The sequence below is a fragment of the Cibotium barometz genome, chromosome 30 (genome assembly GCF_041138505.1).
Source record: "Cibotium barometz isolate CiBa-2024 chromosome 30, ASM4113850v1, whole genome shotgun sequence".
Lineage (NCBI taxonomy): Eukaryota > Viridiplantae > Streptophyta > Polypodiopsida > Cyatheales > Cibotiaceae > Cibotium > Cibotium barometz.
In genome coordinates this window covers 14,037,815-14,181,993 of record NC_141075.1, presented here as the reverse complement: position 1 = coordinate 14,181,993, position 144,179 = coordinate 14,037,815, and positions in this window count along the sequence as shown.

Here is a 144,179-nt window from a genome sequence, read left to right as displayed (position 1 = left end):
TTAAGTGGTTGGTATAGAATTTTTGTACCTAAGTATGCTCTTATAGCTTCCCCCTTGACTAATCTTCTCAAGAAGAATACCCTGTTTCAATGGTCTGCTGCCAGGTGTCAGAGCGCTTTTGATAAGCTAAAGACCGCCTTGGTAACCAATCCCATTCTGAAGTTGCCAAATTTCTCTCTACTCTTTGAGGTAGTAGCTAAAGCCAGTGGTTTTGTCCTGGGAGGTGCGCTCATGCAAGAAGGTTATGCAGTGTCCTATGAATCCCGAAAACTCAGAACGTATGAGAGAAATTATGCTGTCCATGTCTTGGAGCTACTTTTAGTAGTTTATGCTGCTTGAAGTTGTGTAGACATTACCTACTGGGTCAAAGATTCACTTTGATGATAGATCATCAGAGCTTAAAGTGGATATTCACTTAGATGGATCTCAACATGTGCCAAAGAAGGTGGATGCAGACCCTACAGGAATTTGATTTTGAAATCAAGTACCGCCTAGGCAAAGAAAATGTGGTAGCAGATGCCCTCAAGAGAAAAGCCTCCTTACTTGCAATCAGAGTGGTGTCAAATCCATTGATTATTGAAGCAAGAGAGAAGATCATACAGGATAGATTCTTTGGCCCTATTGCTACCCTACTTATGCAGGAAAGCAAAACTCCTCAGGAGTTGAACCGAGTTCAAGGGTACAGCCTGGATGAAGGGATTATGTATTATAATAGTAGGCTATGCATTCCCAAATGATGAGCAAACTAAGGGTCAAATTTTGAATGAAGCCCATGAAAGCCTTATAGCAGGACATCCAGGTTTCATCAAGACCTACATGTCTATAAAGAAAAGCTTCTTTTGGCCTGGACTAAAAAAGGATGTACTTAATCATGTACGTCAATGCATGATATGTCAGAAAGTCAAAGCCAAGAGAGTAAAAATACCTGGGAAGTTACATCCATTAGACATCCCTCGGATGAAGTGGGAATGTATCAGTATGGATTTTACTACTAGACTACCTTCAGTGCAATCAGGTTACAACTCCATCTTTGTGGTAGTTGATAGACTAACCAAAGTTGCCCATCGGATTCTAGTAAAAGAAACCAACATTGCAGTGGATGTGGCCAGAGTGTTCCTCAAGGAAATCTTCAGAATGCATGGCCTACCCACCCAGAGAATAGTAAGTGATCCAGATCCCAAATTCACGTCAAGATTCTGGACTGCATTCTTCGAAGCAATAGGAACTTTCTTGGATTTCAGCACAGCTTACCACCCCAAGACCGATGGTCAAACAGAAAGGGTGAACTAAGTAATCGAAGATATACTTCGGTCATGCTGTGGGACAGGGAACCCAAGAAGTGGCTAAGTTATCTGCACCTAGTCGAATTCGCCTCACCGAAGTATTAGGATGAGCCCTTTCAAAGCTCTATATGGACAAGGCTGCCTAACACCATTAACTTGGTCTGACCCATTGATTAGGGTCGAGATGTCCACACACATGCTTGACGACATGGAGCAGCAGATGCAGTCAATCTGCAAGGATATAAAAGCTGAGTTCTATAATTCTAAATTGGGTTAATTAAGTCAAGTGAAGAAAGATAAAAATGAGAAATGGTCAGCCATACAAAGGAGGTTATGGGAAAATTTTCTAGAATTTTGTGAAAAAGAAAGTTTGTTTTTATGTTATTCCAAAAGAGTAATTCCCACCATTTTTTGCATCTAAAAGAAATATTCTAATTACTCCATGTACATATTCACCTATGAATATGCATGGATATCATTGATTCCTATTAAATTTGGATTTTATACATAGAAAGATGCATAAAGGAAAAAAATTTATTATAAAAGTGTATTCTTATTAAATTTGATTTCTATGCATAGAATAAAGAAAATTTTTTTATTATAAAAGTGTTATTCTTATTAAAATTGATTTTTATGCATAGAAAAATGCATAAAGGAATTTTTTTATTACAAAAGTGTTATTCTTATTAAATTTGATTTCTATGCATAAAAAGATGGATAAAGGAGTTTTTTTTATTATAAAAGTGTTATTCTTTTTAAGTTTGATTTTTATGCATAGAAAGATGCATAAAGAAAATTTTGATTATTATAAAACTTTTATTCTTATTAAATTTGATTTATATGCATAGAAAGATGCATAAAGGAATTTTTTTATTATTTCTAATTAAATTTGATTTCAAAGCATATAAAAATGCGCGGAGAATTTTTTTTTATTACAAAAGTTTTATTCTTATTGAAATTACTTTTTATGCATAGAAAGATGCATAAAATAATTTTTTTAAATTATAAAAGCGTTATTTTATAAAAATTGATTTTTATGCATACATAGATGCATAAAGAAATTCTTTTTATTTTAAAAGTGTTATTCCTATTAAATAAAAGTGTTATGCATGAATAGATGCATAAAAGTTTTTTAAATATAAAAGTGTTATTCCCATTGAAGTTAATTTTTATGCATAAATAGATGCATAAAGAATTTTTATATTAAAATTAGAATTCTCTTAAATTCTATGTTTAAATTCTGAGTATTTGATAAATGAATAATTAAATACTCTAAGAGAGAAATTTCTATGGTTTTATATTCACACGGATTGTATAAAGAAAATTCAGAAAATCTATCGAGATCAAAATATTCAGATAAGTGATTAATTTATTCCTCATTAAAATTCGTAACTAATTTAGAAATCAGTTAAGTGAATATTCAAAGAAAAAAATTTAGTAAAATAATAATTGAATTATCAAACCTTTTCGAGAAAGATAATTCAGGAAAAATCTTATCCGACTCGAACCTTGAATCAGACTATGACCAAGACCAAACTCTTTCGTCAGTTTCGAGGAAAGAAGGTGTGACCAGTTTAGAAAAATACACTCAAAACTCCCGCCAAATCTGAAACTAAGTTTGAGACCCTTCGAATTGATCTGTGGATTAAGGTTATAGAATTCGAGAAATTCTAGTATGAAATTCAGAATTCTGATCAAGAAGTTTTGGGGATACTGATTCAAGAAATACTCCTTGTATTCAAAAGAAAGTCAAACTGAAAACTTGCTTAGAAACCCTATTTTCTTAAAGGGTTGTCTTACGCTAGAATGCTGGAGGGAGCATTTGGTATATGTTTTTCTAAGGGAAGCTCGGTTGCAACAGCTGGCAACAAGGAGTGTTCAAAGGACGGCTCACGCGGCAAAGCCTTGACCAGCCTCAGTATGGTTGAAAAATGGTGCGCTTCAGGTACGATGGGCAAGGGCAGGGGTGAGGGCCGACGAAGCGGTCCCTAAGTGAAGTGGCCAGGACACCTAAGAAGGATCGTGGAGGGTTCTGACCAGGAGATGCATGGGCTCGCGGTGCCTATGATACCCATACGTATGTCATGGAAGATGTATGATGGACGAAATGATTATTGTAATCTATTATTGGATCTCGTCGTTGCTGACCAGTTAGTCCCAACGGAGAGTCCAGAGTGATACTATTTTTTGAGAAACAAGGGACTGGATGGAAATTTTGATTTGTGACATCTATAACCAATAACTGCCAATGAATTATTTTATATGTTAAAGTTTTAAAGAGGAGTATGTGCATATCTGTATTCGAAAGCAAAAGTTAAGAAAGACATTCAATTATTGGTGGGTGAGTAATTGTCTCGTTCTAGTGATTCCAGTGGTTGGATGGTGGCTAACCCATGGGCCGGATAGGCTAGAATCGGTGGAGTTTTAATAATTAAATTGAAATAATAGGAATACTCTTAGAATTTGAGTAGTTAAATAAAAACCTGAAGAATTTCTCAAATGAGTAGATCAATGGCTGTGCCTGACTTTGGTTAGGAAAAAGGCGTTGATTTCCTCAAATGATTAGATCAATAGCTGTGCCTAATTTTGATTAGGAAAAAAGCGTTGATTTCTTGAAATTAAGTTAGTGATAGTTTTCCTTCTATCCGGTTTAATCAGGTGAAGGATAGTTTAGTCTCTTGACCCCGTTAGAAAATTCATTAAGAAAATCAAAAGGGTGGAATCGTCCCCGTTTTTCAAGCAAGGGAAATTTTCTCGGTTTTGGTTTCGGAATGACCACAAAATTAGTCTCATGTCCGGACATTCGTCGAGGGCGAGGCCTCGAGTTGGAAACCCTGCCCCACGCAAGAGGAAGCTACTTCCGTTGTGCTAGGAATCGGGAAACCGATGCACGGAGGGGGCAGAGGGGTCTCACAATTAGGAGCTATTACTTCAGCTATTATCAACTACTAGTAAAATTAGGACTTACCACAACTACTAATATCACATTCCTTCACATCCTATATCATTCATTTACGTCGTGATTCACATGTCATCACATTTATTCACATCCTTTATCATTCATTTACATCCTGATTCACATGTCATCACATTCATTCACATCCTATATCATTCATTTACATCCTAATTCACATCCTATATCATTCATTTACATCCTGATTCACATGTCATCACATTCATTCACATCCTATTTACCTCTCAGTCTCTTTACGCATCTATTTATGCATAATTTCAATTTTAAGGAGAATAACACTTTCGAAATAAAAATAAAAGTTTTATGCATCTTTCTATGCATATTATTCAATTCTAATGAGAATAACTCTTTCGAAATAAAAATAAATTTCTTTATGCATCTTTCTATGCATAAAATCAAAATTGATGAGAATAACTCTTTTGAAATAAAAATAAATTTCTTTATGCATCTTTATATGCATAAAATCAAAATTTGATAAGAATAACAATAAAAATAAATTTCCTTATTCATCTTTCTATGCATAAAATCAAAATTTGATGAGAAGAACACTTTTAAAATAAAAATAAATTACTTTATGCATTTTTCTATGCATAAAATCAAAATTGATGAGAATAACTCTTTTGAAAAAAAAAACTTCTTTATGCATCTTTCAATGCATAAAATCAAAATTTGATGAGAATAAAACTTTTGAAATGAAAATAAATTTCTTTATTCATCTTTCTATGCATAAAATCAAAATTTGATAAAAAATAACACTTTTGAAATAAAAATAAATTTCTTTATGCATCTTTCTATGCATAAAATCAAAATCGATGAGAATAACTCTTTTGAAATAAAAATAAATTTCTTTATGCATCTTTCTATGCATATAATCAAAATTGATGAGAATAACACTTTTGAATTAAAAATAAATTTCTTTATGCATCTTTCTATGCATATAATCAAAATTGATGAGAATAACACTTTTGAATTAAAAATAAATTTCTTTATGCATCTTTCTTTGCATAAAATCAAAATTGATGAGAATAACTCTTTTGAAAATTAAAAAAATCTCTTTATGCATATTTCTATTATGCATAAAAACAAAATTGATGAGAATAGCTCTTTTGAAATAAAAATAAATTTCTTTATGAATCTGTCTATGCATAAAATCAAAATTTGATGAGAATAACATTTTTGAAATAAAAATGAATTTCTTTATGCATCTTTCTATGCATAAATTTAAATTTAATAAAAATCACACTTTTATAATAAAAATAAATTATCCAATATGCATTTTTTAATGGAAATAACACTTTTATAATAAAAATACTTCTACTATGCATTTTTCTATGCCTAGAATAAAAATAACACTTTTAGAATACACAAATGGTGGGGATTACTCTTTTTTAATAATAAAAGATAAAAATTATTTCACAAAATTTAAGAAAATTTTGCCATAACCTCCTTTGTATGGTTGATTATTTTTCAAATTTTCCTATCCTTAAGTTACTTAAAAATTATCCCCAAATGGTTTAAAGCATTCTAAATTAATCAAATTCCACTTTTAAAAGAGAAATAATATGAAAAGTTTAATTCCAACAATTGGATTACTTATCTAGGATAAAGAAAGGCTCAATTTACGAAAGAAGAGAGTGGGAAAGCCTTTCCAACAAGGCATAGCATCATTTTACATTTTAAACAAAACAAAAATTAGAAAACCATTAAAGGGAATAAGAAAAAGTAGGATTTCTAGCTTACATGATCTTTTGGGAGGTTTCCTTTGGCTTGATGTTTTGAGGGATCTACTCTTGTTTGCAACAAGAGTGGCCACCAACTCTTTAGAAGAGGGAATGGTCAAAAACTAATGAATTATTAATAAACTCATAGTTTTTGGCTTTGGGAGGTGCAGAGTAATAGTGCATAAAACACTATTAAGCTTCAACAAAGGGGGATGCCTCTATTTATAGGAAAAAGTGAGCTTCTAACCAAGAAAAGTGATTCTATAATTTTCCAGATCAGTTTGGTCAATTTTTGACCATTTTTGGGTCAGTTTAGCGTACTTTTTGGAACTAGACTTGAATTAGGAGAGAGGAGACATGAAATATCTCAATATTTGAGATTTCTAAAACTCCACCACACATGTGAAATAGGCACCTCCTTCATGAGGGGGAATCCCCACTCTGAGAGGTGTCAAAAACTCATTTTTTCAGTATTTCCTTTGGTCCTTAGTCCACTCTTCATCTTATGTGAGTATTTACTCATTTTTTGGGAGAATTTTCTTTATTTCTTCTATTTATCTCCTCCATACATTTGGATGAATATGATTGGCCCCTCAGAACCTTAATTTAAATTTTTTTGAAAATCTGGACCCTTAGGAGGATAAGGCCTTTTGAACAGATTATAATTGATTTCTAATGCACCTTCTAGACCCTTAGGAGGATAAGGCCTTTTGAACAGATTATAATTGATTTCTAATGCACCTTCTTCTTTTTGAACTTCTGTTTTGGGAAAATTTATTTTAATAAGAAGAGATATTTTTCCATCCAAAAATATCTAAAAATTAAATAGCCTCTCTCTAGAACATTTTCTCTCTCTAGGCCAAAACAGGGTAAAACAAGATCTTTCTTTTATTTCAGAGAGGGAAATACTTATAAGATCAAAAGGGGAGGTTCTTACACCTGCACACCTCAAAAGCAAGAGGGAGAAATATTACATCCTACCCCAGTTAAAAAACGTGAAATGTCCTCATCTCGCAAAATTAGAGAACTCTTTTCCTTAAGATCCAACTGATTTTGGGGTTCCTTATAATCTAGTGAACCCAACAGAATCCTAGGATAAAGATCCCTTATATAAAACTCATCATCAAATAATAAGATCCAACTGATTCTGGGGTTTTTTATAATCTAGTGAACCCAACAGAATCCTAGGATAAAGATCCCTTATATAAAACTCATCATCAAATAATAATTCACTCAGATCGTAACATTCAAATCCTTATCACAATAATGGTCCATTAGATCGAAATTTCTATCTGAACAGTCCTTCATGAAAATTTTCAATTTTACAAATTTTTAATTTGACACCCCTTAACTTGATCCACTGGGTCAAGTATTAACAGAAACAATTTGCCAGCACAATCTACTAATCTCATAGTGATTTGCTGAAGTCATTAACGTCATTCCAGCTACGAACATCATCAAAGGGACTCGTCCCATTCATCCTCATTGTAGTTTTGCTTAGTTTATCACATTTCAACCAAAATTCAGGAATCTTAATTTTTCAATCAGAATCCAAATCAACTCATCAGTTCTCTCAATCAGAATTTAAAATCATATCAATCACATTCAAATTCATCATCTCGATAGTATTAATGCTTATAATTTCAAGTCTTAGATTTACTCATATATATTGCCAGTAAAGAGCTGTAGTTATACCCTCGGTATATACGAGGAGTCACGGTCCTTGTAGCTATAAGGTAAATACCATCATGTCTAGGCCTCAAGCAAGTCAGGGATTCCATACAATTGCGGTACTTCCATCTGAAGACCCAATTACCAATTTGTGAATTTGAGTTTGAATATCAATTTGTATGAATTTTTATCACACAATTACAACCCTTTACTGCTTCTTCAATTTTTTATATTTTTGGCTTCTCGATTGATCCTCATTAGCCAATTGGCTCTGAACGAGCTGTAAGATCCCTGTCCCCACCATATAACAAACTCAGGGGTGCTAGCAGCAGAAGTAGTACTTCTTGCGCAGGGCAGGGTCCCACACTCGGGGCCTCGCCCATGGATATCCGGACAAGAGACTAATCCATCGGTTCTTCCAGATCCGAACTCCGAAAAACTTCCCTTGCTTGGAAAGCACGGACGATTCCTCCAGGATAACTTTTCTCTAACGTAGTCAAAAGCCTTAACTAACTAAACTAATTTGACCAAACCTGTAAGTCCTATAGTCACATCAGGGAAAAGATTGTACTTGGATCATAGAGACCAACGCTTTTTTCCTTATTGAGAGGTAAAACCATTGATTCTTTTCCATAGAACAATTTTTGTTCGGGGTTTACTTCATCTACCGAACCAGAATAGAATTGAGTCTCAATTTAGGGATCCATCACTCCAGCCTAACCCCATCCAGTCCCATGGGTTAGCCAACCGCCCAACCACTGTAGTAACGGGATCCAATTAAGAATTTGGTTAGGTTTTGTCCCGGGTACCGGGGATAAGAGTTCCTAGGCCCCCTAGCCGGATATTCATGCAACATAAAACTAGTAACACCACTTCCACACCCAATATATACTTGCCTTTTTCACAGATTCAACAATCTTTAACGCTAGTTCTGTAATTGGACACTAAGGTGTCCTGAGGACACTAAAGTGTCCTGAAAAGTTAGCATTTTTCTTGAATTTTTGTGGGCAATCTATTAAGAATTTTGAAATGCTTAACATCCATAGATGTTCCTCAAGACCCAAAAAATCCTTGAGATTTTTTAAATTGCACTTTTCTTAGCTTTTGCAAGGCAATATTTTAATTTTCTTAGACACATGCTGATAAAACGCATGATTTTTGCTGTTTTCAAAATAGTAGTAATTTGGACATAACTTTTAGAAGGGACATAGTTTGATCATGAAACTTGGCTTGATGGAAAGCCCATGATGTAAACTAAATCCTGGAATCATCAAACGATAATTATTGGATAAATTTTTGACTCGCTAATATTGAAATGACGTTTTTTATTCAGGTGGAGCATGAATTTTTCTCCTTCTATATGCAAGCTAATAATGTAAAACTTGAGGTGCACCCATGTTATATAGGGTAAATACTACTTTGTTTTGAATTTTCCAAAACTTTAGAGCCACTTTTTAGGCCTCTTCTCATACATGGCCTTTTGCGTAACCTGTTTTTAATACATAAAATGTCTAATTATGAGCCTAATTTTGATTTTCAACAAAAGGAAAAGCTGTGTAAGTGCATTATTTGTTGTAACTATAGGTGTAGACTACTTGTGCAAGCATAGTTATGATTAGTTTTTGATAAAATATGATCAAATTTTGCATTTTTATTTTTTTACAGTTTTTTTAGAACTAGGCGATAAGAACCTACTTAAGTGGAGGCTAAGTTAGTGTCATACACATCAAATTATGGCTTATTTATCTCATCTCAAGCATGAAAACCAATAATCAACATTCTCATTGATAGGGCTACATTATTTTTTAGTGGTGTGATTGAGTTTTGATAATACGCGTTACTTTTGCTGATTTTATGTAACTTTTTTGGAAAAAATTCTAGGAAAGGAAAATGATTTCTTTGGTGAACTTCTACCTCCTTGGAATGATGTATGCTATTAAAATATCTTGGGAAAAATGCTATTGATATCATTGGATTTTTTTTTGAGAGAATGATGCTTGCATATTTGGAAAAATCCTGAAAAATGTTCATTTTCAAGACATATGCTACTTTGTTGCTTATGTACTTCCAAATAAAAAGGCATTTTATATGTTTAGCATTTTTTACATAAGCATAGGGTTATGTTCTACATGCCCAATGAAGCATTTTGTTTTTTAAAGCCTACATTAGAAGTTTGATTTTTTTTTTCAACCCCCAAAAAAGGACACTCAAGTGTCCTGTTTTGGTACCAAACTAGTGTTAAAACAATCATTTAATGAAACCATAGTGTTACTGATCATAGTCCTCTAATTATCCAGTTGAATCCTCTAATTATCCAATTGAATCCTAATTTCCAATTCATTTCTTCATCGGTATACCTATGGCATCATTGGCAACTAGAACGATCACCACTTGTTTACTCAGGGGCCTTTTCAATAGTTCCTAGCTCATATTACCGGTACAATATAATCATAAAAAATATCCAGATGGAATCTCCATTGAAGATCAGTAAGATCAACCAATGGTCCATTAGATTCTTTACGCATCTATTTATGCATAATTTCAATTTTAAGGAGAATAACACTTTCGAAATAAAAATAAACCTTTTATGCATCTTTCTATGCATAACTTCAATTTTAATGAGAATAACTCTTTTGAAATAAAAACAAATTTATTTATGCATCTTTCTATGCAGAAAATCAAAATTTGATGAGAATAACACTTTTGAAATAAAAATAAATTTCTTTATGCACCTTTCTATGCATAAAATCAAAATTGATGAGAATAACTCTTTTTTTTTTTTTTAAAGTAGGCGTTTAGGAAGCGGGCTTAGTACCCATGGGACCCCCCTTATCCCACAAAGCAGGGGCAAGCTTCAAGGGTGAGGCATCAATCGGGGTAGCCAGCAGGGTTCGAACCCATGACCTGGGTTTTGACAACGAATCACCTTAACAACTGAGCTACTGCCCGATGATAGAATAACTCTTGAAAAAAAAAAAATTATTTATGTATCTTTCTATGCATAAAATCAAAATAAAAGAGAATAACTCTTTTGAAAAAATAATAATTCTTTATGCATCTTTCTATGCATAAAATCAAAATTTGATGAGAATAACACTTTTGAATTTTTTAAAAAAAAAAATTCTTTATGCATCTTTCCATGCATAAAATCAAAATTTGATGAGAATAACTCTTTTGAAAAAAAATAATTCTTTATGTATCTTTCTATGCATAAAATCAAAAAATTATTTATGTATCTTTCTATGCATAAAATCAAAATAAAAGAGAATAACTCTTTTGAAAAAAAATAATTCTTTATGCATCTTTCTATGCATAAAATCAAAATTTGATGAGAATAACACTTTTGAATTTAAAAAAAATTCTTTATGCATCTTTCCATGCATAAAATCAAAATTTGATGAGAATAACTCTTTTGAAATAAAAATAAATTTTTGTATGCATCTTTCTATGCTGAATCACGTTTCTCCATGATCCATTCCTAAATTACAAATGAATTTCTAATGAATTTCTAATTATTTCTAGATGGTTTCGGTCTTAGGGAAGACTTCTCTAAGTCAGCCGATTATCCATTCTTTGTACATAAGAAATGGAGATGGTCACAAGGCTTGGCTTAGTTTCTGATTTAAGAGATGGGCACGCATCTTATTGATCAACCTTTTTCATGTGGTCATGGTCTAACCCTGAGCTACTTGGATTTAATCCTAGATTTATTTCCTACTTGGATTTAATCCTAGATTTATTTTCTACTTGGATTTAATCCTAGATTTATTTCCTAAAGATTTTTTTTCACCTATCCGATAAATTAACTGTGATTTCTAATCATAATGGTAAAAATCCAAGATTATGAAAATTCATTCGTTATTGGGCATAATAGAACTTTAAATAATTCTAGTCATAAATACTAGAATTTAACAAGGATATTTCTTTTTCCAATGATCCTTTTTGTGAATATGCATACCTCATTTTTTTAGAATATTCACATAGAAAAATATTTCTTTTTTTTAATTTGGACCTAAGCATTCACATGCCCTAAATTATCTACGCAGAATATGGTGAAAGGGGCCATGGGTGCATCCAAGAATGGTCCTAGGGCCATTCTTTTTTACGCACAACATGAGGAAGAATGGCCCTAGGGCCATTTTTACATGACCCCAAGGCCTCAAGGTCATTTTTTATGGCCATGGGGAGTCCGAGAATGGCCCTAGGACCATTATTTTCATGCACAATAGGTGGAATAATGACCCTAAAGGCCATTCTTGTATGATCCCAAGGCTTGAAGGTCATTTTGGAATGGCCATGGAGCAACCAAGGATGGCATCTTTTTATGCACAAGAGGTGGAAGAATGGCCCTACGGCCATGCTTGCATGACCCCAAGGCCTGAAGGTAATTTTAGGATGGATATGGGGGCATCCAAGAATGTCCATAGGGCCATTCTTTTCATCCACAATAGGTGGAAGAATGGCCCTAGGGCCATTCTTGCATGACCCCAAGGCCTCAAGGTCATGGAAGAATGGCCAAGGGCCTTTCTTTTCATGCACAATAGGTGTAAGAGAATTTCTTGCATGAACCCAAGGCCTCAAATATCCACTCTGTTACTTTGAATTGCATTCGAGAGGGTGAACTAGTGGCCATGGGCACATCTAAGAATGGCCAAATGGCCATTATTTTCATGCACAGCAGGTGGAAGAATGGCCCTAGGGCCAGTCTTGCATGACCCCAAGGCCTCAAGATCACGGTTAGTCATGGGAGCATCCAAGAATGGCCCTAGGGCCATTCTTTTTCATGCACAACATGAGGAAGAATGGCCGTGGGGCCATTTGTGCATGACCCCAAGGCCTCAAGGTCATTTTTGGGATGGCCCCATGGGGCATGCAAGAATGTCCCTAGGGCCATTTTTTTCATGTATAACAGGTGTAAGGACCATTCTTACATGACCCCAGGCCTAAAATATCCATCGTTTAGTTAAAAATGCATCATAGTGCATGAAATAGTGTCCATGGGGGCATCCAAGAATGTCCCTAGGGCCATTCTGTTCATGCACAACATGAGGAAGAATGGCCCTAGGGCCATTCTTGCATGACTCGAAGGCCTCAAGGTCATTTTTGGGATGGCCATGTGGCATCCAAGAATGGTCATGGGGCAGTTCTTTTCATATACAATAGGTGGAAGAATGACCCCAAAGGCCATTCTTGCATGACCCCAAGGTCTCATATATGGCATTCAGGGCAAAGCTTATTCACACACCACACATCCCATATGTACACAGACCCAAAACACCTTTCAGATTTTTACCTGACACTCACCATTTTAATCAAACCGAAGCTGGTCAAGACCTCGGCCGACCTTGCTACGCGAGACATCCTCCATTGACTCTCCGTCAATAGTTGTTGCAACTTTATCAGTTAGGTCTCCATGACCTTAATCACAAGACGGTCAATATGCTTCCCCAGAATTCTTGACATAAAACAGTCATTTACAAACAGGTCACAAATACAGTTTCTATAATGAACTCTCGTCTTTCCACATTATCCCTCATCAGTCCACATTACTTATTCCACATTCCCTTCATATGTGTACTCATTCTCATCCAATCACATCAGATTCATTCACATCACATATCATTTATTCACATCCCAATTCACATGTCATCACATCTGATCCATTCACTCATATCGACGTTACATCATTTCACATACACATTCGCATTCATTATTCCACATACACATCCACATTCGTACATCCACATCCATACATCCACTTTCACATTCGTATTCATACATACACATCCATATCCACGTCCATACATCCACATTTATGCATAAAATCAAAATTGATGAAAATAACTCTTTTGAATTAAAAATAAAATTATTTATGCATCTATTTATGTAAAAATCTAATTGATAAAAATAACTCTTTTGAATTAAAAATAAAATTCTTTATGCATCTATTTATGCATAAAATCAAAATTGATGAGAATAACAATTTTGGATTAAAATAACTTCTTTATGCATCTTTCCATGCATAAATCCAATTTAGTAAGAATTACACTTTTAGAATAAAAGAATTTCTCATATGTATCTAATTTATGCATAAAATCCATTTATGATGAAAACCACACTTTTAATTTAAAAAAATCTTTTATGCATATGTTTATGCATACAAATCATTTATGATGAAAATCACTCTTTTAATATAAAAGAATTTCTTTTATACATCCATTTATGCATAAAAATCATTTATGATGAAAATCACACTTTTAATATAAAAAATGTCTTTTATGCATATGTTTATGGATACAAATCATTTATGATGAAAATCACTCTTTTAATATAAAATAATTTCTTTTATGCATCCATTTATGCATAAAAATCATTTATGATGAAAATCACACTTTTAATATAAAAAATATATTTTATGCATACAAATAATTTATGATGAAAATCACTCTTTTAATATAAAAGAACTTCTTTTATGCATCCATTTATGCCTAAAAATCATTTATGATGAAAATAACACTTTTATAAATCAAAATAACAATTTCAATATGCTTCCTTCTATGCATAGAATTTAATCCTAAAGAAAGTAACACTTTTTTATTAATAATTATTTTTAGTATGCATTTTTCTATACCTAGGATGAAAAAAAACACTTTAAGAATACATATACGATGGGAATTACGAATAAAAAGAAGTAAAACTTATTTTTCACAATTTTAGAAAATTTTGTCATAACCTCCTTTGTATGGCTGACCATTTTTTCAAATTTTTAACTCTCTAAAATTAATTAGAATTTCACCATGAGTATTTAAATCATTCTAATGTAAATATTTTCTACTTACTTAGGAGAAACATTATGAAAAACTTGATTTTATCCATTAATCATTCATCTTGGATAAAGAATGGTTGGATTTACTAAAAAAGAGAGGGGAATGCCTTTTTTCAATGAGGCATAACATCATATTAATTTTAGAGAAGACAAAAATCATAAAAACCATAAAATGAAATAGAAAAGAGAAGAATCTCCAACTTACAAGGAATTTGAGAGCTTTCCTTTGGCTTGATGGTTTGAGGGATCTACTCTTGTTTGAAACAAGAGTGGCCACCAACCTTTAGAAGAGGGAAGGTCAAAAACTAATGAATTATGAGTAAATTCACAGTTCTTGGCTCTTGGAAGAAGCAGGGTAACAGTGCAAAAACACTATTAAGCTTCAACAAAGGGGAAGGCTTCTATTTATAGGAAAAAGTGAGCCTCTAACCAAGCAAACTGATTCTAGAGTTTTCGAAATCAGTTTGGTCAATTTTTGACCTTTTTTAGGTCAGTTTAGCTCACTTTTTGGATCTAGTTAAAACAGGAGAGAGGAGAGATAAAAATATCTCATTATTTGGGAGTTTAAAACTCTCCCACACATGTGAATTAGGTGCCTCCTTCATGAGGGGAATTCCCCTATACTGAGGTGTCAAAAATGCATCATTTCTTCTAAATATCTCTCTTTTTTAAGTATTAACATTGTCCTTAGTCAACTCTTCATCTTATGTGAGTATTTACTCATTTTTGGGAGATTTTCCTTTTATTCTTCCATTTATCTCCTCCCTACATTTGGATGAATATTATTGGTCCATAGGAACCTTAATTTAAAATTTTAAAAAAATCTTGACCCCTAGGATAAGGCCTCTTGAATAAATTATACTTAATTTCTAATGCACCTTTTGAAAATCTTTTTGAACTTATATTTTGGGAGAGCTTATTTTAATAAGAAGATATATTTTTTCATCCAAAAATATTTAAAAATTGAATTACCACTCTCTAGAAGATTTTCTCTCTCTAGGTCAAAACTGGTTTGAAACAAGATCTTTTATATTTCTGAAGAGGGATTTGACTACAGGGAGAGATATTGGACATCGTGAGAGGCTGGGGAGGAATCTTACACCATTCTTGAATGACCCCAAGGCCTCAAGGTCATTATGGAATGGCCATTGGGGCATCAAAGAATGGCCCAAGGGCTATTCTTTTCATGCACAACAGTTGTAAGGGCCATTCTTGCATGACCCCAAGGACTCAAATATCCCCTGCTTTACTTTGAAATGCTTCCTAGAGCATGAAAAAATGGCCATGGAAACATCCAAGCATGGCCAAATGGCCATTATTTTCATGCTCAACAGGTGGAAGAATGGCCCTAGGCCCATTCTTGCATGACCTCAAGGCCTGAAGGTCATTTTGGGATGGCCATGGGGGCATCCAAGAATGGCCCTAGGGCCATTCTTTTTCATGCACAACATGAGCAAGAATGGCCGTGGGGCCATTCGTGCATGACCCCAAGGCCTCAAGGTCATTTTTGGAATGGCCATGTGACATTTTGGATGGCCATGGGACATCCAAGAATGGCTTTGTGGCAATTCGTTTCATTCACAAGAATGGCTTTGTGGCAATTCGTTTCATTCACAACAGGTGTAAGCACCATTCTTACATGACTCCAAGGCCTAAAATATCCATCGTTTTACTTTAAAATGCATCACAGTGCATGAAATAGTGGCCATGGGGCATCCAAGAATGGTCCTAGGGCCATTCTTTTTCATGCACAACATGAGGAAGAATGGCCCTAGGACCATTCTTGCATGATGCCAAGGCCTCAAGGTCATTTTTGGGATGGCCATGGGACCTCCAAGATTGGCCTTTGGGACATTTGTTTCATGCACAATAGGTGGAAGAATGACCCCAAAGGACATTCTTGCATGACCCGAAGGCCTTAAGGTCATTTTGGAATGGCCATGGAGCATCCAAGGATAGCCTCTTTTCATGCACAAGAGGTGGAAGAATGGCCCTAGGGCCATTCTTGCATGACCCCAAAGCCTCAAGGTTGTTTTGAGATGGATATGGGGCCATCCAAGAATGGTCATAGAGCCATTCGTTTCATGCACAACGTGTGTAAAAATGGCCCTAGTCCATTCTTGATGACCCCAAGGCCTTAAGGTCATTTCGGGATGGCCATGGTGTCATCCAAGAATGGCCATAGGGTGATTATTTTCATTCAAAATAGGTGGAAGAATGGCCCTAGGGCCATTCTTGCATGACCCCAAGGCCTTGAAGTCATTTTGGAATGGACATTAGGGCATCCAAGAATGGCCCAAGCACCATTATTTTCATGCACAACAGGTGTAAGGGCCATTCCTACATGACCCCAAGGCCTCAAATATCCACTCTTTTATTTTGAAATGCATCACAAAGAATGAAATAGTAGCCATGGAGACATCCAAGAATGGCAAAATGGCCATTATTTGCATGTACAATAGGTGGAAGAATGGCCGTAGGAACATTCTTGCATGACCCCAAGGCCTCAAGGTCATTTTGGGATGGCCATTGGGAATCCAAGAATGGCCCTAGGGCCATTCTTTTCATCCATAACTGGTGTAAGGACAATTCCTACATGACTCCAAGGCCTCAAATATCCACCATTTCATGCACAATAGGTGGAAGAATGGACCAAGGGGCATTCTCGCATCACTCTAAGGCCTTAAGGTCATTTTTGGATGGTCATGACACATCCAAGAATGACCCTAGGGCCATTCTTTTCATGCACAATAGGTGTAAGTACTATTCCTGCATGACCCCAAGGCCTCAAGGTCATTTTGTAAGAGCCATGGGGCATTTAAGAATGGCCGTAGGACTAGTCTTGCCATGCACAACATGTGTAAGGACCACTCTTGTATGACCCTTGGGTCTCAAGGTCGTTTTGGGAATGGCTGTGGGGCTTCAAAGAATGGCCCTTGGGCCATTATTTTCATGTACACAATAGGTGGTAGAATGACCGAAGGACCATTCTTGCATGAATCCAAGGCCTTAAGGTCATTTTGGGATGGACATTGCGCATCCAAAAATGGCCCTAGGGCCATTCTTTTCATGCACAACAGGTGAAAAAATGTCCCAAGGGCCATTCTTGCATGACCCCAAGGTCCCAAGGGCCATTTTGGGATGGACATTGTGCATCCAAAAATGTCCCTAGGGCCATTCTTTTCATGCACAACAACATTCTTGCATGACCCCAAGGCCTCAAGGTCATTTTGGGATGTCCATGGGGCATCGAAGAATGGCCCTAGGGCTATTGTTTTCATGCACAATAGATGTAAGGATCATTCATGCAGGACCCCAAGGCCTCAAGGTCATTTTGGAATGGCCATGGGGCATCCAGGAATGGCCCTAGGACCATTCTTGCTATGCAAATGTGTAAGGACCATTCTTGCATGACCCAAGGGCCACTCTTGCATGATCCCAAGGCCTCAAGGTCATTTTGGAATGGCCATGGGGCATCCAAGAATGGCCCTAGGGCCATTCTTTTCATGCACAATAGGTGGAAGAATGGCCCAAGGGTCATTCTTCCATGACTCCAAGGCCTCAAGGTCATTTTGGGATAGCCATGGGGCATCCAAGAATGGCCCTAGCGCCATTCTTCTCATGCATAACAGGTGTAAGGACCATTCCTACATGACCCTAAGGCCTCAAGGTCATTTTTGAATGGCCTCCTTCCTGCCTTCTTTTGTTTGTTTTCTCTCACCATTCTCGTGCACCATGGACAAGGATTTGGGGTGTTAGCACCTTGTGGAAACCCAAGAAGGCACTTTATTATTTTCAAGTCACCTCCTAAATGCTAGTCTATTGTATAAGTTTCCTTACCCTCCACTTCTAATTTTTCTCCCCGAATGTGTTTTAATGACATTGGTAATCCATGGTATCCTATCAAACATCCAAGCTAGCACTTCATGTGTCTTCTTTGATACTTCAAACGTCCCAAGCCACCATATCTCTCTCTCATATTGGACACTAAAAGAGGGAAAACTTAACTTGCAAACCCAATCCCTATTTCTTGTCTGATTGTTCGGGTTATTCATTAGAACCTTCTAAAGGTAACTCAGTCTCCTCAATCATATTGAGATCTCACTCTTTGCATATGCCATTGCCTCATTCATAAGTGTGAGTGATACTGATTCATTCTAACCTCTTGACTTTCACAAAATTTTGACACTTATCTACTTTCAACACAAAACTTACCTTGTCACCTTTCATGATGACAAACAAAAGTAGATAAGTTTTAGTACTTAAAAGATTTTTTTATTAGCTCGAAAAGAATGTAAAAATTTACTTACATTGTTTAGGTAGTCCATAGAATAAGATCATAGCACTCTAAAGACATTGTAGATCAACAAATATATTGTTGAACTCATTGTAGGGATACATAATCTTACCATTTGTGCCTCGCTTTTTTCCCCAAGCTCCAATGGTTAATGTATCATTGATACAATAGTATTCTCCAATTTTGTGTTGCACATCATCATTGCATGTCCTCTTTGATAATCTTATCTTTCTGGGGACAGGAAAAATATTCCTTGTAATGCCTTGTTTGCGGAGTGTATCTTTTAGCAATTTATGGAGGGATTGATATCCTTTTGTGCTAATGCTCACCTTATCGCATGTATTCTGAACCCTATCAATGCTTAGAAGATTGGTAATGTCATCCATGATCTGATTTACGAGTACTTAACGTATCTTCTTGTGGCGTGGGTCTCGAATGATGGAAAGAATGTCACGCCTCCTCACACAACTACGGAATATTTCTCCAAAATCTTATGGGGGCCATTGGGTGGTTGCAAGATCAGGGTGCCTAGTTTTGTCCACTCAGGCACCCTATAAACAATAAAAAAACAGGCATTTGTTTACCTTTAGTGGCTAATCTCTCCTAGTAAATGAAGGAATTTTGTTTCAAGTTCTTTTGTTGGAACATCATACTCAAAGTTGGAAATATAGTTGCATAATTTGATTAAGCATTAGATAGTCAAAAGTCCTCGTTTTCTTAGGTACAAAGTCAATGTATACACCTTGTCCCAAATTTGAACTGATTCCATAAAATGCTAATATATTTTACATATAAACTCATATGAGATTCTCACTTTGTACCTTAGATCTTCACATAATATGGAGCTTAACTTGATTTGTCAAGAAAATTTTAAGATATTTGTATATTTTTTTTAAATATTTCAAGGTCTTTAAAGTGTTATAATATACGCCACTTTTTGTACCCACAATAGCTACCACTTAAAATCCTCAATCTTGTAGATCAAAAGAGTGGGTAGATACTGAGACATTAGTAGAATGTGGTGGTTAGTAAAAATTACAAATCTAATGGCTGGATTTTTAATGATCTCTTTTTCAAAATTCTTCTAGACTATCAAAAGGCTTGCAAATATTAATAATCTAATTAGTAAAATTACATTTTTGATGTGAATCATCTAAAACCTACAGGGACTAGTGTACTTGTAATGGTGCATCTATGAAAAAATAAATTGGATCACTCTAAGTATGGAAAGATCATTTGTTTATCATTTTATCATATTTTTTTATTATTTTTTGATTAATTAGACTAATTTATATTTATTTAAGTTATATTGGGTTTATTTAAGGGCACGTGTATTTTCTATTATTTGCTTGATCTCATTTTAAGTACCTTACCCCCCAAAATTTGCTCTCCAAGCATTGTCCCAGTCCAGCATAAACTAGATAAAACTGGACACCCTGATCTTGCAACAACCCTGTTATCACCACATGCTTATTTCAAAAAGCCTATCACAAACCAATAAAGATTACTAAAAACACCTTAATCTATTGCTTATAACAACCACAACAACCAAAAATACCTTAATCAAAATTATTTACAACAACAATAATAGCCAAAGAACAAAAAATAAACCTTGCTGCATGGACTCTTCACTTGTGATGAGCACCACCACCAACTACAAGTTTTTGAAGGTTATTGATTGTCCTCTTTCGCTCTCTTACTCCCATGGGGGTGCTCTTCATGCGAGAGATTGTATCTTGTAGCTTCATAACGCGAGCCTCTTTCTTTTTGTCTCTTTTATCTAGCTCTACAATATTATTTTGTGCATCTTGTAGTGTATATTGCGCACTACTCAAAGTGCTTTGTAAGCTTTGTGTTTGTGAGTGGAGGAATTGGACTTTCCATGCATCACTCATGCTTAACCTTCTACAATATCCAAGAAACCCATTCTTACCCTCTCCAACAAACTGAATAAATGAAGGAAGATTAGTGAAGGGTGGAGGACAATGCGAAGAAGGATCATTAGGATATAAATATCCATCAACCCAAAGATCCACATTAGTCTGACCCTGTTGTCTTCTTGCTTCTCATGTGCATTCAGACCTTCTTTCTTAATTGGTGCATATTCATTAAATATGTGAAAATGCAAGCCTACATTATGCACTCTTTTTTAATCTAAAATTTTTGCCATTCAAAAAATGGAAGAGCCTATTCTGAAGTGATTCAAGGCTATCATATTGTATTCACAATAGGGCTATCCTATTGTGAAGAGGGATAGAGATAAAGAGAAAGAGAGAGGGAGATAGACTCAGGGTTGTCCTATTGTATTCGTAATAAGAGAAGGGAGCTTGGGAAAAAGGGGGAGAGAGAGAGAGAAAGAGAGAGAGAGAGAGAGAGAGAGAGAGAGAGAGAGAGAGAGAGAGAGAGAGAATCTTATTGCAGAGGTTGGTAGGAAACATGATGAATAATAGTAATGATGATTGAAAGAAACGGAATGTAGGGGGATTTCAAATATGACTATTAAAGTGGAGTAAATAAGAATGAAAGCGTAGATATCAGTGATCTTAGTAGGTGGTTTTAATAGCTAGAAAGAGAATCCTAGTTCAAAAATTAGAAAGATCCACTACTTTTAGGCCCAAACGTAGGCATCATTATGAGCTTTGTATCCTTAAGCCTCAACAAAATAAGTCTTAATTTCTTAATGTAAGGTTCCTCCCCAGCCCCTCAAGATGTTTAGTATCTTCCCTTGTAATCAATTCCCTCTTCAGAAGAATAATAAAAGATCTTGTTTCTACCTATTTTGGCTTAGAGAGAAAAAATGTTCTAGAGAGAGGTTATTTAGATTTTAGATATTTTTGGATACAAAAATATCTCTTCTTAAAAAAATAAATTCCCCCGAAACAAAAGTTCAAAAAGATTCTCAGAAGGTGCATTAGAAATAAATTATATCTGTTTAAAAGGCCTTATCGTAGGGGTCCTGATTTTTTAAAAAATTTAAATTAAGGTTCTAAGGGGCCAATAAGATTCATCCAAATGTAGGAAGGAGATAAATAGAAGAAATAAAGAGAATCCCCCCAAAAATGAGTAAATACTCACATAAGAGTGGACTAAGGACCAAAGGAAATACTAAAAAAGTGAATTTTTGACACAGAGTGGGGATTCCCCCTCATGAAGGAGGTGCCTATTTCACATGTGTGGTGGAGTTTTAAATTCTCAAATATTGAGATATTTCATCTCTCCTCTCTCCTAATTCCAGTCAAAAATGGTCAAAAATTGACCAAACTGATCTGGAAAATTCTTGAATCAGTTTGCTTGGTTGGAAGCTCACTTTTTTCTATAAATAGAATCCTCCCCCTTTGTAGAAACTTTATAGTGTTTTATGCACTGTTACTCTACTCCTCCCTAGAGCTAAAAACTGTGAATTTCTTAATAATTCATTAGTTTTTGACCATTCCCTCTTCTAAAGAATTGGTGGCCACTCTTGTTGCAAACAAGAGTAGATCCCTCAAACCATCAAGCCAAAGGAAAGCTCTCAGAAATTCATGTAAGCTAGAAATCCTACTTTTTCTTTATTCTTTTTTAATGTTTTTCTAATTTTTATTTTCTGTGAAATGTAAAATGATGCTATGCCTTGTTGGAAAGGCTTTCCCCCTCTCTCATTCTTAAATTAAGCCTTTCTTTATCCTACATAAGTAATCTAATTGTTGGAATTAAACTTTTCATATTATTTCTCTTTTAAAAGTGGAATTTGATTAGTTTAGAATGCTTTAAACCATTTGGGGATAATTTTTAAGTGACTTAAGCATACAAAAATTTGAAAAATGGTCAGCCATACAAAGGAGGTTATGGCAAAAGTTTCTTAAATTTTGTGAAATAAGTTTTATCTTTTATTATTCAAAAAGAGTAATCCCCACCGTTTGTATATTCTAAAAGTTTTATTTTCATTCTAGGCATAGAAAAATGCATAGTAGAAATATTTTATTATAAAAGTGTGTTATTTCCATTAAAATTAAATTCTATGCATATAAAGATGCATATTGGTTATTTTTTTTAATTATGAAAGAGTGATTTTGTTAGATTTAAACTCTATGCATAGAAAGATGCATATTGGTTATTTTTTTATTATAAAATAGTGATTTTCATTAGATTTAAATTCTATGCATAGAAAGATGCATATTGGATATTTTATTATTATTATAAAAGTGTAACTCTCACCAATATTGATTTTAAGTATAAATAGATGCATAAAAGAAATTTTTTATCATAAAAGTGTTACTTTCACCAATATTGATTTTTATGCATAAATAGATGAATAAAAGATTTTCTTTAATTATAAAAGTGTTACTTTCATCAATATTGATTTTTATGCATAAATAGATGCATAGAAGAAATTTTTTACTATAAAAGTGTTACTTTCATCAATATTGATTTTTATGCATAAATAGATGCATAAAAGAATTTTTTTAATGATAAAAGTGTTACTTTCATCAATATTGTTTTTTATGCATAAATAGATGCATAAAAGATTTTTTTTTATTATAAAAGTGTTACTTTCATCAATATTGATTTTATGCATGAAAGATTTTTTTTATTATAAAAGTGTTACTTTCTCCAATAATGATTGTTATGCATAAATAGATGCATAAAAGAGTTTTTTTATTATAAAAGTGTTACTTTCATCAATATTGATTTTTATGCATAAAATATTCTTTTTAATAAAAAAGTGTTACTTTCATCAATATTGATTTTTAGATGCATAAAATATTTTTTTAATATAAAAATGTTACTTTCATCAATATTGATTTTTATGCATAAATAGATGCATAAAAGTTTTTTTTTATTATAAAAGTGTTACTTTCATCAAAATGGATTTTTATGCATAAATAGATGCATAAAAGGTTTTTTTTATTATAAAAGTGTTAGTTTCATCAAAATTGATTTTTATGCATAAATAGATGCATAAAAGGATTTTCTTTTATATAAAACTGTTATTTCCATAGAAGTTGGATTTTATGCATAAATAGATGCATACAAAAAAAAATTTTATATCAAAATGAGAGTTCTCTTTAATCATTGTTTAAATCCCATGAATATTGGTAAATGAATAAGTAAATACTCTGTGAAGGAAAATTCTACTGTTTCATATTCTCTAGGATAATAATGAGAAAATTAAGAAGATCTATGGAAGAAAAAATTTTAGATAAATGATTAATTTATTTCTCATCACTCATAGGAATACGTGTTTAGTTTTGAATTCAGTTAAGCAAAATACTCAATGAATGAAATTCAGTATAAAGAAGTAATTGAAATATTACCCTTCGAGAAAGATAGTTCAGGGAGAACTTTTCCAGACTTGAACCCTAAATCAGACTATGATCACGACTTAATCTCCTTCGTCAATTTCAAGAAAAGACGATGTGACCAGTTCATGAAAATTCAATCAAATCACCCACGGAATCTAAAATTAAATTGAGACCTTTGATTTTGATCTGAGGATCAAGATTACAAAATTCGAGAAATTCTGCTTGGGAATCCAGACCTGTGATCTAGAAGTCTTGGGATACGGAATTAAGATATACTCATTGTATTCAAAAGAAAATCAAAACTGAAAACTTGCATAGAAACCCTATTTTCTTAAAGGACTGTCTTACGCCAGAATACTGGAGGGAGCATTTGGTATATATGTTTTTCTAAGGGAAGTTCGGTTGCAACAGCTGGCGGCCCAGGGAGTGTTCAAAGGACGGCTCACACGGCAAAAATCTGCCCAGGTCTTGACTAGCCTGGGTATGGTGAAAAATGATGTGCTTCCAGTACGATGGGCGAGGGCCAACGAAGCGGTCCTTGAGTAAAGTGCTAGGATACCTAAGGAGGATCGTGGAGGGTTCTGACCAGGCAATGCATGGGCTCGCGATGCTTAGGACACCCATGCGTATGTGGTGGAAGATATATATATGTATGATGATGAGAAAATTATTGTAATTTATTACTGGATCTCGTTGCTGGCCTGCTGGTCTCAATGGAGAGTCCAGAGTGATACTGTTTTGTGAGAAACAAGGATTTAATGGAAATTTTGAGTTATGACATCTGTAACCAATAATTGTTTGTCAATGGATTGTTTTAAAAGTTAAAGTTTAAAGAGGAGTATGTGCATATCTGTATTCTAAAGCAAAAGTTAAGAAAGGCATTCAATTATGGGTGGGTGAATACTTGTCTAGCTCTACCAATTCTAGTGGTTGGGCAGTGGCTAACCCATGGGCCGGATGGGGTTAGGTTGGAATCAGTAGAGTTTTAATAATAAAATCGATCAATAGGAATACGCTTAGAACTCGAGTAGTTAATTAAAAGCTTGAAGACTTCTCTAATGAATAGATCAACGGCTGTGCATGATTCAATTAGGAAAAAAATGTTGATTCCTTCAAGTTAAGTCTGTAATAGTTTCCCTTATATTTAATCAGATGAAGGTTAGTTTAGTATCTTGACCTCATTAGAGAAATTCATTTAAAAAAATGGTGGAATCGTCCCCGTTTTTCGGGCAGGGAAAATTTTCCCGGTTTCAGTTTTTGGAATGATCACCAGCTTAGTCTTATTCCCCGGACATTCGAGGGCGAGGCTGCGAATGAGAAACCCTACCCCGCACAAGAGGAAGCTACTTCCGCTGCTACCATCCAGGAATCCAGTGCATAGAGGGGACAGTGGGATCTCACACTTAAACTTAGGGATCCTTACAGGGCCCTTTTTATGCTCAAATGCCCCCTAATGCATCATGCTCACCCTTACCATGCCCAGTACCATAGTTCCATAGCATTCGACTATTAGTTAGTGAATAATACTTGTAATAACAAAAACAACAAATATTGATTTTTAACATAGAGAGACTATGCTAAAATAGTGCTAACACATACTAGCACAGAGTACTACCACACAGACTAACATCGTACTAGCGCAGACTAACATAGTACTAGCACACACTACTACCACATAGACTAACACAGAGATTACTAACATAGTACTAGCACAGACTAACATAGTACTTACACATAGTACTAACATAGTACATAGAGTACTAACACAAACTAACACAGACTAGCACAGAGTACTACCACAAACTAGCACAGAGTACTAACATAGTAGTAACACAGACCAACACACACCTTGCAATGAAGTAAAATGGTCGTGTTGCCTTAAATTGAGATGCTTCTCCAATCCGACCAAACCCAGTGCCTTGTATACTTCAGTTCTTGAGACAGAAGACGTTGATAATAAAGCTTAAAACAATGTTGAAAGAATAATGTGTCATGCTATTTATCATCTGAAATATAAAAGATGGATTGCTTCTTTAAATTTCCATCCTCCTTCTAATAGTAAATTTCTACCAATATTGTAGACTCGTCACTATACCAATGCATGGATTGGATTTCGTTCTGCACCTTGAAGGTATAATTCTCAGCAAAGTCAACAACATACATCCCCACATCATCTGGAAAACCTCTAGCTTTTGAGGTGTACAGGTGTAAGAACCTCCCCTTCTGATCTTATAATTATCCCTTCTCTGAAATCAAAGAAAGATCCTATTTTACCCTATTTTGGCCTGGAGAGAGAAAATGTCTAGAGGGAGGTAATCCAAAATTGAGATATTTTTGGATATAAAAATCTTCCTAGTGTGTCTAAAATGGTTTCCCTTGACACTGAAATTCAAAAAGAACTTTCCAATGTGCAATTGGAATTAATTGAAAAAAGTATAAAGAAACTTAGCTTAAGGGTCTAGATTTTCAGAGATTTTTGAATTATGGTCCAATTAAGATTCCCACGGGCCAATAGGATCAATCCAAGTGTGGGGAGGAGATAAATCCAATTTATAAAAGAAAAATACCCAAAAATGAGTAAATGCTCACATAAGATTAGGTGTAAGATTCCTCCCCAGCCTCTCAAGATATCCAGCATCTTCCCCTGTAATCAAATCCCTCTTCAGAAATATAAAAGATCTTGTTTCTACCAGACCTAGAGAGAGAAAATACTCTGGAGAGATAATATTTAGATTTTAAATATTTTTGGATGGAAAAAATTCTCATCTTATTAAAATAAGATCCCTTGAAACAGAAGTTCAAAAAGATTTTTAGAAGGTGCATTAGAAATTAAGTATAATCTGTTCAAGAGGCATTATCCTGGGGGTGAAGATTTTTTTGAAATTTTAAATTAAGGTTCCTATAGACCAATAAGATTCATCCAAATGTAGGGAGGAGATAAATGAAGAAATAAAAGAAAAATCCCCCAAAAATGAGTAAATACTCACATAAGATGAAGAGTTGACTAAGGACAAGGTTAATAGTTAAAGAAGAGAGATATTTAGGTGAAATGATGCATTTTTGACACCTCTGCATGGGGGAATTTCCCTCATGAAGGAGGCGCCTATTTCACATGCTTAAATCAGTTTTAAAGTCCCAAATATTGAGATATTTTTATCTCTCCTCTCTCCTGTTTCAACTAGATCCAAAAAGTGAGAAAAATTGACCTAAAAATGGTCAAAAATTGACCAAACTGATCTGGAAATTTCTAGAATCAGTTGGCTTGGTTAGAAGCTCACTTTTTCCTATAAATAGAAGCCTTCCCCTTTGTTGAAACTCAATAGTGTTTTGCACTGTTACCCTGCCTCTCCCAAGTGCCAAAAACAGTGAATTTTACTCATAACTCATTAGTTTTTGACCTTCCCTCTTCCAAAAGATTGGTGGCCACTCTTGTCTCAAACAAGAGTTGAACCCTCAAACCATCAAGCCAAAGGAAACTCTCAAATTCATTAGTAAGTTGGAGATTCTTCTCTTTTCCATGTATTTTATGGTTTTATGGTTTTTTATGGTATTTTATGGTTTTATGGTTTTTTATGCTTTCTGTCTTCTCTAAAATTGCAAATGATGTTATGCCTCATTACAAAAAGACATTCCCCTCTCTTCTCTAGTAAATCCAACCATTCTTTATCCTAGGTGAATGATTAATTAATAAAATCAAGTTTTTCATAATGTTTCTCTTAAATAAGTAGAAAAATGTTACTTTAGAATGATTTAAATACTCTTGATGCATTTCTAATTAATTTTAGAGACTTAAAATTGAAAAATGGTCAGCCATACAAAGGAGGTTATGGCAAAACTTTTCAAAAATTTGGAAATAAGTATTATCTTTCATTATTCTAAAAGAGTAATCCTTATGATTTCTATATTCTAAAGTGTCATTTTCATGCATAGAAGATACATTTTGATTATTTGTATAAAAGAAAATTAGTATTATTATAAAAGTATTACTTTCATTATTATTTATTTTTATGCATAAAAGTATGCATAAAAGATTATTTTTTTTATTATAAAAGTGTTACTTTTATCATATTTGATTTTCATGCATAGAAGTATGCATAAAAGATTATTTTTTATTATAAAAGTATTACTTATATCATATTTGATTTTTATGCATAAAAGTATGCATAAAATATTATTTTTTTATTATAAAAGTGTTACTTTTATCATATTTGATTTTTATGCATAAAAGTGTGCATAAAAGATTTTTTTTATTATTATAAAAGTGTTACTTTTATCATATTTGATTTTAATCTGTGAGAAGAAATGCTATCGTTTCAAATTCGCTAAGATGGTAATGAGAAAATTCAATTAAACTATCGAAATCGGAGATTGAGATAAATGATTATTTTATTCCTCATAAGAAATTCATGTTTTAGAAATCTGTAAGCAAATATTCGTCGAACAAAATTTAGAAAAAAGAGAAATTGAAATAGTACCTTTCTTCGAGAAAGATAGTTTAGGAAGAACCTTTCCAGACCCAAACTCTGATTCTGACTATTGACCAAGACCTGATTCCGTCGTCAATGACAATGTGCTCACTTCAGGAAAAATGCACTCAAAACACCCATCGATTCTGAAACCAAGTTAAGACTTTTGATTTTGATCTGAAGATCAAGTTAACAGAATTCAAGGAATTCTGTTTGGAATTCAGACCTGGATCTAGAAGTATTGAGATACGGATTTAAGATTATTCATGGTTTTCAAACAAAAATCAAAACTGAAAACTTGCATAGAAACCCTCTTTTTTTAAAGGACTGTTTTACGCCAGAATGCTGGAAGGAGCATTTGGCATATATGTTTATCTAAGGAAAGCTCGATTGCAATAGCTAGCAGAGGGAGTGTTCGAGGGACAGCTCACGCGGCAAAGCCTACCGAGGTCTTGACCAGCCTCGGTATGGTTAAAATGGTGCGCTTCCAGTACGATGGGCGAGAGCCGACGAAGCGGTCCCTGAGTAAAGTGCCAGGACACCTAAGGAGGATCCTGGAGGGTTCTGATTAGGCGATGCACGGGCTCACGGTGCCGAGGATATCCATGCGTATGTCGAGGAAGATATTGTATGACAGCAGACGAATGTTATTGTAATCTATTACTGGATCTCGTTGTTGACTCGTTGGTCTCAACGGAGAGTCCAGAGTGATACTGTTTTGTGAGAAACAAAGACTCAATAGAAATTTTGAAGTATGACATGTGTAACCAGTAAATTGTTTGTCAATGGATTGTTTTTTTTTATATTAAAGTTTTAAAGAGGAGTGTGTGCGTATCTGTTTTCTAAAGCTAAAGTTAAGAAAGGCATTTCAATTATGGGTGGGTGAGTACTTGTTTGGATCTACCGATTCCATTGGCAGGGTGGTGGCTAACCCATGGGCCGGATGGGGTTAGGCTGGAATCAGTGGAGTTTTAATAATCAAACTGAAAAATCTTATGATTATGCTAGGATTCGAGTAGCTAGTTAATTCCTCGATAAATTTCTCAATCGAGTGGATCAACGGCTGTGCGCCTGATCTTGATTAGGAAAAAAGCGTTGAAATTTACTCAGATGATCAAATTATATCAGTGATAGTTTCCTTCTATCTGGTGTATTCAGGTGAAGGATAGTTTAGAATTGATCTCGTTAGTAGAAAAAAAAATCGTTAAGAAAAATCAAAAAGGTGGAATCGTCCCTGCTTTCCGTGCATGGGAAATTTTTTCGGTTTCGGTTTTCAGAGTGACCACCAGCCTAGTCTCGTGCCCAGACATTCGTGGGCGAGGCCCGAGTGAGAAACCCTCCCGTGCGCATGAGGGGGCTGCTTCTGCTGTCAGCTACCGAGAGTCAGGTGCACCGAGGGGGAAGAGGGATCTCAGAGTTGGTATCAGAGCAAAAATTGCCTAAATTTTTTTAAATAGAAAACTGGGAAAGAAATGTTTTTCACTTTGTTAATACTATGTGAATGAACTTCATAAATTGAAAACTTATAAATTGAATTGGAAATTTATAGATGGACACCCCAAACCTCTTAGGATCTCGTGGATGATATCAAAATAAAAATTTAATAATATATAAATTTTTAGCAGAATCATGAGGTGAGGAAACCGTGGCCGTTAGCCAGACCCTCTCTCTGAAGACGAGAAGCTTGACCCTAATGTTCGCAAGGCTCTTCATAGGACTCAGCCACGACCCTTCAAAGGAGAAGGGGAGAACCTGGGCGAGGCTGTGGAGAAATGGGTGGAAGCCATGGAAGAATATTTTGACGTCAGAGGCTACAATGAATGGAGCAAAATGGCTCTTGCCCGGTTGAAAATAGTGGAAACAGCCAGGTTAGCATTGAAAAAGAAAGATGGAATGCTTAGACTCTGTGTGGACTACAGAGGTCTAAATCAGCTGATAGTTAAGAATAAGTATCCTACCTATCCCAAGAATTGATGAGCTTCTGGACAGGCTAAATGAAGCGTAGATCTTCACAAAGATAGATCTCAAATCCGGGTATTACTAGATCATGATCAATGATCAAGATATACCAAAAGCAACCGTCAATACTCGCTATGGGCATTATGAATTTACTGTCATGCCGTTCGGATTAACTAATGCCCCAGCTACATTCAATCTCCTAATGCATGACATCCTTAGAGAATAGTTGGATGATTTGGTTCTAGTTTTCTTTGATGACATTCTGATTTACTCGAGGAATGCAACTGACCATGAGACTCATGTCAGAAAAGTTCTTGAGATTCTAAGGAAGCACCAACTCTTTGCCAAAATAAATAAATACACTTTCTCTGCCGACCACGTTGAATACTTGGGCTTTCTGGTATCCAAAGATGGAATTTCTCCAGATTTCGCAAAAGTCCAAGCAGTCATAGATTGGCCTGAACCAAAGACAGCGAAAGAAGTGAGAGGATTCTTGGGATTGACTGGTTGGTATAGGATTTTTATACCAAAGTATGTTCTCATAGCTTCCCTCGTGACTAATCTTCTCAAGAAAAATATCCCGTTTCAGTGGTTTGCCAAGTGTTAGAGTGCTTTTGATAAGCTGAAGACCGCCTTGGTAACCAGTCCCGTTCTGAAGCTGCCAGATTTCTCTCTACCCTTTGAGGTAGTATAACTGATGCAAGTGGTTTTGCCCTGGGAGGTGCACTCATACAGGAAGGTCATGCAATGGCCTATGAATCCCGAAAGCTCAGAATGCATGAGAGGAATTATGCTATCCACGACCTGGAATTACTTTCAGTAGTCTATGCCTTAAAGTTGTGGAGACATTACCTACTGGGAAAAAGATTCACTTTGATGACAGACCATCAAAGCTTAAAGTGGATCTTCACTCAGAAGGACCTCAACATGCGCTAAAGAAGGTGGATGCAGACCTTGCAGGAATTTGATTTTGAAATCAAGTACTGCCCAGGCAAAGAAAATGTGGTAGCAGATGCCCTCAGCAGAAAAGCCTCCTTGCTTGCAATTACTGTAATATCAAATCCTTTGATTATTGAAGCAAGAGAGAAGATCATGCAGGATAGATTCTTTGGCCCTATTGCTACCCTACTTATGCAGGAAAGCAAAACTCCACAGGAGTTGAACAGAGTTCAAGGGTATAGCCTGGATGATGGCATTATGTATTATAATCGCAGGCTATGCATTATGTATTATAATCGCAGGCTATGCATTCCCAATGATGAGGGAACCAAGGATCAAATTCTGAGTAAAGCCCATGAGAGCCTTATAGCAGGACATCCAGGTTTCATCAAAACCTACATGTCTGTAAAGAAAAGCTTCTTTTGGTCTGGTCTGAAAAGGATGTACTGAATCATGTACGTCAATGTCTGACATGCCAGAAAGTCAAAGCTGAAAGAGTAAAAATGCCTGGGAAGTTACATCCATTAGACATCCCCCAGATAAAGTGAGAATGTATCAGTATGGACTTTATTACTGGATTACCTTCAGTGCAATCAGGTGTTACAACTCCATTTTTGTGGTAGTTGACAGACTAACCAAAATTGCCCATCTGATTCCAGTAAAAGAAACCTACACGGCAGTGGATGTGGCCAGACTGTTCCTCAAAGAAATCTTCAGATTACATGGCCTACCCATGGGAATCGTAAGTGATTGAGATCCCAAATTTACTTCAAGGTTCTGGACTGCATTTTTCGAAGCAGTGGGAACTTTCTTGGATCTCAGCACAACTTATCACCCTGAGACCGATGGTCAAACTGAAAGGGTAAACCAAGTAATCAAAGATATACTTTGGTCATGCTGTGGGAGGGAACCCAAGAAATGGCTAAGCTATCTGCACCTAGTCGAGTTCGCCTACAATGCTTCTTATCACTAAAGTATCGGGATGAGCCCTTTTAAAGCTCTATATGGACAAGATTGCTTAACTCCATTAACTTGGTCGGACCCATTGAGTAGGGTTGAGATGTCCAAACAGATGCTTGACGACATGGAAAAGCAGATGCACGCAATTCGTAAGGATATAAAAGCTACCCAGGATAGACAGAAGCAATATGCAGATAAGAAGAGGACAGACAAAGAATTCAAAGAAGCAAATATGGTCTTCCTTCGAGTACGGCCCAAAAGAAGTTCTTTATCTCTTGGGAAGTACAAGAAGTTATCCCCCAGATATTGTGGGCCATATCTGATTACAAAAAAAGTAGGTGACTTAGCCTACGAGCTTCTTCTACCTCCTCATCTCAAAGTTCATAATGTATTTTATGTAAGCTTTCTAAAGAAATATGTGCCAAACCCAAATCATGTGCTTGATGATAAAATCCTAACCTCTTCAACTACCCAAGGGCAGATGGAACTCCAACCTAAAGAAATTCTCGATGTTCAAGAAAAGATTCTCAGGAATAAAATTCTCAGAGAATTATTGGTAAAATGGAAGTTCTATCCTTTTGAAGATGCCACCTGGGAGAATGAAGCCGATCTGTTTGCGGGACTACCCCCAGTTTGTGAGATGAGGGCATCTCGCGCTTTTCAAGTGGGAGAGAATGTAAGATTCCTCCCCAGCCTCTCAAGATGTCCAGCATCTTCCCCTGTAATCAAATCCCTCTTCAGAAATATAAAAGATCTTATTTCTACCAGTTTTGACCTAGAGAGAGAAAATACTCTCTGGAGAGAGAATATTTAGATTTTAAATATTTTCGGATGGTAAAAATTCTCATCTTATTAAAATAAGATCCCCTAAAACAGAAGTTCAAAAAGGTTTTCAGAAGGTGCATTAGAAATTAAGTATAATCTGTTCAAGAGGCATTATCTTGGAGGTGAAGATTTTTTCAAAATTTTAAATTAAGGTTCCTATGGACCAATAAGATTCATCCAAATGTAGGAAGGAGATAAATGAAGAAATAAAAGAAAAATCCCCCAAAAATGAGTAAATACTCACATAAGATGAAGAGTTGACTAAGGATAAGGTTAATAGTTAAAAAAGAGAGATATTTAGGTGAAATGATGCATTTTTGACACCTCTGCATGGGGGAATTCCCCTCATGAAGGAGGCTCATATTTCACATGCTTGAATGAGTTTTAAACTCCCAAATATTGAGATATTTTTATCTCTCCTCTCTCCTGTTTCAACTAGATCCAAAAAGTGAGCAAAACTGACCTAAAAATGGTCAAAAATTGACCAAACTGATCTGGAAATTTCTAGAATCAGTTGGCTTGATTAGAACTCACTTTTTCCTATAAATAGAAGCCTTTCCCTTTGTTGAAACTCAATAGTGTTTTGCACTGTTACCCTGCCTCTCCCAAGTGCCAAAAACAGTGAATTTTACTCATAATTCATTAGTTTTTGACCTTCCCTCTTCCAAAAGATTGGTGGCCACTCTTGTCTCAAACAAGAGTTGAGAACCCTCAAACCATCAAGCCAAAGGAAAGCTCTCAAATTCATTAGTTCTCTTTTCCATTTATTTTATGGTTTTTATGGTTTTTTATGCTTTTTGTCTTCTCTAAAATTGCAAATGATGTTATGCCTCATTACAAAAAGACATTCCCCTCTCTTCTCTAGTAAATCCAACCATTCTTTATCCTAGGTGAATGATTAATTAATAAAATTAAGTTTTTCATAATGTTTCTCTTAAATAAGTAGAAAAATGTTACTTTGGAATGATTTAAATACTCTTGATGCATTTCTAATTAATTTTAGAGACTCAAAATTAAAAAAATGGTCAGCCATACAAAGGAGGTTATGGCAAAAATTTTGAAAAAATTAGAAATAAGTATTATCTTTCATTATTCCAAAAGAGTAATCCTTATGATTTCTATATTCTAAAGTGTCATTTTCATGCATAGAAGATGCATTTTGATTATTTGTATAAAAGAAAATTAGTATTATTATAAAAGTATTACTTTCATTATTATTGATTTTTATGCATAAAAGTATGCATAAAAGATTATTTTTTTATTATGAGAGTGTTACTTTTATCATATTTGATTTTCATGCATAGAAGTATGCATAAAAGATTATTTTTTATTATAAAAGTGTTACTTTTATCATATTTGATTTTTATGCATAAAAGTATGCATAAAAGATTATTATTTTTAATTATAAAAGTGTTACTTTTATCATATTTGATTTTCATGCATAGAAGTATGCATAAAAGATTATTTTTTATTATAAAAGTGTTACTTTTAACATATTTGATTTTCATGCATAGAAGTATACATAAAAGATTATTTTTTTATTATAAAAGTGTTACTTTTATTATATTTGATTTTTATGCATAAAAGTATACATAAAAGATTTTTTTTTATTATAAAAGTGTTACTTTTATCATATTTGATTTTGATGCATAGAAGTATGCATAAAAGATTAATTTTTTTATTGCAAAAGTGTTACTTTTATCATATTTGATTTTCATGCATAGAAGTATGCATAAAAGATTATTTTTTTATTATAAAAGTATTACTTTTATTATATTTGATTTTCATGAATAGAAGTATGCATAAAAGATTATTTTTTTATTATAAATGTGTTACTTTTATCATATTTGATTTTCATGCATAGAAGTATGCATAAAAGATTTTTTTTATTATAAAAGTATTACTTTTATCATATTTGATTTTCATGCATAGAAGTATGCATAAAAGAATATTTTTTTATTATAAAAGTGTTACTTTTATTATATTTAATTTTTATGCATAAAAGTATGAATAAAAGATTATTTTATTATTATAAAAGTGTTACTTTTATCATATTTGAGTTTCATGCATAGAAGCATGCATAAAAGATTTTTTTTCATAAGAGTGTTACTTTTATCATATTTGATTTTCATGCATAGAAGTATGCATAAAAGATTTTTTTTTTTAAAGTGTTACTTTTATTATATTTGATTTTCATGCATAGAAGTATGCATAAAAGATTTTTTTAAATTATAAAAGTGTTACTTTTATCATATTTGATTTTCATGCATAGAAGTATGCATAAAAGATTATTTTTTAATTATAAAAGTGTTACTTTTATCATATTTGATTTTGATGCATAGAAGTATGCATAAAAGGTTATTTTTTTATTTATAAATGTGTTACTTTTATCAATTTAATTTTCATGCATAGAAGTATGCATAAAAGATTGTTTTTTTATTATAAGAGTGTTACTTTTATCATATTTAATTTTCATGCATAGAAGTATGCATAAAAGATATTTTTTTATATTAAAAGTGTGATTTTCATCATAAATGGTCTTTATGCATAAATGGGTGCATAAAAGATATTTTTTTAATTAAAAGAGTGATTTTCATCATAAATGATTTTTTTATGATGATAAAAGTGTGACTTTCATCAGAATCAGATTTTATGCATAATTAGATGCATATAGAATCTTTATAATTAAATAAGGGTTCTTCTTAATCCTCTATTTGATTTTCGTAAAAACTAAAAAAATGAATAAGTAGATAATCTGTGAGAAGAAATGCTACTGTTTCATATTCGCTAAGATGGTAATGAGAAAATTCAATTAAACTATCGAAATCGGAGATTGAGATAAATGATTATTTTATTCCTCATAAAAAATTCATGTTTTAGAAATCTGTAGGCAAATAATTGTCGAACGAAATTTAGAAAAAAGAGAAATTAAAATAGTACCTTTCGAGAAAGATAGTTTAGGAAGAACCTTACAGACCCAAACTTTGATTCTGACTATTGACCAAGACCTAATTCCGTCGTTAATGACGATGTGCTCAGTTCAGGAAAAATGCACTCAAAACACCCACCGATTCTGAAACTAAGTTAAGACTTTTGATTTTGATCTGAAGATCAAGTTGACAGAATTCGAGGAATTCTGTTTGGAATTCAGACCTGGATCTAGAAGTATTGAGATACGGATTTAAGATTATTCATGGCTTTCAAACAAAAATCAAAACTGAAAACTTGCATAGAAACCCTGTTTTCTTAAAGGATTGTCTTACGCGAGAATGCTGGAGGGAGCATTTGGCATATATGTTTATCTAAGGGAAGTTCGATTGCAACAGCTGGCGGGGAGTGTTCAAGGGACAACTCACGCGACAAAGCCTGCTGAGGTCTTGACCAGCCTCGGTATGGTTAAAATGGTGCGCTTCCGGTACGATGGGCGAGGGCCGACGAAGCGGTCCTTGAGTGAAGTACCAGGACACCTAAGGAGGATCCTGGAGGGTTCTGACCAGGCGATGCACAGGCTCACGGTGCCAAGGACACCCATGCGTATGTCGAGGAAGATATTGTATGATAGACCAATGTTATTGTAATCTATCACTGGATCTCGTTGTTGACTCGGTGGTCTCAACGGAGAGTCCAGAGTGATACTGTTTTGTGAGAAACAAAGACTCAATGGAAATTTCGAAGTATGACATGTGTAACCAGTAAATTGTTTGTCAATGGATTGTTTTTTTTATATTAAAGTTTTTAAAGAGGAGCGTGTGCATATCTGTTTTCTAAAGCTAAAGTTAAGAAAGGCATTTCAATTATGGGTGGGTGAGTACTTGATTGGATCTACCGATTCTAGTGGCAGGGTGGTGGCTAACCCATGGGCCGGATGGGGGTAGGCTGGAATCAGTGGAGTTTTAATAATCAAACTGAAAAATCTTAGGATTATGCTAGGATTTGAGTAACTAGTAATTCCCTTATAAATTTCTCAATCGAGGGGATCAACGGCTGTGCCTGATCTTGATTAGGAAAAACGTGTTGAAATTTACTCAGATGATCAAATTATATCAGTGATAGTTTCCTTCTATCTAGTGTATTCACGTGAAGGATAGTTTAGAATTGATCTCGTTAGAAAAAAAAATCGTCAAGAAAATTATAAAAGGTAGAATCGTCCCCGCTTTCCGGGCATGGGAAATTTTCCCGGTTTTGGTTTTTGGAATGACCACCAGCATAGTCTCGTGCTCGGACATTCGTGGGCGAGGCCTCGAGTGAGAAACCCTGCCCCGCGCATGAGGGGGGCTGCTTCTGCTGTCAGCTATACCGGGAGTCCGTCGAGGGGGCAGAGGGATCTCACATGAAGAGTTGACTGAGTACAATGCTTATTAGTAAAAAACTATGAATATTACTAAAAAATGAGATATTTTGGGTAGAATGATACATTTTTGACACCTTGGTAAGGAGAAGGGGGCTCTTCAAAGAGGTGCCTATTTCACATGTGTGGAGGAGTTTTTAACTCAAAAATAATAAGATATTTTTATCTCTCCTCTCTCCTTGATCAAACCAAATAAAAAAGGGATCCAAACTGATCAAAATCTTACAAATTCAACCAAACTGAACCTGGAAAATTCTAGAAACTAGTTGGACTCACCTATAAATAGACCCTTGGCCCTTTGTAAAAAAATATGTGAACTATACAATGCCAGTATTATACTGAAAAAATGATATTTTCTATTATCCTCTAAAAATCCTCTACAATTTAGAGAGAATGGAGTTTATCACTCTCTTCAAGCTTCTTTGGAGTCTTCATAAACATACTAAACCAATTGATTGGTTGGGGGCCTCTCCTTAGACTCAAGAATCAAGCAAAATAAGAGGTAAAGTGTGATTTATGGTCTTTTTCTTAATCTCTAAATGTTTCTCACTTCTCAACCCCTCGAAGTATTCAATTGAATGGCTCTTTAATGCAATTGAAACTCTCTAATGGATTTTAGTGATTAAACACAAAGTTTCCATTTATGCTTAAATTAAAATATTTTTTTTAAGCATATCTCTCTCTCCCCCAAAGAATGGTCATTTCTATGACCTATTCTATATTCAATTAATGCTTCTCATGGAGAAATTCTCTATTCACAAATCAAACTCTAGGCTTGTGAAGCTAGAGGTTTAAGAAAATGGTTTTTATACTTGTATGCTTGAAAAATGTGGTGATATTATGGGATAAATCCATAAATTGGATTTAATGCTAAAAGATAGCTATACTATCATAATTATTTTACTATGTCTTATTCTTTTTATATAAATTAAAAATTACCAATAATAGCAGCGTTGCTATGATAAAAATTTTAAGAAATTGATGCATAACTCATTCTTATGCATAACGTGAAAAGAGGACTTCCTATCATATTCTGGGATTGAATCTCCTAGGTTAAAAGAATGGTTTTTGTCACATTTAATAGAAAACTAATTTTTAAGTTTATGTGTAATTAAATAATAAAGAAATGAGAAAATTATGGTAATTATATTTAATGGCAAAAGAGGAATTCCTATGACAATTGGAATTCAATCATTTAGATGGGAAAAGAGAAATTCCTAGCATATTGGAATTATTGGATATTATATTTAAATTCAAAGATGAATTTTAGATAAATTTATTTTATCTATGAGAAATATTTAAATTGTAAAAGAGGAATTCCTATGACATTTGAAATTCAATCATTTAGATGGGAAAAGAGAAATTCCTAGCATATTGGAACTATTGGATATTTTATTTAAAATCAAAGATAAATTTTAGATAAATTTATTTTATCTGTGAGAAATATTTAAATGGTAAAAGAGGAATTCCTATAACATTTGGAATTCAATCATTTAGATGGGAAAAGAGAAATTCCTAGCATATTGGAATTATTGGATATTTTATTTAAACTCAAAGATGAATTAAATGGTAAAAGAGGAATTCTTATGGACATTTGGAATTCAATCATTTAGATAGAAAACGGGAAATTCCTAGCATATTGAATTAATGGGTATTTTATTTTAGATGAATTTATTTTATGAGCAATATTTGATGATAAAAGAGGAGTTCCCATGACATTGGAATGCAAATAATTAAATGCAAAAAGAGAAATTCCCATGGTATTTGAGATCCATGAAATCAAATGGGAGGAAGAGGAATTTTTAGTATAATCCACTTTTGATTATTCATCAAAAGTGGAAATATGGGTAGAATTGATTTTTGTAAATCCCATGAATTCTTTTATTCAAAAGAGGAATATTGAATGTAATTGAATTGAGGAATTGAGAAGGAATATGGAAATAATTGTCGAGAAAAAGAACCTTTATCTAGGCCAAGCAATTGGCCGAAATTTAGAAAAAGTCCCATTATCGGTATCACGGTAGTAAAAACTACTTAATGGGAAGAGAATGTGGAACGGATGTGATAAGATGTAATTGGGATGTAATAAGATGTAAATGCGATGTGATAAGATGTAAATGGGATGTGCATGGATGTGATAAGATGTAAATGGGATGCAATAGGATGTGAATGGATGTGATAAGATGTAAATGGGATGCGATAGGATGTGATAAGATGTAAATGGGATGTGATAAGATGTGATGTAATGAAAATGGATGAGGATGTGAATGATGAGATGAGAGAATATGTGAAAGGGTGAGATGGGAAGTACATGGATGTGAATGTGAATGTGTATGTGAAAGAATGGATGTGCATGTGTATGTGAAAGAATGGATGTGGATGTATACGTGATGGGATGTAAATGAACGTGGATGTGTATGTGAAGAATGGATGTGGATGTATATAGATGTGGATGTGGATGAGATGTGATGTGATGTAAGGGGATGTGGATGTGATTTTGATGTAGATATGGATAAGATGTGGTGTGATGCAAAGAGATGTGATGTGATGTGAAATATATTATGTGGATGTGAAGTGATAGATGTGAATGTATAGATAGATGTGGGTAGTCGTACATGTGAATGATTGATGGATGATGAATGAGATGAGTGTGCGCTTTTGCCGCACAGGTCGTAGCTGGGGACTTGCCGAACACCGTATGCGAGCCACGAATGGCTACAAGCATACAACCAGGGAAGGAAGCTCAAACAGAATGCCAAAGGGTGTGTCACTCACCGCTCAACCGCCGCCTTGAAGGATTCCCGCGTCGTAGCTGTGAAGGAGGAGCCGCTGTCGCCGCTCTACCGCCTCGCCGCCGCCGCCGCCGTGCCGCTACACAGTGCGCTCAATCGCTCTCTCACTCTCTCTCTCTCTCTCTCTCTCTCACGCAGGAGAAGGAAACCAAGGAGATAAGGCAAGAGCACTCTTGTATTCACAACACATGAGAATGAGGATTTTAGGGTTACATTTGACTCTTATAGGTGACTTGGCCGTTCACACTTGGGCGCCCATACATGGCCGGCCGACCCTAACCCTTATCCTACTGATATCCAAGGTGCGCCTCTCATCGGCGATCACCCAATCCCTTCATCCTTAACATATGGTGCCGACAAGCCCGGCCCATGACTCAGAATATTTAAATTAATGACGTAAAATATAGTACGTCGCAATGTCTGCCATGGGTTAACATGCCCCCCTTCCTGATGTAGATTCCGTCCTCGGAAGCTATGGTATGGTAAGCTCGAGAGGGTTGTTGTGGTAGACCGTCTGCAAAACAGGGAAGTAGAGTGAAGGTATGCTGGAATTCAAAAGATATAAAGTGTATAATTTCAAGCATATTAGACCACAATGGATGTTGCTATGAGAACTTAGTTTAAGGGTCACATGAATGAGCTAGTGTAGCAAATTAACAGGAGTTTAAAATTATTGAAAGTAAATCAAGAGTAAGCAAGGTGTCAAAGGTTAATCAAGGTTTATAAGTGGCCTAAGTCAAGGAAAATAACCAAGCTTAATAAATAAACACATGACCACACTGTGTCTACTCTAAGAACAAGTTAATACCACAAGCCTAGGGAAACAAGAAACATCAGAGTTACAGGAGCCTTTTGCCTCTCTTTTTTTTTTTTAAGTGTACGTGACAATTTTTACACACAATGGCGACCTTCCTAAGGCAAAACTAACATCGATCCTGGTACCATGTTTAACACAAGGCATTATCCAGGAATCTATTAGCTCACTTTAGGCAAGGCTACCCCCTACCAACCAAGGCATCGGTCTGGAGTAGAATACTCCTCGCCTACCAAGTATCAATAAGGCGATAGGCCAACATTAAAGCACATTAAGACTTGTATTGCCATTTATTGTAGGCTTTTTTTTTTATAAATCTATTTCTTTTGATATCTGCTCCTGAACTATTATTTGTCTTGCATCCTTTCGACAAAGGGGTAATAGCTATGTCCTAGAGGTCAACACACACATGGCCAGGTGTCAAACATTAAGATGGTTTGACCCTAGACCTAAGACAATCGTATTCCCAGGTTAACTAAAGACATCATGCTGCCTAGGAATATTTCCAATAAAGTTAAGCTCATTAATGATTTACACTAGCATGCAAGCAACTTCAAAAACTAAGTAGTACATTGACAATTTCCATGTGGTCATGCCTTATAGTTTATGAAATTAATTGAACAGTAAAAACGAAAGAGAGTGGGTATGGAAGAATTACACCGGTAATTGGAGATCTCCTTGATTTGACGAGACAGCTTGCAATTTGATGTAGATATATTTTGATGAACGTTGCGGCAGTCTCAAGACTTGAAAGCAAACCCACGTCAAACTTTTCAACCTGTTCAATCAACTAACAAGCACTATACCTCGAGAGGCACATCAGTGTGAAAATTTCAAGAGTTGTTTAAGGAATCTAAACTAGAAAAAACCTGAAAACGCTAACCTACCTACCAGTCACCACACTACTACTAAGGATACGGTAAGAGGATGTTGTAGAGTCCTGGCTCTAGCCCTAAGGCTAAGCCTCTATCCGCATCATCCAAACAAATAAAGTCAACCTCAGTAGTGCCATGAGTTTCATCCGTCCATTCATCATTGTCAGATATTTCCTTTTCATTTTCCCATCCACATAAACTCATCAAAAATGTAACCATGCAAGGATAGTCATCTTGTGGAAAAGGAAAGTATTGGGCTATCGGGGATATGTCCTCTACGGAGTAGGGGTCAGTCATGGTCAATAGGCGAATTAGCCATTCTAATTCTTCAACATTTTCTTCTCTGGGTAGTACATCTATATGATCCCATTCAGTTTCAATAACAGGATAGCACATGTGAAATATCTGAGAAAGGTATAGATGATACCTCTCACCAAAGGTAGGAGTGGATGAAGTGTATGATGATCGGGCATCTGCCATATCTGCAAACACAGATATAGCATCAGTAGGTTTATGAATGACAGGTCAATCTAGTTCTTGATTGTATACGGATATTTCTCTTGTTTTTGTGCTCTTGCTCTTTTTACTATTTTTTGTTTTTCTTTTCTTTGTTTTTTTTTAAAAAAAATGTATGAAGCTATATATATACATCCCCTTGAATTTGGCAATTACATGGTCAGGGGAGAAGGTTATAAGGAGGAAGCATTAGAATGTCGAGCGTGAGTACATGCTCCCCCTTTCCTTGGGTAGATCATATTATTTGCAATGATGTTGCAGCCTCTTGGAACCAATTTGTCCAGCGGGTCATAGGTTGTGATGTAGGCAGATAGCTTTTTATGACCCTTGTGGCTACATCCAATTGCAGAGATGGTAGTGTACGCTCCCATTGACGAATGGAGGAAATGGTTTCCGACGATACTATTACAAGGGAAGACGTAGACTCATCGGTTTTTTGTTGGGTGTTGACAAGAGTAGGTGTAGAGCATGTAGAAACTTCTATATGAGTGTGTGCCTGGCATGAGGAGCTAGAAGCTTCATGTGGCTCCCCCCTTCCTGAGCTAGGTGGTAATGATCGATATCGTTTGGGAATCCAAACTAACTCTGGAAGAAGTGGTGCAGAGCACTCTATTACCTTTCCCTTACCACGGTCTTGAATTGTCATTGGGGTGGCAACAATTTTTTTGCAAGGTTTTATAGGTGATGTAGAGGGATTCAACTTATGTTTAGGGACCCAAATCTGGTCATTCCCCTCATAGTACCCTTGGGCTACTAATAATTTTTTAGGGATCCATCGCGATGTTACATTGCCCTTTCTCGGGTGGGTAGCTGCTTTCCTTTTACGAGGCTTCTTGGTGGCTGAACGAGATTGAGCAGGGGAAGTAGCTGTTAACGAAGCTTTGGGGACCCATTTGTATGTACTCTTTGGCATAGTAAGCAAAGCTTTAGGGACCACCTTGCCTGTTTCCACTCTTGGCGTTGAATCGTTAGAGGGGTGGCCAACAATCAAAGATGGTTCTGCCACTGGACTTTGTGATTTTTCATTATCTAATATTTGAGTGGATGACTTAGGTGCGGGATTTTGAGCGGTCAGACGTAGTGTTGGTTCTTGCGTTGTGACTTGTCTGGTTGCCCAATCGATATTGCACTTGGTGGCCATCATCCATTTGCGCCCTAAGATTACAGTCCCTTCCATGGTACCAGCAGGCATAACCAAAAAGCTTTGAATTATGGTTCCCTTGTCATAAGCAACCGGAGTGTGCAGAATTCCTGAGACAGGGGTTTTCTTCTTGTTGATTCCTTGAACTTGGATAGAACTCTTGGTTAAAGGTGGTTTTCCCAGTTGACACCACACACCATATGATAGCAAATTGTGTTGAGCTCCTGTATCCAATAATGCATTATATAGCACCTCCCCGTAAGGACTCTGTAACTCAATTGGGTATCTTAGAGGTGGGTCAGATTCCAGTGAATCCTCGTCTGCCTCCTCGAAAAATACTTGCGTAATTCCCAAGTTGGCTTCTCGTTGTCTCCTAGCACACTGTTGACGTTCTTTGGCTTCGACTCTCGCTTGTATCTTTTTAAGCTTAGCTTGTTCTTTAGCTGCCTTCTTTTGATGGATTGCATGTAACTCCTCCTGGCTCAGGGGGTCATAGTATCTTTTGAATTTACTCCCATTAAGGAATCCAATGGTTTCAACTCCGTCGAGAGTCTCCACTCTAATGGTACCTTGTGGGGTAATTTCACATACTCTATATGGTCCCTTACCAGCATATTTGAGCTTCTTCTTTTCGTTTCGCACTCCATACATCAGGACTTTATCCCCAACCTTGATGTCCTTGTCCTTTAGATGGCGATCAAACCATTTTTTCCTTCTATCCTTCTCCACAAGGGCATTGTATACAGCCAATTGTCTTTCTTCGTTTAGTCGCTCAAGGATATACAGACGCTCTGCTAAGGGATTACCATCCCAACCCTCTTGAGTAGCAACACGAAGACTAGGAATGACAAATTCCCACGGCATGACTGCTTCTTGGCCATATACCATTTTGAATGGTGTGCAATTAATAGCCACTTTGTACGCAGTACGATAGGCCCATAAAGTTGTCCTAAGCTTTAGATCCCAATCCGTGCGATGAGCTTCAACTGTCTTTGTCAAAATAGAGATTAAAGTCTTGTTGGTACTCTCGGCTTGGCCATTCGCTTGCGGATAATAAGGAGTAGATTTATGATGGGATATCATGAAATTTGTTGTGAGCTCCTTAATCACTTCATTTATAAAATGCGTACCATTGTCGCTCACAAGTTCAAAAGGACAACCGAAGCGTGTGATTATATTTTCAAAGAGGAACTTGGCTGTTGTCCTCGCATCTGCCTTACGTGTCGCTTTCGCTTCAGCCCATTTGGTCATATAGTCAGTGGCCACAATAATATAGCGAGATTGTGTGTTTCGGGCCGCTGGGCTAATTGGACCTACAAAGTCTAAACCCCACTTTTCAAATGGTTGGTTTACTTTGATTGGATGTAGGGGCATCTGATCTTTCCTCTGGGGTTTCTTATATCGTTGGCATTCATCGCAACCCTTCACAAAGAGTGATGCGTCTTGGAACATAGTGGGCCACCAATACCTTGATTGTAAGATCTTTCGCGCAGTTAAGTCTCCTGAGAAGTGACCACCGGCTACGCCCATATGTGCCTCTTGTAAAATGTATAGATACTCATCCTCTCGGGCACAACGCCTAAGAACGTCATCCTTTCCTCTTTTATAAAGAGTCCCGGCTATCAGGCAATAGGGTTCGCATTCTTTGATTAGCTTTCGAGCTAGATCTTTACGAAGCTCCTTGGGTGGAAAGCCATTAACCAAAAAGTTAACAATCTTCTCACTCCATTCAGGCATTGTCTCCACCATGAACAGGGAAGTGTCCGGTAAGTCATCATCAACCCCCGTAGGAGCCTCACCATTAGGTATGCGAGACAAATGATCAGCCATAATATGTTTTTTGCCAGGTCTCACGACAACAGTGAAATCAAACTCAAGAAGAATCAATAGCCATCGTGTGATTCTTCCTGTGGAGCATGGTTTGTTTACCAGATACAACAATGCTTGATGATCCACATAGAAAACAAACTTGGTGGCAAGGAGGTAATAACGAAATTTCCTTACTGCATATATCATTGCCAACCCTTCTCGCTCCGTAGTGGTGTAGTTCATCTCAGCATCGTTCAACTGGCGACTGGCAAAGCTAATGGGGTAGTCTAGCTTGTGTTCTCCAGGTTGAGTTAACACACACCCAATAGCAAAGTTTGATGCATCAATATGCACATGGAAGAGTAAATCCCAGTTAGGCATTCTCAAGATTGGAGCACTCGCCAAGGCCTTCTTTAATAGCTCATAGGCACGGTCACATTCTTCGGTCCAAATAAACTCGATGAGAAGCTTATACAATGGTCGAGCTATCTCGGCGAAGAAGAGAATAAACCTTCGATAATAACCAACGTGGCCCATAAAGCGTTGGACTCCCTTGTAGTTGGTGGGTGGGGGTAATTCCAGAATGACCTTGATTTTACTCTCGTCAGTGGAAATCCCATTTTTGGACACTATATGTCCTAAGATAACTCCATGTTTAACCCAAAATTGACATTTGAAAGGATTCAAGGAGATGCGATATAATCTACACCTTTCAAATATCTTTCGTAAACACATCAAGTGCTCGTCCCAAGAGGAATGAACACAAAGATCATCTAAGAAAGCTTCACAGAAGTCCCTTAGATATTCCTTAAAGGCCGTGTTTATCAATCGTTGGAATGTTGCAGGTGCATTGGTCAAGCCAAAAGCCATGACGTGAAAGGCAAACACTCCAAACTCCGTGATAAATGCTGTTTTAGCTTGGTCCTCGACTGCAATTGTGATCTGATTGTAACCCGAGTACCCATCTAAAAAGCTATATGCCTCCTTGCCTGCCACTCTTTCAAGCACATGTTCAGAATATGGCAAGGGGTAATGATCCCTTCTGGTGGCTGCATTAACCTTTTTGAGATCAACGCACACTCTGAGTTTCCCATTCTTCTTTGGCACGATGACTATCGGAGAAACCCATTCTGAGTGCTCAATAGGATATATGAATCCACATTTTACCAGCTTTTCAATTTCCTCTTGTACAATCTTTGCGTACTTAGGATTCATTGGGTAGGGACGTTGCTGGACTGGTTTAGCAGTGCTAATCATTGGAATCGTGTGTTGCACTACCGAGGGTGGAACACCCTTCATATCATGATATGTCCAAGCAAATATGTCCTTGAATTCTTTAAGAAGCTTCGTAAGTGCAGCTTCTTCCGCCTTGGTGAGGTCTTGAGCAATAAAAACTGGTTTAGACTCCTCACCCAGATCTGCTAAGTCTATCTCCTTGACTACCGCAGGGCCATCGTAGACACCGCTACTCCCATTGGTAGGCATTCGTTGGGCTTTTGTGTAGACCACCTTACGTTCCCCTGTGGTGAATGATTTGAAATGCTCGGGTGCGGGGTGTAAGTCTACTGGTTCTTGTTGTGCCAGGCTTTTTTCTTTCAATTCCGCTTCCTTTTGTTGCTGAGCCAACTCTTGGTTTTGCCGCCTTCTTGCAGTACGACTTAGTTTCGGCTTCTCTTTGATTTCTAATTGGGCGACGTCATGAGGTTGCGGAATACACCACATGATACTTTGGAGATATTGTCCCCAATTATTAGCTATCTTTCGATGAGCATCAATGGCTCCTACATAACTGAGCCATTCTGCAGTGGATCTTTCCTTGTTTATTGCAGTGCGTACATTAGCTCGATAGCGTTGGCGCTTATGTCTCGTTTTCTTCTTACCAAGTTTTTGATTTTTGTTTCTATCAGATTCGAACTCACTTGGTCGATCTTCACTTTCGGATGAACTGCAGGAGGTCATTGTCCTAGGCCTTGAGCACCTTGCTTCCACATTTGGGTGAATATTTGATTCATTTTCCCCATCAGGCTCAGGGTCAGTTTCTTCTTGAGATTCATACTCAGAATTGCATTGGTCAGAGTCTTCGCTACTTTCAGTGTCGGTGGAGTTTGCCACTTTCTCGCCATCAGGAGTCAAGTGCATAACACCTATCATGTTTATTGGCACTAACGGTGGCATATCTTGCCCCTCAGGTGTTACCCAGCTTGTGCCTCTATTCCCCCATGTGTCTATGGTTGCCGCTAGGTGTACCCAATCCACGTTATCCGACTCAGTCATACCCGGTAGAACATCCATATAAGGAGAATCTTTCCCATCATCAGTCTCTTTTTTGCATGTATAGCAATACCTTAATGGGGCAGAGTGAATAGTGGTATCCGATCGATTATCAATGATAACCTTGCTTCCTAAAGGATGTGCACGACCATTCTCAAGATCAACTCGAATGACAGAGTCCTGGAATTGTAGGTAGACATGGTTTTTCGACCAGTCATGTACCATTTGTGCTTCCCTCATGAAAGGACGTCCTAAGATCATTTGATATGACATAGGATGCTTGGAGAAATCCATTACAATGAAGGTATGTTTTACCTTGTATCCCAGGACCTTGATCTTGAGGTCCCTTAACATTCCAATAGGTTTAGCTATGGTTCCGTTTGCCATCTTAACCACTATGTTTGTGACTTCGAGGTGAGGTCTTCCCATAGATTCCCAACAGTTTTTAGTCACAATGCTCACGCCAGCACCACCATCAAGGATTCCCTTTAGAGTTAATCCCTTGGTAGTAATGGGGAGGGTGGCATTAGATTCGTCACCTTCAAAGTACTGTCCCAACTTGTTCACAGGTATTTCCACGACCGAATCTTCATCTAAGTTGGGTTGTAGATCCCAATGCTCCCCTTCATCTTGAAGCGTGTCAGGTCTATCCATATTTGCAAATTGTGGTAGCCCCACCTTTAGTTCTCCATTGAGAAATGCCCGAAGAGCTAAGAATAGCTCAGGATCTCCGTATAATTTGGATATGATCGTGGTTCTGATTTCAGAGGACATGAAATCCATTAGCTTGGACACGTTCAATGGTACTTTTCGAGATATCGCTCCTTGACTAGGAACTGGTGAAGATGGAATCACTTCCTCTTCGATGGGGTCAGGCATTCCCTCACTAAACATTCTTTCCAGCAAGAAGGGTGTTTGCCCACTTCCGAATGTCCTATCCTCACTTTCTTCCCAAATGATACTCGGTATAGCTAACGGTTTATGGTTCCGGTGAGGCTGAACTTGCGTAGAAAACACTGTGTCTGAAATTTTGATTTTTCTCGGGTTTGGCTCTAGTTCTCTTTGTGTTTCTTCCACCAAACCCCTTAAGTGTTGTACTTGTTCAATCTCCTCAACTGGGTTTGGGTAAGTTCCAATCTTTTTCTTGAGGGTTTTTGGCCCACGTGGCTTGTCTTGGGGAGTCTCAGTCAGTTTGGGTGGTCGAGAGGGCATTAACTGACTTGGTTGTGGGGCCGAGGAAGTTTCCTTCTGTTTTTCCTTATTTTTGTACTCGCTTGATTCTCCTTCATTGAGCTCCCGAGTGGGTTCCTCCCTTAAGGTAGTGGCTTTGGTCCCCATGGTCTCTATTGAATCAGAATCGTCTTCAGGATCATTCATATACACGGGGTCGTCTCCTGTCCCTATGTTAGTCTTTGAACTGGGCTTGGAGCTCGTGGCATTAAGCAATCTCTTTCGCCGTATTTTCTTTTTCTTTGCCTGAGCGATTGATGCAGTATCCCTTTCTTCAAGAATGTAGTTTTGATTTTGAAGCATTGACCGTGTAACTACATTCGCGGGTACAACGGGTGTGGTTCTTCGTGCTTGGTTGGTGACCTCAACCAAATTCAATGGCGTAATCTTGGGTGCATTAGGATTATGTGGACATTGAGCGATCAAATGATCTATGCCACAACGATTACATGTAAGTACCGGCATTCCCGATGTGCTCCCTTGATTTGGTTGCATCTGAGTAGCGATCTTCTGTAGCCTATTAGGGCACTCCGCTACACGATGCGGTCCACCACAATCGTAGCATTGAAGAGGTGGTCTCCTCGCCAAGGTATTAAGGTTTTGCCCTCTTGTGTGGCGAGAGCAGCCGCTTGATATACAGGCTTGACTTGCCCGAAATGATCCTCCATGTAGTACTGGGGAATCATTTCAAACGTATCAATCCCGTATGGAACAGTGGGGTCTATCTCCTCTTCATAATCTGCACATGCACTATGTGACTCACAACCCATCTGGTTTACAGGGGTAATCCTTGGATGTGGAGGTTGTGGTCCTAGCACTGGCGGTGTTAACGGCACAGACTGGATTACATTCGGATTCCTTGGAACTATGTGCTGTGATGGTTGCTCGATAGGTTGTGCAGGCATTAGCGCGGGTACTTGAGGTGTGTTTGACCAAGCTAGTGGTGCCTGGTTTGCCAACATTCGCTTAAGTGTTAGGCAATCTTTAGATTGATGGCCATACTTACCACATGCATTGCAATTCCCATTGAATTTGACTCTAAATGTGGGACATTCACTCGTGCTATGTGGTCCTAAGCACACCGAACACCATTGTTGCTCTCTCCTTGGGTACATATGGCTATTCTGAGGAGCTCGATTACCCCTAAAGTATTCTTGGAGAGCCTTAGTAAGGTCGGTCACAGACATTTCAGATATCTTGGGCTCCTTGGCAATAGGTTTTACCGTCATTGGCTCGTGCCCAGATACTTGCGAACTAACGGATTTTGTTTCTGAAGACACCTTTTTACGTCACATCATTTCACATACACATTCGCATTCATTATTCCATATACACATCCACATTCGTACATCCACATCCATACATCCACATCCATACATCCACATTCATACATACATATCCATATCCACATCCACATCCACATCCACATCCATACATCCATTTCCTCATCCACATCCACATCCATACATCCATTTGCACATCCACATTCATACATCCATATGCACATCCACATCCCCATTCACATTCATACATCCACATCCACATTCATACATCTAACATCCACATCCATACATCCATTTTCACATCCACATTCATACATCCATATCCACATCCACATTCATACATCCACATCCCCATTCACATTCATACATCCACATCCACATTCATACATCCATTTCCTCATCCACATTCATACATCCACATCCACATTCACATTCATACATCCACATCCACTTCTACATTCTTACATCCACTTATCCATTTCCATTTCCACATTCATACATCCACTTTCACATCATCCATTCATCCATCTACATAAACCCACATCATTCACACCTCAAACCACATCATCCATACATTAATCTACATTAATCTACATCATTCACACATCAAACCACATCATCCATTCATCCATCTACATCAATCCACATCATTCACACACCATCCATACATCCATCCACATTAATCTACATCATTCACACATCACACCACATCATCCATTCACATCTAATTCACATGCTGTCATTCATTCACATCCCTTATCATTCATTCATATCACGATTCACCAACCATCACATTCCTTCACATCCTATACCATTCATTCACATCTTAATTCACAGGACATCACATCCATTCATCCATTTTCATTTATGTGATTCATATCACTTCCATCCATCCATTTACATCTATCTAATTCCTATGATATCTCACATCTATTTATAGAATGTAAGAGAATTCTAATTTTTTTGATATAAAGATTCTTTACGCATCTAATTAGGCACAAAGGCAACTTTAGTAGGAATATAACTTTTATAAAAATCCTTTTATGCATCTATTTAGACATAAATTCAATTTTAAGAGAAATAACACTTTCGAATTAAAAATAAACCTTTTATGCATTTTACTATGCATAAATTCCATTTTAATGAGAATAACACTTTCAAAATAAAATAAAATCTTTTATGTATCTATCTATGCATAAATTCAATTTTAATGAGAATAACACTTTCAAAATAAAAATAAATCTTTTATGCATCTATCTATGCATAAATTCAATTTCAATGAAAATAATACTTTCAAAATAAAAATAAATCTTCTATGCATCTTTCTATGCATAAAAACAAAATTGATGAAAATAACTCTTTTGAATTAAAAATAAAATTCTTTATGCATATATTTATGCATAAAATCAAAATTGATAAAAAGAACTCTTTTGAAATAAAAATAGATTTCTTTATGCATCTTTCTATGCATAAAATCAAAATTGATGAAAATAACCCTTTTGAATTAAAAATAAAATTCTTTATGCATCTATTTATGCATAAAGTCAAAATTGATGAAAATAACTCTTTTGAATTAAAAATAAAATTCTTTATGCATCTATTTATGCATAAAATCAAAATTGATGAAAATAACTCTTTTGAAATAAAAATAGATTTCTTTATGCATCTTTCTATGCATAAAATCAAAATTGATGAAAATAACTCTTTTGAAATAAAAATAGATTTCTTTATACATCTTTCTATGCATAAAATCAAAATTGTTGATAATAACACTTTTTGGATTAAATTAAATTCTTTATGCATCTTTCCATGCATAATTCCAATTTAGTAGGAATTACACTTTTAGAATAAAAGAATTTCTCTTATGAATCTAATTTATGCATAAAATCCATTTATGATGAAAATCACACTTTTAATATAAAAAAATCTTTTATGCATACAAATCATTTATGATGAAAATCACTCTTTTAATATTAAAGAATTTCTTTTATGCATCCATTTCTACATAAAAATCATTTATAATAAAAATCACACTTTTAATATAAAAAATATCTTTTATGCATATGTTTATGCATACAAATCATTTATGTGATGAAAATCACTCTTTTAATATAAAAGAATTTCTTTTATGCATCAATTTATGCAAAAAAATCATTTATGATAAGAATCACACTCTTAATATAAAAAATATCTTTTATGCATATGTTTATGCATACAACTCATTTATGATGAAAATCACTCTTTAAATATAAAAGAATTTCTTTTATGCATCCATTTATGCATAAAAATCATTTATCATGAAAATAACACTTTTATAATCAAAATAACAATTTCAATATGCTTCCTTCTTTGCATAGAATTTAATTCTAAAGAAGTAACACTTTTTTAATAAAATATTTTTAGTATGCATTTTTCTATACCTAGGATGAAAAATAACACTTTAAGAAAATCAATTTGGTCAATTTTTGACCATTTTTAGGTCAGTTTAGCTCACTTTTTGGATCTAGTTGAAACAGGAGAGAGGAGAGATAAAAATATCTCATTATTTGGGAGTTTAAAACTCTCCCACACATGTGAAATAGGCGCCTCCTTCATGAGGGAAATTTCCCCATACTGAGGTGTCAAAAATGCATCATTTCACTAAATATCTTTTCTTTTTTAACTAATATCCTTGTCCTTAGTCAACTCTTCATCTTATGTGAGTATTTACTCATTTTTGGGAGGATTTTCTTTATTTCTTCCATTTATCTTGTCCACACATTTGGATGAATCTGATTGGCCCCTCAAAACCTTAATTTAATTTTTTTAGAAAATCTGGACCCCCAGGATAAGGCCTTTTGAACAGATTATACTTCATTTCTAATGCACCTTCTGAAAATCTTTTTGAGCTTTTGTTTCAGGGAAAATTATTTTAATAAGATGAGATATTTTTTCATCCAAAAATATTTAATAACTGAATCACCTCGCGCTAGAAGATTTTCTCTCTCTAGGCCAAAACAAGTATAAACAAGATCTTTTATATTTCTGAAGAGGGATTTGATTACAGGGAGATAATTTGGACATCATGAGGGACTGGGGGAGGAATCTTACATTCTACCCCACTTAAAAAACGCGAGATGTCCTCATCTCGCAGGTGGAGTATGATCTCTTTCATCTTCTTCTTCTTCTTCAATCACTTCCAGTGTTACTGCCTTGGAAGTGGACGGCCGATCTAGGAACAACTCTCTTTGACTTCCCCTATTTTGAGGTGGAGGTCTTGCATTACTCTGGATTGAAATTTTAGGTTGGATAGAGGGTCTACCTCTGAGATTTCCTTGATTTTGGCGGATAGAACCCATTAGTCTGGAAGGAAGGGCTGGAGTCTGGAATCTTGATCCCTGATATCTGTTCCCTGAAAACCTTGATCCAAAAGGAGTTGGGCAATAGATACTACAATGTCCAAATCCTTGACAGTTATAATATAGCATTTCACTCTCTTGTTCAAGGGTGGAACTTCTGAAGTTGAAATCCAAGGGATTGAGCTTCGGGAAAAGGAAATTTCTTTCCATTCTAGAACTTCCCATATCCTGGGTTTGACCCTGATATCTCTTAGGCGGAGGAAGGTTGGAATGATCTTCTAGGAATCAAAACCTTTTGTTGAAAGGTGATGGTGCTGGCTTTGGGGGGACTTTGACATCAAAGGGTTTGGCAAAATCCTTCGCCATCCGAACTGCTTCGGCCATGGAAATTGGCTTGGCATTCTTCACCAGGATATTCAAAGGTTCGTTCAGTCCCCAAATGAACCTGGCCAACCATCAGCTGTTCTTCATCCAGTGGAGGCGAGTATTTAAGAAGGAGAGCAAATGCTTGGTGATATGCTTCAATAGTTCACTCCCTTGGGTTAACTCTAAGAATTCGTTCATCTTTGTTTTTAAAAAACCCAGGAGACGGAACCTCGTCCTTAGGTAAATTTTGAGATTAGCCCAGGTTTGGGTATTTCGGTTGAGACAGTTTGTCTCGCAGTGGTTTCTCCATGCCACTCTAGCTGAGTCTCCACTATCTTCAGCCTTCCAAGAGCCATTTTTTTCTTCTCATTGTACTCGGTGACATCGAAGTATTCTTCTATTGATTTGATCCACTTCTCCACGGCCTCACCCAAGTTTTCCCCTTCACCCTTGAAAGGTCTAGGCTGCGAACTATGAAGAGTTTTACGAACATCCAGGTTGAGCTCTTCTTCATCGAGTTGGGGGTTAACATTTCTACCACAACGACCTCGATCCATGTTCCTATCAATACGAAAATTCTTGTTAAGTCTCTTTTTTTATGATTCAATCCAATTTTTTATTCAACTGATTCCGGGGTTCTCTAAATAGGTCGGCTCCCCACAGAATCAAGGGATAAAGATACTCATATAGAGCGTATTATCAGTTAACAGTACATTCACAATATCTCATTCATATCTTTAACACAATAATGGTCCATCAGACTAATTTTTTTCCATCTGAATAGTCCTCCATGGGGATTTTAATTTTTTAGGTTTTTAATTTATCATCCCTTAACTTGATCCACTGGATAAAAGTTAACAGTAGAAATTTGCGAGCACAATCCACTAATCTCATAGTGATTGGCTGAAGTCATTAACGTCATTCTAGTTAAGAACGTCATCACAGGGACTCGTCCCATTCATCCTCATTGCGGTTTCACTCAGCTTATTACATTTCAACCAAATTTTAGGAATCATCATTTTTCAATCAGAATCCAAATCAACTCATCAGTTCTCAACCAGAATTTAAAAATCATATCAACCACATTCGAATTCATCATCTGGATAGCATTAATGCTTATAATTTCAAGTCTTAGATTTACTCGTATATACTGCCAGTAAAAGAGCTGTAGTTATACTCTCGGTATATACGGGTAGTCATGTTTCTTGGAACTATAAGGTAAATACCATCATGTCTAGGCCTCAAGAAAGTTAGGGATTCCATACAATTGCGGTACTTCCATCTGAAGACCCAATTACTAATTTATAAATTTTAGTTTGAATATCAAATTGTATGAATTTTATTACACTCTTCATAAATGTTTGACATTCTTAGCTACTCGATTGATCCTCATTAGCCAATTCTCTCTGATACCAACTGTAAGATTCATGTCTCCTCCGCTCAATGAAAACAAGGGTTCTAGCAACGGAAGTAGCACTTCTTGCGCGGGGCAGGATCCCACACTCGGGGCCTCGTCGCCGACGGATATCTGGACAAGAGACTAATCCATCGGTTCTTCTAAAAACCGAACCTAGGAAAATTTTCCTTATCCGAAAAGCATGGGTGATTCCTCCAGGATAACTTTTCTCTAACATAGTCAAAAGCCTTAACTAATTGAATTGATCTGACGACAGAACCCGTAAGTTCCTTAGTCAGATCAAGAAAATTGAGGTGTGCAGATGTAAGAACCTCCCCTTCTGATCTTATAATTATTCCCCTCTCTGAAATAAAAGAAAGATTTTGATTTACCCTGTTTTGATCTAGAGAGAGAAAATGTCTAGAGAGAGGTAGTCCAAAATTGAGATATTTTTGGATATAAAAATCCTCCTAGTGTCTAAAATGAATTCCCCTGAAAGAGAAATTCAAAAAGAACTTTCCAATGTGCAATTGAAATTAATTGAAAATGGGTATAAAGGACCTTAGCCTAAGGGTCTAGATTTTCAAAAAAAATTAGATTATGGTCCAATTAAGGTTCCTGTGGACTAATAGGATCAATCCATGTGTGGGAGGAGATAAATCCAATTTGTAAAAGAAGATACCCAAAAATGAGTGAATGCCCACATAAGATGAAGAGTTGACTATGTACAAGGTTTATTAGTAAAAGACTATGAGTATTACTAAAAATATAAGATATTTTGGGTATAATGATTCCATTTTGACACATGTGTAAGGAAGGGGAGTCCCTTCAAGGAGGCACCTACTTCACATGCTTGAATGAGATTTAAACTCAAAAATAATGTGATATTTTTATCTCTCCTCTCTCTTGGATCAAACCAAATCAAAAGGGAACCAAACTAGGTCCAAATCTTGTCTACATTCAACCAAACTGAACCTGGAAAATTCTAAAAATTGGTTGGACTTGGTTAGAGGCCTCCCTCTCCTATAAATAGATCCTTAGCCCTTTGTAAAAAATATGAGAATTATACTATGCCAGTATTATACTCAAATAATGATAATTTTTACTATTCTCTAAAATTCTCTCCAAATTGAAGAAATTGGAGCTTCCCTCTTTTTCAATCTCCATTGGTGGCTCCATCAACATACCAAACCAATTGAATGGTTGGGGGCCTCTACCGTGAGTAAAGAATCAAGCAATTTGTAAGGTAAATGGTGAATTTTTATCTTTTCTATAATTTCTCAATGTTTCTCTCTTCTCAACCCCTCTCAAGCTTGAGAAGCTTAATTGGAATGGTTTTTGAATGCTATTGAAGTTAATTGATGAATGGTAGTAAAGAATTACATAAATTTTTATTTGTGCTTAATTTTAATGGTCTTTATGTAATTTCTCTCTCTCAATCAAAGAATGGTCATTCTCATGACCTATTCTCAATCCAAATGAAGCTTCTCATAAAGCTTTTCCTTAATCCAAGATTAATCTATGCTTGAGGCCAAATTAATGGCTTTTTTCTATGCTTTTAGTTTATGTATTTCATAAAAATTGATGATTCAATCCATTATGGATTAATGATCCAATTAGGGATCATTCTAATCATTCCCTTAATGTTAAGCTTTATTCTTTAAAATAATTGAGATTTATCAGTCATAGCAGTAGAGCTATGGCAAAATTTTTGTAAAAATTATACATAAAACAATTTCATTCAAAGCATGAAAAGAGGAATTCCTACCATATTCTAGGAATTATCATCCTAGATTAACTGAAAGAATTTCATTGTAATCATGGAGAAATTGATTTTTATGCTATGCATAATTCATGAATTAAGAAAAATAGGATTTCTAGTAATTAAATTTTATGTTTAAAAGAGTAATCCCCATTGTATGAGTATTCTTAAAGGGTTATTTTCATTCTAGGTATAGAAAAATGTATACTAGAAATATTTTATTATAAAAGTGTGATTTTCATCATAATTGATTTTATGCATAAATTAGATGCATAAGAGAAATTCTTTTATTCTAAAAGTGTAATTCCTACTAAATCGGGTTTATGCATAGAAAGATGCATAATGAATTTTATTTTTAATTCAAAAGAGATATTCTTATCAATTTTGATTTTATGCATAAATAGATGCATGAAGAATTCTATTTTTATTCCAAAAGAGTTATTCTTATCAATTTTGATTTTATGCATAGATAGATGCATAAAGAATTTTATTTTTATCTCAAAAGTGTTAATTTCATTAAGATGGAAATTTATGCATAAAAAGATGTATAAAAGATTTATTTTATTTCGAAAGTATTTTTCTCATTCAAATGGAATTTATGGATAGTAAATGCATAAAAAGATTATTATAAAAGTGTTATTCCTACTAAAGTTGTCTTTATGCCTAATAAGATGCATATGGGAAGTGATAGGATGTGTATGAGATGTGATATGAGGTGATAAGAGGTGTATGAGATGTGATAGGATGTGATAAGATGCATATGAGATGTGATAAGATGTGTATGAGATGTGATAGGAGGTGATAAGAGGTGTATGAGATGTGATAAGATGCATATGGGATGATAAGAGGTGTATGAGATGTGATAAGATGCATATGAGATGTGATAAGATGTGTATGAGATGTGATAGGAGGTGATAAGAGGTGTATGAGATGTGATAGGATGTGATAAGATGTGTATGAGATATGATAGGAGGTGTAAAAGATGTGATAGGATGTGATAAGATGTGTATGAGATGTGATAGGAGGTGATAAGAGGTGTATGAGATGTGATAGGATGTGATAAGATACATATGAGATGTGATAGGATGTGATAAGATGTGTATGAGATGTGATAGGAGGTGATAAGAGGTGTATGAGATGTGATAGGATGTGATAAGATGTGTATGAGATGTGATAGGAGGTGATAAGAGGTGTATGAGATGTGATAGGATGTGATAAGATGCATATGGGATAAGTTAGGATGTGATAAGATGAGTTAGGATGTGATAAGATGTGTATGGGATGAGGTAAGAAGTGTATCTGACGGGATAAGATGTATATGGGTTGTAATAGAGCGAGAATGGATGTGATGTAAAAGAATAGATGTGACGGCATATATGGATATATGAATGGGAATGTAGATATGAATATGGATGTGTATGTATGGAAGTGGATGTATGAATGCAGATGTGGATGTGTATGTATGGACGAGGATATGGATGTGGATGCATGAATGCAGATGTGGATGTGGATGTATGAATGTGGATGTGGATGTATGGATATGGATGTGGATGTGGATGTATGAATGTAGATGTGGAAATCAATGTATGGATGTAGATGTGAATGTGGAAATGAATGTATGGATGTGGATGTATGAATGTAGATGTGAAAATAGATGTGTGGATGTAGATCTGTGAATATGAATGTGGAATTGGATGTGCGAATGTGAATGTGGATGTGGATGTGAATGTATGGATATGGATGTGGATGTGGATGTACGAATGCAGATGTGGATGTGTATGTATGGACGAGGATATGGATGTGGATACATGAATGCAGATGTGGATGTGGATGTATGAATGTGGATGTAGATGTATGGATACGGATGTGGATGTGGATGTATGAATGTAGATGTGGAAATAGATGTATGAATGTACATGTGAATGTGGAAATGAATGTATCGATATGGCTGTGGATGTATGAATGTAGATATGGAAATAGATGTGTGAATATGAATGTGGAATTGGATGTGCGAATGTGAATGTGGATGTGCATGTGGATGTGGATGTATGGATGTGGATGTATGGATATGGATGTGGATGTGGATGTATGAATGTAGATGTGGAAATAGATGTATGGATGTAGATGTGAATGTGGAAATGAATGTATGGATATGGATGTGGATGTATGAATGTAGATGTGGAAATAGATGTATGGATGTAGATGTGAATGTGGTAATGAATGTATGGATGTAGATGTGGATGTGGATGTGGATGTATGGATGTGGATGTGGAAATAGATGTGTGGATGTAGATGTGTGAATATGAATGTGGAATTGGATGTGTGAATGTGAATGTGGATGTGGATGTGGATGTGGATGTATGGATATGGATGTGGATATGGATGTATGAATGTAGATGTGGAAATAGATGTATGGATGTAGATGTGAATCTGGAAATGAATGTATGGATATGGATGTGGATGTATGAATGTAGATGTGAAAATAGATGTGTGGATGTAGATGTGTGAATATGAATGTGGACTTGGATGTGCGAATGTGAATGTGGATGTGGATGTATGGATGTGGATGAATGGATATGGATGTGGATGTGGATGTATGAATGTAGATGTGGAAATAGATGTATGGATGTAGATGTGAATGTGGAAATGAATGTATGGATATGGATGTGGATGTATGAATGTAGATGTGGAAATAGATATATGGATGTCAATTTCAATGAAAATAATACTTTCAAAATAAATCTTTTATGCATCTTTCTATGCATAAAATCAAAATTGATGAAAATAACTCTTTTGAATTAAAAAAATTTTCTTTATGCATCTATTTATGCATAAAATCAAAATTGATGAAAATAACTCTTTTGAAATAAAAATAGATTTCTTTATGCATCTTTCTATGCATAAAATCAAAATTTATGAAAATAACTCTTTTGAATTAAAAATAAAATTCTTTATGCATCTATTTATGCATAAAGTCAAAATTGATGAAAATAACTCTTTTGAATTAAAAATAAATTTCTTTATGCATCTATTTATGCATAAAATCAAAATTGATGAAAATAACTCTTTTGAAATAAAAATAGATTTCTTTATGTATCTTTCTATGCATAAAATCAAAATTGATGAAAATAACTCTTTTGAAATAAAAATAGATTTCTTTATGCATCTTTCTATGCATAAAATCAAAATTGATGAGAAAAACACTTTTTGGATTAAATTAAATTCTTTATGCATCTGTCCATGCATAAATCCAATTTAGTAGGAATTACACTTTTAGAATAAAAGAATTTCTCTTATGCATCTAGTTTATGCATAAAATCCATTTTTGATGAAAATCACACTTTTAATATAAAAAAATCTTTTATGCATATGTTTATGCATACAAATCATTTATGATGAAAATCACTCTTTTAATATAAAAGAATTTCTTTTATGCATCCATTTATGCATAAAAATCATTTATGATGAAAATCACACTTCTAATATAAAAAATATCCTTTATGCATATTTTTATGCATACAAATCATTTATGTGATGAAAATCACTCTTTTAATATAAAAAATTTTCTTTTATGCATCCATTTATGCATAAAATCATTTATGATTAAAATCACACTTTTAATATAAAAAATATCTTTTATGCATACAAATCATTTATGATGAAAATCACTCTTTTAATATAAAAGAATTTCTTTTATGCATCCATTTATGCATAAAAATCATTTATGATAAAAATAACACTTTTATTATCAAAATAACAATTTCAGTATGCTTCCTTCTATGCATAGAATTTAATTCTAAAGAAGTAACACTTTTTAAAAAAAAATTAGTATGCATTTCTCTATACCTAGGATGAAAAATAACACTTTAAGAATACATATACGATGGGAATTACTCTTTTTGAATAAATAAAAGTAAAACCTATTTTACACAATTTTAGAAAATTATGCCATAATCTTCTTTGTATGGCTCACCATTTTTCAATTTTTAACTCTCTAAAATTAATTAGAATTTCACCAAGAGTATTTAAATCATTCTAATGTAAACATTTTCTACTTATTTAAGAGAAACATATAGGATAAAGAATGGTTGGATTTACTAAACAAGAGAGGGGAATGCCTTTTTTTTCAATGGGGCATAACATCATATTCATTTTAGAGAAGACAAAAAATCATAAAACCATAAAATGAAATAGAAAAGAGAAGAATCTCCAACTTACAAAGGAATTTGAGAGCTTTCCTTTGGCTTGATGGTTTGAGGGAGCTACTCTTGTTTGAAACAAGAGTGGCCCACCAATCTTTAGAAGAGGGAAGGTCAAAAACTAATGAATTATGAGTAAATTCACAGTTTTTGGCTCTTGGGAGAAGCAGGGTAACAGTGCAAAAAACACTATTAAGCTTCAACAAAGGGGGAGGCTTCTATTTATAGGAAAAAGTGAGCCTCTAACCAAGCAAACTGATTTGTAGAATTTTCCAGATCGGTTTGGTTAATTTTTGGCCATTTTTAGGTTAGTTTAGCTCACTTTTTGGATCTAGTTGAAATAGGAGAGAGGAGAGGTAAAAATATCTCATTATTTGGGAGTTTAAAACTCTCCCACACATGTGAAATAGGCGCCTCCTTCATGAGGGGAATTCCCCCATACTGAGGTGTCAAAAATGCACCATTTCACTAAATATCTCTTCTTTTTTAACTAATATCTTTGTCCTTAGTCAACTCTTCATCTTATGTGAGTATTTACTGATTTTTGGGGGGGTTTTCTTTATTTCTTCCATTTATCTCCTCCACACATTTGGATGAATCTGATTGGCCCCTCAAAACCTTAATTTAAAATTTTTAAAAAATCTGGGATAAGGCCTTTCGAACAGATTATACTTGATTTCTAATGCACCTTCTGAAAATCTTTTTGAACTTCTATTTCAAGGGAAATTATTTTAATAAGATGAGATATTTTTCCATCCAAAAATATCTAAAAACTGAATCACCTCTCTCTAGAAGATTTTCTCTCTAGGCCAAAACAGGTATAAACAAGATCTTTTATATTTCTGAAGAGGGATTCGATTACAGGGGGAGAATTTGGACATCATGAGGGGCTAGGGGAGGAATCTTACAATGTGAGTTCATAATCCAATTAGTCTTCTTTAACATTCATCACCCATCATTCAAGATGGCTAGATTTTCCTTCTAATTTCTAACTCGAACCATAAGGACTTTGAGATTTAATGGGATGCATCTTGCCATTATGGAGTTAATGATATCATAACACAAGTCCTTATCATTTTAAGAAATAAATCTCCTATAGCAAGAGGTGAAGAGGAGGTTGAAGATTCCTGACCTCTTCCCAAGTGGCCAACCTCGACGGGTTCACTTAAAAAAATGTAACTCTACTATGTGCAATCATTTAGGAGGGTTTTCTTAAAACCAAGATTTTAAGGAAAATTTATAGAAATATACTTACATAAGGGGGTTTTAAATGTCATTTTGAAAAAAAAAACCCATAAAATTTTAAAGAAAAAGGAGTTATTTTATTAACTCAAAATTCACATAAAAGGGTATTTTTAACACCCTTTTAACACACGACGTTATATGTAGGTTTTCCTAAAAGTACACCCCTGAGAGTCCAACACACATTATATCTAATGAAATACAAAAATCTTGCTTGAAAGTAGGTAAATGAAAAGTTTTTTAGCAATATTTAAAATCAAAGACATGTTTCATGGTAAATCACAGGGAGTACAACCATGTGAGAAGCTATGGAAATATCAAAGGATCTAAAAAAGTCAAAAAAAAAATCTCATGGCTATCTGTGTGGCTACCAGCATGCGACTAGAGCCGCACAAATAAATGCGGGAATAACCGTGCCTATTAGGTGGGCTACAACAGCACCTATAACTGCGTACATAGCGAGACGATCAATAGAACGTGTAGCCATGCATATAGCCACGTGGTGGTGGCTATAGCCGCTCTGAGAGGTGCCCAAAGCTCAAAAAATGGAGGGTGCCAATACAAAATAAATAAATGAGGTGTGTATTGAATCCTAGGTGGCAGGGACATCGTGGCAGTGGGGAGTTTTACGAGGGGTTTTACATGTCCCAGAACTTCAATGTAATCTTCTTTCAGTTGCAAGACTTATTGATCTTGGTTTGTTTATTGGATTCGACCACACCAAATGCCGCATTGAGAAAGATGGACAGATTATTGCAACTACTTCTCGTAATGTTAATTTGTTTGAGCTCTCTCTTAATGATGCTATAGCAAATGTTATCATTGCTCCACGTGATCATGATTGCAAGATATGGCATCATCGCTTTGTTCATGCTGATTTCATCGTCTTCTATAGAGCAACTTTCCTCTTCACAACCATTGATTCCGAATGCTGTCATTGATGATGTTGACATTTTTATTGATCTGCCTATTGCTTTTGAGAATGGTTTTTGTCATGTTTATGATGAAGATTTTGATGCTAATGTTTTCTCTACTTTTGAAGATCCTGCCACGTACAGTGATGCTATATGTTCTCCACAAAAGTATCAATGGCAAGAGGCTATGGAAGCAGAGTACGATTCTCTTATCTCTAAAGGTACATGGATACTCAAAGCTGCCTCCTGGCCGTACTACCAGTAAGTGTAAGTGGGTATATAAGACAAAATTTAAAGCAAATGGATCCTTTGACAAATTCAAGGCACGTTTAGTTACCAAAGGTTATTCTCAAGTTGCTGGCATTGATTATCATGAAACCTTTTCACCAGTTGTTCGCATTACTAGTATTTGGGTTTTATTGGCATTTGCTGTTCAATTTGACTTAGAAATTCATCAGATGGACGTGCGCACAGCTTTCTTGAATGGAGATTTGAATGAAGAAATTTACATGGAGCAGCCAGAAGGATTTGTTATCGCAGGTAAGGAAGATCTTGTTGCTCGTCTTCATAGGGCTTTATATGGTCTTAAACAAGCTTCACGGGCCTGGTACATCAAGTTTGATCTTTTTCTTACCTCCCATGGCTTTCTCTCTTGCTCTTCTGATCCCAACTTATTTACCAAACACCAAAATGGTAGTTTTGTAATCCTTGCCCTTTATGTGGATGATACAATCCTTGTTTCCAATGATTTGGGATTTCTACACCAAATTAAGCAGTTGTTATCTTCGGCATTTGATATGGTGGATCTTGGAGAGCTTCACTCGTGTCTTGGCATTCAGATTCAAAGGGATCGCAGCAAAGGTATTTTATTACTTCGACAGTCAAAGTTTATTGAAGATACTATTAAGAAGTTTGGTTTGGAATCTGCACATTCAGCAACTACTCCTTGTCTTGCGAGTTCCATGAAAAACACTTCTGATGGTGGTGGCCTGCTTGTTACAAATCAACCATATGCTAATTTGGTTAGATGTCTTCAAGTTGTTGGTTTGAACACTCGTCCTGACATTTTGTTTATTGCTAACTATCTCGGGCAACATCTTGCATGTCCTTCTCTTAAGCATTGGTCTTTAGCAAAGCGCATGTTGAAATACTTGAAAGGCACTACAAATTATGGTTTGGTTTATCAACGACAATTCACATCCGTCTCCATTCCATCTCTTTCTCTTTTGGGTTACATAGATGCAGATTGGGCCAGCTCACATTTATCTATGCGATCTACTAGTGGTAATTGTTTCTTCATTAATGGTTGTCTTATTTCTTGGACCAGCAAGAAACAACGTTGTGTTGCAGTTTCTACAACCGAGTCTGAATATGTTGCAGCATCACTTGCAGCTCGTGAACTCATTTGGCTTCGACAAGTGTTGACAGATATTGGCCATTCTTCTCTTTCTAGTACACCCTTGCGGTGTGATAATCAGAGTGCTGTTAGTCTTGCAAAAGACTATGTCCAACATAACAAGTCAAAACATATTGCTGTGCATTACCATTATGTTCGATACGAAGTACGCAAAGGCACTGTCATGATTGAACATTGTCCAAGTGACCAGATGATTGCAGATATTCTTACCAAAGGTCTCAATGAGTCATGCTTCATTCTCTTGCGCTCACAGCTTGGAGTTGCCTCGGGCTCACTCTTTCTAGATTAGGCTCTTTACTCTTATGGTAGCTTTGTACATATATCGTTGTAATCTTCTAGACACCATGCACTTTGCACATTTCACAATTGCACACTATGACCTCTTGGTCCTTTTGTATATTTGTACATAGATGCACAATGCACTTTCACATCATTACTTCTGGTTCATATTTTCACATTTGTATAGGGGCTTGGGTTTTCCCTTGTACTCCCCAAGGGTTTTTTCATCCATAGCTAGAGACCCTTGTTTGAGTGGGGGTGTTGGAGCTCTATATATGGCTCACTCTACCTAACTTGGTCTCACCTATATATATGTATCTTGTCCTCAATATGAATCAGTCTTTGGGAGTGTACATGATGTGTCTCTTGTCTTGTCTCTTTCTCTCTACATTTCAACACTACTCTTGTTTGCAACAAGAGTGGCCACCAATTCTTTTGAAGAGGAAATGGTCAAAAACTAATGAATTATCAATAAATTCACTGTTTTTGGCTCTGGGGAGGAGTAGAGTAACAGTGCATAAAACACTATTAAGCTTCTACAAAGGGGGATGCTTCTATTTAGAGGAAAAAGTGAGCTTCTAACCAAGAAAACTGATTCTAGAATTTTCCAGATCAGTTTGGTCAATTTTTTACCACTTTTGGGGTAGTTTAGTTGACTTTTTGGATCCAGTTTTGAGTTAGGAGAAAGGAGAGATGAAATATCTAATTTTATTGATTTCAAATTCAAAAGCAATGATAAGAAAAAGGGGCCTACTTCATGAGGGGGAATCCCCACTCCGAGGTTTCAAAAATCAGTTTTTTAACTATTCTCCTTTGTCCTTAGTCCACTCTTCATCTTATGTGAACATTAACTCATTTTTGGGGGGTTTTTCTTTTATTTATTTATTTATCTCCTCCCTACATTTGGATTAATCTTATTGGTCCATAGGAACCTTAATTTAAAATTTTCAAAAAATCTGGACCCTTAGGATAAGGCCTTTTTGAACAGATTATAATTTGTTTCTAATGCACCTTCTGAAATTCTTTTTGAACTTCTTTTTCTTCACGGGAATTTATTTTAATAAGATCAGATATTTTTTCATCCAAAAATATTTAAAAACTAAATCACCTCTCTCTAAGCCAAAATAGGTAGAAACAAGATCTTTTATATTTCTGAAGAGGGATTTGATTACAGGAGAAGATACTGGACTTCTTGAGAGGCTGAGGAGGAATCTTACATTCTCTCCCACTTGAAAAACGTGAGATGTCCTTATCTCGCAAACTAGGGGTAATCCCGCAAGAGTTTGGCTTCTTTCTCTCGCAAGTGACATCTTCAAAAGGATAGAACTTCCATTTAACCAATAATTCTCTCAGAATTCTATTCTTGAGAACCTTCTCTCGAACATCAAGGATTTCTTCAGGTTGGAGTTCCATCTGCCCTTGGGTTAAAGAAGTTAAGATTTCATCTCATTAAGCACATGATTCGGGCTTAGTACATACTTTTTAAGTAGGCTGACATGAAATACATACTTTTTAAGTAGGCTGACATGAAATATATTATGTACTTTGAAGATGAGGAGGCAGAAGAAGTTCGTAGGCTAACTCGTCTACTTTCTTTAATCAGATATGGCCCACAATATCTGGGGGATAACTTTTTGTACTTCCTAAGAGATAGAGAACTTCTTTTGGGGCGTACTCGAATGAAGACCATATCTGCTTCTTTGAATTTTTTGTCTGTCCTCTTCTTATCTGCATATTGTTTCTATCTATCTTGGGCAGCTTTTATATCTTTGTGAATTGACTGCATCTGCTGCTCTATGTCATCAAAAGTATCTATCTGGACATCTCGACCCTAATCAATGGGTCCAACCAAGGTAATGGAGTTAAGCAATCTTGTCCATTTAGAGCTTTGAAAGGGCCCATCCCAATACTTCGGTGTGATAAGAAGCATTGTAGGCAAACTCGACTAGGTGCAGATAACTTAGCCACTTCTTGGGTTCCCTGCCACACAGCATGACCGAATCAAATCTAAAATTAATTGGTTTACCCTTTCTATTTGACCGTCGGTCTCAGGGTGGGCAAAGATCCAAGAAAGTTCCTACTACTTTGAAAAATGCAGTCCAGAATCTTGACGTGAATTTGGGGTCTCAATCACTTACTATTCTTCTGGGGGTAGGCCATGCAATCTGAAGATTTCCTTGAGAAACACTCTGGCCACATCCACTGCAATGTTGCAGTGTAGATTTCTTTTACTGGAATCAGATGGGCAACTTTGGTTAGTCTATCAACTATCACAAAGATGGAGTTGTAACCTGATTGCACTGAAGGTAATCTAGTAGTAAAATCCATTCTGATGCATTCCCACTTCATCTGGGGGATGTCTAATGGATGTAACTTCCCAGGCATTTTTACTCTCTAGGCTTTGACTTTTTGACAGGTCATACATTGACATACATGGCCAAAAGAAGCTTTTCTTCACAAACATGTAGGTTTTGATCAAACTTGTATGTCCTGTAATAAGGCTGTCATGGGCTTCATTCAGAATTTGACCCTTAGTTCCCTCATCATTGGGACTGCATAGCCTACGATTATAATACATAATTCCATCATCTAGGCTATACCCTTGAACTCGGTTCAACTCCTCTGGAGTTTTGCTTTCCTGCATAAGTAGGGTAGTAATAGGGCCAAAGAATCTATCTTGCATGATCTTCTCTCTTGCTTCAATAATCAAAGGATTTGACACTACAGTAATTGCAAGCAAGGAGGCTTTTCTGCTGAGGGCATCTACTACCACATTTTGTTTGGCTGGGCTGTACTTGATTTCAAAATCAAATTCCTGCAGGGCCGACCTTCTTTGGCGGTAGTTCCAGGTCGTGGACAGCATAATTTCTCTCATGCATTCTGAGTTTTTGGGATTCATAGGCCACTGCATGACCTTCCTTCATGAGTGCACCTCCCACGGCAAAACCACTCGCATCAGTTACTACCTCAAAGGGTAGAGAGAAATTTGGCAACTTCAGAATGGGATTGGTTACCAAGGCGGTCTTCAACTTATCAAAAGCACTCTAGCACATGGCAGACCAATGAAACGGGGTATTCTTCTTGTTGAGAAGATTAGTTAGGGGGGAAGCTATGAGACCATACTTTGGTATAAAAATTCTATACCAGCCAGTCCATCCCAAGAATCCCTTCACTTCTTTCATTGTTTTTTGTTCAGGCCAATCTATGACTGCTTGGACTTTTGCGGAATCTAGAGAAATTCCATTTTTGGATACCAGAAGGCCCAAGTATTCAACATGGTTGGTAGAGAAAGTGCATTTGCTCTTTTTTGCAAAGAGTTGGTGCTTCCTTAGAATCTCAAGAACTTTTCTGACATGAGCTTCATGGTCAGCTTCATTCTTTGAGTAAATCAAAATATCATCAAAGAAAACAAGAACAAAATCATCCAAGTATTATCTAAGAATGTCCTGCATTTAGCAATTGAATGTCATGCATTTAGCAATTGAATATAGCTGGGGCATTTGAACGGCATGATAGTGAATTCATAATGCCCATACCGAGTATTGATGGCTGTCTTTGGGATATCTTGCTCATTAATCCTGATTTGATAATACCCTTATTTGAGATCTATCTTTGTGAAGATCTGGGCTCCACTTAGCCTGTCCAGAAGCTCATCAATTCTGGGGATAGGATAATTATTCTTAACTATCAGCTGATTGAGACCTCTTTAGTCCACACAAAGTCTTAGCGTTCCATCTTTCTTTTTTTGAAAGAGAACTGGCGCACCCCAAGATGAAACACTGGGTCTTACAAACCCTTGTTCTAGGAGCTATCTAAGCTGTTCCTTGAGTTGGATGGCTAAGGAACTGCATTTTGTACGTGCACAGGGCTACCCGCTGAGCTCCAGGGGTCAATTCTATCTCATGATCTACTTCCCGAATCAGAGGCTTCTCAGTTAATTCTGTTGGGAATAAATCATCATAATCACTTAACTGTTCAGGTTCTTTAGCTTTTAACTTTGAGTCTACTGGATTCATTTTGACAACATAAATGAGCTGCTGCTTTCTAAGTCCTTTTAGTAACTCGGAAGCTTTTACTAATTGCAGACTTGGGGATCCTGAAATTCCGGTTCCTTGAACTTTATTTCCGTGAAGGTCATGGAAGGAAATGGTTTCATTATGACAGTGAATGTCAGCTTGATTTTTGTGGAGCCAATCCATTTCAAGGATCCCGTCAAAAACTCCCAAAGGTATAACTCTGAACTAACAGTCACTTAAATTCCCATTCCCATATAGATTGAATTGAATATGATCTGTCTCAAGGTCAGTGAAAAGAATCTTCCCACTGGCCGATTCAACTTGCATAGGTTTCCTTGATTTCTGATCTAAGACTCTTACACAAGCATCCAGGGAAAATAAATGAATGAGTACTGCCTGAATCAATCAAAAGCTTAAAAGGCTTACCCTGATACTCAGTTGGAGTATGGATGACAGAGAATTGACGGTTTGGCCCTTGGTTTTCAATTGCTGCATAAATATATCCTCTTTTCTCTTGTGACTGCTCTGGCTGCTGCAGTCTGAGCCGGAACTCTTTCTCTTTGGTTGCCCCAATTTTGTGAAGGAGTTCTGAGGCTACTCTAGATAGAGGCAGATGGCTGATTCTCTTGGGATTTCCTTGATTTGGGTGACATGGGTTTTGGCTGATACGAAGGGATTGGTCTGTGCACTTTGGGACCTTGACTTGCCTGTCCCCTTGACATGGTAGGAGTCAGGCAGTCTTTGAGCTGGTGACCAAAACCCTGGCATCCAAAACACTGGTTCTCACTTCTGAGCTCGTCTCTCTGAATCCATGAAAGAGGTGGGGCTCCTGAGAAAGTATTCGGGGGGAAGGGTCTTCCTTTACTTCTGAATCTTCCCGCATCCTGATTTTGAATCTTCCCGCATCTTGATTCTGAATCTTCCCGCATCCTGATTCTGAATTGGGCCTTGCCTTTTTGGGAGTGGAAAGTTTGAAGTACTTCCTGGGGTTTGGAATCTTTTAAAATTAGAGGGTGCAAGCTTCTGCGGGACCTTAACTACAAAGGCTTTGGCAAAGTCCTTTGACATTCTTACTGTGGCCATTGAGACAAGTTTGGCATTCTTTAAGGTTTCCAATGGCTCGTTCATTCCTGGAATGAGCCTGGCCATCAAGTGCTCTTCATCCAATTGTGGAGAATATTTGAGGAGAAGGGCAAAAGCTTGATGGTACTCTTCAATTGTCCGGCTATCCTACTTTAGTTCCAAGAACTCATTCATTTTAGTTTCAAGGAAGCTCGGAGGACAAAACCTCTTTCTGAGGTAAGCTTTAAGATCGGTCTAGGTCTGGGTATTCCGGTCGAGACGGTTAGTCTCGCAGTGATTCCTCCAAGTGACCCTGGCGGTTTCCACAATCTTTAACCTGACGAGAGCCATCTTTCTCTCTCATTGTAGCCAGTTACATCAAAGTATTCTTCCATAGCCTCATTCCACTTTTCCACTACTTCACCTAACTACTCCCCTTCACCCTGGAAGGGACCACGTTGGGATCTGTGCAGTGCTTTTCAAACCTCCGGATCTAACTCTTTGTCATCGGTTAGAGGATCCAGTTGCCTTGCATGGGCCGTAGGCCTCATGACTCTGACAAAATGAGATTTTTGTCAACTTAACTTTGACAATAGATTAATGATTATTTAATTTTTGAGATTTATCTTTAAACAGATAATTATTTCATCATACTTCTTGAATAAGATTAACCATATTCACAATCATGAAAGCAATTTGGATTTTTTTTTCTTGAAAAACCTCATTTATTATCAAAAATTTTTGATATATACATAGAGCATCACGGCTCCAAAGTCATTGCCTCAATCGCGTATGCATAAAAAAGCAAAACTGTAAAGGAGACATGCCATGGTACACATGATTCATTACAGAAAGAGGTGTTGTAATTCGACTTCTAGGGATAAAGCGGCTAAGAAGCCTAGAAACTCGGCATGAAATTCTGAAGTTCCTGGGTGAATGATTAAAGAGTTGTACATGCTGAACAAACCCTAGCCTTATCAGAATCATAGCTAAGGAAATATTTTGCCTGAGCCTCTAACGCTGATTGGTACTGATATTAATACATTGTCCTCCAAAGAACCACATATACCCACGTCGCTCTACAGGATTAGGAAAGTAAAGACTCTCAAAATGACGTTGTCGTGCCATGGCACGTCTATGGTGTGAAACCATGCATGTGAGGCCATTAAATGCAAATCCAGATGCATGGGATTAAGTGCCACAGTGTACATGATGTATATATGCCTTTACGCGTAACAGGGCTTTTTTTTGTTCATGTTTGTGTACATCTGTTTTGAAGCAGATTCCGAGGGCTAGCAGAAGCCCCTGTGCCTGTGTACATATGGGATGCGTGATTTGCGAATAAACTTTACCCTGAATGCCCTGGCAAATGTACAAAGTGGGTGGTTTTATGGTTTATTTTTTTACGAGCTGATGGTGATGCCTACACGTGAAAGTGTTATGGGAACTCCGAATGTGATGATGGTTGGTCAGTCTGAGCGGATTCTGGATGCAGAGATGGCACTCCATTTTTAGCATGAATGTGCAGATGGTTGCCAAATGCATGGCACCGACTGTGATGGTCTTGTTTGGTGAGTTATGCTGCTGACTATGAGCGGTGGACAGCTCTCATATGGTTTTGGAAAGTTGTGGATCGCCGTGAAGAAAGGAGGAGCCTTGTTGCTAGTGTGGCCATCATTTTGAAGCTTTGAAAAAAAAAAATATTATGTGGCCACCCTATAAAGGACCACGTGGAAGCCTTTGTGGCTGCCAGCGCACCATCGAGAAGGTGGCAAAGGCGTGAAGAAAGGAGGGATGGCTGCTTTGCAGGGTCGTCGAGTAGAAGAGGATGGATGGGAAAAGAGAGACGATGGCCTCGGGTTCTGCAGATAGGCAAAGCAGAAGAAGTGTTGCCGCCTTGTGGTGCTAGAGATCGCCTTATTGCTGGGTGCGAGGCGCGAAAACAGTCGAGGAGGCAGCTCTGGTGTTGTTGGAGAGCTCACGACTAGAGTGGGTAGAGCGGGCTAGGATTCGGCGGGACCAGAGGTGAAAGCGCTGGAAGAGGTGGTCGCCTTGTATAGCAAGGTTGGCTGGTGATAAAGCGGAAGACAGTGGCGGCCTTGTGACAGAGGAAGAGTCGCTGGGGAGTGTAGCTGCAAGCGCAAGGGGAGGCCACCTTGAAGTGGTAACGCAGCAGACAGGCGTAGGGGGTGACTTTGGAGAGAGAGAGCGAAGGGGAAGTAGCCACCTTGTACGTGAGATCGCTTGGTTAAGGCGCTCGAGAGACAGACGCAAGAAGAAGGGGTCACCAGTGGTAGCGACCAAAGGGAGTTGCTTTTTTTTTTGCTTGTGTATGGTTGGCCATGAGTCTTGGATGTATATGCCATGAGTTGAGTTTCTGGAGTGCAAAAACCTATGAGATGTTTTTCGGGGGTTTGATGTTTTGAGTTTTATGACAGCTTCTGCTCTGGTGGTGCCCCTTGAAGAGATATATATTCTGTTTCCTTGCTGGGATTTGAAACGACTCTCACAGCCAGAAGTCTCACACTTGCCCAGCAATACCGTCCATTTCATGATAGCATTTAGTGAACCCGACGTGAAACTGCTGGGGTGAGAGTTAGTGGTGAAATACACAGTGCAAGCTATGGCTGAGAATCCTGAGGGACAGGGGGTTTGTTTTGACCCTGGGGTTATGCAAATGTTTCAGGTGTTTACTATGTATATGCAACAGCAGCAAGCGGCCGAGAGGGGGCAAATTTCCACGACTAAAGCACTGCAGTCAATCGTGAAGAAGGTGGATCAATTTGATGGTAAAGACATTACAAAATACCTGCACAATTACACAAAGGAAATGGAGCTAAACAGGGTGACTGAGGAGGATATGGTTCGAAGCTTTGAGCTGGTATGTGTTCCTGAAATAAGAGAGCGCTTAAGAGGATTCCAGGCAGCACATGGTGGCAGAAATTGGGAGGAGTTCAAGCTTGCTTTGAAGGATGATTATTTCATGGAGGATTCCGAGCGGGTGACCAAGCGAACTTTCTTGGAGTGGGTTACAAAACCCAAAATTGGAATTTCTACCACCACAGAGTTGCTAAGAGAGTTTGAGAAGCGCTATGCTCAGCTGTCAAGGATAGAGCGCACAACCTTAGACAGGGAAAAAACAGAGCTCTTCTTACAAGCAGCTAGGAAAGATCTCCAAGAAAAACTGGAAATTCTCCTTGAGGACAAGGATACGGAGCATGGGTTAAAGAATGATTGGAATGATGTCGAGGATGCGGTCACCATGCTAGCAAAGCGGCAGCGAAGGAGGGATAAAATGGTGATGAGCTCAGCAACTCCTATAACTGTTACCCCTGAGAATCTACCAAAATCTGCTGTTGCAATCCCAAAGGTAGAAGGGCCGATGGATGAGCTTATTAAGGGCATGCGAGACCTAAAACTGAAGATGTCCAGGATTGAGGAAAAGAGCTACCATTAGGGCAGGCTTCTATGCAAAGGCCTCAAAGCAAAGAAGGGTTTACATTCAGATGTATATGGTGTGATGACCCAGAACATGTGAAGAAAGACTGTGTGCCAGTTATAAGGAAGCTCTCAGAAACCAACTTGTATTTTTCAAAGATGGAAAAATCCACCTTACAGAGACTGGTCTTCCGTTAAGCACAAACTTTGGGAAAGGAGGGATGAAAAAGTTGGTTGAAGATATGGCTGCCAGCCATGCCATCTCTATGGTTGAGGCAGCAACCTATGGGTTAAAGGCCAGTCAATCAAAGCAAGAATCTGAGAAGGATGAAGACTACGAGAATGAAGATTTTTGGCCATCAACAATGGAGCTAATTGCGTCAAAGAAGGTGTCTAAGCAGGCTTTGCATGAGGTAGGAGACTATATACGTCTTGAGGGGAGAACCCATGGATTCTTTATATGTTCATGCCTACATTGCAAAATGCCAGAATAATGAGGCACAGGTAGAGGAAAAGCGTAAGAGGGAAAATGAGGAAGGAGGGTCATCAAAAAGGGTCACTTGTGGTAGTGGAAAGAAGGACCCTGGGCCATCACATGTGCCTCCCGCCACATAACCAGCGTCCACAGGAAGTATCAATGAAAGAAGCGCCAGTAAAGATGAAGCATGAGAAGGATAAGGGTAAAGTGAAAAGTCCACTCTACAAGCTCCAATCTGATATTGAAGCCGCACCGGATCTCAAAAAGGTGCTAGAAGAAAGGATGGAGTACAGGTACAGCAAAAGGAAGAGAGAAAGAATGTGGTGGAATGCAGTCACTCTACTGGAGGGGCACGACAAGTGTGCTTTGTGGATGAGGGTGATGAAAAAAAAGTTCTTGCAAAAAGTCATTACTCCAGGAACCATTGGGCAAGGGCCACCACGGAAACCCTTGTCAAGATAGGAGACTTGGAAGAGCCGTATGTCGCCTTAATCGATCATGGGTCTGAAATAAATCTTATGGCTAAAAACCTCTACAACAAATGTAAGTGGCCAATGGATGTAGATCATGGGTGGATGATTAAGGCGGCTAATAACTCATCTGGAGAGCTCTATGCAGCCTGTCTAAATGTAAGGATAACTATAGGGGATGTGAAAGATGATCAGAACTTCTTCGTCCAGGAGATGTCATCGTATCCCCTCATCCTTGGACAACCCTATATTACAGCTGTGAGGATGGAGACAAAAGTCTTGGACGATGGCTCGGCGTATGCAAGAATAAGGAGCAAAGATGGCAAGAAAGCTGTTCAGTTCTTGATAGTTTTGCATCAACCATGAAAGGAACCGCGAGTCTCTTCGAGAGCAGTCACTCCCAAAGATAAACAGAGAATTCATGAACTACAGGGAGATGAGGGATTTTGGCCAGGTGCCATTGTAAAGCGGGATTGCAATGGTACAAGGGGCAATGAGTTCTCGCAGGACTCAATCAATGTAAATAACTTTTCAGCAAACTTTCAGAGATTCTCTAGCTATGGGTCAATAGTCTTTGTAAAAAGCAAGGATTTGAAGCGTGGTATACATCGATATGTATAAAATGTACAAAAAAGTCTTGAGCAGTGTGGTCTTTTGGAGAAAAATGAGTTTATTTTAGATGTGCTTGACGAGGTCTCATTTGTGGATACTATGGGTGAGCTTTTTGCCATGGAAAGCACATGCTTACAGGGTGGGAATGAGATGGTAAAAGTGTCATCTGTGGGGATGTATGATATAATCCGAGAATTTGAGGGAATGGAATGTAAAAACATGTATTGTGAGATGGATGCTCGTGTTGATACAAAGTATAAAACGGTTGCAAAGAAGGTGAAACCAGTTGCCTTGCCCCTGCCACCAGAAAGCAAGGAGAAGATAGATAAAGCCTCTATGCAACCGAATCTCAGAGATCCAAAGAAAATTGGGCATAAGTTTACACAGGAAACCCTAAAAGAGCTGAAGATCGGTGACAAGGATTTCCAACACCATATTAGTGAATTTGGGAATTTCCCAATTCCCATTTTTGAATACTTAAAAAAGGGGGACATGGATAACATGTTTGTAAGTTTCTCAAAACCCTATCATATGACCTATCGTTGGAAAGCGCTTGAAAAATGGAATCTAAAGAGCTATAAAGAGCTCATTTTGGGAATTTCCCAATTCCCATTTTTGAATACTTAAAAAAGGGGGACATGGATAACATGTTTGTAAGTTTCTCAAAACCCTATCATATGACCTATCGTTGGAAAGCGCTTGAAAAATGGAATCTAAAGAGCTATAAAGAGCTCATTTTGGATTAGTGGTGTTTAAGTTATAGTTAATCCAAACTTTTGACCACGTGTCCCAAACTTGTAGGAAATTCCCATATTCCCCAATATGGTGTTTTCCTGTTACCAGTTGAAAAGGAATGCTTTGAGGAGATGCTTGTAAAACATGGGAAGGCCTTTGCTTTTCAGCATGAGATAGGCTGTGTTGATCCAAGCGTAATAGCGCCAATGGTGATCTTCACTGTTCCACATGTGCCGACCGATTCCAGTACCAAAAGCTCTCTTGCCAAAGCTGATGGAATTACTAAAAGAAAAGATCAGGATGGGAATTTTGGAGCCATCATGCGCTCCATACTCCAACAGATGGTTTATCGTGCCAAAGAAAAATGGAGCATTGCGCTTCATTCAAGACATGCAACCTGTAAAAACAAGGTCACAATCAGGAATGTGGGAACAGGTCTTATTGTGGACGAGTTTGCAGAAGCATTTGCAGGGAAAGCTATATACTCTATGGGTGATCTGTATTCGGGATATGATCAGTTCCAACTGGATATACAAAGCAGGGACATGACCACAATGAAAACTCCTTTGGGTTTGGTATGGATGTGCACCTTACCACAGGGAGCCACCAACTCAGTGGCGCATATGATGAATGGAATGATTAAAGTCTTACGAGACTTCATACCACAAATAACTATGCCTTTTCTGGATGATGTGCCCATAAAAGGCTGTGATGAAAAAGATAAAGATGGGGATTTGGATTCGAAAGGGTGCCGCAAGTTTGTGGCAAATCATATAAAAGATTGTGATAAAATTCTATCCAGGCTTGAAGAGGTGAATCTTACTTTGTCTGGATTGAAATCAGTGTTTGGGGTTGGCGAAGTACTAATCGTGGGGCATCTTTGTAGTACTAATGAGCACAGACCTTGTCCAGCCAAGATAGATGCGATACAAAGAATGAAAGAGATATGCATTAATGTTACAGAGGTGAGGAGATTTCTTGGTGCATGTGTCTTTTATGTTATATGGATCCCACATTATGCATATGTAGCAGATCCTCTCTACCAACTTTTGAGGAAAAATCAGAGATTTTTATGGAGTGCTGCACATATTAAAGCTATGTGAAAGCTGAAATGTTGCTCCAATCATCACCTACTCTAAGAAAGGTAGATTATGAGTGTGGTAGGCCTGTGGTTGTAATAGAGTCCTATTGGGATAGGATGGGCAGTAGAGCAAGATGATGAGGATGATCACAGGTATGTAATCAGGTTTGGAGCAAAGGTACTGAGCATTCTAGCGAAATTATCCGCAGATCAAGAGGGAGTTATTGGGAGTAGTCACTGCTCTAAAATGTGAAAAAGAATATCTTATTGGAGCATCCGTGCTTGTGGAAACTAACTGCTTGCCACTCCTTGGGATGATTGCAAGCTGCACCACTCGAGATATCGCTATGCTCAGGTGGATTGCCTATATCAAGTCACTAAATCCTGAGTTTAAGCATATTGTAGGGAAGGACAATCCAGTTGTTGTAGATATGCTATCAAGAGCCAGGTATGAAGATGAAGAAGGGATGATTAGTGACATTGATGATGTAGGCACAAAGTTCTATACTATTGCACATGCAAAAGGGGACCATGCTTGCTTATCAAATGCACTTGAGTCTTTTACTGAGGAAATGTATGAAGGAGATTGGTTGCTTATTGGCCAATACTTGAGTACCTTGACAAGGCAGGAAAATTGGTCTGACTTAGAATTCAAGAGGATCCGCAGAAAGGCATATGGGTATTTTCTAAAGAATGGGTACCTGTGGAAGCATCCTAAGCAGAGGAATGCTATGCCACAGAGAGTTATATGTGATAAAGAGACTCAAGGGAAGCTCATGAAAGAATTCCATGAGAGTCTCTGGGCTGGACATCGAAGTGTGTGGGCCACCTTTACCAAATTAAAGGAAAGATATTGGTGGAAAGGAATGTACAAGGATGTATCCCAATATGTGGAAACATGCATGGTATGTCAAATGTACTCGAATGTGCGACATCGTGATGGCCTGCAACCAACCTACCCACCCGCCATGCACTACAAATGGGTAGTGGATCTAGTTATAATGCCCTTGGGAATCTGGCAGATGCGGTACATAGTACTTGCAAGAGAAGACCTGACAAATCAGGTGGAAGGGCGTGCTCTTAGAACAAAGAGCACGGAAACAGTATGCAAATTTCTCTTGGAAGATGTGATTTGCCGGTATGGTTGTGTTGGGAAAATAACAGCTGACAAAGGTGAGCTAGATGCTGAAGAAGCAAGGGAATTCTTTTCTAGAATTGGCATCAAATTGGCCCTAACATGTGCTTACAACCCTGAGGGCAATGGTAAAAGCGAGCAAGGACATCCTCCAATCATTAAAGCTTTGGCTAAGGCATGTAGAGGAAGAATGTGGGAGTAGGCAAGGCTGCTACCATATGCTTTATGGGCTGACTGTACAACTCATAGCTTAGTGACAGGATACATGCCTGCAGAATTAATGTATGGTCAGAAGCCGGTAATGCCAGTTGAAGAAGTAGTCCCAACTTGGAATGTATTACCGTGGGTGGAAGAATTGATTAGGGAAGACCTCCTTGCATTGCGAATGAGGCAGTTGGAGAGAAGGCCTGAAGATGTAGAATTTGCTAAAGCTCGTTTGAAAGATGCAAGGTTGAAAAATAAAGAAAGATTTGATAGAAGACACAGACTCCGGCCAAAACCCATTGAAGAAGGTGATTGGGTCCTAATGTATGATAGTAGTCTTGACAACCAGTTCACTGTGCAAAGGAAGTTTGCAAAAAGATGGTTTGGCCCTTACATTGTCAAGCATGTGCATGGAAATGCCACGTATACCCTGTGTGAGCTTGATGGTGTTGAAATGTAGAGAGAAAGAGACGAGACAAGAGACACATCATGTACGCTCCCAAAGACTGATTCATATTGAGGACAAGATACATATATATAGGTGAGACCAAGTTAGGTAGAGTGAGCCATATATAGAGCTCCAACACCCCCACTCAAACAAGGGTTTCTAGCTATGGATGAAAAAACCCTTGGGGAGTACAAGGGAAAAACCCAAGCTCCTATACAAATGTGAAAATATGAACCAGAAGTAATGATGTGAAAGTGCATTGTGCATCTATGTACAAATATACAAAAGGACCAAGAGGTCACAGTGAGCAATTGTGGAATGTGCAAAGTGCATGGTGTCTAGAAGATTACAACGATATATGTACAAAGCTACCATAAGAGTAAAGAGCCTAATCTAGAAAGAGTGAGCCCGAGGCAACTCCAAGCTATGAGCGCAAGAGAATGAAGCGTGACTCATTGAGACCTTTGGTAAGAATATCTGCAATCATCTGGTCACTTGGACAATGTTCAATCATGATAGTGCCTTTGCGTACTTCGTATCGAACATAATGGTAATGCACAGCAATATGTTTTGACTTGTTATGTTGGACATAGTCTTTTGCAAGACTAATAGCACTCTGATTATCACACTGCAAGGGTGTACTAGAAAGAGGAGAATGGCCAATATCTGTCAACACTTGTTGAAGCCAAATGAGTTCACGAGCTGCAAGTGATGCCGCAACATATTCAGATTCGGTTGTAGAAACTGCAACACAACGTTGTTTCTTGCTGGTCCAAGAAATAAGACAACCATTAATGAAGAAACAATTGCCACTAGTAGATCGCATAGATAAATGTGAGCTGGCCCAATCTGCATCTGTGTAACCCAAAAGAGAAAGAGATGGAATGGAGTCGGATGTGAATTGTCGTTGATAAACCAAACCATAATCTATAGTGCCTTTCAAGTATTTCAACACATGCTTTGCAGAAGACCAATGCTTAAGAGAAGGACATGCAAGGTGTTGCCCGAGATAGTTAGCAATAAACAAAATATCAGGACGAGTGTTCAAAAACCAACAACTTGAAGACATCCAACCAAATTAGCATATGGTTGATTTGTAACAAGCTGGCCACCACCATCAGAAGTGTTTTTCATGGAACTCGCAAGACAAGGAGTAGTTGCTGAATGTGCAGATTCCAAACCAAACTTCTTAATAGTATCTTCAATAAACTTTGACTGTCGAAGTAATAAAATACCTTTACTGCGATCCCTTTGAATCTGAATGCCAAGACACGAGTGAAGCTCTCCAAGATCCACCATATCAAATGCCGAAGATAAGAACTGCTTACTTTGGTGTAAAAATCCCAAATCATTGGAAACAAGGATTGTATCATCCACATAAAGGGCAAGGATTACAAAACTACCATTTTGGTGTTTGGTAAATAAGTTGGGATCAGAAGAGCAAGAGAGAAAGCCATGGGAGGTAAGAAAAATATCAAACTTGATGTACCAGGCCCGTGAAGCTTGTTTAAGACCATATAAAGCCCTATGAAGACGAGCAACAAGATCTTCCTTCCCTGCAATAACAAATCCTTCTGGCTGTTCCATGTAAATTTCTTCATTCAAATCTCCATTCAAGAAAGCTGTGCGCACGTCCATCTGATGAATTTCTAAGTCAAATTGAATAGCAAATGCCAATAAAACCCGAATACTAGTAATGCGAGCAACTGGTGAAAAGGTTTCATGATAATCAACGCCAGCAACTTGAGAATAACCTTTGGCAACTAAACGTGCCTTGAATTTGTCAACGGATCCATGTGCTTTAAATTTTGTCTTATATACCCACTTACACTTAATGGCAGTACGGCCAGGAGGTAGCTCAGTGAGTATCCATGTACCTTTAGAGATAAGAGAATCATACTCTGCTTCCATAGCCTCTTGCCATTGATCCTTTTGTGGAGAACATATAGCATCACTGTACGTGGCTGGATCTTCAGAAGTAGAGAAAACATTAGCCTCAAAATCTTCATCATAAACATGACAAGAACCATGCTCAAAATCAATAGGCAGATCAATAAAAATGTCAACATCATCAATGACAGCATTCGAAATCAATGGTTGTGAAGAGGAAAGTTGCTCTTTAGATGGTTGTGAAGAGGAAATTTGCTCTATAGAAGAAGATTCATCATCACACAAGAATGGAAAAGCTTGAAGCAAAGATTTAGTATCATCAGAATCATCCATGGACCATGTACCGCCCATAAGCTGTTCATTGAAAATAGCATCACGATTCACAAGCACTTTCTTAGAGGACAGGTCATAGAATTTGTAGCCTTTGGAAGTGTCAGAATACCCAATAAAAATAACTTTAAGCCCAGGAGCATCAAGCTTTGCTCGTGTTTCTTTAGGAACATGAATGTAAGCAATACATCCAAAGGTTCGAAAATGAGATACAGAAGGAATTTCACATGTCCATGCTGTGATGGGTATCTTACCAGAAGGAGGAGTAGTAGGAAGATGATTCTGAACAAAGACTACTGTCAAGAGAGCTTCACTCTAGAAGACACGAGATAACCCAGAATGAATCAGCATACATCGTATAGCATTGATAATAGTGCGATTCTTACTTTCAGCAACACCGTTCTGTTGAGGTGAATATGGAATAGTATGTTCATGATGAATACCATGGTCCGTACAATAACTCTCAAACTCACGAGACACATATTCTCCACCATTATCGCTGCGAAGTTTCTTGAGGCGACGTCCAGTTTGAAGTTCGGCAGCCTTGTGAAATTGCTTAAAAACAGATAACGCCTCAGATTTTTGTTGAAGCAAGAAAACAACTGTATACCATGAGTAATCATCAATAAACGTAATGAAATAACGATGTTGTGTTCTCGATGGAGGCAAAGGTCCACAAATGTCGGTATGAACAAGATCCAACAAATCATGAGAATGAACTGAATTCGAGAGAGGAAAGGGTTTACGATTGTGTTTGCCAAGAGCACAAAACTCACAGATTCCCATATGAGGATGAGCTTTAAGATCCATTCCGCGTACAAGACCTTGACGATGAAGATTAAGAAGCTTTGAGAAATCAGCATGAACAAAGCGATGATGCCATATCTTGCAATCATGATCCCCTGGAGCAGTGACAACATTTGCTACAGCATCATTAAGAGAGAGCTCAAACAAATTGCCATTACGAGAAGCAGTTGCAATAATCTGTCCATCTTTCTCAATGCGGCATTTGGTGTGGTCGAATCCAACAAACAAACCAAGATCAACAAGTCTTGCAACTGAAAGAAGATTACGTTGAAGTTCTGGGACATGTAAAAGCCCTCGTAAAACTCGAGTTGAAGAAGATAAGGTGCCAAGATATAAATCTCCAATGCCCTTGACTTGGCAAGTTGTATCATCAGCAAGATAAACAACACGCTTAACAGGTAAAGAATGATCGTTATGTAGCCACTTAGATTCATATGTCATATTTCCTGTAGCACCAGAATCAATAATGAAAAGTGAACCATCACGTACATGAAGTATTCTGTCTGGGGGAACTGAACATAAAACACAACTTGTTTCAGGCATAACATTATCATGATGCTCAACTGCATATGCTCGATTTCGATCTGCATCAAATCGACGCTTAAAGCACATGGAAGAGGGATGATCAGATTTTCCACAATAATCACAAGAAGAAGAATCTCTAGATAAACGTGGTTGTTTTGTGGTAATGTTGTGTTCTTCATCATATTGACGTGCCCAACAGTCATCTTCAGTATGACCATTCCTATTGCAGTAAGAACAATGCTTGTTAGGAAATTTGAGACGAGAGAAACTACCACCACGACGACCACCTCTACGGTTGCCTCGTTGAAAAGAACGCCTTCGCACATTAAAGGCCCGTTCCAACTGTTGTGACTCAGGCTCCTCTTGTTGTGAAAACATAACTGCATCATGACCAATGCTACGTCGTTGTTGACGTTGAGAATACTCAGTCAAAGATATGCAAGTTTGGTCAAAATCAAGACCGTCCTTGTTAGAAAGAATGGTAACAATGTTGTCATAAGACGGATCCTTTATTGTATCAAGAAGAATTGTAATAAGTTGCTTTCGTGGAACAAGATCACCCGCAGGCAGCAAGTTGATTAATAATAGATTTGAAAGAATCAATATGTCCCGTCATAGCAGTACCAACTTCATACTGTAACTTTGAAAGCAAACCTCTCAAATAAAGTGTTTTTGTAACAGACTTTTTCTGAAAATTTGCTATAAGATACTCCCATACGTCATGGGAAGTAGGAAAGTCATACACATCAAGCATGAGAGAATCACTAAGAGCAGAAAGAATATACCAACGAGCTGCTTTATCATGCCTCTGCCAATCCATATGAGCAAGATGCCATGCATCAAAAACAGGGCCTTCCGTGATAAGAACGTTGTCAGAATTCGGAATAATAGGCTGAGACGGACATAGAGAATCGCCAATAACAACATCTGAGAGCTCATCGCCTTCAAGAATTAACAGCATCTTTGCTTTCCAACCGGGAAACCCTTGGCCTTGAAAAGAAGGAATAGAACGTTGGTCAGAAGGAAAACCATTGACGAGAACAGTCATAGCCATATCTATCTGTGAGAAGACGTATAAGATAAAATCACAAAATCTGCACACCATAGACAAGGACGACTGCAAGAGATAAGAGACGTCAATAAGAAAAGAGTCCTCAAAATAGCGAGACGAGGGACGCAAGATTCATTGGTAGACGCTGGATGAAAAAGCTAGATTGGTCGCTTTGCTAAAAATAGCAAAATCCGAGACGTGGGACGCAAGATTCATTGGTAGACGCTTGACGAAAAAGCTAGATTTGGCGGTTTGCTAAAAACGCTTGACGAAGAAGCTAGATTTGGGCGGGTTGCTAAAAACACTTGACGAAGACAAAACCTGTGTGCTCACAAAGACACTTGATGAAGACGAAACCTGTGTGCTCACACAAAGAACCTGTTTTGCTGTTTTACAGATGCAGTTTGCCTGAACTGTCATAACTTTTGACTCACAACTCCGTTTGACAAACTTTTTTGATAGGATTCACCAGCACAATACAATTATAAGGACGCGATTAAGAAACAAGTTAAGCTATAAAATCATGTAGACAACACATAATCAAAGAACAATCTTGTAAGACATGAAATTATAATCATGAATTTAACAAGAAGACATAGATGCTTCCCTCATGGATGCTCTGATACCATGTTGAAATGTAGAGAGAAAGAGACGAGACAAGAGACACATCATGTACGCTCCCAAAGACTGATTCATATTGAGGACAAGATACATATATATAGGTGAGACCAAGTTAGGTAGAGTGAGCCATATATAGAGCTCCAACAGATGGAACAGAGATAAAGAATCTTGTAAAACAGGCAAAAGGATCAAGATGTTTAAAAGAAGGCATGACAGTGATCCTTTTGATTCGCAGGAGACTCAAGATGAGAGGCTTGATAGTGATAGCATGGATATGGTTGAGAAGAGGAAGAGGATGATCTTCTTGGTAATGTATAAGATGAAGACAACATCCAGATATATGTGGATCTTAATGATGACTTGGCACATACCGGAGGATGTGTTGGTTTAGAAGGAGTGGATGTCGTGCCATGGCACGTCTATGGTGTGAAACCATGCATGTGAGGCCATTAAATGCAAATCCAGATGCATGGGATTAAGTGCCACAGTGTACATGATGTATATATGCCTTTACGCGTAACAGGGCTTTTTTTTGTTCATGTTTGTGTACATGGTTTTCATGTGAGCTTGGTGTTTTGAAGCAGATTCCGAGGGCTAGCAGAAGTCCCTGTGCCTGTGTACATATGGGATGCGTGATTTGCGAATAAACTTTACCCTGAATGCCCTGGCAAATGTACAGAGTGGGTGGTTTTATGGTTTTTTTTTACAGCTGATCGTGATGCGCCTGCACGTGAAAGTGTTATGAGAACTCCGAATGTGATGATGGTTGGTCAGTCTGAGCGGATTCTGGATGTAGAGATGGCACTCCATTTTTAGCATGAATGTGGAGATGGTTGCCAAATGCATGGCACCGACTGTGATGGTCTTGTTTGGTGAGTTATGCTGCTGACTATGAGCGGTGGGCAACTCTCATATGGTTTTGGAAAGTTGTGGATTGCCGTGAAGAAAGGAGGAGCCTTGTTGCTAGTGTGGCCATCATTTTGAAGCTTTGAAAAAAAAATATATTATGTGGCCACCCTATAAAGGACCATGTGGAAGCCTTTGTGGGGCTGCCAGCGCACCATCGAGAAGGTGGCGAAGGCGTGAAGAAAGGACGGATGGCTGCTTTGCAGGGTCGCTGAGTAGAAGAGGACGGCTGGGAAAAGAGAGACGATGGCCCCGGGTTCTGCAGACAGGCGAAGCAGATGAAGTGTTGCCGCCTTGTGGTGCTGGAGATCGCCTTATTGTTGGGTGCAAGGTGCGAAGACAGTCAAGGAGGCGGCTCTAGTGTTGTCGGAGAGCTCACGATTGGAGTGGGTAGAGCGGGCTGGGATTCGGCGGGACCAGAGGTGAAAGCGCTGGAAGAGGTGGTCGTCTTGTATAGCAAGTCTGGCTCTGGTGATAAAGCGGAAGACAGTAGCGGTCTTGTGACAGGGGAAGAGTCGCTAGGAAGTGCAGCTGCAAGCGCAAGGGGAGGCCACCTTGAAGTGGTAACACAGCAGACAGGCGCAGGGGGTGACTTTGGAGAGAGAGAGCCAAGGGGAAGCAGCCGCCTTGTACGTGAGATTGCCTGGTTAAGGCGCTCGAGAGACAGACGCAAGAAGAAGGGGTCGCCAGTGGTAGCGACCAAAGGGAGTTGCTTTTTTTTTTTGCTTGTGTATGGTTGGCCATGAGTCTTGTAAGATTCCTCCCCAGCCTTCGAGGTATACAGGAGTAAGAATCTCCCTTTTTGATCTTAGAGGATTCCCTCTCTAAAATAAAGGAAAGATTCTGTTTAAAAAAAGGAAGACCCTTTCCCTAGAATACTTCTCAGGAGTCACGCCTGTTTTAAGGATTCAGAACAATGAGTTCAGAAGTGAAAATTGGTGTTTTGGATACCAAGGTTTTGGTTTTCATTCGAGTACGGCCCAAAAGAAGTTCTTTATCTCTTGGGGAGTATAAGAAGTTATCCCCCAAATATTGTGAGCCTTATATCTGAATTCAATGAAAGTAGGTGACTTAGCCTACAAGCTTCTTTTACCTCCTCATCTCAAAGTTCTTAATGTATTTCATAGAAATATGCGCCAAACCCAAATCATGCAAAGACAAAAAAACTTCAGTGGCAAGTTACCGTTGGCTTCTAAGTTATGCTAGCTCCTTCCTTTATATAAGTCATAACTTTTACTTGTTGCTCACAGTAATCTTACTCCCATCGATCTCCTTCTTTCTTAATCTCCTTCATGGCTTGGCAGCAAGAATTAGTTTTATCCATGATGATTTCTCACCTTCAAGACGCAAGCGAGTCTGTGAAGAAGGATTTTATAGAACAGTATGAGCGCTCACTTTTCCCTCACTTGGAAACTTCTGTAGCTCAGACCAAATGGCGGACCTATCAAAACATAACTAGGGTAACACCCTGGGGTCAGCAACACTTTCGTAACAATGTCCGCTTGGCCATGGTTATTGAAGCTTTGGGTTTGGGTCCCCGATACTACTGCGTCATGAGATCAAGACATCTTGGGTTTTTTGAGCGGGTCTTCTTACTGGCGTGTTTTCTTCCTCATGAGAAGATATGCCTTTACCCCGTTTTTGGCTTACCTCTCAGAGGTCCTTTTGTTAGATCACCTCATACCATTGAGATAGGTGCTGCAATAACCAACAGAATTATTCCCATAGATGAGTTACCTTATACGTGCGCAGCTTGTGAGTGCTGCTTTTGTGACCATATGATGGACGGGCTTATGGAAGTGTAAAGAAATATTCTATCTTTACTGTATAAGTTCTGAGAATGAATAAAGTTCCGAGAATGAATTATTCCCATAGATGAGTTACCTTATACGTGCGCAGCTTGTGAGTGCTGCTTTTGTGACCATATGATGGACGGGCTTATGGAAGTGTAAAGAAAGTTCCGAGAATGAATAAAGTTTAAATCTTGTTTTTATTTTGAATCTTGCTCTCCTGAAGACTTTTCTTGGTGGTTAATCTTGATTAAAATTTTTCTCTAAGTGTCATATTCGTGCATCTTGCGAAATTATCCCAGTTTGCGAGATGAGGACATCTCGCATTTTTTAAGTGGGGTAGAATGTAAGATTCCTTCCCCAACCCTTTTTGATGTCTAGTATCTTCCCCTGTAATCAATCCCTCTGCAGAAATATAAAGACCTTGTTTCTAACTGTTTTAACTTAGAGAGAGAAAATATTCTAGAGAGAGAATATTTAGATTTTTAATATTTTTTGATAGAAAATTATCTCATCTTATTAAAATAAGTTTCCCTGAAACAGAAATTCTAAAAGAACTTTTCAATGTGCAATTAGAATTTATTGGAAATGGGTATAAAGGACCTTAGCCTAAGGGTATAGATTTTCAGAAATTTTTGGATTATGGTCCAATTAAGGTTCCTATGGGCCAATAGCATCAATCCATGTGTAGGGAGGAGATAAATCCAAATTGTAAAAGAAGATACCCAAAAATGAGTAAATGCTCACATAAGATGAAGAGTTGAAAATGTACAAGGTTTATTAGTAAAAAACTATGAGCAATATTAAAAATATGAGATATTTTGGGTATCCAAAAATGAGTAAATGCTCACATAAGATGAAGAGTTGAAAATATACAAGGTTTATTAGTAAAAAACTATGAGCAATATTAAAAATATGAGATATTTTGGGTATAATGATTCCATTTTGACACATATGTAAGGAAGGGGAGTTCTTTAAAGGAGGTACATATTTCACATAAGATGAAGAGTTGAAAATGTACAAGGTTTATTAGTAAAAAACTATGAGCAATATTAAAAGTATGAGATATTTTGGGTATAATTATTCCATTTTGACACATATGTAAGGAAGGGGAGTTCTTTAAAGGAGGTGCATATTTCACATGCTTGAATGAGTTTTAAACTCATAAAAATTGAGATATTTCATCTCTCCTCTCTCCTCATTCAAGTCTAGTTCCAAAAAGTTAGCTTAACTGACCTAAAAATGGTCGAATATTGACCAAACTGATTTAGAAAATTCTAGAATCAGTTTGTTTGGTTAGGAGCTCAATTTTTCCTATAAATAGAAGCCTCCCCCTTGTTGAAAGATATATTGTGTTTATGCATCGTTACTCTACTCCACCTAAGCCAAGAACTGTGAATTCATTAATAATTCACTAGTTTTTGGAGCTTCCCTCTTTCTTCAATCCCCATTGGTAGCTCCATCAACATACTTAACCAATTGATTGGTTGGGGGCCTCTACCGTGAACAAAGAATCAAGCAATTTGTAAGGTAATTAGTGAATTTTGATCATTTTCTATAATTTCTCAATGTTTCTCTCTTTTCAACCCCTCTCAAGCTTGAGAAGCTTAATTGGAATGGTTTTTGAATGTTATTGAAGTTAATGGATGAATGGTAGTGAAGAGTTACATAATTTGATAAATGCTATTGAAGTTAATTGATTAATGATAGTTAAGAATTACATAAATTTCCATTTATGCTAAATTCAAATGGTTTTTATGAAATTTCTCTCTCTCACTCAAGAAATGGTCATACTCATGACCCATTCTCAATCCAAATGAACCTTTTCATAAAGCTTTTTCTTAATCCAAGATTAAGCTATGCTTGAGGCCAAATTAATGCCTTTTTTCTATGCTTTTAGTTTATGTATATTGATGATTCAATCCATTATGGATTGATGATTCAATTAGAGACCATTCTAATTATTTTCTTAATGATAAGCTTTATTCCTTAGAAAAATTGAGATTTATCAGTCATAGCAGCGGAGCTATGGCAAAATTTTTATAAAAATTACGCATAAAATAATTTCATTCAAAGTATAAAAAGAGGACTTCCTACCATATTCTAGGAATTATCATCCTAGATTAATTGGAAGATATTCATTGTAATCCTAGAGAAATTGATTTTTATATTATGCATAATTGAATTTCATGCATAGAGGTATGCATAAGAGATGAATATTTTATTATAAAAGAGTTACTTTTAGCTTAATTGAAATTTATGCATAGAGGTATGCATAAGAGATTAATATTTTATTATAAAAGTGTTACTTTTAGCATAATTGAAATTCATGCATAGAGGTATTCATAAGAGATGAATATTTTATTATAAAAGTGTTACTTTTAGCATAATTGAATTTCATGCATAGAGGCATGCATAACAGATGAATATTTTATTATAAAAGTGTTACTTTTAGCATAATTGAATTTCATGCATAGAGGCATGCATAAAAGATGAATATTTTATTATAAAAGTGTTACTTTTATCATAATTGAATTTCATGCATAGAGGTATGCATAAAAGTTGATTATTTTATTATAAAAGTGTGACTTTTATCATAATTGAATTACATGCATAGAGGTATGCATAAAAGTTGATTATTTTATTGTAAAAGTGTTACTTTTATCATATTGGATTTCATGCATAGAGGTATGCATAAAAGATATTCTTTTTATACTAAAAGTGTGATTTTTCATCATAAATGGATTTTATGCATAACTTAGATGCATAAGAGATATTCTTTTATTCTAAAAGTGTAATTCCTACCAAATTGAATTTATGCATAAGAAGATGCATAAAAGATTGAATTTTAATTCAAAAGTGTCATTCTCATCTAAATTGAATTTATGCATAAGAAGATGCATAAAAGATTGAAATTTAATTCAAAAATGTCATTTTCATTTAAAATGAATTTATGCATAGGAAGATGCATAAGAGATTGATTTTTACTTCGAAAGTATTAATCTCCTTAAATAGAATTGATGCATAAATAAATGTGTAAAGAAATCTTATATCAAATATAAGAATTCTCTTGTATTCTATAAATAGATATGAGATGTGATAGGATGTGATAAGAGGTGTATAAGATGTGATAAGAGGTGATAAGATGCTTATGAAATAAGTTAGGAGGTGATAAGATGAATTAAGATGTGTATGGGATGAGGTAAGAAGTGTATGTGATAGGATAAGATGTATATGGGTTGTGATAGGGCGAGAATGGATGTGATGTAAAAGATTAGATGTGAAGGCATATGGGATTATATGAATGGGAATGTGGAAATGGATGTATGTATGTGGATGTGTGGATGAGGAGAGATGTATGAATGTGAAAATAGATGTATGCATGAAGATGTATATGCATAGATGTGAATGTGAATGTAGATGTGGATGTAGATGTGAATGTGGATGTAGATGTGGATGTATAGATGTGAATGAGAATGTGGATGTGGATGTATGTGAATGTGGATGTAGATGTGGATGTATAGATGTGAATGTGGAATGTGGATGTGGATGTATGTATGTATGTGGATGTAGATGTGGATGTATAGATGTGAATGGAAATGTGGATGTGGATGTATGTGAATGTGGATGTAGATGTAGATGTATAGATGTAGATGTGAATGTGGAGGTGGATGTATGCATGTAGATGTAGATGTATAGATGTGGATGTGAATGTCGAGGTGAATGTATGCATGTAGATGTAGATGTATGGATGTGAATGTGAATGTGGATGTGGATGTATGCATTTAGATGTAGATGTATGAATGTGGATGTGGATGTATGTATGTAGATGTGAATGTACGCATATAGATGTGAATGTATGGATGTGGATGTGGATGTATGTATGTAGATGTGAATGTACGCATATAGATGTGGATGTATGGATGTGAATGTGCATGTAGATGTGGATGTATGGATGAGGATGCATGAATGTGCATGTAGATGTGGATGTGAAAATAGATGCATGGATGTAGATGTGGATGTATGGATGTGAATGTGGATGTGGATGTGGATATATGTATGGATGTGAATATATGATATGTGATGTGAAGGAATCTGAAGTGATGAGATGGAAAATGATGTGATGAGATGGAAAATGATGTGATGGGATGAGTACACATATAAATGGAATGTGGAATAAGCAATGTGGATTGATGAGGGATAATGTGGAAAAATGAGAGTTAATATAGAAACTGTATTTTGTGACTGTTTGTAAATGCTGTTTGTAAATGACTGTTTTATGTCAAGAATGCTGGGAAAGCATTTTGACCATCTTGTGATTAAGGTCGTGGAGACCTAACTAATAAAGTTGCAACTGCTGACGGAGAGTCAATGGAGGACGTCTCGCGTAGCAAGGTCGGCCAAGGTCTTGACCAGCCTCGGTGCGATTAAAATGGTGAGCTTCCGGTATGGTGGATGAACCGGATAACTTGGAAGATGGTGATCAGTGATACTATGGTTTTATTAGAGGATTGTTGAATCTATGAAAAAGGCAATTTCATATTGGGTGTGTGAGTGGTGTGACTAGTTTTATTTTTGCATGAACATCCGGCTAAGGGGCCTGGGAACTCTTTTCCCTGGTACCCGAGACAAAAATCAAATTCTAAATTAGATCTCATCACTACAGTGGTTGGGCAGTTGGCTAACCCATGGGATTGGATGGGGTTAGGCTGGACTGATGGATCCGTAAATCGAGACTCAACTTTTGTTATTACGATAGAAAAAGTAAATCCCGGACAATAATTGTTCTATGGATAGGAATCAACGGCTGTGCGTCTTAAATGGGGAAAAAAGCGTTGATCCCAATGATCCAAGTGCAAGTTTCTTCCTTGATCTGATCAAGTATCTTGAAGATGCAATTGGATCAACTTGATCAAAAATGATCTTGACTACGTTAGAGTAAAAGTTTTTTTTTTGGTGGAATCGCCCGTGTTTTCCGGGTAAAGGAAGTATTTCCGGGTTCGGTTTTGAAACAACCGTCGAATTAGTCTCTTGTCCGGATATCTGTGGTGGGCGAGGCCCCAAATGTGGGACCCCTGTCCCACGCGAGAAGTGCTACTTCCGCTGCTAGTACCCCGAATCTGTTGCTCATCAGTGGGAACAGGGGGATCTCACAAGTCTTGGATGTATATGCCATGAGTTGATTTTCTGGAGTGCAAAAACCTATGAGATGTTTTTCTAGGGTTTGATGTTTTGAGTTTTATGACAGCTTCTGCTCTGGTGGTGCCCCTTGAAGAGATATATATTCTATTTCCTTGCTGGGATTTGAAATGACTCTCACAGCCAGAAGTCTCGCACTTGCCCAGCAATACCGCCCACATCACGACAACATGCGAGTCTCACTCTGCTTACTCAGGTCGTAGAGCAGAGTTGATGAGGTGCTCGAATGAAAAGGCTATCATATCCTGACTCTGGGAGAGTTCCGAAATGCCACATAGATTCGGGGTATCCATCTATAAATTTCCAATTCAATTTATGAGTTTTCAATTTTTGAAGTTCATTCAACATAATATTAACAAGCTAAAACATTATTTCCTAGATTTACTTTAAAATTTTAAGCAATTTCTATTGCTGTTACGTAAATTTACAACAGGGCTCTGATACCAACTGAGATCCCACTGCCCCCTCCGCACACTAGATTGTCGGTAGCTAGCAGCAGTGGAAGCAGCTCCCTCATGCACAGGGCAGGGTTTCCCACTCGAGGCCTCGCCCTCGAAGAATGTCTGGGCAGGGTTTCCCACTCGAGGCCTCGCCCTTGAATGTCTGGGCAGGGTTTCCCACTCGAGGCCTCGCCCTCGAATGTCTGGGCATGAGACTAAGCAAGTGGTCATTCCGAAACCCGAAACCGAAAAAAATTTCCATGCCTAGAAAACGGGGACGATTCCACCATTTTTATTTTCTTAATGAATTTTTCTAACAAAGTCAAGATACCAAACTTACCTTCATCTAAATAAACCAGATAGAAGGGAAACTATTATAGACTTAACTTGAAGAGATCAACGCTTTTTTCCTAATTGAATCAGGCACAATTGTTGATCTATTCATTAGAGAAGTGTTTAGGCTTTTATTTAACCACTCGAGTTCTAAACGTATTCCTATTAATCAATTTTATTATAAAAACTCTATTTATTCAAGCCTAACCGCCCAACCACTAGAATTGGTAGAACCAGACAAGTACTCACCCACCCATAATTGAATGCCTTTCTTAACTTTTACTTTAGAATACAGATACGCACACACTCCTCTTTAAACTTTAACTTATAAAACAATCTATTGACAAAAAATTATTGCTTACAGATGTCATAACTTAAAATTTCCATTCAATCCTTGTTTCTCACAAAAAAAAAAGTATCACTCTGGACTCTCCGTTGAGACCAGGTGGTCAACAACAGATCCAGATTATAATAAAGATTTGTCCATCATATAATATGTATCTTCCACGACATACGCATGGGTGTCCTAAGCACCACGAGCCCTGTGCATCGCCTGGTCAGAACCCTCTAGGATCCTCCTTAGGTGTCCTAGCACTTCACTTAGGGACCACTTCGTCGGCCCTCGCCCATTGTACTGGTGGAAGCACACCATTTTTCACCATACGAAGGATGGTCCAGACCTGGGCAGGTTTTTGCTACGTGAGCCATCCTTTGAACACTCCTCGCCGCCAGCTGTTGTTGCAACCGAACTTCCCTTAGAGAAACACATATACCAAATGCTCCCTCCAGCATTCTGGCGTAAGACAGTCCTTTAAGAAAACAGGGTTTCTATGCAAGTTTTCAGTTTTGATTTTCTTTTGAATATAATGAGTATATCTTAAATCCGTATCCTAATACTTCTAGATCGCAGGTCTCAATTCCAACAGAATTTCGTGAATTCTGTAACCTTGATCCTCAGATCAAAATCAAAGGGTCTGAACTTCATTTCAGACTCGGTGGGTGATTTGAGTGAATTTTTCTGAACTGGTCATATCGTCTTTTCTTGAAGCTGACGAAGAAGTTATGTCTTGGTCATAGACTGATTCAGGGATTGAGTCTGGAAAGGTTCTCCCCCCGAACTATCTTTCTCGAAGGGTAATATTTCAATTACTACTCTACTGAATTTCATTCATTGAGTATTTACTTAACTGAAATTAAAACTAATCCATGAATTCCTATGAGGAATAAATTAATCATTTATCTAAAATTCCGACTTCGATAGTTTTTCTGAATTTTCTCATTACCATCCTAGAGAATATGAAACGGTAGAATTTTCTCTCACAGAGTATTTACTTATTCATTTACCAATATTCATGGGATTTAAACATAGGATTAAAGGGAACTCCTATTTTGATATAAAAATTTTGTATGCATCTATTTATGCATAAAATCCAACTTCTATGGAAATAACACTTTTATAAAAAAGGAAATCCATTTATGCATCTATTTATGCATAAAAATCAATTTTGATGAAAGTAACACTTTTATAATAAAAAGATTCTTTTATGCATCTGTTTATGCATAAAAATCAATTTTGATGAAAGTAACACTTTTATAATAGGAAAAACTCTTTTATGCATCTATTTATGCATAAAAATCAATTTTGATAAAAGTAACACTTTTATAATTAAAAACATTCTTTTATGCATCTATTTATATATAAAAATCAATTTTGATGAAAGAAACACTTTTCTAATTTTAAAAAAATCTTTTATGCATAAAAATCAATTTTGATGAAAGTAACACTTTTATAATAAAAAAAGTTATTTTATGCATCTATTTATGCATAAAAATTAATTTTGATAAAAGTAACACTTTTATAATTAAAAAAATATTTTATGCATTTATTTATGCATAAAAATCAATTTTGATGAAAGTAACACTTTTATAATAAAAAAGTTCTTTTATGCATCTATTTATGCATAAAAATCAATTTTGATGAAAGTAACACTTTTATAATAAAAATATACTTTGATGAAAGTAACACTTATAATAAAAAAATTCTTTCATGCAGAAAAATCAATTTTGATGAAAGTAACACTTTTATTATTAAAAAAAATTCTTTCATGCATCTATTTATGCATAAAAATAAATTTTGATGAAAGTAACACTTTTAGAATATATAAAAAAAATCTCCAATATGCATCTTTCTATGCATAAAAATTAATTCTAATGGAAATAACACTTTTATAATAAAAATATTTCTAATATGCATTTTTCTATGCATAGAATGAAAATAACACTTTTAGAATACACAAACGGTGGGGATTACTCTTTTTGAATAATAAAAGATAAAACTTATTTCAAAAAATCTAAGAAAAATTTGCCATAACCTCCTTTGTATGGCTGACCATTTTTCAATTTTTTTTCATTCTCAAGTTACTTAGAAATTATCCCAAATGGTTTAAAGCATTCTAACCTAATCAAATTCCACTTTTTAAAGAGAAACAATATGAAAAGTTTAATTCTAACAATTTCATTACATATCTAGGATAAAGAAAGGCTGAATTCAAGAATAAAGAGAGGGGGAAAGCCTTTCAACAAGGCATAACATCATTTTTCATTTTAAAGAAAATAAAAATTAGAAAACCATTAATGGAATAAAGAAAAAATATGATTTCTAGCTTACATGAATTTTCATGAGCTTTCCTTTGGCTTGATGGTTTGAGGGATCTACTCTTGTTTGCAACAAGACTGGCCACCAATTCTTTTGAAGAGAAAATGGTCAAAAACTAATGAATTATCAATAAATTCACTGTTTTTAGCTCTAGGGGGGAGGAGTAGAGTAACAGTGCATAAAACACTATTAAGATTCTACAAAGGGGGAGGCTTTTATTTATAGGAAAAAGTGAGCTTCTATTTGGTCAATTTTTGACCATTTTTGGGTTAGTTTAGTTCACTTTTTGGATCCACTTTTGAATTAGGAGAGAGGAGAGATGAAATATCTAATTTTACTGATTTAAAATTCAAAAGCAATGGTGGGAAAAAGGTGCCTACTTCATGAGGGGGAATCCCCACTCTGAGGTATCAAAAATCAGTTTTTAACTATTTTCCTTTAGTCCACTCTTCATCTTATGTGAACATTAACTCATTTTTGGGGGGTTTTTCTTTGATTTTTCAATTTATCTCCTCCCTACATTTGGATTAATCTTATTGGTCCATAGGAACCTTAATTTAGAAATTTTAAAAAATCAAGACCCTTAGGATAAGGCCTTTTGAACAGATTATCATTTGTTTCTAATGCACCTTCTGAAATTCTTTTTGAACTTCTATTTCGAGGAAATTTATTTTAATAAGATGAGATATTTTTCCATCCAAAAATATTTAAAAACTGAATCACCTCTCTCTAGAATATTTTCTCTCTCTAGGCCAAAAGATCTTTTATATTTTTGAAGAGGGATTTGATTACAGGGAAAGATATTGCACTTCTTGAGAGGCTGGGGAGGAATCTTACATTCTCTCCCACTTGAAAAACGTGAGATGTCCTCATCTCGCAAACTAGGGGTAATCCCGAAACAGTTTCGCTTCTTTCTCGTCGCAAGTGACATCTTCAAAATGATAGAACTTCTATTTAACCAATAATTCTCTCAGAATTCTATTCCTGAGAACCTTCTCTCGAACATCAAGGATTTCTTCAGGTTGGAGTTCCATCTGCCCTTGGGTTGAAGTGTTGCCATATATATATAGGCAGTGATGTGTGTGAACACACTTAGGACAGCCGGGGCACTTTTTCCCTCTTTAGGAGGTTTTTTCCCCCGGCTTGTATATACGCCCATCACTCTAGGGCTAATTTATTTTTTGTACATTGAAACAATCTAATACACTTTGTGTTGTGTGCATTCTTGCTTCTTCTTCTCCAAGCTTTGTGTGCTTTCCTGCAACCCTAATTCCAACAATTGGTATCAGAGCAGGCATCGGCTCCCAGGGCTACGCCGCGAGCATCCTCCGACTCACGTTCTCCGATTGAGGTGAGCTTTCACGATCGCTTGCAGGTCCCTATACTCTGCAAATAAGCCCACAGGGCTTACCGTTCTCAGAAATCGCATCTGAGGTCGTTTCGGGCTCCGTTTTTGCATTGCAAGTTCTGCACAGGTGTTTTCGTCACTTTCTGCAGAAATTTCGACAGTGCAGTTTTTTGCAAAACAGGCATACGTATTCTATTGTGGACCGTGCTACATAGCATGAGTTGTTTTCTGTTCAGTCTTTGCTTCATTACAGGTAGCTTTTGCATCAATTTCAGTCAGTGGCCATGGCTGATAACAGCAATGATGTATTTCGCATGTTGTCTACTAAAGACAAACTGGATGGAGACGGCAACTACCCACTTTGGGCATACATGGTGCAACATGTTTTGGTTGCAAAAGGAGTGTGGAACATTGTGCAGGGTATGGATGTACGTCCAGGTTCTATGGATGTAGGATCTGTTGAGGATGTTGCAGGTTCTAGCAGCTCTACTGTTGCTGCTGTTTTACCCACTGCTGAACAAGCTCGTTGGGATGGTAAAGATGCGCAGGCTCATGCCTTGATTGCACTTTCTATCAAACGTAACATCACCCCACATATTCGTTCAGCTAAAACAGCAAAACAGGCTTGGGATATTCTAGCTGGTTTGTATGCAGGTCGTAATGAGGCAAAAATCTCTTACCTGCGTAAAGAGCTAGAATTGAATATTATGCAGGAAGATGATGACATGAATGTTTTTCTTGCTGAGATTAAAGATCTCAAAGAACAGTTGATTTCTGCAGGTGAGATTATTCCTGATCATTCTCTTGTGCAGACTGTTCTTGATGCTTTACCTGAGACATATCAGACTTTTGCTTCCACGTGGAGAATTCTTACTGAGGATAGACCTGATGCTGTCAAGTATAATACTTTAGTCCACAAGATCTTGCAAGAAGCGCAGTCCAGGAAAAAGAGGGCCAGGCAGCGTGCAATTGATCAAGCATTTATTGCTACCCAGTAGCAGAGAAGAAGTGGTAAGGCAGCCCCTTCCACTGTTTCTTCTCCTATTAGTAGGTCTGCAACTTCTTCTCCTTCCAACAATAAGTATGAGAAGGCTCTTGATAAAGGCAAGAAAAAGACCAGGTGCAACTATTGTAAGGCAAATGATCATGTCATTAAGAATTGCCCTAAGCTAAAGGCTAAAGAGGCAAAGAAGAAAGAGTCAAATGCAGCCACAATAGCGGATGCTTCTACAAATGCAGATTCTGCAAATGTTGTGCAGGATACAGAATGGGCGTTTAGTGTGTATTGCCAGTATGACCCATCTATACATGATGCATGTTTTGGCAGTTTCTGTTGACTCTAATGTATGGTATTTTGACAGTGGTGCTACAAAGCACATTACCTCACATCGTGATATGTTCACTTGTCTTGAGGCTGTCTCTAATGGGAATATTATCACATGTGCCAATAATGCTTCTTACCCAGTGAAGGGCGTTGGTAAAATTATGCTTACTGCTGCATATGGCAGCGCTTTCACACTTTCAGATGCTTTGTATGTGCCAGGGATAAAGAAGAATCTATTGTCTGTCTCTGCGCTTGCTAGACTTGGATTTGTAGTCAAATTTATGGATGACAGATGTACTGTTCATGATTTGACTTCTGGTGATACGATTATTGCATCTGGCACCTTGTTTCGTGGGTTGTATAGGCTCAATTGTTATGACAAGTGTGTGGAAGATTCAACAAATGCAGTTTCTGATGAAAAGATAGTTTCAGATGCAAAACTATGGCATGCTCGTTTTGGTCATCTGAACTTTGCTAGTTTGCTGCGTTTGCAGAAATTTGATATGGTTGCTTCATTGCCCCCTCTTGAGGCACCATTGAAACATGTTTGTGAAGGCTGTATTTTGGGCAAAATGCAGCGTTCTGCGTTTCCAAAGGATGGTTCTGTGCGAGCCACTCTTAAATTACAACTTGTACATAGTGATGTATGTGGGCCTATGCAAACTCCGTCATGTGGTAAACACTTGTACTTTGTGACTTTCATTGATGATTACTCAAGGCATGCATGGGTATATCCACTGAAGGCAAAGTCTGAAGTGTTTTTGTGCTTCAAACAGTTTTTTCTTATGGTTGAAAATGTATCCAATTGTACTGTGGGCACCCTCCATTCTGATCGAGGTGGGGAGTACTTGTCTAAAGAGTTTGATGCATTTCTGGCTAGTCGTGGGATAAAACACCAATGTACAGTGGCGTATACCCCTTAGCAAAATGGTGTTGCTGAGAGAAAAAACACGTCACTTATGGAGATGGCACGATGTATGGTCAAGAGCCAAGCTTTGCCACATGCGTTTTGGCTTGAGGCTGTCATGTGTGCTGCATATGTACTCAATAGGTGTCCCACTAAGGCCTTGTAGTCTATTACTCCATACGAAGCTTGGCATGGTAGGAAGCCTTCTATTGGTCACTTGCGTGTCTTTGGTTGCTTGGCCTATGCTTTAGTGCCTGTGCAACAACGCAGAAAATTGGATGATAAGGCTGTCAAATGCATTTTTGTTGGTTACAGTGTTAGGAGCAAGGGTTACAGATTGTCACTCATCTGTAGTCAAAGCGTATCTTGATTAGTCGAGATGTTGTTTTTGTGGAAGATGCTGTGCAGCCTTTGTTATCATGTACCAAAGAGACAAGTGTAAGCTCACGGGATGTATTTGATACATTGTTGCCTCTGTTTACAGGTGGGAATTCAAATGTAAGTCCTAATGAGGCAAATATTCAGCCTATGCAGATATCAAACGACATCATGGATCAGCCCATTTCTGATGCAGATTTACAGGATGTAATTTCTGAGGATAGGGCTGAAAATGAGCAGGCTAGAGGTATACCTAAATGGCTGGTGCAAACCTTGCGTGATAGTAAAATTGATGCACCTATATCTAGTTGTACTCGTTCAGGTTTTCAGCATGCCTCTTATGCATCATATTGTTATGCTTTGGCTGTGTCTAGTATGTGTGAAGAGGAAGAACCTCTTTCATTTGATGAGGCACAAAAATCAAAAAATTGGTTGGCTGCAATGCAAAGTGAATATGATGCTATAATGAAGAATGGTACATGGTCTTTATGTGATTTGCCTATTGGTAAAAAGGCCATTGGATGTAAGTGGGTTTTTAAGTTGAAACGAAAGCCAGATGGCAGTGTTGATTGCTATAAGGCTAGACTTGTTGCAAAGGGTTATGCTCAAGAAAAGGGCATTGATTTTGATGAGACCTTTGCTCCCACTTGTCGTATGACTACCATTCGTAGCATTTGTGCATTGGCAGCTCATAATGGTTGGAATGTACATTAGCTGGACATAAAGACTGTGTTCTTGAATGGAGATTTGCATGAGGAGGTGTATGTATCGTAGCCTCGTGGTTTTATTCAAAGAGGACAAGAAAACAAAGTGTGCAGGTTGAAAAAGGCTTTATATGGTTTAAAGCAAGCTCCACGAGCTTGGTATGAAAAGATACATGCATATTTGACTGCACATGGGTTTCAAAATAGTCCAACAGAAAGCACTTTGTATGTTAAACGTGTGGATGGTGTACATCTAATCATTGCTCTCTATGTCGATGACATGCTGCTCATAGGACCAAATGAGAGTCATATTGCTGGTTTTAAGGCTGATTTGAATGCCTCTTTTGAGATGTCAGATTTGGGGCATTTGCATCATTATTTGGGGATACAATTTAAGCAGTGTGATGGAGGTATTGCTTTGTGTCAAACAAAGTATATTGAGACATTGTTGCAGAGATTTGGCCTTGAAGACTGCAAGCCTATTGCTACTCCAATGGAGACAGGTTTGAAGTTGAGTCTTCATGATGCTGGAGATCACTTTGATGTCACACTCTATCAAACAGTTGTTGGTTGCCTCATTTATGTATGCATTACGAGGCCAGACATTCAGTTTGCAGTCTCACAGGTGAGCAAGTTTATGCATAGCCCAGGGTCTCAGCATTGGAAGGCAGTTAAATGCATCTTTCGCTACTTGACTGGCACCATACATCTTGGGTTGTTTTATCCCAAGGGGGGATCGTTACCACCAGATTTACATGCTTTTTCGGACTCAGATTGGGCTGGTTGCTATGACACAAGAGTGTCCACAAGTGGTTTTTGTTTCATGCTCGGTAGCTCATGCATATCTTGGTTGAGCAAGAAGCAACCTACTGTGGCCACTTCTAGTTGTGAAGCTGAGTACAGGGTAGCTTTCACAGCTACGGTTGAGTGTGTGTGGCTCAGACGGCTTATGGCTGACTTGGGTGTTGGACAGGAGTCTGCCACCTCTATCTTCACTGAGAGTCAGAGTGCATTGGCAGTTGCGAGAAACCCAGTTTTTCATGCTCGCACAAAGCACATTGAGGTGCATTATAGCTATGTCAGGGAGAGACTCTCAGCAGAAGAGATCAGCTTGGCCTATGTGCCAACACAGGACAACCTCGCCGATCTTTTCACAAAGGCACTTCCTCGTGAGAAGTTCGAAGCTTTCCGCAAAGCTTTGGGCTTGCTCCCCTTTGTGGACTGATCTACTTCGGACATGGCACTCCCCTATACATGAGTGCCAGCTCTCGTTCACACCATCACTCCCAGGGGGGATTTGTTGCCATATATATATAGGCAGTGATGTGTGTGAACACACTTAGGACAGCCGGGGCCCTTTTTCCCTCTTTAGGAGGTTTTTTCCCCCGGCTTGTATATACGCCCATCACTCTAGGGCTAATTTATTTTTTGTACATTGACACAATCTAATACACTTTGTGTTGTGTGCATTCTTGCTTCTTCTTCTCCAAGCTTTGTGTGCTTTCCTGCAACCCTAATTCCAACATGAAGAAGTTAAGATTTCATCTAATCAAGCACATGATTCGGTCTTGGTACATACTTTTTAAGTAGGCTGACATGAAATACATTATGTACTTTGAAGATGAGGAGGCAGAAGAAGTTTGTAGGCTAACTCACCTACTTTCTTTGTAATCAGATATGGCCCACAATATCTTGGGGATAACTTCTTGTACTTCTCAAGAGATAGAGAACTTCTTTTGGGGGGTACTCGAATGAAGACCATATCTGCTTCTTTGAATTTTCTGTCTGTCCTCTTCTTATCTGCATACTATTTCTGTCTATCTTGGGCAGCTTTTATATCTTTGTGAATTGACTGCATCTGCTGCTCCATGTCGTCAAAAGCATCTGTCTGGACATCTCGACCCTAATCAATGGGTCGGACCAAGGTAATGGAGTTAAGCAATCTTGTCCATTTAGAGCTTTGAAAGGGCTCATCCCAATACTTCGATGATAAGAAGCATTGTAGACAAACTCGACTAGGTGCAGATAACTTAGCCACTTCTTGGGTTCCCTGCCACCACAGCACGACCGAATTATATCTTCAATTACTTGTGTAAGATTCCTCCCCTAACCCCTTTTTGATGTCTAGTATCTTCCCCTGTAATCAATCCCTCTTCAGAAATATAAAGACCTTGTTTCTAACTGTTTTAGCCTAGAGAGAGAAAATTATTCTAGAGAGAGAATATTCAGATTATGAATATTTTTGGATAGAAAAATAACTCATCTTATTCAAATAAGTTCCCCTGAAACAGAAATTCAAAAAGAATTTTCCAATGTGCAATTGGAATTAATTGGAAATGGGTATAAAGGACCTTAGTCTAAGGGTCTAGATTTTCAGAAATTTTTGGATTATGGTCCAATTAAGGTTCCTATGGGCCAATAGCATCAATCCATGTGTAGGGAGGAGATAAATCCAATTTGTAAAAGAAGATACCCAAAAATGAGTAAATGCTCACATAAGATGAAGAGTTGAAAATGTACAAGGTTTATTAGTAAAATACTATTAGCAACATTAAAAATATGAGATATTTTGGGTATCCAAAAATGAGTAAATGCTCACATAAGATGAAGAGTTAAAAATGTACAAGGTTTATTAGTAAAAAACTATGAGCAATATTAAAAATATGAGATATTTTGGGTATAATGATTCCATTTTGACACATATGTAAGAAAGGGGAGTTCAAATTTCTATTTATGTTTAATTCTAATGGTTTTTTCTCTCTCTCACTTACGAAATGGTCATACTCATGACCCATTCTCAATCCAAATGAAGCTTTTCGTAAAGTTTTTTCTTAATCCAAGATTAATCTATGCTTAAGAATAAATTAATAGTTTTTTTAATCTATGCTTTTAGTTTGTGATTATTTTTATTCAATCCATTAAGGGTTAATGATCCAATTAGGGATCATTCTAATCATTCCCTTAAAGATAACCTATCTTTTAAAATAATTGAGATTTATTAGTTATAGTAGCGGAGCTATGGCATAATTTTATAAAAATATACACATAAAATATCTTTTAAAATAATTGAGATTTATTAGTTATAGTAGCGGAGCTATGGCAAAATTTTATAAAAATATACACATAAAATAATTTCATTCAAAGCATGAAAAGAGGATTTCCTACCATATTCTAGGAACTATCATCCTAGGTTAATTAAAAAAATTTTATTATGCATGGAGATGTGGATGTTTGCATGTAGATGTAGATGTATGGATGTGAGTGTGAATGTGGATGTGGATGTATGCATGTAGATGTAGATGTATAGATGTGGATGTGATTGGAGATGTAGATGTATACATGTAGATATAGATGTATAGATGTGGATGTGAATGGAGATGTGGATGTATGCATGTAGATGTAGATGTATAGATGTGGATGTGAATGTGGAGGTGGATGTATGCATGTAGACGTAGATGTATGGATGTGAGTGTGAATGTGGATGTGGATGTATGCATGGAGATGTAGATGTAAAGATGTGGATGTGAATGTGGAGGTGGATGTATGCATGTAGATGTAGATGTATGGATGTGAATGTGAATGTGGAGGTGGATGTATGCATGGAGATGTGGATGTATGCATGTAGAAGTAGATGTATAGATGTGGATGTAAATGGAGATGTGGATGGATGCATGTAGATGTAGATGTATAGATGTGGATGTGAATGGAGATGTGGATGTATGCATGTAGATGTAGATGTATAGATGTGGAGGTGAATGTGGAGGTGGATGTATGCATGTAGATGTAGATGTATAGATGTGGATGTGAATGTGGAGGTGGATGTATGCATGTAGATGTAGATGTATGGAGGTGAATGTGAATGTGGATGTGGATGTATGCATAGAGATGTGGATGTATGCATGTAGATGTGAATGTACGCATATAGATGTGGATATATGGATGTGAATGTGCATGTAGATGTGGGTGCATGGATGAGGATGCATGAATGTGCATGTAGATGTGGATGTGAAAATAGATGTATGGATGTAGATGTGGATGTATGGATGTGAATGTGCATGTGGATGTGGATATATGTATGGATGTGAATATATGATATGTGATGTGAAGGAATCTGAAGTGATGAGATGGAAAATGATGTGATGGGATGAGTACACATATAAATGGAATGTGGAATAAGTAATGTGGATTGATGAGGGATAATGTGGAAAAATGAGAGTTAATATAGAAACTGTATTTGTAAACTGTTTGTAAATGCTGTTTGTAAATGATTGTTTTATGTCAAGAATGCTGGGAAAGCATTTTGACCATCTTGTGATTAAGGTCGTGGAGACCTAACTAATAAAGTTGCAACTGCTGACGGAGAGTCAATGGAGGACGTCTCGCATAGCAAGGTCGGCCGAGGTCTTGACCAGCCTCGGTGCAATTAAAATGGTGAGCTTCCGGTACGGTGGATGAGGGGCCAAGGAAGCGGCCTATGAGTGAGGAGCTAGGTCACCTGCGAAGGATCCTAGAGGGTGCTGACCATACGGTGCTCGGGCTCTAGGTTGCCTAGGATACCCACGCGTTATCGTGCCACAGCACGTCTATGGTGTGAAACCATGCATGTGAGGCTGTTAAATACAAATCTAGATGTGTGGATTAAGTGTCTGTGTACATATGGGATGTATGGCGTGTGGAGGGTTTTGCTTTTGAGGGCGTCGCCAGGTGTATAGATGAAATGGCTTAGCTTTGAGCTTGTTGGCGTGTCTTGAGAGAGGTCAGATGCTGGAGAAGATGTCAGCTGCTCAGTCATCTTGAATATGTGTGGGCGCGTCAAGGATATAGTGGGCACTGGAAGCTGTGTTTGAATGTGTGGAGCACGAGGGCAATAAAAGAAAGGGAGCCATGTGCCTTGACATGGTGTGAAAAGGAGAATAAGGTGGCCATCTTAGGCAAAATAAAAAATATATATAATATTTAATGGCCAAAAATGCAAAGGCTTCGTGGAGCTTCATTACTGCCGCCAGCGCATATTCTAGAGGAAGGTGGCGAGCTGGCGCAGAGAGGAGGGCCGCTGGGCACGTGAAGGTAAAAAAGAGTGTGTGTAGCGTGGTGGGAGTTGGCCGCTAAGAAGAGGTGCGCCGAATACAGGGGAAAGAAAGGCAGCTGCAAGATAAGGAAAGGGGGTCGCGATTGCAGGCTGGCAGGGATCGTCGCCGAGAAGAAGAAAGGAGATTGCGGCCTGGCAAGGGACGGCCTCTCTGCTGAAGTGAAGGCTGACAAGCTGTGCGCAAGGGGGCTCTAAAGGATTCTAGTGGAAGTCGCCTGGCAAGAAAGTGGAGGTCGCCTGGTTATTGGGAGAGGGCTCTCTCTCTTTTGTGAGGAGCGGGCTGCTGGAGGAGACGCCGTGGGGGAGCCTGGCTAGTGGGTTTGCAGAGTACAGGCGATAGCTGGCGATGAGTGGGGGCTGCTGGGCGCTCTGAGAAGGCGTTCTACTAAACAGAGGAGCGTGCAGCTGCGGCGGAGAGAGAGCTACTGGCGACTGTGAGGAGGTCGCCTAGGAGCCAGAGGTGGCAAGTTCGCCACAAAAGGGGCTTGGAGGTTACTGTGGTGATTGATAGCACTGCAGAGAAGCGAAGGCAAGAAGGGTTGCCTTGGAAAAAGGTGGACAGCCGGCAGACGCTGAAGATAGATGAGGCTCTCAGGGTGTATGGCTGGTGATTCGAAGGAAGGAACTAGTCGTCTCATCACCGAATAATCTCGAGCCTGAAACATTATAAATAGACGCGGTGGGATAACGGCAGAGAGCTTTTGCCATGAGTGGAGGAGATGCTACCGGTTTTGTTTGAGAGAGCTGAGCATGCTTTGCAGTGGAGATTCAACGTAGATGGCTTGTCTCTTTATGTTACCCACTCTGATATTTTACTCATGAGAGAATGCTACCGGGTTTGCTCTAGAGAATGTTGAGGATGCTGTAGAAGAAAAGGTTGGTGCACAACTTGAAGCTGTCAACTGCTGTTCAAACTGAAGGTCTCTTCACTCAAACTTGAGTTGCTCATGTTTAGAAGTTCTTAGTAGAACTGGGGACCTTCAGTACCACTGCTCAAATGATTGTATAAGGTGGTAGACTATTCCTGCTAACACTAAGAGCAATATTCTGTGGCGATCCTGAAGCATGGGAAGCTGCTTAACAAAGTGCATGAGGTCTTCACTACTTCAAGAGAGGAAAGTACTGCAAGTTTTGGGTATTCAGATTTTAGCTCTTCTCTCTACTTTTTTTAAAAAAAATAAATCCCACCACTCTCTTACGGCTCCATGCTCACTTAATATCATGACATTTTGATTCACTTGAACTCAATCTTTTACCTTGACCTTGGAGAGATTTGATAACAACTCTCACAGCCAGAAGCCTCGCGCTTCCCCAGCGACACCGCCCACGTCACGACAGCTTTGGTGAACCCGACGTGAAACCGCTGGGGTGAGAGTACGTAGAGATGGCTAGCAAAATGGAGCATTTATATGCAGAAATGAAAGAGCTTGAAGAGCGGTTCAGGAAGATTGAAGAAGAAAAGCGAATTCAGGAAGCCGTGGAAATTGTGATGCAATTGGTATATGACAGGGTCAATATATTTGATGGTTACGATCCAGAAAGCTATCTAAGGTGTTATGAGACAGAGATGAAGAATCAAGGGGTTCCTGAAAACATGATGATTGCATCTTTTGCATACCTTGTAAGTCCTGATTTAAAAGATGAAGTGCTGGAACTAGCAGAGTATCACTCCAAACAATGGAGTGATTTTGCAGATGCACTTGTTTATGCGAGTTCCAGGTATAATGTGAGCTGTGATAGTGTTCCAGCAACAATCCGAGCCAATTTAGAAGCGGTTGTCGATGCATGTCTTATGGAGGACAATCAACTGCTATTCAAGGCTGATACAGAGATTGTGGAGGCTGTTTATGCTAAATTGGGATTGCAAAAAGCCATTAGTGAGCAACAAGGCCTTCACAGTGCAAAAAGGGATGCTTTGCTACAGCCTCATAAAGATGCAATAGGTGAACTGTGCAAGTATAATCTGTTTTCTGAGGGTGCAGACATACAGGGTCCTATAATCATACCACATGATGTATGTATGCCTATGCTTGAGGAGACACATTTGAAGGGTATTCCTCAGGTGTCGTATCATATGTGTGAAGAAGAGCAGGAACCAATGCTTCTTGCTGAAAGCATGATTGCAGAGTTTGAAGATCTAAGACAAGAAGAAGATGCTATCATTACTGCATTCTTATCTGGTTATGATGCTTATAAGCAGGATGATATACATGAATATGCAGACGGGCCACAAGTATGTGTGATTGATTTAGAGGGGGTGAGTGATATGGGTGATTCCAACAGTGATGTTGCTTCTGAAGCTGGTTGCCAAGGTTCTTTGGATTTGGGTTATTCTGGAATGCTAACAGGGTGTTCCAACAATAAACAGGGTGATGCTATGTCATCAGTGTCAGGGTTACCTTGCAACCACATTTGTGAGCAACAATCTCGAGCTTGGAAGCCTGTTTATGATGATGATTTGGAGAGGGAAATTGAATCTGTCTTTTTGGATCATGCAGGGTTCAATGATATACAGATTCAAGGGTACTTGGGTGAGGGACCCATAATTCTAAGCCCATCTGCAGACATGTATCAAGAAATACTGGGAGATAACATGCAGGATATGCAAAGTGTGGTTACAGAGCCTCAAGAGGCTGCATATGAGCAACCAAATGGATATAGCTATGGGGGTATGAATGTTCATGATAATCAACATGTTGGATTGCAAGATGATAATGGCTTCAATGTGATTGATCCTGGATTGGATGCTATCCTAGATGATGCATTGGATGATTTCATGGTATATAATAGATCCCCATCAGCTTTGAGCTCTTCTATGCTTGATGCTAATCAACTGTTGGTTGCAAGTGAGGATGTGCAGGTGTTATGTAAGCCAAATGATTGTGATGAGATTGATTCAGATCTGGAGGCTATTCTCGATAATGCCTTGCTGGACTTTGTATGTGTTGATGCTTTTCCGTCTTTGGATGAGAAGAATGAATGTTTATCAGAGCTGGATCCAGGCACGGTAGATTTGGATGGGATGTTACCAAATGTGTGTTCTATGCTGTTAATGCAGTTGTTACTTGGTGTGGCCATACAATATGTGGTGCAAAGGCTTCAAACATGGCCTGAGGAAATTTTTGAAGCAAATCATTTTGAAGAGCATCCCACTTTGAATGATGAGGATAATTATACATATGCAGAGAATCTAAGTGAGGATAGAGCTTCATATGAGCAAAGGATATGGCACATATGCCAAAAGCGATTGGTATTTGATCCAGGTGGGAAAGCAGGACCATTCAGATGTGATTGCTGAGGCTTGTACATATACCAATGTTGGTGTGCAAATAATGCCTGGGCAGTGAGTTCCAGGACCTGTGTGGCACATACCAGAGGATGTGCAGGTTTAGAGGGGGTGGATGTCGTGCCACAGCACGTCTATGGTGTGAAACCATGCATGTGAGGCTGTTAAATACAAATCTAGATGTGTGGATTAAGTGTCTGTGTACATATGGGATGTATGGCGTGTGGAGGGTTTTGCTTTTGAGGGCGTCGCCAGGTGTATAGATGAAATGGCTTAGCTTTGAGCTTGTTGGCGTGTCTTGAGAGAGGTCAGATGCTGGAGAAGATGTCAGCTGCTCAGTCATCTTGAATATGTGTGGGCGCGTCAAGGATATAGTGGGCACTGGAAGCTGTGTTTGAATGTGTGGAGCAAGAGGGCAATAATAGAAAGGGAGCCATGTGCCTTGACATGGTGTGAAAAGGAGAATAAGGTGGCCATCTTAGGCAAAATAAAAAATATATATAATATTTAATGGCCAAAAATGCAAAGGCTTCGTGGAGCTTCATTACTGCCGCCAGCGCATATTCTAGAGGAAGGTGGCGAGCTGGCGCAGAGAGGAGGGCCGCTGGGCACGTGAAGGTAAAAAAGAGTGTGTGTAGCGTGGTGGGAGTTGGCCGCTAAGAAGAGGTGCGCCGAATACAGGGGAAAGAAAGGCAGCTGCAAGATAAGGAAAGGGGGTCGCGATTGCAGGCTGGCAGGGATCGTCGCCGAGAAGAAGAAAGGAGATTGCGGCCTGGCAAGGGACGGCCTCTCTGCTGAAGTGAAGGCTGACAAGCTGTGCGCAAGGGGGCTCTAAAGGATTCTAGTGGAAGTCGCCTGGCAAGAAAGTGGAGGTCGCCTGGTTATTGGGAGAGGGCTCTCTCTCTTTTGTGAGGAGCGGGCTGCTGGAGGAGACGCCGTGGGGGAGCCTGGCTAGTGGGTTTGCAGAGTACAGGCGACAGCTGGCGATGAGTGGGGGCCGCTGGGCGCTCTGAGAAGGCGTTCTACTGAACAGAGGAGCGTGCAGCTGCGGCGGAGAGAGAGCTACTGGCGACTGTGAGGAGGTCGCCTAGGAGCCAGAGGTGGCAGGTTCGCCACAAAAGGGGCTTGGAGGTTACTGTGGTGATTGATAGCACTGCAGAGAAGCGAAGGCAAGAAGGGTTGCCTTGGAAAAAGGTGGACAGCCGGCAGACGCTGAAGATAGATGAGGCTCTCAGGGTGTATGGCTGGTGATTCGAAGGAAGGAACTAGTCGTCTCATCACCGAATAATCTCGAGCCTGAAACATTATAAATAGACGCGGTGGGATAACGGCAGAGAGCTTTTGCCATGAGTGGAGGAGATGCTACCGGTTTTGTTTGAGAGAGCTGAGCATGCTTTGCAGTGGAGATTCAACGTAGATGGCTTGTCTCTTTATGTTACCCACTCTGATATTTTACTCATGAGAGAATGCTGCCGGGTTTGCTCTAGAGAATGTTGAGGATGCTGTAGAAGAAAAGGTTGGTGCACAACTTGAAGCTGTCGACTGCTGTTCAAACTGAAGGTCTCTTCACTCAAACTTGAGTTGCTCATGTTTAGTTCTTAGTAGAACTGGGGACCTTCAGTACCACTGCTCAAATGATTGTATAAGGTGGTAGACTATTCCTGCTAACACTAAGAGCAATATTCTGTGGCGATCCTGAAGCATGGGAAGCTGCTTAACAAAGTGCATGAGGTCTTCACTACTTCAAGAGAGGAAAGTACTGCAAGTTTTGGGTATTCAGATTTTAGCTCTTCTCTCTACTTTTTTTAAAAAAAATAAATCCCACCACTCTCTTACGGCTCCATGCTCACTTAATATCATGACATTTTGATTCACTTGAACTCAATCTTTTACCTTGACCTTGGAGGGATTTGATAACAACTCTCACAGCCAGAAGCCTCGCGCTTCCCCAGCGACACCGCCCACGTCACGACAGCGTGCGTCGAGAAAGATATTGGAATAAGGAGTAAGAGTTGTTTTCTGAAACCGGGCATGGATCTGGTTGATTGACCTTGCTGGTCTTCAATGGATGAGTCCATGGCTCTTTATATGGATCTGTTGGTTGATCTTGCTGATCTTCAACGAGAGTCCATCTTGATAAGTGATTATATTACCGAGTATTATGGGCTAGGAACTAGGAAACGGCCCCTGCGTGGACAGGTGGTGAGCGTCCTAGTTGCCAATGATGCCATAGATACTCTGATGAAGGAATGATGGAAAAATTAAGAATCAACCGGATAAATTGGAAGATGGTGATCAGTGATACTATGGTTTTATTAAAGGATTGTTTTAAAATTGGTTGAATCTATGAAAAGGCAATTTCATATTGGGTGTGTAAGTGGTGTGACTAGTTTTATTTTTGCATGAACTTCCGGCTAGGGGGCCTTGGAACTCTTTTCCTTGGTACCCGGGACAAAACCTAACCAAATTCTTAATTGGATCCCATCACTACAGTGGTTGGGCGGTTGGCTGACCCATGGGATTGGATGGGGTTAGGCTGGACTGATGGATCTGTAAATCGAGACTCAAATTCTGTTACTACGATAGATAAAGCCAATCCCGGATAGTAATTGTTCTATGGATAGGAATCAACGGTTGTGCCTCTTGATAGGGAAAAAAGCGTTGATCCCAATGATCCAAGTGCAAGTTTCTTCCTTGATCTGACCAAGTATCTTTATAGATGCAGTCGGATCTGTCTGATCAGTAAGGGCCTGGCTCCGTTAGAGTAAAAGTTTTCCTGGTGGAATCACCCGTGCTTTCCGATAAAGGAAGTTTTTCCGGGTTTGGTTTTGGAACAACCGACCGGTTAGTCTCTTATCTGGATATCCGTGGGTGAGGCCCTGAATGTGGGACCCCTGTCCCGCACGAGAAGTGCTACTTCCACTGCCAGTATCCTGAATCCGTTGCTTGGTGGGAATAGGGATCTTACAGTTTGTATCAGAGCCTTTGGCTAATAAAGATCAACTGAGAAACCAAATATGTCAAAAATTTATCAAGAAACACAAAAAGGTTGTAATTGTGTGATATAATTCATACAATTTGATATTCAAACTCAAATTCGTAAATTGGTAATTGGGTCTTCAGATGGGAATACCGCAATTATATAGAATCCCTGACTTGCTTGAGGCCTAGACATGATGGTATTTACCTTATAATTCCAAGGGCCATGACTACCCGTATATACCGAGAGTATAACTGCAGCTCTTTACTGACAATATATACGAGTAAATCTAAGACTTGAAATTATAAGCGTTAATGCTATCCAGATAATGATTTCGAATGTGGTTGATATGATTTTTAATTCTGTTTGAGAATTGATGAATTAATTTGGATTCTGATTGAAAATTCTGATTGAAAAATGATGATTTCTGAAATTTAGTTGAAATATAATGAAACCACAATGAGGAGGAATGGGACGAGTCCCTGTGATGATATTCATAACTAGAATGATGATAATGAATTCAGCAAATCACTATGAGATTAGTGGGTTGTGCTATCAAATTGTTACTGTTAACACTTGACCGGTAGATCAAGTTAAGGGATGACAAATTGAGAACTTGCTTGACTGAAATTCCCGTGGAGGAATGTTCAAAAGGAAATTTTGCGGTCTAATGGACCATTATCATATTAAAAATATGAATGATATGATCTGAATGAATTGTTATTTAATGATGAGTTCTATTTAAGGGATAATTATCCCCGTATTCTGTTGGGTTGACCAGAATATAAGGAACCCTAGAATAAATTGGATCTTAAGAAAAAGAGTTATCCTCTACTTGGCGAGATGAGGACATCTCGCACTTTTTAAGTGGGGTAGAATGTAAGATTCCTCCCCAGCCTTCGAGGTATACAGGAGTAAGAATCTCCCTTTTTGATCTTATAATTATTCCCTCTCTAAAATTTAAAAAAAAAGGATTCTGTTTAAAAAAGGAAGACCCTTTCCCTAGAATACTTCTCAGGAGTCACGGCTGTTTTAAGGATTCAGAACAATGAATTCAGAAGTGAAAATCGGTGTTTTAGATACCAAGGTTTTGGTTTTCATTCGAGTACGGCCCAAAAGAAGTTCTTTATCTCTTGGGGAGTATAAGAAGTTATCCCCCAGATATTGTGAGCCTTATATCTGAATTCAATGAAAGTAGGTGACAGCCTACAAGCTTCTTTTACCTCCTCATCTCAAAGTTCTTAATGTATTTCATAGAAATATGTGCCAAACCCAAATCATGGAAAGACGGTAAAACTTCAGTGGCAAGTTACCGTTGGCTTCTAAGTTACACTAGCTCCTTCCTTTATAAAAGTCGTAACTTTTACTTATCGCTCACAGTAATCTTACTTCCATCAATCTCCTTTCTTCTTAATCTCCTTCATGGCTTGGCAACAGGAATTAGTTTTATCCATGATGATTTCTCACCTTCAAGACGCAAGAGAGTCTGTGAAGAAAGACTTTATAGAACAGTATGAGTGCTCACTTTTTCCTCACCTAGGAACTTCTGTAGCTAAGACCAAATGGCAGACCTATCAAAACATAACTAGGGTAACATCCTGGGGTCAGCAGCACTTTCGTAACAACGTTCGCTTGGCCATGGTTATTGAAGCTTTGGGTTTGGGTCCCCGATACTACTGCGTCATGAGATCAAGGCATCTTGGGTTTTCTGAGCGGGTCTTCTTACTGGCATATTTTCTTCCTCATGAGAAGATATGCCTTTACCCCGTTTTTGGCTTGCCTCTCAAAGATGCTTTTGTTAGATCACCTCATACCACTGAGATAGGTGCGGTAATAACCAGCAGAATCATTCCCATAGATGAGTTACCCTATACTTGTGCAGCTTGTGAGTGCTGCTTTTGTAACCATATGAAGGACGGATTTATGGAAGTGTAAAGAGTTCTTCTATCTTTACTGTATAAGTTCCGAGAATGAATAAAGTTTAAATCTTGTTCTTATTTTGAATCTTGCTCTCTTTAAGACTTTTCTTGGTGGTTAATCTTGATTAAAATTTTTCTCTAAGTCTCATATTCGTGCATCTTGCGAAATTATCCCAGTTTGCGAGATGAGGACATCTCGCATTTTTTAAGTGGGGTAGAATGTAAGATTCCTCCTCCAACCCCTTTTTGATGTCTAGTATCTTCCCCTGTAATCAATCCCTCTTAAGAAATATAAAGACCTTGTTTCTAACTGTTTTAGCCTAGAGAGAGAAAAATATTCTAGAGAGAGAATATTCAGATTATGAATATTTTTGGATAGAAAAATAACTCATCTTATTAAAATAAGTTCCCCTGAAACAGAAATTCAAAAAGAATTTTTCAATGTGCAATTGGAATTAATTGGAAATGGGTATAAAGGACCTTAGTCTAAGGGTCTAGATTTTCAGAAATTTTTGGATTATGGTCCAATTAAGGTTCCTATGGGCCAATAGCATCAATCCATGTGTAGGGAGGAGATAAATCCAATTTGTAAAAGAAGATACCCAAAAATGAGTAAATGCTCACATAAGATGAAGAGTTGAAAATGTACAAGGTTTATTAGTAAAAAACTATGAGCAATATTAAAAATATGAGATATTTTGGGTATCCAAAAATGAGTAAATGCTCACATAAGATGAAGAGTTGAAAATGTACAAGGTTTATTAGTAAAAAACTATGAGCAATATTAAAAATATGAGATATTTTGGGTATAATGATTCCATTTTGACACATATGTAAGGAAGGGGAGTTCTTTAAAGGAGGTGCATATGTAAGGAAGGGGAGTTCTTTAAAGGAGGTGCATATTTCACATAAGATGAAGAGTTGAAAATGTACAAGGTTTATTAGTAAAAAACTATGAGCAATATTAAAAATATGAGATATTTTGGGTATAATCATTCCATTTTGACACATATGTAAGGAAGGGGAGTTCTTTAAAGGAGGTGCATATTTCACATGCTTGAATGAGTTTTAAAGTAAAAAATAATGTGATATTTTTATCTCTCATCTCTCTTGAACCAAACCAAATCAAAATGGAACTAAACCAAATCAAAAAGTAACCAAACTAGATCCAAATCTAGTCCAAATTCAACCAAACTGACTTGGAAAATTCTAGAATCAGTTTGTTTGGTTAGGATTTCAATTTTTCCTATAAATAGAAGCCTCCCCTTGTTGAAAAAAAGATAGTGTTTACACATTGTTACTCTACTCCACCTAAGCCAAGAACCGTGAATTCTTTAATAATTCACTAGTTTTTGACACTTCTCTCTTTCTTCAATTCCCATTGGTGGCTCCATCAACATACTAAACCAATTGATTGGTTGGGGGCCTCTACCGTGAATAAAGAATCAAGCAAATTATAAGGTAAGTATAGTGAATTTTGATTTTTTCTATAATTTCTCAATGATTCTCTCTTCTCAACCCCTCTCAAGCTTGAGAAGCTTAATTGGTATGGTTTTTAAAATGCTATTAAAGTTAATTAATTAATGATAATAAAGAATTACATAAATTTCCATTTATGTTTAATTCTAATGGTTTTCTCTCTCTCTCACTTAAGAAATGGTCATACTCATGACCCATTCTCAATCCAAATGAAGCTTTTCATAAAGTTTTTTCTTAATCCAAGATTAATCTATGCTTAAGAATAAATTAATAGTTTTTTTAATCTATGCTTTTAGTTTGTGATTTTTTTTAAAACAACAAGAAAGATCAGGGTTGCTTGCCACACATTTTTCCATGCATGATTCCATTTTCATGCCTCTTCGTGGCCGTTTGGGCCACGTTTGGAAATTTTTGCCATTTGGCACACTTGTGCATCTTTTTCGAGAACCCGAATTCGGACAGTTAGAAGTTGACCCCATCAGAGAACGGACCACATGGACTTGTGCTAGGGAAGTTGCTCTATTTCCACGTCATGCTGCGCATTAATTTGGGCATCGCAATTAGTTCTCTCTGCGCTTCAAAGTTGGGTCCCGGCGAAGATAGTGCCAAATCGTCATAACAGAGTTTCGGATCCGAAATGAGTCCGAATCGCATCTGAACACAACAAGAAAGATCCGGTTTGCTTGCCACACATTTGTCCATGCATGATTCGAATTTCATGCCTCTTCGGCGCCGTTTGGGCCACGGTTGGAAATTTTTGCCATTTGGCACGCTTGTGCATCTTTATCGAGAACCCGGATTCGGATACAATTAGAAGTTGAGGATCCGAGATCCCATCAGAGAACGGACCACACGGACATGTGCTAGGGAAGTTGCTCTATGTCCACATCACTACGTGGATGGATTTGGGAATCGCAATCAATTCTCCCAGCGCGTCAAATTTGGGTCCCGGTGAAGATAGTGCAAAATTGCCATAACAGAGTTTTGGGTCCGAAATGAGTCTGAATCGCATTTGAACACAAGAAAGATCCGGGTTGCTTGCCACACATTTGTCCATGCATGATTTGAATTTCATGCTTCTTCGACGCCGTTTGGGCCACGGTTGGAAATTTCTGTCATTTGGCACGCTCGTGCATCTTTTTCGAGAACCCGGATTCATACAGGAAGTTGAGAATCTGGGATCCCATGAAAGAACGGACCACACGAACTTGTGCTAGGGAAGTTGCTCTATGTCCACATCACTCCGTGCATGGATTTGGGCATCGCAATCAGTTCTCCCAGCGTGTCAAAGTTGGGTCCCGACCAAGATAGTGCAAATTCACCATAACAGAGTTTTGGATCCGAAATGAGTCCGAATCGTATTTGAACACAAGAAGAAAGATCTGGGTTACCTGCCACACATTTTTCCATGCATGATTCGATTTTCATGCCTCTTCGGCGTCGTTTGGACCCCTAATGGAAATTTCTGCCATTTGGCACGCTTATGCATCTTTTTCGAGAACCTAGATTCGGACAGTTAGAAGTTGAGGATCTGGGACCCCATCAGAGAACAGACCACACGGACATGTGCTAGGAAGTTTTTTATGTCCACATCACTCCGTGCATGGATTTGGGCATCGCAATCAGTTCTCCAAGCGCGTCAAAGTTGGGTCCCGGTGAAGATAGTGCAAAATTGCCATAACAGAGTTTTGGGTCCGAAATGAGTCCGAATCGTATCTGAACACAACAAGAAAGATCCGGGTTGCTTGCCACACATTTGTCCATGCTGGATTCTAATTTCATGCCTCTTTAGCGCCGTTTGGGCCATAGTTGGAAATTTCCGCCATTTGGGAGCTCATGCATCTTTTTCGAGAACCCGGATTCGTACAGTTAGAAGTTGAGGATCCGGGATCCCATGAGAGAACAAACCACACGAACTTGTGCTAGGAAAGTTGCTCTATGTGCACATCACTTCGTGCATGGATTTGGGCATCGTAATCAGTTCTCCTAGGGCGTCAAAGTTGGGACCCGGCAAAGATAGTGCAAAATCGCCACAACACAGTTTTGGGTCCGAAATGAGTCCGAATCGCATCTGAACACAACAAGAAAGATCGGGATTGCTTGCCACACATTTGTCCATGCATGATTCGATTGTCATGCCTCTTCGGCGCCGTTTGGGCCACGTTTGGAAATTTTTGCCATTTGGTACGCTCGTGCATCTTTTTCGAGAACCCGGATTCAGACAGTTAGAAGTTGAGGATCTGGGACCCCATCACAGAACGGACCACGCCGACTTGTGCTAAGGAAGTTGCTCTATGTCCATGTCACTCTGTGCATGGATTTGGGCATCGCAATTAGTTCTCTCTGCGCTTCAAAGTTGGGTCCCAGCGAGGATAGTGCAAAATCGCCATAACAGAGTTTCGGGTCCGAAATGAGTCCGAATCGCATCTGAACACAACAAGAAAGATCCGGGTTGCTTGCAACACATTTGTCCATGCATGATTCGAATTTCATGCCTCTTCGGCGCCGTTTGGGCCATGATTGGAAATTTCTGCCATTTGGCACGCTTGTGCATCTTTTTCAAGAACCCGGATTTGGACAGAGTTAGAAGTTGAGGATCCGGGACCACACGAACATGTGCTAGGGAAGTTGCTCTATGTCCACATCACTCCGTGCATGGATTTGGGCATCGCAATCAGTTCTCCCAGCGCGTCAAAGTTGGGTCCTGGTGAAGATAGTGCAAAATTGCCATAACAGAGTTTTGGATCCGAAATGAGTCCGAATCGCATCTGAACACAACAAGAAAGATCCGGGTTGCTTTTGCCACACATTTTTCCATGCATGATTTGAGTTTCATGTCTCTTTGGCGCCGTTTGGGCCACGGTTGGAAATTTCCGCCATTTGGCATGCTCGTGCATCTTTTTCGAGAACCCGGATTCATAGAGTTAGAAGTTGAGGATCCGGGAACCCATGAGAGAACGGACCACATAAACTTGTGCTAGGGATGTTGCTCTATGTCCACATCACTCCGTGCATGGATTTGGGCATCGCAATCAGTTCTCCCAGCGCGTCAAAGTTGGGTCTCGGCCAAGATAGTGCAACTTCGCCATAACAGAGTTTTGGATCCGAAATGAGTCCGAATCGTATCTGAACACAAGAAGAAAGATCTGGGTTGCTTGCCACACATTTGTGCATGCTTGATTCGATTTTCATGCCTCTTCCGCACGGTTTGGGCCCTTGTTGGAAATTTTCGCCATTTGGCATGCTTATGCATCTTTTTCGAGAACCCAAATTTGGACAGTTAGAAGTTGAGGATCTGGGACCCCATCAGAGAACGGACCACATGGACATGTGCTAGGGAAGTTGCTCTATGTCCACATCACTCCGTGCATGGATTTGGGCATCGCAATCAGTTCTCCCAATGCATCAAAGTTGGGTCCCGGTGAAGATAGTGCAAAATTGCCATAACAGAGTTTTGGGTCCGAAATGAGTCCGAATCGCATCTGAACACAACAAGAAAGATCCCGGTTGCTTGCCACACATTTGTCCATGCATGATTCGAATTTCATGCCTCTTCGGCGTCGTTTGGGCCACGGTTGAAAATTTCTGCCATTTGGCAGCTCGTGCATCTTTTTCGAGAACCCGGATTCGTACAGTTAGAAGTTGAGGATTCGGGACTCCATGAGAGAACGAACCACACAGACTTGTGCTAGGGAAGTTGCTCTATGTGCAAATCACTCCTTGCATAGATTTGGGCATCGCAATTAGTTCTCCCAGGGCGTCAAAGTTGGGTCCCGGGAAAGATAGTGCAAAATCGCCATAACAGAGTTTCGGGTCCGAAATGAGTCCGAATCGCATCTGAACACAACAAGAAAGATCGAGGTTGCTTGCCACACATTTGTCCATGCATGATTCGATTGTCATGCCTCTTCGGCGCCGTTTGGGCCACGTTTGGAAATTTTCGCCATTTGGCACGCTCGTGCATCTTTTCCAAAACCCGGATTCGGACAGTTAGAAGTTGAGGATTTGGGACCCCATCAGAGAACGGACCACACGGACTTGTGCTAAGGAAGTTGCTCTATGTGCATGTCACCATGTGCATGGATTTGGGCATCGCAATTAGTTCTCTCTGCGCTTCAAAGTTGGGTCCCGACGAAGATAGTGCAAAATTGCCATAACAGAGTTTCGGGTCCGAAATGAGTCCAAATCACATCTGAACACAACAAGAAAGATCCGGGTTGCTTGCCACACATTTGTCTATGCATGATTCGAATTTCATGCCTCTTCGGCACCGTTTGGGCCACGATTGGAAATTTCTGCCATTTGGCACGCTCGTGCATCTTTTTCGAGAACCCGGATTTGGACACAGTTAGAAGTTGAGGATCCGGGACCACACGAACATGTGCTAGGAAAGTTGCTCTATGTCCACATCACTCCGTGCATGGATTTGGGCATCGCAATCAGTTCTCCCAGCATGTCAAAGTTGGGTCCTGGTGAAGATAGTGCAAAATTGCCATAACAGAGTTTTGGGTCCGAAATGAGTCCGAATCGCATCTGAACACAACAAGAAAGATCCGGGTTGCTTGCCACACATTTGTCCATGCATAATTAGATTTTGCATGCCTCCTCCGTGCCGTTTGGGCCCCTGTTGGAAATTTTCGCCATTTGGCACTCTTATGCATCTTTTTCGAGAACCCGGATTCGGATAGTTAGAAGTTGAGGATCTGGGACCCCATCAGAGAATGGACTACACGGACATGTGGTGCTAGCGAAGTTGCTCTATGTCCATATCACTCCGTTCATGGATTTGGGCATCGCAATCAGTTCTCCCAGCGCGTCAAAGTTCGGTCCTGGTGAAGATAGTGCAAAATTGCCATAACAGAGTTTTGGGTCCGAATCCCATCTGAACACAACAAGAAAGATCCGGCTTGCTTGCCACACATTTGTCCATGCATGATTCGAATTTCATGCCTCTTCGGTGCCGTTTGGGACCACGGTTAGAAATTTCCGCCATTTGGCAGCTCGTGCATCTTTTTTGAGAACTCGGATTCAGATAGTTAGAAGTTGAGGATCCGGGACCCCATCAGAGAATGCACCACATGGACTTGTGCTAGGGAAGTTGCTCTATGTCCACATCACTCCGTGCATGGATTTGGGCATCGCAATCAGTTCTCCCAACGCATCAAAGTTGGGTCCCGGCGGTGAAGATAGTGCAAAATTGCCATAACAAAGTTTTGGGTCCGAAATAAGTCCGAATCGCATCTGAACACAACAAGAAAGATCCGGGTTGCTTGCCACACATTTGCAATTCTAGCTCCACCACATGGTAGAGCTAGTCCTCAAAGTAATCTAGCTCTATGATGTGGTCTAGGTTGGATACAGCTCTACCACGTGGTAGAGCTAAATCAATTGCAATTCTAGCTTCTTGGTTCTTGTCATGCATTAGGACCTCAATGGAAGGCTTCTTGGGCCCTTTTATTTGGCAGTTTAAGGAGTCAAACCTTTTCTCTTAAGAAGAAACGTTTTCTAATTAGAAGCTTCAAAACGGCTACTTTATTCGAATTTGAATTTTGGGGGGAAAATGGAATTTAAAATCTAGCGGACAAAACCATATCATGTAACATATCTATGGAAAGCTCTTGATGCGTAGATCACGGATCTATAATCTCCGCTCAAATTGGAGCTTGTATGTAGAAGTTATGGAGGTCCGAAAATTGTAAAATTGCCTCCCCCCCTTTTTAGGGAAAAAAGTGCACCCTTTGACCACTCTTACACCTCTCTTACAAACCCAACATTTCAGTCCACATGGCAACCTCCCATTTGGCTATTCCTTAATCACCTTGATTAGGCTTGGGCAAATTAAAGGACCCAAGAAGACCCCATTCACTTCCTAATGTGAAGTAGATCTCTTGTTGGAGTAATTGATTTTGTTGATTTGCATGGTACACAGCTATATCGATGCATTATTCTAGCTCCACCACATGGTAGAGCTAGATCGGATGCAATTGTAGCTCCTTGGTTCTCGTCGTGAAGTAGGTCTCTTCTTAGAGTAATTGGTTTCTTTGATCTGCATGGTTCACAGCTAGATCCGGGATGCTTGCCACACATTTTTTCATGCATGATTCCAATTTCATGCCTCTTCGGTGCTGTTTGGGCCACAGTTGGAAATTTTCGCCATTTGGCACGCTCGTTCATCTTTTTCGAGAACCCGGATTCGAACAGTCAGAAGTTGAGAATTCGGGACCCCATCAAAGAATGGACCACATGAAATTATGCTAGGGAAGTTGCTCTATGTCCACATCACTCCTTGCATGGATTTGGGCATCGCAATCACTTCTCCCAGCGAGTCAAAGTTGGGTCCCGACAGCGAAGATAGTGCAAAATTGCTATAACAGAGTTTTCGATCCGAAATAAATCCGAATCTCATCTGAACACAAGAAGAAAGATCCAGGTTGCTTGCCACACATTTGTCCATGCATGATTCGATTTTCATGCCTCTTCGGCGCCGTTTGGGCCACGGTTGGAAATTTTTGCCATTTACCATGCTCGTGCATCTTTTTTGAGAACCCGGATTCGGACTGTTAGAAGTTGAGGATCTTGGACCCCATGAGAGAACGGACCACACGGACTTGTGCTAGGGAAGTTTCTCTATGCCCACATCACTCCGTGCATGGATTTGGGTATCGCATGCAGTTCTCCCTGCGCTTCAAAGTTGGGTCCCGGTGAAGATAGTGCAAAATCGCCATAACAGAGTTTCGGGTCCGAAATGAGTCCGAATCGCATCTAAACACAACAAGACAGATCCAGGCTACTTTACACACATTTTTTTTTTATGCATGATTCGAATTTCATGCCTCTTCGGTGCCGTTTGGGGCACGGTTGGAAATTTCTGCCATTTGGCACGCTCATGCATCTTTTTCAAGAACCCGGATTCGGATAGTTAGAAGTTGAGGATCCGGGATCCCATTAGAGAACGGACCACATGGACTTGTGCTAGGGAAGTTGCTCTATGTCCACATCACTCCATGCATGGATTTGGACATCGCACTCACTTCTCCCAGCGCATCAAAGTTGGGTCCCGGGGCGAAGATAGTGCAAAATCACCATAACAGAGTTTTGGATCCGAAATGAGTACGAATCGCATCTGAACACAACAAGAAAGATCCGGGTTGCTTGCCACACATTTGTCCATGCATGATTTAAATTTTATACCTCTTCGGTGCCGTTTGGGCCACGCTTGGAAATTTTCGCCATTTGGCATGCTCGTGCATCTTTTTCGAGAACCTGGATTCAGCAGTACAAGTTGAGAATCCGAGACCCCATCAGAGAACGGACCACATGGACTTGTGCTAGGGAAGTTGCTCTATGCCCACATCACTCCGTGCATGGATTTGGACATCGCAATCACTTCTCCTAGCACGTCAAAGTTGGGTCCCGGCCAAGATAGTGCAAATTCGCCATAACAGAGTTTCGGATCCGAAATGAGTCCGAATCGCATCTGAACACAACAAGAAAGATCCAGGTTGCTTGCCACACATTTGTCCATGCATGATTCAAATTTTATGCCTCTTCGGCACCGTTTGGGCCACGGTTGGAAATTTTCACCATTTGGCACGCTCGTGCATCTTTTTTGAGAACCCGGATTCGGACAGTTAGAAGTTGAGGATCTGGGACCCCATGAGAGAACGGACCACATGGACTTGTGCTAGGGAAGTTGTTCTATGTCCACATCACTCTGTGCATAGATTTGGGCATCGTAATCAGTTCTCCCAGGGCATCAAAGTTGGGTCCCGGTGAAGATAGTGCAAAATCGCCATAATAGAGTTTCGGGTCCGAAGTGAGTCCGAATCGCGTCTGAACACAACAAGAAAGATCAGGGTTGCTTGCCACACATTTGTCCATGCATGATTCGATTTTCATGCCTCTTTGGCGCCGTTTGGGCCATGTTTGGAAATTTCCGCCATTTGGCACACTCGTGCATCTTTTTCGAGAACCCGGATTCAGACAGTTAGAAGTTGAGGATCTCGGACCCCATCAGAGAACGGACCACACGAACTTGTGCTAGGAAAGTTGCTCTATGTCCACATCACTCCGTGCATGGATTTGGGCATTGCAATTAGCTCTCCGTGCGCTTCAAAGTTGGGTCTCGGCGAAGATAGTGCAAATTCGCCATAACAGAGTTTTGGATCCGAAATGAGTCCGAATTGTATCTGAACAGAAGAAGAAAGATGCGGGTTGCTTCCCACACATTTGTCCATGCATGATTTGTTTTTCATGCCTCTTTGGCACCGTTTGGGCCCCTGTTGGAAATTTTCGCCATTTGGCACGCTTATGCATCTTTTTCGAGAACCCGCATTCGGATAGTTAGAAGTTGAGGATCTGGGACCCCATCAGTGAACGGACCACACGGACATGTGCTAGGGAAGTTGCTCTATGTCCACATCACTCCGTGCATGGATTTGGACATCCGAATCAGTTCTCCCAGCGCGTCAAAGTTGGGTCCCGGTGAAGATAGTGCAAAATTGCCATAACAGAGTTTTGGGTCCGAAATGAGTCCGAATCGCATTTGAACACAACAAGAAAGATCCGGGTTGCTTGCCACACAATTGTCCATGTATGATTCGAATTTCATGCCTCTTCGGTGCCGTTTGGGCCACGGTTGGAAATTTCTGCCATTTGGCACGCTCGTGCATCTTTTTCGAGAACCCAGATTTGTACAGTTAGAAGTTGAGGATCTAGGACCCCATTAGAGAACGGACCACACGGACTTGTCTTAGGGAAGTTGCTCTATTACATCGACATGTTTGTTGATAGACCTAAGGGGAAAAGAATAAGGTATGATCTAAAGATAAGTAAAATATTGAAGATTGGAGAGAAGCACGAAACAGAGAAGGAAGCTTATTTAACTTCTATTGGCAGTTATGAAGACTATTCTACATGTTCATCTGAGACAGATGGGGAGTCAAATCTAGATCAAAGTTTTTTAGAAACTAGAGGCATACATATGTGGTGTTTAGATGACTAGCCATCCAACAGATTCAGCTTGTGTTCAAGATTTGAAGCTAAATATTTCCAAAGATGATTTGATGTAGATGTTAGCAAATTATCTATCTTAAGAAGAAAGAGAGAAATATGAAGAGTTGTTGAACAAATAGCTCAGTCTATTTGCAAAAGATTATATTCAGATAAGGGGTACCAACAGTGCTATAGATGAAATCAAGTTGAAACAAGGTGCTAAACTAGTAGTTCAAAAGCTAAGAATATTGGGAATAATACAGAGACAATTTGTGGAGAGAGAGATTACTAAGTTGTTGAAGACAGTTTTTATTTATCCACCAATAGATGATGCTGAGTGGGTATGTCCCATTGTGATTACTAAGTTGTTGAAGACAGTTTTTATTTATTCACCAATAGATGATGCTGAGTGGGTATGTCCCATTGTGATTGTTCCTAAAAAGGGGAATTAATGGAGGATTTGTGTAGAGTATAAACCACTAAATGTAGCTAGCAAAAGACATCACTACCCTCTTTGAGTCTCCCATGCCTAAGGTGAAACCTCTTGCCACCATGCAACCTCTTCAAGATGATGAATCGCCAAAAGTGCTGAAGACGAGGCTATGCCGTAAGGGAGCTAGCATGCGGGTGGATGTCAGCTGGCAAGATGATGTAGTCCTTAATGGACCCATTCATGGACTTCAAGGTGGAGATTGATATTCAGGCAGATAGGAATGCCACATGGTTGTGTAGAAAATTGGATTGCATGAATTTGCTACTTTGCCATGGGATGAATGGAGGCATAATCTCTTTGCAAAGTCACAGGTGGCGATTTTGAGGAAGACAAAAGGTAGGATTTCTTCAAAGGTGGTATTAACTCCTGAAGTTGTTACTGAAGTGTTTAAGTTGCCCTGTTTTTCACAAGGTCCTATACCTAAGTGCAGTGAGGACTCTTTGAAAAAGGATTTTGGTCCTCGAGAGGGTGGAAGACAGTATTATATGCTGAGGAATGTTAGTTATGCAAGAAGGGAGCAGCTTAAGTGGTATTTGGAAAGACTGTGTTTTCTTCTTAAATTTGATTATATGTCAAAAGAAAACTATGCTCCTCTATGTTGGGTTGAGAAGGGTGAACAGGTCAGTTGGGCACACTGGTTGTATGAGAGGATGTCCACTGAAGTGTTTGTGTCTGACAAAAGGAAGACTCAGACTAGCAGTAGGCTTTGTGCTTACTTGGCAGCTTTGTTTTACTATGCTCAGAAAGTTGATGCAGGGGATGTGATGTTGCCAAACAAGGACAAATATTTGGGGGGTGAGCAATTTCAGCATGTAGAGCCGCAGGCTTTGCAAAAATCAGAGATGTCTGATTTGTCTAAGCTCGATAAGGACAAAATGGAGGTTTTTCAGCACATGAGGAAAGTTGGATACAATGTAAAAGAGTCTTTACCATTAGTTGACTCACCACAGTGTTTGCAGTATTTTGGGGAGTTGGAGGTACATTCTCCAATGGAGGTGATGGAAGCACAAACACCAACTAAGTTGGGTAAGACTTTCACTTTGTCCAAGAGAAGAAAAGATGATAGCAGCATCAGTAAGTTGGTGACTGAGTTTGATTTTGGTGGTGTGATGAAACTGTTTTTACTCAGTTTGAGTTTCATGTAAAAGATGGAGTCATGGCTAATAAGATGTTGACAGCTGTACAAGATTTTATTGGTAAGCAACAGGTTCAACTTGAACAGCACAGGCAGCAGATGATAGAGTATGGTGTGTCATCTGATGTGTTGCAAACAAAGGAGTTGCAGATACAGCAATTTCAGAATGAGCTGCAAACAGGTGAAGGAGAAGCATAGTAAGGAGTTGCAGATACAGCAATTTTAGAATGAGCTGCAAAACAGGTGAAGGAGAAGCATAGTAAGGAAATGAAGGATGTGTTGGAGCATCATACACTTGAAATGGTACAGGTGAAGGGGTCTTTGGGAATGTTCAAGGAATGGACATAGAAGCTGGAAGAGAAGGTTGGTTTTGAAATGCAACAGTTGGCTCAAAGGAATATAGAGTTACAAGTTCATAATGATGTGATGAACTTGAGGTTGCAACCATTGCAGATTATGGAGAGGAAGATACTAGCTCAAGAGGAGTTGGACATTAATGGAGTTCTGATGGCAGAAGGTGATGTGATATTGCTGAAGCAGAAGTTGAATTCCAATATGCAAGATATGTGGAGGATAATTCAAGAAAGACTGTCTTTTGTGTTAAAGTATCCTTATGATGTGTTGAAGACAAGTTTTATTACAGAACATGAAGCAATATTAGTGGAAGAGATTGCTCAATTGAAGAAGGAAAAGAAATTTTGGATGCAAAAAGTGTAGGACCTGGAGAAGGACCAGAGTTTCAAGACACAAGTTACAGATTTGCTGGCAGAATCAATTGAGATAGACCAAGTGCCTAATAACACCATATTAGTGAATTTGGGAATTTCCCAATTCCCATTTTTGAATACTTAAAAAAGGGGACATGGATAACATGTTGGTAAGTTTCTCAAAACCCTATCATATGACCTATCGTTGGAAAGCGCTTGAAAAATGGAATCTAAAGAGCTATAAAGCGCTCATTTTGGATTAGTGGTGTTCAAGTTATAGTTAATCCAAACTTTTGACCACGTGTCCCAAACTTATGGGAAATTCCCATATTCCCCAATATGGTATTTAATGTAGAGATGCATGGTGCAGAGCAGATACAGGTTGCTGAGCAGTTCAAGGAACCAGTTTCATTACAAAGTGTGGATGTAGCAGCAACAGACAAGGATGTTCAGGTTGCTGAACCTGATGTTATGAAGGAGGTGGACCAGAATTTTGATGTTGCTACAACTATTTGATGTAGCAGCATGATTTTAGTTTTGTCTGACATTTTGAGTTGATCAAGGGATATGTGGATCCGAGTCACATTCTTTGAAATCTACCACCGAGACGTGCAAGGCATAGTTCTCTTAGGTTGAATGTTGCTTAGTCGGATATTTAGTAAGTCGGATATGTGCTAAGTCGAAATTATAAGGTGGTAGGAATGTATGATGAGTTTCTTGGGATCTTTGAAGTTAAGATATGTAACGGTTATTCAAGAATAATGTTTTGGGAGAAAGAGTAACATTTTTGGGCAAGGTAGAAAAGAAGGGGAAGTAATGTAATATAGAGGAGAATGAAGCAGATATCAGGGTGTTTTATTTCTTGTGTGACCTTGCCCTGTCAAATTTCTGTCTGCGCATTAAGTTTCTACTGTGTCTGAATTTCTGTTTTCGCCTAATCAACATGTTTCTTGTGGAGAAATTGTGTCTGCTTGTTGTATTTGTGTTTGTGTTGATGAACCCCAACAGGGTGCCAATAAATAATAAATAAATGATGATGTGTAATGAATCCTATGTGGCAAGGATAGTGTGGCAGTGGGGAGGATAAGAGTAGGTGGTGTGAAAAACCAAAATAGTACTTGAGTATGGGGGATGGAGAAATCCAATTCTTTTGTTCCAGAAAGGCGACAAGGAAAAAGGGGGTTTTTGGGATAATTTACAAAACAGACAAAAAATGAGGGGCATGAGCTACGACAAGCGTAGCTTACTTCACTCACTCCTACGACAAGCGTAGGAGTGAGTGAAGTAGGAGAAGTACCTATAGTGAAGTAAGCTAGCTGTAGACAAAATATCTTCTAGTTTTCAAGGGGAGAAGAAGAGATGCTTTGAGGAATCGAAGTCAATTTAGGTAAATCAGAGCATAGAGGGTGCTAAGACCTAGAGAATCAATTAGGAGAGTTCTTTAAGACCCAGAGAATCAATTAGGAGAGGAGTTCGTGGTGGTTCTTGTGAGGCATCTCTCTTAGAGATGTGATTTTATCCAGCGTAGAGGGAGCTAAGACCTAGAGAATCAATTAGGAGAGGAGTTACTAGTGGTTCTTTTGAGGCATCTCTGTTAGAGACGTGATTTTATCCAAAAATAATGTTCGATTGCTACTATAGGCGTGGGGTGCTGTATTGGGTCTTTGTAGGGAAGGCATAGAGCCTGTGTGATAGTGAACTTAGCTTGGATAGTAGATAAAATCTACAAGTGGAGAAACTACTGTAAGTTTTCAGTGTATTTATTTAATAAGCTTTAACTGATTGTCTCAAAGCTATTGACACATTCTTTCTTTGCTTCATGAAGAGAACAGTGAGTGTTTGAAGCTTGTATCTGTGTCATGGTCTATGAGTAATGGTTTTTTAGAGCTTGGTTTAAGTTATTCTATTTGAGTTTATTGAGATCTAGAACATTCGTGGAGATGTGTCTGATGATTTAAAGGGTTTGAGCTACTTTTTGTCTAAAAAAGTCTTCTTCTATTGAGAATATATTGTCACAATGGATCAGAAGAGTGTCAACTATAGGCAGATGAAGTAAAAGGGTCATTTTGATCATTTAGGGTACAAGGAAAGCTGTTCTAAGTCAAGTCTAATAGTTTGTAGTCTAAAAGAAGTCAGATAGGGTTATGGAAAAATTTCTCATTCTGGAGAAGCTCCGACCTAATAGTGATCAATTGGATGTCTAGAAGGTCATAATTTGGTTTTGTTCACGTGTTTAGATGGTTTCGAGGTCGTAGAGGAATCAGAGAGCTGAGAGAGTTCTCTCCAGTTGAGCCAGTCATCACGCCACGAGCAAAATCAATAAGTATCACATGTTAGATTAGTCTCAATAGTAGTTGGATGCTGACACAACAAAGTGTATTTGGAGCCATATCTTTATAAAACTAGAGTAGCCTAAGTGCTAGGAGGATATGACAGACATAAGGGAGAGAGTTATTGATCCCGAAAGGGATTCTGAGTCGGTTGGTTGTTTTGCCTCCGAGAGGAGAATTAGTAACAGTGAAGACTAGTTGGATCAACATCTAGAGATCCACAAAACTTACAGAAATGTCTAGCATGGTCCGGAGGAGGATCGATTGAAGCTAGCTGATCGGGGAGGACTATAAGAGAACGAGGAGGACGAATAATGGGGTTTGATTTTACATCAGGCATCCGAACTAGTTTACAGGCATCTAGGGCAGAATAGTGTTAACAAGGCATCAGCAGAAAAGAGTCCACAGGATCTAAGAAGTTTAGGATAAAGTGTTTATGATCGTTTGTCATTGGAGGAAACTTTAAAAGACAAGCGGGCATGTTTTTATTTGGAATTTGCATCAATTACCATATTGGAGAATTTGGAAAAATCCCAAGACTTTGGAAATTTTATTTTTAATCTACTTTTTGGTGTGTCATAAAGCATAATAACTTGAAAGTTGTCAAAGAATGTGCATTTACAACCTACTCTTTAAGCTCTTTCCGATGATATGTTACCTGAGGGGGTTTTGAAAAAAACTTAAAAAGGTTCACCATGGTCCTCTTTTTACAATCTTGCAAAATGGGAATTGGGATTTTTCCGAATTCTCTAATATGATGTTATCAACCATCTGAGATAGTTTTCTATCAATTTTTCTTTCAACACAAGATCAAAAGGGGGTCAGCCAAGAGTTGGGTAAGGCTCTCTGATAGTGGTTATAGGGTTTGCTAAAGCAAGAGAATCATAGAGGATCTAGGAAGACTCATTTTGGACTGGAAACATAAAGGAGGATCTTGGAGATAGTTTTTAACTCAGCTCCAGCTGCGTTGATAGCCACGTACTTGGAAAAAATCCAAAGTGTTATTTTTGGTAGATTCTAGAGAGCTAAATTTTTGTTTGATAAAGTTGAATGGTAATTTCACACACGTATTGTGTGGCATAATTTTTAGGTACCCACCATAAATAGACGACCATCGATGCTGATGACGCACCTGTGCAAAGTTGGCATGAGTGGTTACATGTGAAGATTACATGTCCATATGAGAGATTCACGGAAGCAATCATGTGTTTAAGATGAATCACAAATAAAGCATGGGCAAGATTATGGCCGATTCAAAGATGTGTTTAGTGGACAACTATGTAAAGGCTTTAGAGACCTCTATGATTCAATAGGGGTGAGCCCGCCTGCTCGACATGATGAAGAAATTACTCTATCAATGGCACATGAAGTAAAAAAAGATTTATACATGGAAGAGATTATGGATGACTTCTTTGAGAAATAAGGAGAGGAGGAGCCTGAAGCCTCAACTGATGAAGATCTTACGACAAGCCTCTAGCACTCCACTCTACGAGGGGTGTTCATACTCCACCCTTCATGTACCTTGTAGTTGCTAAACTTGCAAACCATGTATGATTGGAACAATGCTAGTCTTACAAGCCTCTTTTAGTGAGTCCTTGGCATTTGTGGTTAGCAATTTACAATTTTCACATGCCATATCTTTTATAGATTGTGAGACCCCTACCCCCTCTGCGGTACCCTGCCGACGGCAAAAGCGATGTCGGCCTCCCACGCGGGGCGGGGATCCACACTTGGGGCCTTGCCCATGGATGTCCAGATGAGAGGCTAGCCCAGGCAATTCCTCCGAAACCGGGCCCGAAAAAAAACTCCCCTCGCTCGGAAGGCACGGGCGATTCCTCCATCGAAAATCTTAACGAGGGAATTATTCTAACGAGTCAAAGTCTTAGCTAGTTAAACTGATCTGATCGAACCTGAAGTCACATGGTCAAATCAAGAAGAGACTTGCCCTTGGTCCATGGAATCACCGCTTTTTTCCTCTTTTACGAGGCACAGCGCTGATCCCCTCCCACAAAACAAGTTCTTCTCAGGATTTATTCTATTTAATGTAACTAATCATATCTAGTTGTTTCACAAGAATCCTCTGATCTAGCCTAACCCCATCCTACCTAACCCCATCCTACCTAACCCCATCCGGCCCATGGGTTAGCCAACCACTCGACCACTGTATTGGTGGGATTTCTTTAATAAAGATTTGATTGTGTTTTTGCCCGGGTACCGAGGAAAAGAGTTCCCAGGTCCCCTAGCCGGCGATTCATGCAAAAATTAAGGTAGGCATACCACCTACACACCCAATATGAAATTGCCATTTATAATAGATTCGGTTGGCTTTAAAACAGTCCTTAAATAGAAATCATAATACCACCTACACACCCAATATGAAATTGCCATTTATAATAGATTCGTTTGGCTTTAAAACAATCCTTAAATAGAAATCATAATACCACCTACACACCCAATATGAAATTGCCAATTATAATAGATTCGGTTGGCTTTAAAACAATCCTTAAATAGAAATCATAATATTACTGATCGTCATCATTTTCCAAAATTCTGAGTCCATTGTATTACAAAATGTGTCCTCTGGACTCTCCGTTGAAGACCAGTTGGCCAACCAACGAGATCCACTATCAAAATTTGGTTCCCAAAAATCTTTCCTTTTAGTCCACCTGAATCTTCCTTGACGTACGCATGGGTGTCCTATAGCAACCGCGAGCCCGTGCATTGCCTGTTTAGAACCCTCTAGGATCCTCCTTAGGTGTCCTGCCACTTCACTCAGGGATCGCTTCATCGGTCCTCGCCCATCGTACCAGAAGCGTACCATTTTAACCGTATCGAGGCTGGTCAAGACATCGATCGGATTGTCCGTGGGTTGGTCAAGACATCGACCGGATTGTCCGTGAGCGACGTCCCTTTGATGACTCCCTGTCAACTATTCCAACGAGCCTCCTTCTTGTGTATGATATACTTCTTCACTAATATGGGATTTTCCATAATCATTATGAGAGAAAGGTTCTCTCGAGCATACATCATAATCCACATTCACTGATCTCATCATGTCACTACTTGAAAATAGAAAGGTTCTCTTGAGCATACATCATAATCCACAATCACTGATCTCATCATAAGTCACTACTTGAAAATAGAAAGGAATCATGGACAATAAAAGGAATCGAGGAAGAGGGCATTCTACTAGAGGTAGTGGAGCCAGAGGGACCAAGGTGGATGTGAAACATGAATCTTTTCCAAGTACAAGTACAAGCGACTTAAACCAAATTCTCACAATAATAAATAAATTTAATAGAGAGAAATGAAATCAACATAAGAAGATGAGCGTAAAACACTTGAAAAATATACTTCACCACACAAAAGACAAGTATTGGCTGCAGTCTATATCCCCCCCACCCCCTAAGAAGTGTCGGCCTCTTCCCACTTCTTGGGTATTTATGTCTTTATTAACAATGATAGCCCACATGCCAAAAATAGTTGCATGCTCTTGCCCTTTACAAAAAATAGGAGTTGCTTTTATTAAAAGCTTAAACCCAAATGGGTGGCAAATGCAACAAACATTTCTTTGCTACTCAACAGGCCATCTCATACTAGATGTAGTGTTAGGAAGTTGTAGGATTCACATGGCACTCTTCACTATCATCCCTTATGGTTAGATAGATTACCACTCATTTCTATTCCTAGCTTCTTAGTGCTAAGTTGCTCTTTTATTTGAGACATAGGGCACAAAGGAAGGTTTGGAATTAATTGCGACATTTAATCACTGAGGAGATGCATGCCATTGTGGATGCCTCTTTTTCTATGCAGGAGTTCAATCATGCTCTTCATGCCTTGCCTCATGGTAAGTTTCCAAGGGAGGATGGCCTCTCCCCTAATTTTTTCATTACTTTTCGGGATGAGATTGGGGCTAAGATCACATCGTGGGACACATGTTCTATGCCTTATTTTCTCATCACTAAAGGGTTTATCTATCTTATCCCTAAGAGTGGGGATAAGGCATTGATTAACCAATGGCAACCTATCACCTTACTTGGGATTGCATATAAGACTCTTATTAAGGCAGTGAACATCAAATTGCAGCCAATTTTGCAAGATATCATTCATGATACTAAGAATAAATTCTTACATGGAAGGAGCATCTTTGATAACATTTTCTCATTTTGGGAGGCCATGGAATGGTCCAAAGCGAGATATAGGCCCTTAACCATTCTACTCTTGGAGTTTGAGAAGGCCTATGATAGAGTGGATTGCGATTTCCTTGAGTGTACTCTTAGCCATATGGGTTTCTCTTAGAGATGGATCAAGGGAGTTTCATGCATGTATCGTGATGCCGAAACTAGTGTGCTTGCTTGCAGTGATAGAGGAGAGTGATTTAAAATTTATTGCTCAGTACGACAGGTTGCCTTTTAGCCCCATTATAATATATCATAGCTGCAGAGGCCATGAGCATCTTCCTCCCCTCCACTACTGGTATTTCTAGATTGAGGTTGCTTCTTCGTAGTTGTCAGGCTTTTTTCTGAGTGGTCTTTTTGGCTCGTGTAAATACGTGTGCATGGTGTGAATGAAGAGCTTTGCTCGGGAATGCGTTGCCAGGTGTTCAGTGTGGATGGATTTGGTTTTGGGCTGGTTGCAGGCCTGTCCGGTGAGCGGTTTGCTGGGTTGATTTAAGCTGCTCGGTCGTCTTGAATTTGTGTGGGCGTCCAAGTAATACAATGGGCACAAGAGTTGCAATTGAAGGTGTGGAAGGCATGGGCATTTAGAGGTAATGGGGCCAATGTAGCCTTGGGCACTTGGTGTGAAATGGTATGGAAGGGCGGCCATCTTATAGGACTAAAATAATAATAATAATAATGATGATATAAAAATAACGTGGCCAATTCAGTGGAGGCCACATGGCTATTCGCTGGACTGCCAATGCGATCTTCTGAGAAGAACGTAGAAGGTGGCAGGTCGGCGCAGCGTGCAGAAGATATAAGCAAAGGGCCGTGTTGTTTGCAGGGGGGTTCCCAGGCGCAGCTGCAGTTTCAAGCCAGAGGGTGCGCGGCTGGAAGACAAGGTGTGTAGAAGCCGTGTGAGAGAGCTGGTGCAGCTACAAGATAAGCAAGATAACAGTTAAGGGCTGGCGTTACAGGCAGCAGGTATGGGTAGGCGCAGCTGCTGGTGGCCATCGTATAGACGGGGAGCCTCCCTGGTGTGAAGGCGCATAGGCTGGCGCTAAGGGTACGTGGGCTGGCGACTTGTAGGAGAGCTTGCAGAGGGCGCAGCCGTGAAGTGTAAGGGTTTGGTGAGTGCAGCTGTGAATTGGCGCAAGATAACAGTTAAGGGCTGGCGAGGGACAGACGTGGAGCCGCCTAGTAGGTGAGACGACTGGGTGATTGGGCAGTAGAAGCAAGCTTGGTGTGAACATGTAGGTCAGGCTGACAGAGATGGGTCAAGTGGAAGCTGCCTATGGGCAAGGTAGGTGCTGAAGGCAAGCATGGAGGACATGCGGGTTGGAGGAGGCAGAGGCTCGTGGGGCGCTGCCTGTGGGAAAGAAACGGGTTCTGGCATCAAAGGGAGCTGCTAGCGAGGACAAAAGGGATGCAGATAAGCTGCACGTGATCTACGAGGCTGGTGTGGGCCCGTAGGTGAAGCAGTCAGAGTGGACAGAGTGGGTGCCGAGTGAGACGGAGACAGGTGTTGCTGCTTGGTGGTGGACTGGTAGCAAGGCAGATAAGCTGCCTGGGTTTGTTGTGAGGCTGGCAGAGGATCAACACAGAGATTGAGAGAGAGATGATGGTGTAGCTGCTGCTGACGACACATGCAGAAGTGATGGGCTGCAGAGGACTCGAGGGTTAGCTGGTGTGGGCGCCTTCTGGAGAGAGAGTGGCCGGGTTCATTCTGGTGTGGTTGGTACAGCAGGCAGGCGAGTTATGTGGTGATCAGGGATGTGGTGTATCCTGGGCTGACAGGCCTGAGTGTTTTGTATGGTGTGTGAGTAAGGCTTCTGTGTGGAGAGAAGCTTGTATAATGTTTTGATCTGGAAATATAAAGCTGGGTGTTTATCTTTGTCTATGGTGCCCCCGTTCGTGTGTGTTATTCCAAGTTTGCGAGGTGGAAGGGCTGTAGAGGCAGGTCTTTCTTTCTTTTTTTCACCTCACATCCTTCTGGTGCCCCCACTGAGGAGTGGCTCTTCCTGGCTAAGTTTGACTGAGGATTTCTCAAGGCATTGTGTGACTGAGGAGTGGCTCTTTCTGGTGTAGTTTCACTGAGGAGTAGCTCTGGCGTTGTTCTTTGCCTAGAAGGGCGTGTGTCCCACTGAGGAGAGCTCAGGGATCGTACAGGTTGTCATGATGTGGTCTTATCCTGAATTTCATGGCAGGAAGGGTGAAGATGTGTGTGACTTTTTGGAGCAGATGGAGTTGGCATGCATTAGCAACCATGTGACGGATGAAGAGCAGGTTCTGAGGCTGATAAAGATTTTCTTGAAGGGAGATGCCCGAAGCTGGTTGAAGGATTTTGAAGCACAGGATGCTGGTGTCTTGACCCTAGACAGGTTGAAGGAAGGCCTTTTGGAGCGTTTTCAGCAAGTGGAGGATCCTAATGTGCTTTGGCAGGAACTGAGCATTTTGAAGCAGGTACATGGGCAATCACTGGATGATTTTGTGCAGGTATTTACATGTTTGTGGGGTAAGTGGTGTATGACATTAAAGCAGGGAGTTCCTTCTATGTTTCTGAAGAAGAGCTTGTTTATTGATGGTTTGCTACCCCATTTGAAGGTAAGGGTTGAGTTGAAGAATCCCAGGTCATTTGATGATGCTGTTAGCATTGCTAGGGAAAAGGAAGGCAAGGTTTTGAAGCAGATGGAGATGGATATATATCCGTATGAAGGTGTTGTATCTGCAAGGGATAAGCAGGTGAATTTGGTTGAGGTGGATAAGAGTTCTATGCAAAGTTTGATTGGACAGGAACCTCAAAGGCCGATACAAGTGCAAAGGGGTATGTTCTATATGCCTTCTGATTTTTTTCCAAAGTTTGAAAAGCATGTGCAGGTGGATGAGAAGCAGGTGAAGCTGGATGAAAAGCAAGATGAGGAGTTGCCAGTGGATTCTTCTTTGGATTTGGACGTCATGGCTGTACATGACAGTGATCTGGATGACATGCATGCACAGGGAAGCAAAGAGGATGATGCCTTGGGATTGGCTGATGATAAGAAGGAAGAGGAGCTGGATCCAGGATGCTTTGAGGATGATTCTTTGCTGGATACAGAAAGAGAGGAGGATGGGGTAGAGACTTCTGATGAAGTGAAGATGGTTCGTGATGCAGATGTGGAGAGCATGGAGGATGACTCCATCATTATGGATTTTCTGGGACAGCTGGATGATGGTCTGGTACCTGCGATGAATGATGTGGATGATATTCCATCTGATGGATTATGTGCTGGGGAGTCTTTGGACGATGATACCAGGGGGGTTGGCAACACTCAAGAAAGTATGCATGTTGATTTGGCTGATGAGGAGCGTTGTGAGGAGAGTAGTATGCCTGAGGATGATATTTGGGAAATTGCTAGCCTGGATGAGCAGGAACCAGAGGTGGAGATGGATGCTGACATGGTTGAGAGTGTAGCTAAGGCTACCTTACGTGTTGCTGAGATGCTGAAAGCAAGGTCCAAGGATGACAAGGATTCTAAGCCAGTTGAGCTGAATGATTGTGAAGAGATGCCTGAAGTACAGGAGCTGGAAGTGCTGGTGGACACTCCCATTGGAGAGGATGTGGATTTTGGTGTGCAGAAAGGTCAAGATGCTGAAACCTGGCCTTCATCGGTGTTGATGGATGGGATGCTAGATGTTGTAATGCCACAGGTTTTGAAGACGAGGAGGTTTGTTGTGGGTGAAGAGCAAAGGCTTGAAGATGATGCTGTGTGGTCAGAGTCGGTGAATGCTGATCAGATGATGAATGGAAATGATTTTGTGGCCCATATGGTTGATGTTTGGTGTGCAGTGATGCAGCCTTGGTGTTTGACGGATGCTGGGGAATGGGATGGTGAGTTGTTGTTTCCTTTTGATCCTGGTGGATGACTATTGGAATTGCTTTTGCTGCTGAGCATGAATGCTCTAGTAGATGGGGGGTGGCAAAGTATGTCAGGCTTTTTTCTGAGTGGTCTTTTTGGCTCGTGTAAATACGTGTGCATGGTGTGAATGAAGAGCTTTGCTCGGGAATGCGTTGCCAGGTGTTAAGTGTGGATGGATTTGGTTTTGGGCTGGTTGCAGGCCTGTCCGGTGAGCGGTTTGCTGGGTTGATTTAAGCTGCTCGGTCGTCTTGAATTTGTGTGGGCGTCCAAGTAATACAATGGGCACAAGAGTTGCAATTGAAGGTGTGGAAGGCATGGGCATTTAGAGGTAATGGGGCCAATGTAGCCTTGGGCACTTGGTGTGAAATGGTATGGAAGGGCGGCCATCTTATAGGACTAAAATAATAATAATAATAATGATGATATAAAAATAACGTGGCCAATTCAGTGGAGGCCACATGGCTATTCGCTGGGCTACCAACGCGATCTTCTGAGAAGAACGTAGAAGGTGGCAGGTCGGCGCAGCGTGCAGAAGATATAAGCAAAGGGCCGTGTTGTTTGCAGGGGGGTTCCCAGGCGCAGCTGCAGTTTCAAGCCAGAGGGTGCGCGGCTGGAAGACAAGGTGTGTAGAAGCCGTGTGAGAGAGCTGGTGCAGCTACAAGATAAGCAAGATAACAGTTAAGGGCTGGCGTTACAGGCAGCAGGTATGGGTAGGCGCAGCTGCTGGTGGCCATCGTATAGACGGGGAGCCTCCCTGGTGTGAAGGCGCATAGGCTGGCGCTAAGGGTACATGGGCTGGCGACTTGTAGGAGAGCTTGCAGAGGGCGCAGCCGTGAAGTGTAAGGGTTTGGTGAGTGCAGCTGTGAATTGGCGCAAGATAACAGTTAAGGGCTGGCGAGGGACAGACGTGGAGCCGCCTAGTAGGTGAGACGACTGGGTGATTGGGCAGTAGAAGCAAGCTTGGTGTGAACATGTAGGTCAGGCTGACAGAGATGGGTCAAGTGGAAGCCGCCTATGGGCAAGGTAGGTGCTGAAGGCAAGCATGGAGGACATGCGGGTTGGAGGAGGTAGAGGCTGGTGGGGCGCTGCCTGTGGGAAAGAAACGGTTGCTGGCATCAAAGGGAGCTGCTAGCGAGGACAAAAGGGATGCAGATAAGCTGCACGTGATCTACGAGGCTGGTGTGGGCCCGTAGGTGAAGCAGTCAGAGTGGACAGAGTGGGTGCCGAGTGAGACGGAGACAGGTGTTGCTGCTTGGTGGTGGGCTGGTAGCAAGGCAGATAAGCTGCCTGGGTTTGTTGTGAGGCTGGCAGAGGATCAACACAGAGATTGAGAGAGAGATGATGGTGTAGCTGCTGCTGACGACACATGCAGAAGTGATGGGCTGCAGAGGACTCGAGGGTTAGCTGGTGTGGGTGCCTTCTGGAGAGAGAGTGGCCGGGTTCATTCTGGTGTGGTTGGTACAGCGGGCAGGCGAGTTATGTGGTGATCAGGGATGTGGTGTATCCTCGGCTAACAGGCCTGAGTGTTTTGTATGGTGTGTGAGTAAGGCTTCTGTGTCGAGAGAAGCTTGTATAATGTTTTGATCTGGAAATATAAAGCTGGGTGTTTATCTTTGTCTATGGTGCCCTCGTTCGTGTGTGTTATTCCAAGTTTGCGAGGTGGAAGGGCTGTAGAGGCAGGTCTTTCTTTCTTTTTTTCACCTCACAGTAGTCAAGAGGAGCTAGTTGACTTTGAGTTAGCTGATGACATAGCCATGTTCTTGGAGGCCTCACAAATATGCTTATGTTCCTTCTGGGTAGCACTGGAAGAGTTTTTTTGGTAGCAAGATGCATTACTAGGGTGCACTCACTATTTTTTTGGTAGCAGGGGCACCGAGAGTTGCTTAGGGTGCAAAGCTCGGTTTTACTTGGATCAGTAGAGGATGCATTACTAGATATTTGGGATGCTAGGTTAGGGTTGATATTTCTCTTGCACAATAGTTTGCTCCGATACTTATGATTATTTGCAAGAAACTTCTTCATTGGATCTCCAAAATATTAGATTTAGCCTCCAGAGCTTTGGTGGCTAATCAGCTATTGCTTGCTGCGGCTTGGTTTACTACATCTTCTTGGTGATTCTCTCCTGCGTGCATTAGTCAATTGCGGAGATTGATCTATAATTTTCTTTGGTCAAGTTTGGATGGCACCACAGACACTCATTCCAGGGTAGCTTGGCTCACAGTTACTCAACCCAAACGAGAGGTTGGCATAAGCTTTGGCATTCATACAGAAGGAGTCAGATCTCTCATTTCTTTTGGTTATTTTTACATGGTGGTCTTCCCACCAATCAGTGGAGGTGGAGGTCGGTCTTCAGTGTAGCATCTACCTGCTTGAGATGTGCGGAAGATTATACGTCATTGTTTATGGGGATGTCACACTACACAACAGATTTGGGGTTCTGTAGCCAACTTATGGGCAAACTGAGTGGCCGCGCCATGCATGTCACTTGGGGAAAATTGCTTGGCTCTCTCAGTCCGGTCTACAGCTTTTCATGAGGGCAGTAGTATAGATTCTGCTATTCTCATTCATAGAGGTATTGGCTAGCATGGTTTGTTGTAGGATGTCCCTCACTTTGATTATACACCCCCCAGATAGAGGATTGACACCAGTTGTTGGAAGATTGTTGCCAGTATTACAACATGGGAGATCAGGAGAGCTAGATGTATAAAGGCTATTGAGGGTGTCCACTTCTTTGTGTCTCAATGCATTAAGTACTATATGGGGTGAAATCATCCATACTCTCATGGCTACTTGGGCTCGTATTCAAGGGTCGTCTCATTCTGCGTAAGCAAAGCGTGCTACATTTATTTAGGAGTGGGACCATGGAATTTTCTTTTCCTCTAGTTCCATACATCTCTCATGGCATCATGATGCTCCTCAGTGATTGAAATCACCTTACATATTGGGGCGATTCTATTCTATTCCGGCTTATAACTATGATTGTTGTATGACTTTTTCACACTTAATAGTAGTCTCTTTCTTGAAACAAAAAGAAAGAAAAAAAATTCACCTCTGGTGTGTTGAACTTCACTTTGCAACCTTCAAAACTTGTAAGACCTTCCATCTACGCAGAGGTAACCTCTTCACTATAGTAGTCACTCTCTTCACTTTGCAACCTTGGAAACTTGTAAGACCTTCCGTCTGCAGGTAGCCTCTTCATGGTAGTACTTATAATATATGATAGTTGCAGAGGCCATGTGCATCTCCCCTCCACTACTGGTATTTCTAGATTGAGGTTACTGCTTCGTAATCAAGAGGAGCTAGTTGCAGAGGCCATGTGCATCTCCCCTCCCCTCCACTACTGGTATTTCTAGATTGAGGTTACTGCTTCGTAATCAAGAGGAGCTAGTTGACTCTGAGTTAGCTGATGACATAGCCATGCTCTTGGAGGCCTCACAAATATGCTAATGTTCCTTCTGGGTAGCACTGGAAGAGCTTTTTTGGTAGTAGGGGCACTCATTAATTTTCACCAATGTACAGGTTTTTGGATTAGTGACTCACCGAGAGTTGCTTAGGGTGCAAAGCTTGGTTTTACTTGGATCAGTAGAGGATGCATTACTAGATATTTGGGATGCTAGTTTAGGGTTTGCACAATTGTTTGCTCCGATACTTATGATTATTTGCAAGAAGCTTCTTCATTGGAGCTCCAGGAGATTGGATTTAGCCTCTAGAGCTTTGGTGGCTAATGAATTATTGCTTATTGAGGCTTGGTTTATTGCCTCTGATTGGTGATTCTCTTGTGCGTGCATTGGTCAATTGCAGAGATTGATCCGTAAATTTCTTTGGTCAGGTTTGGATGACACCACGAACACTCGTTCCAAGGTAGCTTGGCTCACACTTACTCAACCCAAACGAGAGGGGGTGCTGAATATTATTGATTTGGATGTTCAATGCAGGGTGTTGCTCTGCAAACTTGTGGTAAAGGTTTCCTACTAGGAACTGAGCCTTGGAAGGATTTTTTACTGTCTCAGATTTCTAGATGCACACACGATGTTGGGAGAGATTGGTTGCCTAGCACATGGTTTTTTTTCACAGAGGCTAATATGAGGGCACCCTCTTCCCCTCTTATTGTAGCCATTGTAAGAGCATGAAGAAGCATGAGACCATTTTTTTGACAAAGGCTTCAAAGATATTTGGATGAGGCTTACCGACAACCTATTATGTGGAATGAGTGTATCAGGGATGATGCCAACCTATTATATGTGGAATGAAATCATCAAGGATGAGGTTAGTCGGCCACTTGGTGCATCTCATTACATACAATGGTTAGGATGGGAGAGATGAGCATACATAGTTCGTGCCTATAGAAGACCCGTAAGGAGGATTGGAGAGTTGCATCCATTCAGCATCTTAAGGGCTCTTGCATACTTATTGATCAGATTGATGTAGCTATTCGGCTTGAGTAGCCTTCTTGGACCTTTCATGGAGACTATAATCCGAGTTGGCTCAAAGTCTTTTCAAGGATAGGCATACCTCTGCAGGGCATTGTTCTCTCAGCGGGCGAGGAGGCTATAGATTACATCGTTTATTCAATCATGCCTGGAGGGAGATTGAGGAGATGGATCATGGAGGGATCATCCCAGATACTAGGTTTAGTCTAGTGAGGATTGTTGGTAGTTCGGGGAAGCATTGGTTCATTGACCCTTCTGCTTAGATAGTGACTCGTGGCTTTTGGTGTCTATGGCTATATGGTGGTAGTCCTATGAGATATCTTAAAGACATTGAAAAACCTTCCCTTTTTTAGTTTCACGCTCCAAAATGCTAGGCTTATTATCACTCAACAAATGTTTAGGATCCCTACTCTCAGGCCTCATTGGGAGAGTTATTATATCTCTACATCGATAGAGTGCATATATTGGCATAAGCTTTGGCATTCATACAGAAGGAGTCAGATCTCTCATTTCTTTTGGTTATTTTTACATGGTGGTCTTCCCACCAATCAGTGGAGGTGGAGGTCGGTCTTCAGTGTAGCATCTACCTGCTTGAGATGTGCGGAAGATTATACGTCATTGTTTATGGGGATGTCACACGACACAATAGATTTGGGGTTCTATAGCCAACTTATGGGAAAACTGAGTGGCCGCGCCATGCATGTCACTTGCGAAAAATTGCTTGGCTCTCTCACTCCGATCTAAAGCTTTTCATGATGGTAGTAATATAGACTCTGCTATTCTCATTCATACAGGTCCCTTCACCTCCTTTTCAGAACGTTGTGTCACCCCTTCTTTTTCTTTCCCATACACTCTTTTTTTTTTGCACCTACGCCTTTACACTACCTTATATACATTGGATTTATCTATACATCACGTTTGGATTGGGCTTGGGATTCTCCTCACACTATTAAAAGGTAGATTCCAATGATTATGACAGATGTCAGAGGTGGTATATTGGCTAGCATGGTTTGTTGTAGGATGTCCCTCACTTTGATTATACACCCCCCAGATAGAGGATTGACACCAGTTGTTGGGAGATTGTTGCCAGTATTACAACATGGGAGATCAGGAGAGCTAGATGTATAAAGGCTATTGAGGGTGTCCACTTCTTTGTGTCTCAATGCATTAGTACTATATGGGGTGAAATCATCCATACTCTCATGGCTACTTGGGCTCGTATTCAAGGGTCGTCTCATTCTATGTAAGCAAAGCGTGCTATATTTATTTTGGAGTGGGACCATGGAATTTTCTTTTCCTCTAGTTCCATACATCTCTCATGGCATCATGATGCTCCTCAGTGATTGAAATCACCTTACATATTGGGGTGATTCTATTCTATTCCGGCTTATAACTATGATTGTTGTATGACTTTTTCACACTTAATAGTAGTCTCTTTCTTGAAACAAAAAGAAAGAAAAAAAATTCACCTCTGGTGTGTTGAACTTCACTTTGCAACCTTCAAAACTTGTAAGACCTTCCATCTGCCGAGGTAACCTCTTCACTATAGTAGTCACTCTCTTCACTTTGCAACCTTCGAAACTTGTAAGGCCTTCCGTCTCCAGGTAGCCTCTTCATGGTAGTCACTCTCTTGATGGTAAGGTACCCTACATTTGTAAAGCATCCTCTCCTTTCCCAAACACACCTTACCATCAAAGATCTTTCCATCAAGATCATTCTCATGTATATCACCAAAAATAATCACATAAATAAGATGATTATCTTCTAGCACAGAGTTATAAATATTTTCACAACATTTGTCTCCTTGCATAATAGCATCTACATAAAAATCATCACCATATTTATTCTTACAAGTTTCATGTTTGTAGATTTGCATTTGTAGTTTCAATTCACGTCTACACTTTCATGACTTGGATCTTCACGTCTGCTCTTTCATGTCTTGGACTTTCACCACTACTCTTTCACGTCATATGTTTCACGTCTTAGCCCTTCACGTCTGATAATTATGTCTACACCTTCACATCTAGTCTTTCATGCCTCAGTGTTTCACGTCTTAGTAGTTCATGTGGAAAAAAAATGAGGTCAAAATTCGCAAAATCAAGGAGTTCCATCTCACGGCTTAAGCACCTGCACTTTCACAATTTAAGTCTCATCACGAATTAAGCCATATCACACAATAGCCACTATATAATTGTTAAGCTTATTGTTTCCTATTATTTTGGCTAAATTAATGTAGCAGCTTCTCCATGAGTAAATATCCATACTCATGCACTATCAGCCTTCTTCATGAAAACAAAGCCAGACCTTATCTCAACACCCTTGAGACATGGGTTCAAACATAACAAAAGAAAACACTAAAAAATTTAGGGATCCTTGACACATAGACCCCAGAGATTACTCTCCCAAGCATCAACTTCACCCATGAATTCAAACTGTAATGAATCTACAACCACAAACTGTAGGTCTTTCCCAAACACACACAAACCAACACTCAGTTGACTCTTACAGCAACTACAATTGAATAAGAATTGGATTAAGCCATGTCTCTAATAGAGATGCCACACAGAGATTCTAGGGAAATGACCTCCTTGCTACTTCTCTAATCCTTGGCACATTCTATGCTCTGACTTATCCAATTTAACCTTGCTACACTAAACTTCACTCTACAACCTTAAAAACTTGTAAGACTTGCTGTCTTAGAATCTAATTTTAAAGCGATGTCACAATCATTAAAATCTCCGTTTTGACTAGGGGAAAGCATAACTAGAGCATATCAACTCCAAATTTACTAAAGGTGGTAGATTCATGAGGATCTAATTTTCAAGTGATTTATAATAGTATGTCACATGTGAGGGTTTTGACTAAGATATATAAGGTTTACCACCACTGTCCCCTTTTTTCTAGAAATGTCATGACATGGCTCTTCTTAGAGGGCCCTTTTTGTGACCAAATTTTTCCTAATGTCCTAGAAAACATGGCACCTTGCAAGGTACCTTACTTAAAAAGAAAGATAAATGCCTAGTGAGAGAGTGAGAGAAACAAGATCTGTTATTATTCTGAAAAGGGGATTGATTACAGGGGGAGAAACTAGACATCTTGAGGGGCTAGGGAGGAATCTTACATTCAAGATTTGAACTCTCAGCCTTCTTCACAAGAGCAAAGCCACACCTTGTCTCAACACCCGTGAGACATGGGTTC